This window comes from Eleutherodactylus coqui, chromosome 5, assembly GCF_035609145.1.
Source record: "Eleutherodactylus coqui strain aEleCoq1 chromosome 5, aEleCoq1.hap1, whole genome shotgun sequence".
NCBI lineage: Eukaryota > Metazoa > Chordata > Amphibia > Anura > Eleutherodactylidae > Eleutherodactylus > Eleutherodactylus coqui.
Window position 1 is genome coordinate 260,254,522 of NC_089841.1, and position 144,179 is coordinate 260,398,700.

At 44.3% G+C, this 144,179-nt stretch overlaps 1 protein-coding gene across 1 annotated transcript; it reads right to left on the bottom strand.

The window, feature by feature from the left end:
* Positions 1 to 2,132: 2,132 nt before the first annotated feature.
* On the bottom strand, positions 2,133 to 92,580 carry CRLF1 (cytokine receptor like factor 1). The gene is made up of 4 exons (XM_066602047.1): positions 92,313 to 92,580; positions 17,609 to 17,887; positions 3,432 to 3,561; positions 2,133 to 2,329 (listed from the first exon to the last, which is right to left on the bottom strand). Exons 1-4 carry the CDS (start codon positions 92,365 to 92,367, stop codon positions 2,146 to 2,148), a joined length of 648 nt encoding a protein of 215 aa, XP_066458144.1. The 5' UTR covers positions 92,368 to 92,580; the 3' UTR covers positions 2,133 to 2,145.
* Between the last annotated feature and the right edge of the window lie 51,599 nt (positions 92,581 to 144,179).

The following is a 144,179-nucleotide window of genomic DNA, read 5'->3' on the forward strand; positions in this document are numbered from 1 at the left end:
CTCCTACACTGGTATTACATGATCAAGGACTGGTCCTACACTGGTATTACATGATCACGGACTGGTCCTACACTGGTATTACATGATCACAGACTGCTCCTACACTGGTATTACATGATCACGGACTGCTCCTACACTGGTATTACATGATCACGGACTGCTCCTACACTGGTATTACATGATCACGGACTGCTCCTACTCTGGTATTACATGATCATGGACTAGTCCTATATTGGTATTACATGATCACGGACTGGTCCTACACTGGTATTACATGATCACGGACCGGTCCTACAATGGTATTACATGATCACGGACTGCTCTTATCATGTAATACCAGTGTAGGAGCAGTCCGTAATCATGCAATACTAGTGTAGGACCAGTCCGTGATCATGTAATACCAATTACATGATCACGGACTGGTCCTACACTTGTATTACATGATTACGGACTGTTCCTACACTGGTATTACATGATCACGGACTGCTCCTACACAGGTATTACATGATCACGAACTGCTCCTACACAGGTATTACATGATCACTGACTGCTCCTACTCTGGTATTACATGATCACGGACTGCTCCTACATTGGTATTACATGATCACGGACTGGTCCTACATTGGTATTACATGATCACGGACTGCTCCTACACTGGTATTACATGATCACGGACTGGTCCCACATTGGTATTATTTGATCACGGACTGCTCCTATACTGGTATTACATGATCACGGACTGGTCCTACATTGGTATTACATGATCACGGACTGGTCCTACATTGGTATTACATGATCACGGACCGGTCCTACATTGGTATTACATGATCACAGACCGGTCCTACACTGGCATTACATGATCACAGAAAGGTCCTACACTGGTATTGCATGATCACGGACCAGTCCTACAATGGTATTATATGATCACGGACTGCTCTTATCATGTAATACCAATGTAGGACCAGTCTGTAATTATGTAATACCAGTGTAGGACCAGTCCATAATCATGTAATACCAATTACATGATCACGGACTGGTCCTACATTTGTATTACATGATTACGGTCTGCTCCTACACTCGTATTACATAATCACTGACTGCTCCTACTCTGGTATTACATGATCACGGATCGGTCCTACATTGGTATTACATGATCACGTACTGGTCCTACATTGGTATTACATGATCATGTACCGGTCCTACATTGGTATTACATGATCACGGACCGGTCCTACAGTGATATCACATGATCACGAACTGGTCCTACATCACAGACTGGTCCTACACTGGTAATACATGATCACCGACTGGTCCTACATTGGTATTACATGATCACGGACTGGTCCTACATTGGTATTACATAATTACGGACTGGTCCTACATTGGTATTACATGATCACGGATCGGTCCTACATTGGTATTACATGATCACGTACTGGTCCTACATTGGTATTACATGATCACGTACCGGTCCTACATTGGTATTACATGATCACGGACTGGTCCTACAGTGATATCACATGATCATGAACTGGTCCTATACTGGTATTACATGATCACAGACTGGTCCTACACTGGTATTACATGATCACCGACTGGTCCCACATTGGTATTACATGATTACGGACTGGTCCTACATTGGTATTACATGATCACGGACTGGTCCTACATTGGTATTACATAATTACGGACTGGTCCTACATTGGTATTACATGATCACGGACTGTTCCTACACTGGTATTACATGATCACGGACTGCTCCTACACTGGTATTACATGATCACGGACTGGTCCTACATTGGTATTTCATGATCACAAACTGGTCCTACACTGGTATTACATGATCACGGACTGGTCCTACATTGGTATTACATGATCACAAACTGGTCCTACATTGGTATTACATGATCACGGACTGGTCCTACACTGGTATTACATGATCACCGACTGGTCCTACACTGGTATTACATGATTATGGACTGGTCACATTAGAGCTGCCTATTAATGGAGCTACAGGAAAGAGTCATATCTTAATTGCAAGAACGCTCTAGTGATAAACATTCAGTGACTTCCTTTGTAGCTAAAGACAAGGTTATATGGAAAGCCATTTGCTAATGAATGGTTTTCTCCTGGCATAGACATGCTTTATTGTATCTTACCCACATCAAGAATGTCCAGTGTTATTATGTCAGATGTCGTGGATCCCAATCTGTTTGAAGCTTCCACCCATATCTCATAGGGTGTAAAGAGGGCAAGATCCTTGGGGATGTGGCAGGAATACTGTCCCATGGTATGATATTCCTGGCAAGTATTATCCCTGCCATACCACCTGCAATGGATACTAATTATTCATTGTTCATCTACTTTAAATGACACATTTTAACCACTCTGCATTATTAGAATAAAGTAACCACATTAATGTAAAGAGACTAATTAGGGATATACAACGTGCCATCAAATCACTAAAGGTAACAGGAAACATGTATATCATGTAATTAGCAGGGAGAAATGTGGACATCCTGCTCATCAGGGACCAATCAGACTCTAGATGTCAGATTAAGAAACGAAAAAGAGTGATCGGATTGGTTGGGCGACTCCCAAGCCGAACTTACATGGAATGACGGGACTGGAATACCCAGAGAGGCTATCCAAATTGAGATTATTTACTCTAGAAAAAAGAAGGTTAAGAGGCGACCAAATAACCATGTATAAGTACATGAGGGGACAATACAAGGATCTCTCCCGTGATCTGTTTATACCCAGGACTGCGACAGTAACAAGAGGACATCCGCTATGATTAGAGGAAAGCAGGTTTCATCACCAACATAGAAGGGGGTTCTTTACTGTAAGAGCAGTTAGACTGTGAAACTCTCTGCCGGTAGAAGTGGTGATGGCAAAATCCATAGAGGAGTTTAAAAGGGGACTTGATGTCTTTCTGGAGAGGAAGGATATTACAGGATATAAATCTTAGGTTAAGTGTTAATCCTGGTATATAGGCAGGTAGGAACTATTAGGGGTTGATCCAGGGAACAGTCTGATTGCCATTAGGGAGTCGGGAAGGAATTTTTTCCCCAAAAGAGCTAATTGGCTTCTGGCCTTGGGGTTTTTTGCCTTCCTCTGGATCAACAAAACAGGAGGATAACAGGCTGGACTAGATGGACATTGTCTTCATTCAGCCTTACATACTATGTTACTATGTTACTATGGTTAAAAAAACAGAACAATTTTAAAAAATGGGCACTGCCTCTGAGCAGCTCCCCAGATCTTAGTCTGCACTACTTCTTATGAATAAGACACAACACTCATCCTTTGTAAAGATTCACCATTGCTATAATAAACTGCACGATGCAAAGAGTTTCTATATAAGTATTGCCATTATCAAACATAAATTGGTATGTAGCATTGTGATATTCGCAGTCTGGCACAAATACCTGAGTTTGTACTTCAGAGTGTAGTTAGTGTGCAGGTAGGTCTCCCCTTCACTCCCAGGAGCCCACTTACAGGTTAAATCTTTCATATTCTTTGACCAGCATGTGATATTAGTTGGCTTCTCTGGTGGCACTAAACCAAAGTAATAAACAACAGATATTCAATGTTAGAAAGCCAATTGATTTGAATGTGCTGCTTCACATGACGCCACCTGGTTGATCATTTAACTAGAATATACTAAGAGGATTATTCAGCCAAACAAAAACATTTTAAAAGTGGCCTACCATGCTATAAAAACATAAAAGGAGACATACCTCGCCTGATTGCACCCCACCGCTCTCTACTTCCTGCAGCTGGAGCAGTGACATTGCAAAAGTGGGACATGTGACCTCTGCAGTTAATCGCCGGCTGAAGTGAGCCAATGATTGGCTGCAGTGGTCCCATATTCCTGGTGTCAGTGACATCATTGCTGTAGCAGGAACTAGAGGGCAACTGTGAACTGGGCACCACTAGAACAGCAGAAAGCAATAACCATAGCTTAGTAGCTGTGATTGGTATAGCAAGCGTAGCTACCATTGAATTCAACAGGAGCAGCACCTGCAATACCAACCAGAGCCACTGTGCTATAGTCAGTGCTTTCTGCTTCCTGTGCTTCCACAGTGATAGCGGTCCTGGGAATCAGCTGATCAACAGGGATCTATTTATGACCTGTCGGTCAACAATGAAAAGGATACAAAAAACTCCCACAATACCCCTTTAGCTCTATAACTATTGTATGTCTAAATTAATCAGCATATACAGTTGGCGTTAACAATATTGGATATTCGCTTTAAGCACAGTTTCTCTGCAGATGTAAGTTTTCTTTAAAGGGGTTGTCCCGTGAAACAAAGTGGGTCTATACACTTCTGTATGGCCATATTAATGCACTTTGTAATGTACATTGTGCATTAATTATGAGCCATACAGAAGTTATCAGAAATTTTTCACTTACCTGCTCCGTTGCTAGCGTCCTCGTCTCCATGGAGACGTCTAATTCTCAGCGTCTAATCGCCAAATTAGACGCGCTTGCGCAGTCCAGGTCTTCTTCTTTTCTCAATAGGGCTCCTGGTAGCTCCGCCCCGTCACGTGCCGATTCCAGCCAATCAGGAGGCTGGAATCGGCAATGGACCGCACAGAAGCCCTGCGGTCCACCAAGGGAGAAGATCCCGGCGGCCATCTTCAGCAGGTAAGTAAGAAGTCACCGGAGCGCGGGGATTCAGGTAAGCGCTGTCCGGTGTTCTTGTTTAACCCCTGCATCGGGGTTGTCTCGCGCCGAACGGGGGGGCTGTTGAAAAAAAAAAAAAAACGTTTCGGCGCGGGACAACCCCTTTAAGGAAAAGTGATCGAAATGACAGATGTACAACATACAGAAAGCAACAGGACTATACGTCTGCTGTTCAATATGGTATATACTGTAGATACTGCTGAGTCCGAGAAAATACACATGTCACAGAGATATATTTAATGGACCTTTTGAAACACGGGGAGTTGGTGCAACGTATTGCTTTAAAGAATGTGAGAACATTTTTAATTTAGAGGAGAAAAATCGGGATTACAAAAATTTGCAATATACAACAAAAACACATCATTTACCGCTAAAAAAAGGACATTTATCTTCCATTATGACAATGAAATAGAATTCTGTCTTGCTTAAAGAGTGAAATCTCCTGTCCTGGTCCGCTGCAACTGAATGGCTGTTAGTTATTTCATTGCACTCGCCGTGTGAAATTAGGCTAAGGCCGCCTGCACACGAGCGTTCCGGATTCCGCTAGTGGATTTTCACGCGCGTATGGTACCTAAATGTGCTTGCGGATAGGTGCGGATGTGTTGCGGAAAAAAACGTGCAGAAAAACCAGCAGCCGCCCCTTATTGTAAACCCAACCCCTAGAGAACTGCCCGTTCCTTGGAAAACAGCTTAAAAACCAACACCCAGACTCCGTTTTGTCCCTCTTGCTTGTGCGAGCACCGTTAAATTATTCTGGCAACATGCTTTCACCCGGTGAGCAGATGTCTTTGTGGGCATGGTTGATCCATGTCACTTTTTTCAGGCGCTTCTCCAGCGTGACTTTATTTCAGTCACTGCAAAAAAATTCACAAGAGGAAGGCCGCCTGCACACGGGCGGAAATCCCGCGGCGGTATTTCCCGCGGGATTTCCGCCGCTGAAAGTCTGCATAGGAGTGCATTACAATACGCACTCCTATGCAGACGGCCACGGTTTGGCCGCGCGGTATCTCGTGCGGCAAACAAACCGCGGCATGTCCTATTTTTGTGCGGGGCTCGCACAGAAACGTCACTCACCCGGCCGCTGGCTCCGGTCTGCGCATGCGCCGGCTGCGCGGCAGCCGGCACATGAAAGAGCCGGGCCGCCAGGCGCGGGTGAGTACGCGCTCCTCCCTGCAGGCTCTCGGGTCGGGTCCCGCGGCGAGAATTCTCACTGCCGGATCCGACCCGCTCGTCTGCAGGCGGCCGAATTCATTACTACAGATTTTGCATTCTTAGATCCTGCATTGGCAAGAAATACTACCTATCTCCCTCTACAAATTTGCCTGTGAAGCTCTGTGCTGTGTGTTGGGACGCCTCCTACCATGCCTACTTCCTGTAGTCATAGCAACCAGTGACTCCATCTGCAGCTGCACTCCGGATGTACTGCATGAAAAAACGCACCCATTCACTTGTATTGGAGGCTTCACGCGCAGAATCCGACCCAAATTAGAACAGGTCGCAGATTTTTTCACGCGCGTGAAAAAGCGCGATACAAATCCGTCCGTCTGGGGACAACTGCGGATCCTCATAGGAGTATATTGGCTGCGGTCTGGGGCAGATAATGTGCCTAAAATGACGCGCTGGAAATTCCGTTCGTGTGCAGGCACCCTAACTCAGATCATGTAGATCTAGGTTTAGAATTTCTTTAAAGTGCAGGTTCATCTGTAGAGTTAAACTAACGTATCAGGAAATAGCATTATTGGCAATAGTGAGCAGGGAAGAATGCTGGAACTTGAGGGGCAGAATATCATCCAAGCTGCCAATAATATGGCCAAGTGGAGTGTGAAGTGTAGAACGGGAACATAAGGCTAGATATAGGCGTCATCTCGGTGTCAGCCATCTGCCACGTAACCGGTGTAGATGGGGAGGGAGGTGGATTAACTAGCGATAGCTCAACCTTCCCTCGTCTTCACTAAGGTAGCCCCAGGTGAAAATCAATGGAAATGTCCTAACAACCGCTGAAAACCTAAAACTTGTTGGAAAATCTGAGTCCATTGACCCGAGTAACATTGTTATTCTAAGCAAAGCTAAAATAAATCTCATTTGTAATGCAGACACATTGGTCAGACAGAGACCTCGTATCAGATGACGTATAGATGTGTGATAAAAGCTCCCCTCGTGTTTGTGCTTCCCCCCAGTGATTGTAGAAGGTTTTAATCCCCTGTCATAGGATTCTGACAAAACGGTATTCTAACACATTATCTAGTTTGTTCCCTGTGGATGCAGATAGCTGCATGGAGCAGAAGGAGCTTTCATTGTCTTCACTCTACTCATGTCCTCGCAGAAGAGTTCATTACTTGGGGAGGTTCGCGGGGTATGAAACTGATCTCCATTATTCACTGCACAATGACACCAGCAGAAGGCCAACAAATCAAAAATGGTTTTAATAATCTATGGGATTTTTCCACAGCAAGCCTCATTTATCAAAACTGTCCGGCAAGAAAACTGGACAGTTCGCAACTCATTTATCACAGCTGGCCATGTTGCCCACAGAAGCCAATCGAAGTGAAACTTTCATTTTACCAGCAAAATTAAAGCTAATCTCTGATTGGTGGCAAGAGAGAATAAGGCCAGCTGTGATAAATGTCCCTAATGCGTAACCGGAAAAAACTGAATGGCGTGCGCGACAGCCGACCCCAACTGCCATGAATTTACCCCTATCTTAAAAAAGAACATTCGCACCGCAGAATCCTGATACATTGGATTGTATATAGAACCTTTTATTGTGGATTTTTTACATGCCTCCTAATTAGAGATGAGCAAGCATACTCGATAAGGCAAACTACTCGAGCGAGTAGTGCCTTATTCAAGTACCTGCCCACTCGTCTCTAAAGATTCGGTTGCCGGCAGGGGTGAGCGGGGAGGAACGGGGGGGGGGGGGGGGGGGAGATCTCTCTCTCCCTCTCTCCCCCCTGCTCACCGCCGCAACTCTCCTGTCACCCGCGCCGGCAGCCGAATCTTTAGAGACGAGCGGGCAGGTACTCGAATAAGGCACTACTCGCTCGAGTAGTTTGCCTTATCGAGTATGCTCGCTCATCTCTACTCCTAATCTCAGGAGTCTGCGGTGTGATAGCTCTTTTTTGAGATAGGGGTAAATAAATCTCACTGATGACTTTCATGTCAAATAAAAAAAGGAAGTTCCATTACCACCAATGTTTTATGACAAATAAAATGATTGCAGTTTGAAGTGTTACTGTTTCCCTATAGAGCCTTCCTTTCTTTTGCATCGCACCGCATGAAAACTCGGTTTTCATGCGGTGCGATGCAACTTTTACAATAGGAAATCCTACTGTAAACGCCTTAAAATAAGCCCTAAGCTGCCTGACAAAACAAAAAGAAATACATAACCTAAGAGGCGCTGTCCGGCTCTGGCGCACGTCTTCCGAAGCTCCCCGACACTTGATTAAAGTTCTCCGGCATAGCTTCCTGGTCAGGATTTAGAAAACCCCCGCCTCCAGGAAGCTCTGCCTCTGAATCAGAGCCAGCGCTGAATGAACCAATCACAGCCATTCAAGAAAGCACAATGATATCACATCGCGTCGCCCATGTGGAAGCGGCCTAATATACAGTTACATCCTGTGCGTTCAGGGTTTGTATGTAGGGGGATTGGGATTCAATTCCACTACATACAATGTTGTTAACTCTTTACATCCAACAGTCAATTCTGACAGCAGCATTTAAATGCTGTGATCGATGTTTGGGGGTGCCATGTGGTTGTCATGGCAGACGCAGCCATCTGAAAGCTCCTTGGGCTGCCATGGCGGATCAAGTCTGTGGCATCACTTGATAAAATGCCTGTTAGATCACAGTATAATGTAATGCTGTGGCATTACATCGTACTGAAGGAGCAATCAAACCATCCTTTGTTCCCTCTGAGGACTAAAAAAGTCGAAGATATAGTTTTAAAAAGTTTTATGAATTATTTAAAAAAAAGTAAAAAGAAACTTTTGCCATATTCATAATAAAAAAATCAAAATAAGAAAAACCATATTATCGCTGCGGCAATCAAAGTACTGCATTTTTTTTTCTACATGGTGAATGTCGTCAGAAAAAATAAATAAACAACACCACAATTGTGCTTTTTTTCGTCCCCCAGTCTTCATGAACAGATTTAAAGGGGTTGTCCCGCGGCAGCAAGTGGGTCTATACACTTCTGTATGGCCATATTAATGCACTTTGTAATGTACATTGTGCATTAATTATGAGCCATACAGAAGTTATAAGAAGTTATTCACTTACCTGTTCCGTTGCTAGCGTCCTCGTTTCCATGGAGCCGCCTAATTTTCGGCGTCTAATGGCCAAATTAGACGCGCTTGCGCAGTCCGGGTCTTCTTCTTTTCTCAATGGGGCCGCTCGTTCAGGATGCCGGCTCCGTGTAGCTCCGCCCCGTCACGTGCCGATTCTAGCCAATCAGGAGGCTGGAATCGGCAATGGACCGCACAGAAGCCCTGCGGTCCACCGAGGGAGAAGATCCCGGCGGCCATCTTCAGCAGGTAAGTAAGAAGTCACCGGAGCGCGGGGATTCAGGTAAGCGCTGTGCGGTGTTCTTTTTTAACCCCTGCATCGGGGTTGTCTCGCGCCGAACGGGGAGGGGGCTTGAAAAAAAAAAAAACCCGTTTCGGCGCGGGACAACCCCTTTAATATAAAGTGATCAAAAAGTTCTATGTACTATAGGAAGTCCCACAAAAGCGAGCCCTTGTACAACTTTGTCGACGTTAAGGCATAAAATAATTATTAAAAATTAAATATCTTTGGAAAAAATAAAGGTAGTACAGCAAAAAAACGATATAAATTTGACATCATAGCAATTGTACTGACCCACAGAGTAAAGTAACAATGTCATTTTTGTTGCAATGTATACAAAGTAGAAACAAGACCCTCCCTCAAAGATGGCGGAATTTCGTTTTTTCCATTTCACTCCACTTAGAATTTTTTTTTTAATTTTTCAGTACATTATAGGGTACAATAAATAGTACCATTGAAAAATATATCTCGTCCCGCAAAAAGCAGCCCACAGACATCTTCATTGATGGATAAATAAAAGAGTTAGGATATTTTAAAAGTGGGGAGGGAAAAACAAAAATGAAAAAAAGGGGTGGTCCCTAATGTCATTAAAAAAAAAAAAAGTCAATACTTACCTATTCCTCCCCCGTCAGTCTCCTTACCAGATCTTCTCCTCACCGATCTTCTCTTGGCTCCTCCAGTCCCCCAGGTCACCTCTAGCTGGCAGATTTTCCTATTTCCTGTGATGTAGTGTACATTCTCGGCATTCTGCTTCCTGCAGGTCGGTGTACCCGGTCACTAGTGATGTAGTGCTCGCTGCCTAGCAGGGAATGCCGAATCCCTTTAGCGCAATGGCGCATGTGTGACGTCTCACCACGCATTTTCAGCATCCTTGCTATGCAGTGAACGCTATATCGCTCGTAGTATTCACTGCTCTGCAGGAAGTGAACTGCGGATAATGGACGCTTCAGAACAGGAAGAAGAGGATCCAGCCGGCTGGAGGTGATGTGACCCGGGTTACTGGAGGAGCCAGGAGGAGATCAGTCAGGAGAAGATCTGATAAGGAGACTGACGGGAAGCAATAGGGAAGTATGGATTTTTTTTTCTAATGACAAAACCCCTTAAGCTTATATTTTTAATAACATTTTTACATTTGGGTTAATTTGTAACTGTATTTTTTTTACATTTCATGGAAAATGCTATGGAGAAAACATCCGAGAAAATGCCTTTCTTTCAGTAGGCCGTGTTTTGATAAACCCTGACCATAAAAAACTATCTTCATGTTTTAATATAGACCACAAAACAAGCATCGGGCTGGAGGGCTTTATGTGAACCCAGAAATAAGTATTGTGAATAAAGCCTTGATAAAGATTAGAGATGAGCGAACGTGCTCGGCCACGCCCCTTTTTCGCCCGAATACCGCGATTTCCGAGTACTTCCGTACTCGGGCGAAAAAATTCGGGGGGCGCCGTGGCGGCACGGGGGGTAGCAGTGGGAGTGGGGGGGAGAGGGAGAGAGAGAGGGCTCCCCCCTGTTCCCCGCTGCTACCCCCCGCACCGCCACGCCTCTCCCCGCCCCCCGGCGCCCCCCGAATCTTTTCACCCGAGTACTGAAGTACTCGAAAATGGCGGTACTCGGGCGCGTAAGTACTCGAAACGAGTACGTTCGCTCATCTCTAATAAAGATGCCTCACGTTGACTTCACACGTCGCTGATTGGATGTGGATTTTCCCAGCTAAAAAGTCTCCCAGTGAATCGGCACAAATATTGACACCATTTAGGTTACATTGTTTTTGTTTTTGTTGCAGATTAGTTGCAGATATTTTGCAGATAAATCTGCAGCAAATCCATCACATGTGAACACTTCCTAAGAGTGCTCTAAAACCCAACCAGTCTAAAAACTGGCCTGGCAGCCAACAGCAATAAATGAGAGCCCGGATATTATTTCCTAAAAAGTAAATATCACTATCTTTCCATAAATCAATAGTAGAAGAGAAGAGAAGAAACTTTGTTATATATCTTAATACCAGGTTTCCCCACTTTCTGAAAATCCCTTCATGGAGAAGTTTTTGAGAGGTACATAAACACCCCCTTTCTGAAAACTACTCCTCTTTCTCACTACTATACCCCAAACTGGGACTGAGTCTGATGATGCAGTATTCCTGCCATGCATAGTAAACCTGCATGAAGCACTGTTTTCCGGGACACTTCTACAGCACCCAAGAGACTTGCCAATTATTCTGGAAGTTAGGGGAAGATTCCTTTTTTTGGGAAGCCTCTTGGATGTTCCAAGATAGTTGAAAAGTATGCTTATCCACTTATTCGACTCCTGTCCTCTTCACCCTGTCTCCTTCCAAGATCACTCACTCTCATTTCACAGAAAAATTTGTACATATGAGGCCGAGAGGAGACAGAATTTTAGCTTCACTGAGAGATCAGGTTACAGTTGCCTATAGGAGTCTGTGAAGAGGGGAAGGGAAGGAGGAGGAAAGAGTATCTGCAGAGAAAGAGTGAGAGTCACAGAGACAATGTTGCTTCTACTTGATTCATTTAGTATATAAAAGTTTAAGTTAGTTTAAAAATATCACTGAAAATGTAAAAAATATAACATGTAATTAATAAATAAATGTCTGCTTCCTCCAACATGCAGGCGCTCCATAACTCCGGTGCTTTTGGCAGTGTGTTAGTCATACATTGTTTTATAATGGTGGAACCTACTTAATATTTACTGATTAGAAGCAGCATGATACATGATTAAGTGTCCATCATCCTGAGCTCACAAGAAACATGTCTTGTTACACTATATGGCCTCCTGCACACGGGTGGATTTGCACTGCGGAGTCCGTAGCGGGCGTCAGCCTCCAGGCTCCACAGCAAATACAGCCCATGGTATTCAATGGAAAAATGCGTTTTTATCTCCACAAGCGGAAATTGATTGTGATTTTCAGCTCGCAGAGAATAAATCGCAGCATGCTGGGATTTTGTGCAGGTTACGCACGGCCGGCTTCCATTGACTTTAATGGAAGTTGGTTGTCCTGCTGCACTTCCGCAGAGAGCACTGCGGAAGAATTGCGGGAACCGGGTCACATGGGAGCCCTGGCGACTACTGCGCACGCATGACAGAGTGCCGACCAGCACATCTGCAGCGCTGTGCAGAGCCAATGGACAGTTTCACAGGAGTCACCGGACAGGCACCGGGACGAACTCTACTGCCTATGATCGCTGTAACAAGTCCTGCAATGCTTTATATTAGCCATCATAGGTGCTGTTGTACAGGTCCCCCACAGACACACAAATAGTGTAAAAAAAAGGATTAAAATAATGAAAAAGAAGAAAAATGTAAAAAAAACCTTTTTTTTGTGCTTTTTGCCATATTAGCATGATACATATTTGGTATCGTCGTATCTGTAATAACAAGTACAATAAGTTGAACATGCTTTTTAGCCTGCATGGCAAAAAGCGTTAAAAAAACCCTGAAAAAACTGAGGCAAAATGCTATTTTTTTTCATTTTGCCTACCAAAAAAAACTCAATAAAAGTGATCAAAAAATTTGTATGTACCCCAAAATGGTACCGATAAAGACTACAGTTCGTATCGCAAAAAAATGAGCTCTCACAGAACTCCATCCATGGAAAAATAAAAAAGTTATAGGACTTTGAATCCAGCGATTTAGCAAAAAAGAATTTAGCAAAAAAAGAGTTTTTATTGCGGAAAAGTGGAAAAAACTAAAAAAAATAAGACTTTTGGTTTCGTACCGACCCGCAGAAAAAAATGTATTGTGTCATTCATTTATGCTGCATAATGAACGCTGTAAAAATAAGCCCCAAAAATCTATGGCAGAATTGATGCGTTTTCTCTACCTGCTATCATAAAAAAACCTGTTACTTTTACAATATAGTCCATGCACCTAAAAACGGCACCAATAAAAACTACAGTTCGCCACGCAAAAAGCAAGCCCTTGTTCCGTGTCAACGGAAAAAGAAAAAAGTTATGGCTTTTGAAAAATGGAGATGAAAATCCGCCAGAAATCGTTGCGTCCTTAAGGACAAAGTAGGCCGTGTGCTTAAAGGGGTTGTCTCGCGAAATCAAGTGGGGTTATACACTTCTGTATGGCCATATTAATGCACTTTGTAATGTACATCGTGCATTAAATATGAGCCATACAGAAGTTATTCACTTACCTGCTCCATTGCTGGCGTCCCCGTCGCCATGGTGCCGTCTAATTTCGCTGGCGGCTTGCTTTTTTAGATGCGCTTGCGCAGTCCGGTCTTCTGCTCTGAGCACGAGCCGCTTCAGTGTGCTCGCCGCTACAGCTCTTCTGCGCATGCGCAGACGAGCTGTAACTTCTCGGGAGCGCGCTGGAGCTGCCATTCTGCTACCATCCTCTCTTAAAGGAAGGTGCAGAGCTGCCCAGCCGAGCCGCCCACCCGCCCAGCAGAGCCGCCCACCCGAGCCGCCCAGCCTAGCCGCCCAGGTAAGTGATGGGTGACGGACTGACGGGGGTGACGCGTGACGGATTGCCGCTGTGGCCCCGGAGCCTACCGCTGTGGCCCCGGAGCCTACCGCTGGGCCCCGGAGCCTACCGCTGGGGAGCCGGGGCGTAGCGCTGGGGAGCCGGGGCGTAGCGCTGGGGAGCCCGGGGCTAGCGCGGGGGAGCCCGGGGCTAGCGCCGGTTACCTGCTGCCTGGCGGTGGGTGACTGGTCGGCCGCGTTCAATCCCGGGGTCCGGTCAGCGGCTGCGGGGCGTCTGGTTGTCAGGGAGACACAGCTGGTAGCGTCTCGGGAGCGCGCACGTCGGGCTACAGCAAGCGACGGGAAAAGAGCCGGCGGCCATCTTGGGGAAACTTTTTATAAGTTGCTGAAACGCTGGAACTGTAAGTACGAACCAGCTAGAAAAGTCATTTACAGGGGGGCTTAGTTATGTATGCTTAATTAGGGGGACTGGGCAAAAAAAAAATGTCACTGCTTCCTCGAGACATCTCCTTTAAGGGGTTAATTCCACTTCTTACTGACTGAGGAATGCTCTCTCACAATTGTTTATCTAAAAACATTTCATTTTCCGCAGCTATTTGTTTCCAGTGCATGCGGCTGCTGCAGCAAATAAATGCATGAGCTATGCTGTGGAGGAACGAACTGATGGCCGGGCGTCCTCTGAAGATTTCCAATAAGAGCTATTAAATGGCTTGCTGAGATGCAAAGGAGCCACCGAGACAAGGTGCAATAAATATCAGATTTGTTTGAGTTACATTTCATCTCACTTCTTGAAGCTCCTCTGCTGCTTCCCTCTGCTGTAGTCCCATGACAACACTTCATGTCCTGTGTTTGGATTCAGCTTTACCAGAGACCATTTGTGTGTCCATATTGGCATAATATGTATGATTTGAATAGTTAGAGATAGGAGCAGTGAATAATGATGTGACTCCCCACAGCGTCCCCGTTATAACCGTGGACCACCAGAGCAGAGAACGGGGATGCAGTCTTGGAGACGCAGGAGCAGAGATGCTGCAGGATTTGGGCCTATGACTTCAAGGGGATGTCGGGGTGTGATCTGATTTTTAAAAATGGATCCAAATCTGTTAAAACATTAAGGGCCCTTTTACACGAACCGACCTGTTGGGCGCAGATTCCCGACAGCCGCTTCCAGCGATAATCATCCTGTAGTTTAACGCAGGAGCAAGCATCGCTAATGAATGGAGGCGGAGCGGCCGGGATCGTTCCAACCAGCCACCTCCATTCACATTTAGCAGGCAATCGTTTATAAATGAGCGACTGCCTGTTACATGGCCGATACTTTCAGCATGCAGAAACTGAACAACAATCAAGAAGCGAATAACTTCCGTTTGGCATTCAGTCGGGACGTGCACTTACAAAGAATGAGAATTCCTTCTGAACGCAGGAATCTGAACGATTTATTGGCCTGTGTAAAAGGGCCCTAAAAGCAGCGTTGTTGTTGCGAAGTTGTTCCTGAACAAAGACATGGAGAACTGCGGGGCTGCAGCGCTAGACCACAGGGGTGAGGGCGGGTGAGCAGTGCTGAACAGATATGGATTCATTTTCTCAAAATTGTATCAAACCCAGACAACCCCTTTAAGACACAGATACGAAAAAGTTGTAAATACACTATTACGGACAATAAATGGGAAATGTTTAAAAGCATCTTAAATACTTACTGTGAGAAGTTCATACCTTACAGGAATAAAAGGGTTAAGAATAGGAGAAAACCAATGTGGCTTAATAAAGATGTAAAAGGGGCAATAAACAGCAAAAAGATTTATACTACTAAAACAAGAAGGCAGCGAAGAAGCACTAAAACCTATAAGGAAAAAAATAAAATATGTAAAAAGCAAATAAAAGCAGCAAAGATGGAAACAAGGAGACTTATTGCCAAAGAGAGTCCGGGTGGCTTCACACGAGCATGTATTTTGTGCGTGTTCACATGTCAGTGTTTTACAGGTGTGTGACTGTAAAGATAGGACATGCGTGCACAATAGGGAATGCATGCATTGTCTTCAATGGAGCCGCGGCTGCTGCCAGCGGTTCCATTGAAGGCAATGGTCTGCCAGTTTCCCCTGAATTGTTTTTCAGGGAAGAGATTTATATATAAGTGCTTCTCTTAAAATCAAGAATTTTGGTGTAAAAAAAAAAAAAAGAAGAAATAAAAAAATACTTACCTCTTTACCGCTGCTGTGTCCCCGCGGGGATGAAGAACACATCTGCCGCATGCGGCAGATGTTTCCTTCATCCCCGTGAGGAAAAAGAATTTCGTGCAGCACCTGCCACATCTGTGACAGATGCAGCAAAGGAATTCTATATCCCTGCGGGGAATAAAGAATTCCCTACCACAGCTGTCACAGATGACAGCTGCAGTAGGGGATCCAGCTGCTGGCATCCTGTAATTGTTTTTGCAAGTGTGTTGCATAAAAGGTTGGCATATAAAATGAGAATGCTTGGTCTGAGAATGTATGTAATTACGAACGTAAGTAACTGGCTCACTGATAGAAAGCAGAGGGTGGTTATTAATGGTACATACTCTGATTGGGTCACCGCTACTAGTGGGGTACCACAGGGGGCAGTATTGGAGGAATTTCCATTACTAGTGGGGTACCACAGGGAGCAGTATTGGAGGGGGTTGCCATTACTAGCGGGGTTCCACAGGAGGCAGTATTGGAGGGATTACCATTACTATTGGGGTACCACAGGGGTTGGGTTTGGTCCCTATTCATAATAATATATTTATTAATGACCTGGTAGAAGGATCAGGCCGTAAAATATCAATATTTGCAGATGATACAAAACTATGTAAGAAATTACCACAAGAGAGGACAGAATATGGTTACAAGAGGATCTGGATAAGTCGGGGGCAGAAAAGTGGCAAATGACATTTAACACTGATAAATGTAAGGTTCTGCACATGGGCAGGGAAATACATGTCACCATTACACACTAAGTGGGAAACCACTGGGGAACACGGACATGGGAAAGGACTTCGGGGGTTTTAGTTTACTGTAAGAATAACTGGAGCAACCAGTGTCAGGCAGCTGCTGCCAAGGCAAATAGGATCCATGGGGTGCATCAAAAGTGGTCTAGGGGCACATGATGAGAACATTGTTCTTCCCCTTCACAAGTCACTGGTCAGACCACACATGGAATATTGTGGACAGCTTTGGGCACTGGTACTCAAGAAGGACAGATCTTGAGCGGGCACAAAGGCGGGCAATTAAATTAATAAATGGAATGGACAGACTATAATACCCAGGGAGATTATCAAAATTGTCATTATTTACTTTAAAAAAAATGGCTGAGGATTGACAAAAAAACTACGTATAAAAATATTGGGGGACAGAGATCTCTCCCATCATCTATTATACCCAGGACGGTAACAAGGGGGCACCCTCTACATCTAAAGAAGGTTTCTACACCAACATAGAAGGGGGTTCTTTACTGTAAGAGCAGTGAGACTATGGAACTCTCTGCCTGAGGACGTGGTGATGGTGAACTCGATAAAAGAGTATAAGAGGGGGCTGGATGCCTTTCCTGAGTGTTACAATATTACATGTTATATCGCTGGGTACTTCAGAAGGGTCGGTGATCTGGGGATTATTCAGATTGGAGTCAGGAAAGAATTTTTTCTTTTAAATAAGGAAAATTGGCTTCTACCTCATTGGGGTTTTTGCCTTCCTCTGGATCAACATTGGTGGGTAGTAGGCTAAACTGGGTGGACATGTGCCTTTTTTCAGCCTAACATGTTACTATGTTCTTCTATGGTCCGTGCCTCTGAAAGGTCAAACAAGACAGCTATACATCAAGGATTTACATGGCTATCCATCTAATTTAGCATTCCTATATTTTCTAAGCCTGAGAATCAAAGACATACATCCAACATAAAGACATGAGCCCGCCAGGATTCTCCCGTCTTTGCTGTGACACACCAGGTTATCTCCTGACTGCTGCTTGGATCCATTCAGGTTATTCAAGGCCACACTCAAGGCTGTGCTGTTGAGTATCTTATACAGCTCCGCTGAGAGCCTTCTCCCATTAAGGGTCCAGAACAGGTCCTCTGCCTTCAGGTTTAAGTCAGACTCCACTAAGCAAGATGCGGTTAGTGATGATCCTATCATTAAGGTTGGGTCTTGTGGGGTTATTACAGCAGGATCTGTAGAAAAAAAGGGGAATAAACATGTTACAAAACAGAATTGGGAGTAGATGTTAGGGGAGTTCCAGGGGATCGGGGACAGCATGCAGGGAATGGAAGCAGACTTTCCAATACAATAATGTGCACGGTGTGAATGTCTTCATAGATATATGCAATTGTTCAATTCTATATATCTAATATATCTAGCTGAGGCTGTGAATGTTGTCTATTGTTTACAGATAAATAAGTAGTTATACCTCTAACATAATACAGACCAGCTGTAGTGTACAGAAGTTAATGTGCACATGCGTTCTGGAAGTTTCTGGATGGTCTATGTAGTCTTGTGTTTTTATCTGTCTTCTATGTGTATGAATATGCTGTGTATTGCACCTTTGCAGCATTGAATGAGTTACTGTCTGGGTTATGTCTGGGAAAGTAACTATTTGTATGTCATGTGATCTCGTTTTATATATGTGGGTGCAAGATGCTTGAGTAAGGTCCTCTAGTCTTTTCTGCCAGCTGCGTGGTTGTCTTTATGAGACAGAGAAAGACAGCCTTGCCTGTACTGAGACACCCTCAGTCTGAGTACAAGAAGAGATGGAAGAGACTGAGAGGATACCCCTCTAATGCCGAGAACCCCTTCTTCTACTTTCCCTTGTTATGTGGCGTTTTCCCGCCATGCAGTGTGAGATGAAGAGTATCTCAAGTTCCGTGATAGTGGATTGGTAGAGTGTTGGTGAAGTTTCTTAAGAGTCAGTGTCTGGGACCAGGGAACCACAGTTAACTAGGCCTGTGTAAATTACCCTGTTTCTCCCAGGTTTCCTCCCTGTCACTTCACATGTTCTAACCCCTCACTAACATGCTGGTGGATGTGAAGAGGACTGTTGTGAACTGTTATTTCAAGTTACTCAGTAAACGGCTTTACCGACTGTTCCCGGTTTGGCCTTTTGAATTCTATCCTTTGTGTGGACTCTTATTTATTCCACAGAGAGATCACCGCGGAGAAAGGAACGGTGGCATCATGATTGACAAAGAAGAACCAAGGTAATCCACTTGTGGTAATCCACTCCTAATTTAATATAGTCTGCCCGCGCCCCTTACACATAGCCCTCGTTTCCCTGGGGTGGGAGATAGTAGAGCCACCGTGATAAGTGAATTACTCTACCCCCGCTGTCCCTTAGGCTGGGGCCCGCTTCTCAGACGCTGCACCAGGATAGTGGCATGGGACATGCTGGAGAGGCCCCCGACAACAGAGCGGACAGTAATATACAGTATGAATACCCTGCCGGACATCTACTTTCCCTTGTTATGTGGAGTTTTCCCGCCATGCAGTGTGAGATGAAGAGTATCTCAAGTTCCGTGATAGTGGATTGGTAGAGTGTTGGTGAAGTTTCTTAAGAGTCAGTGTCTGGGACCAGGGAACCACAGTTAACTAGACCTGTGTAAATTACCCTGTTTCTCCCAGGTTTCCTCCCTGTCACTTCACATGTTCTAACCCCTCACTAACATGCTGGTGGATGTGAAGAGGACTGTTGTGAACTGTTATTTCAAGTTACTCAGTAAACGGCTTTACCGACTGTTCCCGGTTTGGCCTTTTGAATTCTATCCTGTGTGTGGACTCTTATTTATTCCACAGAGAGATCACCGCGGAGAAAGGAACGGTGGCATCATGATTGACAAAGAAGAACCAAGGTAATCCACTTGTGGGTTTTATATTTAATATAGTCTGCTTGCGCCCTTTGGACGTGTCCCTGGTAACCGTCCGGGTGGGAGATGGTAGAGCCACAGTGACAAGTGAATTACTCTAACCCCGCAGTCTCCTAGGCTGGGGCCTGTTCCTTGGACAATGTAAATTAATTACAGACTCTTAGTTATTATCGTTTGACATTTAGCATTAATCAAAACGTGTAACTCCTCTTCGCTGCCATTGGGACATCATGAAATCTGTGATTATCACTGGGGGGACTTAGACGGGTACATATTTCTGAAATTAAGCATTACACAATTCTTCTTAAAAACAATGGGCATCTGCATATTACAAAGACATCATAGACCAGAGATGCTCTTGGTAGCATCCGTGGTTAAGACCGCTCATGCTCTACATTTGTGTTTTCAGAATAACTCGTCATGCTTGGAGTGAATGTTGTCCCTTTTTTATTTGCAACTTTATAAGTTAAAATGACAAATCTTCAGTCACTCTCTGCCTTGTCCTGAGACTTAAGCCCCATTTACACGGGACGACTGTGGGGGAAACAATGCTCCTCCACTAGGGTTGCCACCTTTGTCACGAAAAAATATCGGCCATGATTAAAAAGGGGCGTGACTTGGGGGCGTGGCTTATCACAGCATTTTTTTCCTCCTTTATCTCCCGGATCTTGTCCAGTGGCTGTGTGCATGCGCAAGATCCAGGCCAGCGTGTTCTTGCGAGTAGATGACGTTTAGTGTGAGTCACACGCCATCTACTCACGAGAACACGCTGCAGACACTCGCCTCGCATACAATCTACACATATATAATTATATACAGGAGATACCCAGGTTACCCCAGCATGGTCCATATCACTATATACAGTAGATATACCTCCCCTGTATATAGTGATGCTGATGTAAGGTAGATATGTCCTGTACATAATTATATGTACAGCTGGTGTAACGTATACCACCTAAACATACAAGTTTACATGCAGTACATGGTACATACCTCGTACTGCTCCTCCGCTCTCATCCTCGGGTCCTGACACTGTCACTGGCCGGCCAGACATCCATCCTGACCCCCACATATCACACACACTCAACTCCACTACATCCATCCTGACCCCCAGACATCGCACACACTTAACTTCAGTACATCCATACTGATCCCCAGACATCACACACACAGCTCTGCTACATCCATCCTAATCCCTAGACATCACACACAGAGCTGCGCTACATCCATCCTGATCCCCATACATCACACACACAGCTCAACTACATCCATTCTGACCCCCACACACGACACACAGCTCTACTACATCCATCCTGACCCCCACACACATCGCACACACAGCTCAACTAGATCCATTCTGACCCCCAGACATCACACACACAACTCCACTCACTCACTTAAACCTTCCATCCAGAACCCCACAGCTCCAACACACACACACAGCTCCACTACATTCATCCTGATCCTGACACACACACAGCTGCAGAGTCCTACATTTCCTTAGCCCCCGTGGTCATGTTATCTCTGACTCTTCCCACACAGGGTGTCACATGACATGACATCATCAGAGGCCCTAGAAGCTGTTGGCTCTGCAGGTCTGTGTTTCTTCTGCCGGAGGAGAGTTAACCGGGGCTAGGGGGCAGTGCAGGCTCTGAAAATACCGGCCTGCAATAGGGCTGGTAAAAAAAATACCGGCACCGGACCAACAGAAAAACAAAAAGTCCAGGCCGGTGGTCTACCGCCCGGGTGGCAACCCTATCATTCCTCATGCTGCTGCACAGGAGAGAGTATCGTTGGCTTGCAGCAGGGTGGCTGGAGGAGATTTCACTCCTCATGCTCCCCGCTCCTCTCCATTCACTTAACACAGTACTGAATGGCTGCTGCTTACACTGAGTGATCAGCGTTCAGCTCATCTTTCATTGTTTAGGCTGCAGAAAATCCTGAATATGAGTGTAAACAGCAGTTGGTCAGTATTGAATGGCTGCCGTATTAAGTGCATGGAGAGGGGCGGGGGAGAGCGAGGAGTGAAATCTCCTGCAGCCGCCCCGACCCCCCTGCTGGCTGCTCTGTCAGAAAGCCAGCAATACTCTCTCCTGGGGGTCTCCTGAGATGAGTGTCAGGCATTGTTTGCCCAACATTCGTCCTGTGTAAATGGGGCTTTAGTCTGGGTGTTTGATCAAGGGGCCTCTGTCATTATAGGCAAGAATGACAGCTGCAGCTGACAATAACTGAAAAATTCCAACATGGCAGGTCAACTTTTTCAGATATCTATCTTTTGTTGGCATCTGTCAGTCTCATTCATGTCACAAAAAGGTGGAGACAGTTGTCAGAAAATAGTGGAAGGCCGTATTTGCTTTGTAAATTCTGCAGCATTTACAGCACAGGCCATGTGGAGGAGATTTAAAAAATCTCCATTACGTGCTGCGTATATTTTCTGCGACGAATCTACAGCATGCTTATTTATACAGTGGAATTACGCTGTGGAATTCAACTCTTGCAACACAAGCGTTAAATTCTGCAGCTGCTCTGTTAGTAAAAACATGGACAAATCGGGACCATTTAGATGCAGATTTGACCACCACAGGGTTCTCATAGAATTGCTGCAGCGATTCCACCATGTGGCAGAATCTCTAGTGTAGGACCAACTTCATAACTTCCCCTTTACGTTTGTCCTCGAAAGTATAATGATTCCTTAAAGGAATAGGATTGTTTGGTTACATTTACGTATAATTTGTGGAAAAGACCATTAGGGCTTAGTCACACGGGCGCATCGGCGCCCATGTCACTGCAGGAAGAAGACGGCCGTACTTCAGGACGGGAGAAAGAACATGTGACCGGCTTCATTGCCGGTCATTTGTTCTTTCTTCAGAGCTGCAGGGAGTCGTCCGTCATGAAGTATGGCCGTCTTCTTCCTGCAGTAAGGGCTCAGTCACACTGGTGCCGATGCGCCTGTGTGATTAAGCCCTTAAAGTGTAGTTCATCTCAGCAGATATATTAGCGGATTATACAAGTAATATGTGGAGGTTTGCCTTTGGGATTAAATGTTGTGTGCTGGACTAACGTGTGCCAAATCCATTGACTTCCATGCCTCTTAATAAATGTGGTACATTCTTCGCCAGTCCATGCACCAGAAAAGCTATAACTGACCCCAGTTTGTGATGTAATTGATTAGTAAATCTGTTGAGCTGCAGGAAGTCCCCTTCTACTAGGCTCCGCACACCTTCCCAAAGAATGGCAAGCCTGGTGTAAAAATTAAAAAAACTGCAAAGTTTTGTTCCATAATCCCAAAAGAATTCTGGCACAAATGCGTAGGTATGTTTTCCCCTCAGAGTCCCAAGATTATAACCCCATAAAAGCGGAGAAGATGAGACTTGCATTGAACAATGAGGTGGGGTACGCTTCAAGTAACTTTCTCAAGCATGAAAAAAAAGTTCCCACTGTTAAGTGAAGTAGCTATTAAAAAATCTAATTCAGGAATACAGAGCATACCCTTCATTGGGAAAACAGACAGAATGGTGTTAAAACGCAACGTGTAACCATCTGTTCTGCAGCTCCTCAATGACACCCATGACAATTGAGACAGGAAAGGAATCATGTACTTAATTATTGTTGTTATCAGTTGTGTTTTACTAGCGGTTAGTAGAACACCCAGCTCGCTGGATTTATACTTATTAGCCGTACAGAATCTCGCTCTCTAATATTTAATTGTAATTGCAATTATATGCAATTATGTTATAAGTAAGATATTCTTGAATGCCAACATTTTGGCAAATGTCAAAGTCATTTTGTATTGTACAACGATGTGCATAGAGAAGGGCTCCGTAGCAAAGATGGAAACAATGCACTTTCAGGTACTACTTAAACCATTTCTGTGAGGTCTGCCATGCTGTTCTGGATCTGGCTGGAGGGACCAGGAGACACCGGGAGATATACGAAGTTCTTTATTATTTGATTTAGTATTTTTGTGTAAGAAGCTTTACAAAATCTCTGGACTCATAGATGCTATGATCAGCGCAAGAAATATTGCTTCACAGTCATCTCCTGTTTTCTAAGTTGCTGTTGGGGTGATTGCTATGCAAATACTGAGCCATTAGAGGGATGAGCTGACCACACTGCTTACCTCGCCTCGTTACAGCGGGGGGTGTCTTATTGGTTAACTTACCTTTAAATATTTTTGATTCTTTTGCAGTATGGCACAATTTATAGCTGTGGCAACATGTAACAAAGTGTTCTATGCAATATTCCTTATTCAAGTTCTAAGTACCTAGTTCTTGTCCCAGCTTGTCTGTCCAATGCATCATGCTGCTTGCTTTTTTGTTCTGTCTGTTTTTTCCTAGTCTGTGTTTTTCTTATCTTTCCTTATTTTTTTCTGTCTGACTGGTCAGTCTAGCATTTACTTCTTTAGGCTCTTTTTTGGGCCCTAGAGCCCTCTTCTTTAACCCCTTATGTGGCACGCCCGGAAATTTTCCGGGACAAGCTCCACTGCCGATAATGATACAGCCCGGAAGATTTCCGGGCTATGTATCACTATGGGAGCTGCAGAGCACAATGCCATAAGCTGTGGCAGTGTGCTCTGCCTGCACAGTCCCATAGAGAACAAAGCAAGGACATTGAGAAGCAGGAAGATATTGCCGATATGCCGGCAATCTCCTGCTTCTAAGGCCTCCTTCCCACGAGCGTGACGGGCTCCGCAGCGTAATATTCCGCTGTGAAGCCCGTCACGGCGCCCCCCAGAGCCCCTATACTTACCTGCGGGAGATAGCGTGAAATCGCTTCCCCGCCCACCACCGCCGCGTCACCGCTCGTCACCGCCCACCGCTCTCGCGTCACCAGCCGTGTCACGTGACGCGGCCGGACCGCGTCATTTGGCGTCATATGACGCTCGGCGGTGGGCGGGAAAGCGTTTTTTCACGCTATCTCCCGCTGGTTACAGCGGGAGATAGCGTGAATGGACGGCTTCCATTGACTGCAATGGAAGCCGTCAGTGCGTACAGCCCGTCCTCACCCGCAGAAAATAGAGCATGCTGCGGGTGAGGACGGGAGAAATCGCGGTGCGTAATTCCGCGGTGGAATTACGCATCGTGAGCATGGAGCTATTAGGTTCAATAGAACCTAATAGCTGCGTGCAACGCAGCGGATTTTCGCCGCGAATTACGCGGCGGAAATCCGTTCGTGGGAAGGAGGCCTTAGTCTCCTGTTTTGTTTATAGGTTGCCATAGAGACCATCGGCTTGTCAGAAGCAAGCCGATGGTCTCTGTGGCAGGGAGAGCTGGTGCTTGCCTGTCAGAGGACAGCCAGGCACCAGCTCTTACAGCAGAGATCAGAGAAAACCTCCGATCTCTGCTGTGTTAACCCTTTACATGCTGCAGTCTATGTGACTGCAGCATGTAAAGGGCTGTCACTGCAGCATGTAAAGGGCTGTCACCATCGGACCTCCAGAAAGTGATCAGGGGTCCTGATGGGTCCTTGTGGAAGTCCACTAAAGGGACAAAAAAAAAAAAAGTAAAAAAATAATAAAAAAAATAAAAAATAAAAACACTTGTCTCGCTTTACTTTGTAAAAAATGTAAAATAAAATCACACATGTGATATCCGTGCAACATAATGACCCAGAGAAGGAAGTTGGTACATTATTTAACCCCTTAATGACATGGCCCCTTTTTTCTTTTTTCCCCCATTTCTTTTTTTCCTCCCCGAAACATAAAAACTGTATAAACTTGGTATCGCCAGAATCGTGTGACTCAGAGAATAATCTTATCACACTATTATTGTGCATGTTGAACGCCATAAAAATGAAATCCAAAAAAACAAATGGCAGAATTTCTTTTTTTCCCCCCAATCTCTCTACAAATGTTTTTACAAATGTTATGCAATACATTATATATACCCAAAAATTATGCCATCAAAAAGTACAACTTGTCACACAAAAAACAAGCCCTCATATGGCCGTGTCAATGGAAAAATGAAAAAGTGCATCTCGCCGGTTTTTGAACAGTCTTTTAAAGGCAATACACAATTAAACCCTTTGTGACGGCTGATAGACCTTTTGACGGCCTGTATCGGCGGTCTATGTATGAAAAGAAATTGCGCGGTGATCTCACTCCATACATCGTGGACATTGGCTGTTTCTTACAGCCCCAATCAGCCGCACGGCTCATCGGGGCTGTTAACCCTTTAAATGCCCCGAACGATGAGATCGCAGGTAGCCGTGTGGGTGTCATGGCAACCGAGGACCTTCTTAAAGGTCCCATGGCTGTCATCGCAGAATGCCTATCAAGCCATCCCCATAGGGTTGCTTGATAGACTGCCTGTCAGACTGCAGTATGATGTAATGCTACGACATTACATCATACTGAAGGAGCGATCAAAGCGTCGCAAATTCTTGTCCCATCTGGGGACTAAAAAAAAAGTTTTACTAATTATTTTAAAAAAAAAAGTAACAAAAGTAAAAAAAAACAAAAACCCTTTTGCCATATTTCTAATAAAAGAATCTAAATAATAAAACAAAAATACATACATATTTGGTATCGCTGTGTCCATGAAAGTCTGATTTATCAAAGTAATGCATTATTTACCCCCACGGTGAACGTTGTCAGAAAAAAAATAAGGAACGCCAGAAATGTGCTTTTTTGGTCACCTTGTCTCCAAGAAACAATGCAATAAAAGGCGATTAAAAAGTCATATATATTCCAAAATAGTACCAACGCAATCTACAGGACGTCCCACAAAAACGAACCCTCGCATAACTATGTCGACAGAAAAATAAAAAAGTTATTGCGCACAGAAGGTGGCGGCAGAAAATTAAATGTCTGTAATATCATAGCGCCCTAGAAAGACATCAAGTCCCCTCTTAAACTCCTCTATGGATTTTGCCATCACCACATCCTCAGGCAGAGAGTTCCACAGTCTAAATGCTCTTACAGTAAAGAACCGCCTTCTGTGTTGGTGATGAAACCTGCTTTCCTCTAAACGTAGCGGATGCCCTCTTGTTAACGTCGCAGTCCTGGGTATAAACAGATCATGGGAGAGATCCTTGTAGTTAATTGGTCGCCCTTTAGCCATCTTTTTTCCAGGGTGAATAATCCCAGTTTTGATGCCTCTCTGGGTATTCCAGTCCCATCATTCCATGTATTAGTTTAGTCGCTCTTCTTTGAACCCCCCAAGTACTGTAACATCTTTCCTGAGCAGCGGTGTCCAGAACCGTACGCAGTATTCCATGTGAGGCCTGACAAGTGCCTTATATAGTGGGAGGATAATGTTCTCGTCCTTCGCCTCTATACCTCTTTTAATGCCTCCCAAGACTTTATTTGCTTTTGCAGCAGCTGACTGGCATTGGTTACTCCAGTTTAGTCTACAATCCACTAGTACCCCCAGGTCTTTTTCCATATCACTTTTCCCTAGCAGTACCCCATTTAGTGTATATTGGTGACATCCGTTTCTCCTGCCCATGTGCATAACCTTACATTTATCAATATTGAACTTCATTTGCCATTTTTCTACCCAAGTCCCCAGTTTATCTAGGTCCGTTTGCAGCCGTATATTGTCCTCCTTGTATAATTTTATATCATCTGCAAATATCAGTATTTTACTGTGCAGCCCCTCTATCAGATCACTGATAAATATATTGGCACCCAATACAGCTAATACCACTTTATGTTCTTTAGTGCGCTACAAGTGCTATAAAAAAATGATATCAGTGATAATATTATAAAATTCACTGTAATGACGCACTTAGTTATCACAATGTCCTTAATACGAGGGAGCTGGAAGCATCTTTTCATCTCCAATACTAATTCTGTATTGTATGGCCAAATCTTGTTGGAAATGTAATGTTCCTAAACTGCATCCAGATTCTTACTAGAATAATTGACTAAAGAAAGAGTTGTGTGTTGAGGAATGTGGGGATGTGGTTCCAGTGTGGTCACATTGTGGTTTCTCATGGAAATTGAACATAATATACTAGCCAAAAATGTAAAAGCAAAGTGAGCCAATGATTTACATCATGCCATTACCTTCCTACCGCGCCACTATTAACTGCGCACACTTAGAGAAGACATACAATGGCGGCCTTAGAAAGTATGTTATATGTAAAACCTGCTTACAAGTAACCATCGTGATTATTATTCCTGAATTTATGATCAATTCTCCAGTGTCAACTAACACAACTATCAATGATAAACAGTGATGGAATACTCCTCCGCAGCGCCACCTATTGGAAGGTAGCCATGGTATGAATCTATATCCGACCCTATAACAGGCTTTGCCACATCACTAGGCAGTTTGCAATACCTGTTAAAAGATCTGATATTGACTCATACAGCAGCTACCTTCCAATAGGTGGCGCTGTGGAGGATTTTTCCATCACTCATCTACATAGCTTTTTCCCTAGGAGCATTGTATGGCCTATAGGCCTCCTTGCGTCCAATGCTGTGTGTTCTCCTGTGATGCTCTCCACAAGGAGAAACAACCACCCACCCTGGACTCCCAAAGGTAAACAGTAAAATTACCATTTCTTTGAAAATGGTCACTTGTGCATACAATTATCATTATTGTTTGTCAGATTTAATTTTTGGTAAATGTAGATGTTGCGCACAGAGAAATAATTGTGATTACAGCGTGGATGGCACAACTAAAATAAACCACAAGTAAGAGAAAGAAGACAGATGTAGCAAGTGCCAAACCAACATTCGGCATGTTACATCTGTCTAACGGTCGGCACCCTATGCTATTTCCGTAGCCATTGCTTTCTAATAACTGCTGGGCCGTGCAAACTTAGTTGCACTATGATAACTAGTAAGCCGCGACACTCAAGATAAAGTCCTGCTACATCTGTAGTTCCACAAATACTGTGCTGTGTACCAATCCACACCTCAATCCATCTCTGCAAAATCTGCACCAAAACCCGCAATTGCCAGCAGAAATTTCAACTCCTACTCAACCACAGGCAGCGCTCAGCCAATCATTGAATGACAACTGAGCACTGCCTGTGATTGGTCACAGCGCTCAGCCAATCAGAGGCGAGGCTTTCTGGAGGCAGAGATTCTTCAATCCCTGGACACCAGAATACAGAAGAAGACTCCCGGAGAACTTCTAGGTGAGTTAACGTTTTTCTTTTATACAGCTAGGGATGATTTTCAGAGAAGGGTTTACATATCACTATTGAAAGCAATGGGGTAGCATCGCACTCCTCTGCCACAGCTGTCACAGCTGTGGCAGAGAAACGCCTGTTCCCTGACAGCATCAGGGAAACCCCTGTGCTGACAGCATCCAGGGGTTTCACATCCAAGGAATCCCCTGCTGCAGCTGTCACAGCCGCAGCAGGACATATCGATCCGCTTCCATTGCTTTCAATTGGGCGTCAGTAGCGCCGGCCCCATTAAAAGCAATTGGATGACATCACACTCCTCTGCCTCAGCTGTGGCAGGGGATTCTTTTGTTTCATCCCTGCTGCAGTTCCCTCATCACTGAACACTGTGACAGTGCTGTCACAGTGTTCAGTGATAAGGGGACTCCGCGGGAGATTAACGGAACCCTCGGGGAGTCCCCTCATCCCCGCGGGGACAAAGGAGTTCACAGCGGGACATTTAAAAGGTTCTTCTGGCCACCTTTTAAATGCCCTACTGTAAGCAGCGGGGAATCTGTTCCATGCACTGGAGTTTCCATTAACTTCTGCTCCCATATGAGTCAATGGAAACTCCTGCAAAACGCACACCAACAGCGCGCACCATGTCCTATCTTTTTAAGGTGTGCGCTGTTTTGCGCTGCTAAATCTGCGCATATGAACGCTTCTATAAAAACCCATTGGTTCTTTTAGAAGCGTGCATTATGCGCACGCAAAACACACACTCGTGTGAATGAGGCCTAAGGCTAGTTCTACACAAGTGTAATACAAGTGAACCCATATTACGGATGCAAATTCTGACCCCCTATTTTATGGAAGGAGTGTAATCTCATAGATCTACTATTTAAGGTCTATTTTTATTAGCACCTTTTATACTTCATCATGAGGAAAACTTAAAGGAATTGTTAAAAATCTCAGCTAAGTGGGAAGAAGAATGTGAAACAACAATAGAAGAAGCACCAATTATCTTCCCGCTCGGCTCCGGTTCTCCCCGCCTCAGCGCTCTCATGCTATATACTGTGGAGGCCGGTGACTGCCTGCAGTGGTCATGTGGGTATACAGACATGTAAACAAAGTCCGTCGGGAAGCCCAGAGGGGTGACGCTGCGGCGGCCGGAGATTTAATAGGTAAATAATGCTTCTTTTCAATGCATTTGCCATTCTCCTCCCCCCCCCCCCCCCCCCCCCCATTTGTCCAAGGGCCGGCGTGCAGCTGTTACCAACAACACGGCAAAGAACAAGATGGCTTGATATAATCATGGCCACCACGAACATGTCAATCATGGAACTCAAAGAAGCAGTGAAAGACATAAATGCGTAGAGAACGTTGATCCATAAAGTAACCAAAGGTCGGATGCGACTGAACAGATAATCATTAGCGCTTATCTTATCTTATTGCCCCACATCTCCCTCATTTATCCGGGTTTTTGAACTCTTTCTGTATTAATGCAGAATAAGGCCTTATCCACAGGAGTGTTTTTATGTGGCTTTTTAGCCGCGTTTATACGTCAGCTAAAAAACGCAACTATCAGAAGCGTTGGCTTCCAATGTATTTGTTCAGCCATGTAAAAACATTGAGCCGGGAGTACAGGCGAACGAAATAGGTGACCGAATTTACGCACTCCTGGAAAAGATAGGTCTTCCCTATCTTTTGACTGATATATTCTGGTGGCTTTGAAAGACCCCTATGGTAGCTTCAAAAAAAGGGAGGGGAAGCGGGTTTGCAGCGTCCAATGCTGCGAACACATGACAGATGGCTCTATTTAGGCATTAGACGTCATTCCGAGGATTTCTGCCGACTGAGGGATTTCTGAGCTGCGGCTTATTTTTTTGCTTAAAGGGGTTGTCCCGCGAAAGCAAGTGGGGGTATACACTTCTGTATGGCCATATTAATGCACTTTGTAATGTACATTGTGCATTAATTATGAGCCATACAGAAGTTATTCACTTACCTGTTCCTTTGCTAGCGTCCCCGTCTCCATGGTGCCGTCTAATCTTCAGCGTCTAATCGCCCGATTAGACGCGCTTGCGCAGTCCTGTCTTCTGTCTTCTGAATGGGGCCGCTCGTGCCAGAGAGCGGCTCCTCGTAGCTCCGCCCCGTCACGTGTGCCGATTCCAGCCAATCAGGAGGCTGGAATCGGCAATGGACCGCACAGAAGACCTGCGGTCCACCGAGGGTGAAGATCCCGGCGGCCATCTTCACAAGGTAAGTAAGAAGTCACCGGAGCGCGGGGATTCGGGTAAGTACTACCCGTTTTGTTTTTTTTTATCCCTGCATCGGGTTTGTCTCGCGCCGAATGGGGGGGCTATTGAAAAAAAAACAAAAACGTTTCGGCGCGGGACAACCCCTTTAATGAACGAGAAATCGTGACTTTTTCCTTTCAACGCGTATTTCAGCCACTATATGGACAGCGTGAAAACGCAACACTTGTGTTAAAGAGCCCTAAAAGAGAATTCAAGAACATCTGGGTCATTAGAAAACATCCAGATAAAATGAGCAGCTCAGATGTGTCACTATATAATGGTATTATCAGTAATATCGGGTAGTTTGCACTAAATGTAGCAGCAATTAATTGGGAAATAACAGCTACAAATGTGGAGTTAACTTTTTTTCATGTTGCCAACAGAAAGTCTGCAGCCCTGTTCTAGATGACCGCAATATAAACAATTATGGCAGTTGGAAACGATCGTCACGTATAAGTATTGCTTGCACACTATTGTCTTACAGGATGGGAGATTAATGTACATTCACATACTCTTGAACTGCGGTGGCCACTTATTAAATTGAGATACACTAGTAGACCTCAATATTGTGTTAGCGGACTGTTCTCTTACTGGTTCCTATACAGATGTGAGAAAACTGCCTCCTTGTATATATGATGCCATGTTATTCCGTATGTGCCATATGAAGTCTGAGGTTTTCCCTGCTTCTAAACCAGTTGTCCTTGTTAACAGATTCCTAATGCTAACATGTTTTCTTAGAACAGTTTTCATGCATATACTGTAGCAACTTTCAGACCTCCCTTGGAAGCTTTGGGTTCCCGTGCCCCGTCCTGCCTCAGTGTGCTTATAGTATAGTCGGCTGTCTCCGTAAGTCTCATACACTTTGAATGGAGTGGCAGGATGCAAGCTTAGCCACTGCTCTTTTCCACCTCCTCCTGTTGGGGTGTAGTGAAGAAACCCCTAGTCCTGTGGATAGGTGATAAATGTCATTTGTGAGAAAATGTGTAGATTTAATTTAAATAGAGGACATTGAGATAAAATAGCAAGAACAAAGATATAAATAAGGATTAGAGATGAGCGAGCACCAAAATGCTCGGGTGCTCGTTGCTCGAGTCGAACTTTTCGCGATGCTCGAGGGTTCATTTTGAGTAACGAACCCCATTGAAGTCAATGGGCGACTCGAGCATTTTTGTATATCGCCGATGCTCGCTAAGGTTTACATTTGTGGGAATGAAATCTGGGAAATTCAAGAAAGTGATGGGAACGACACAGAAACGGATAAGGCAGGCGAGGGGCTACATGTTGGGCTGCATCTCAAGTTCACAGGTCCCACTATTAAGCCACAATAGCGGCAAGAGTGCCCCCCCCACCCCCCAACAATTTTTACTTCTGAAAAACCCTCATTAGCAATGCTTACCTTAGCTAGGCACCACACTACCTCCAACAAAGCACAATCACTGCCTGCATGACACCCCGCTGCCAATTCTCCTGGGTAACAAGCTGCCCAACCCCCCCCCCCCCCCCCCCCCGCACGACCCAGTGTCCACAGCGCACACCAAAGTGTCCCTGCGCAGCCTTCAGCTGCCCTCATGCCACACGCTGGCCTCATAGCCACACCACCCTCATGTCTATTTATAAGTGCGTCTGCCATGAGGAGGAACCGGAGGCACACACTGCAGAGGGTTGGCAGGGCCAGGCAGCGACCCTCTTTAAAAGGGGCGGGGCAATAGCCCACAATGCTGTACAGAAGCAATGAGAACTCCAATCCTGTGCCACCTCCGTCAGGAGCTGCAAACGTGGGCATAGCAATGGGGAATCCATGTGCCACACAGTATTCATTCTGTCAAGGTGTCGCATAGCTCAATCCACACTGCAAGGGGAAAGCTGTCAGCGCTCTGCCCTCTACCCAAGTCAGTCAGTGTCTTTGTGCCAGACAGGTCAAACACCGCAATGGGAACTAAGTTTGCACCAACAGCATAGGTGGGTCCTAGGAAGCCCAAGACATGAACAAAAAATTGATCTGAGCGGCCAAACATGGCAGACTTGCACCGCGCCCACGACAAAGGGCTCGGCCCCCAGCTTCAGCAATCCTAGGCAGGAAGCGGACTTTCACTGCACCCAGGACATAGGCCTCTGCACAAACCCTCAGCAATCGCGTGCCTACAGCGGACTCCAATGCTAGCGTAGCTGTTCACGTCTCATTAGCGCTGTATTGCTCCTATAGTTTGTCCCAATGCAGTGCCCCGGATAGTAGAGCACACTGCATGCCCCAGTCAGACTGGGGTTCTTTATAAGTAGACATAGGCAGGTACAACCCCGTGTGGACCGACAGCATGGGTGGGTCCCAGGAAGCCACCGGCGTTACATAAATAAATCCCATTGCATTGCCCAGCACGGCTGAGGTAACGTCAGATTAAATGCAGGTGGGCTTCGGCCCACACTGCATGCCCCAGTCTGACCGGGGTTTTTAATGCATAGACACAGGCAGGTACAACTCCCTAATGTGAAGTCCGTGTGGACCCAAAGCATGGGTGGCTCCCTGGAACCCACCGGCGGTACATAAACAAATCCCATTGCAGTGCCCTGGACAGCACAGCTAACGTCAGATTAAATACAGGTGGGCTTCGGCACACAGTGCATGCCCCAGTCAGACTGGTAATATGTACCTTAACAGTAACCGCGTTGGTGGGAATGTGGTGGCGACTGCGGACCTAGTAGCGCGGTTTTATTTAGTTGGTTTTCGGAATGTGGCCAGGATTAAGTGGGCCGTGGCGGGGGGATGGTGGGGGGGCTCTCTTGTGGTGTCGTTAAAGGTGAAATTCTTGGACTGCCACCAGACGGACCAATGCAAAGGTATTTGCCAAGAATGTTTTCATTGTTGGAGGAGGAGGGGGATGTTTTTGAGGCACTACGTGTCCTCTCCACGTGTCCGTGGTTATATGCACCTTAATAGTAACCGCGTTGGTGGGAAATGGCCACGCCGCCATCATGTCTTTGGGAAGCCTCCGTTTACACACCCCAGTGACAAAGCATTAGCAGCGGTATAGGCAGAGCCCAGAATTAGTAACATTTCAGCGGTAGCATTAGGGACAGGCCCCAGTAACATATCACTAGCAGCATTATAGGGGGAGCACAGTATTAGTTACATTTCAGTAGTAGTAGCAGTCCAGACAGGCCCCAGTAACATATCACTAGCAGCAGTATAGGGGGAGCACAGTCTTAGTTCCATTTCAGTAATAGTAGCACTCAAGACAGGCCCCAGTAACAATTCCGAAGCAGCAGTATAGGGGGAGCACAGTCTTAGTTCCATTTCAGTAATAGTAGCACTCAAGACAGGCCCCAGTAACAATTATGAAGCAGCAGTATAGGGGGAGCGCAGTCTTAGTTCCATTTCAGTAATAGTAGCACTCAAGACAGGCCCCAGTAACAATTCCGAAGCAGCAGTATAGGGGGAGCACAGTCTTAGTTCCATTTCAGTAATAGTAGCACTCAAGACAGGCCCCAGTAACAATTCCGAAGCAGCAGTATAGGGGGAGCGCAGTCTTAGTTCCATTTCAGTAGTAGTAGCAGTCAAGACAGGCCCCAGTAACAATTCCGAAGCAGCAGTATAGGGGGAGCACAGTATTAGTTCCATTTCAGTAGTAGTAGCAGTCAAGACAGGCCACAGTAACATTCCTGTTGCAGCAGTTTAGGGAGATAACAGTCTCTTGCACATTTCAGTAGTTGCAGTATAGACAAGGCCCCAGTTACATTTATGTAGCAAAAGTGTAGGCCAACCCCACACACCTTGCTGTACCATGAGTGCAGGCGAAGCCCTTAAAAATTACTAGGACTACACTGTAGGTGAGGGCACAAAAAAATTGGTGTACCAACAGTACTAATGTACCTCAGAAAAATTGCCCATGCCCAACCAAGAGGGCAGGTGAAACCCATTAATCGCTTTGGTTAATGTGGCTTAATTTGTAACTAGGCTTGGAGGCAGCCCAGTTAAAATAAAAATTGGTTCAGGTGCAAGTTTCAACGCTTTAATGAGAATTGAAACGTATAAACATTGTTTACAAAAGTAATATGACTGAGCCTTGTGGGCCTAAGAAAAATTGCACGTTCGGCGTGATTACGTGAGGTTTCAGGAGGAGGAGCAGGAGGAGGAGGATGAATATAATACACAGATTGATGAAGCTAAAAGGTCCCCATTTTTTATGGTGATAGAGAACGATGCTTCCATCCGCGGGTGCATCCTACGTATTGTTTAGGTACTGCTGCTGTCCGCTGGTGGAGAAGAGAAGTCTGGGGAAATCCAGGCTTTGTTCATCTTTATGAGTGTAAGCCTGTAGGCACTGTCAGTTGACAGGCGGCTACGCTTATCCGTGATGATTCCCCCAGCCGCACTAAACACCCTCTCTGACAAGACGCTAGCCGCAGGGCAAGCACGCACCTCCAGGGCATACAGCGCGAGTTCAGGCCACGTGTCCAGCTTCGACACCCAGTAGTTGTAGGGAGCAGAGGCGTCACAGAGGATGGTCGTGCGATCGGCTACGTACTCCCTCACCATGCTTTTACAGTGCTCCCGCCGACTCAGCCTTGACTGGGGAGCGGTGACACAGTCTTGCTGGGGAGCCATAAAGCTGGCAAAGGCCTTGGAGAGTGTTCCCCTGCCTGCTCTGTACATGCTGCCTGATCTCCGCGCCTCCCCTGCTACCTGGCTCTTGGAACTGCGCCTTCTGCCACTAGCGCTGTCGGATGGGAATTTTACCATCAGTTTGTCCACCAGGGTCCTGTGGTATAGCATCACTCTCGAACCCCTTTCCTCTTCGGGTATGAGAGTGGAAAGGTTCTCCTTATACCGTGGGTCGAGCAGTGTGTACACCCAGTAATCCGTACTGGCCAGAATGCGTGTAACGCGAGGGTCACGAGAAAGGCATCCTAACATGAAGTCCGCCATGTGTGCCAGGGTACCTGTATGCAGCACATGGCTGTCCTCACTAGGAAGATCACTTTCAGGATCCTCCTCAGGCCATGCACGCTGAAAGGATGACAGGCAAGCAGCATGGGTACCCTCAGCAGTGGGCAAAGCTGTCTCTTCCCCCTCCTCATCATGCTCCTCCCCCTCCTCCTCCAAAACACGCTGAGATATAGACATGAGGGTGCTCTGACTATCCAGCGACATACTGTCTTCCCCCACCTCCCTTTCTGAGCGCAAAGCGTCTGCCTTTCTGCCTTGCAGGGAACTTCTCAAGAGGCATAGCAGAGGAATGGTGACGCTAATGATTGCAGCATCCCGCTCACCATCTGGGTAGACTCCTCAAAGTTTCCAAGGACCTGGCAGATGTTTGCCAACCAGGCCCACTCTTCTGTAAAGAATTGAGGAGGCTGACTCCCACTACGCCGCCCATGTTGGAGTTGGTATTCCACTATAGCTCTACGCTGCTCATAGAGCCTGGCCAACATGTGGAGCGTAGAGTTCCACCGTGTGAGCACGTTGCACAGCAGTCGGTGCACTGGCAGATTAAACCGATGTTGCAGGTGCGCAGGGTGGCAGCGTTCGTGTTGGACTTGCGGAAATGTGCGCTAACGCGGCGCACCTTTCCGAGCAGGTCTGACAAGCGTGAGTAGCTTTTTAGAAACCGCTGAACCACCAAATTAAAGACGTGGGCCAGGCATGGCACGTGCGTGAGGCTGCCAAGCTGCAGAGCCGCCACCAGGTCACGGCCGTTGTCACACACGACCATGCCCGGTTGGAGGCTCAGCGGCGAAAGCCAGCGGTCGGTCTGCTCTGTCAGACCCTGCAGCAGTTCATGGGCCGTGTGCCTCTTCTCTCCTAAGCTGAGTAGTTGCGTAGGAGGAGGAGGAGGAGGAGGAGGAGGGTGGTTTAGTGGAGGAAGCATACACCGCCGCAGATACCACCACCCCGCAATTCTGGGGGTGGGTAGGACGTGAGCGGTCCCAGGCTCTGACTCTGTCCCAGCCTCTACTAAATTCACCCAATGTGCCGTCAGGGAGATATAGTGGCCCTGCCCTCCTGTGCTTGTCCACGTGTCGGTTGTTAAGTGGACCTTGGCAGTAACCGCGTTGGTGAGGGCGCGTACAATGTTGCAGGAGAGGTGGTCGTGCAGGGCTAGGACGGCACATCGGGAAAAGTAGTGGCGACTGGGAACCGAGTAGCGCGGGGCCGCCGCCATCATGTTTTTGAAAGCCTCCATTTCCACAAGCCTATACGGCAGCATCTTCAGGCTGATCAATTTGGCTATGTGCACGTTTAACGCTTGAGCGTGCGGGTGCGTGGTGGCGTACTTGCGCTTGCGCTTAAACAGTTGCGCTAGCGACAGCTAGACGCTGTGCTGAGAGACATTGCTGGATGGGGCCGAGGACAGCGGAGGTGAGCGTGTGGGTGCAGGCCGGGAGACGGTAGTGCCTTTGTCCTGAGAGGGGGGTTGGATCTCAGTGGCAGGTTGGGGCACAGGGGGAGAGGCAGTGGTGCAAACCGGAGGCGGTGAACGGCCTTCGTCCCACCTTGTGGGGTGCTTGGCCATCATATGCCGGCGCATGCTGGTGGTGGTGAGGCTGGTGGTGGTGGCTCCCCGGCTGATCTTGGCGCGACAAACCTTGCACACCACAGTTCGTCAGTCGTCTGCACTCTCAGTGAAAAACTGCCACACCTTTGAGCACCTCGGCCTCTGCAGGGTGGCATGGCGCGAGGGGGCGCTTTGGGAAACAGTTGGTGGATTATTCGGTCTGGCCCTGCCTCTACCCCTGGCCACCGCACTGCACATCGTCCTCCTCACCCACTGAAAGCTCCTTAGACAGTTGCCGGAAGTCCCCAGCCTCATCACCCGGACCCCGGGAACTTTCCAAAGGAACCATTGCTGCCCAATCTGGGCAGGGACCCGAGAACAGTTCCTGGGAGTCTGCCTGCTCCTCAGAATGTGTCATTTTCATGGAGTGAGGAGGCTGGGAGGAAGGAGGAGCAGTAGCCAGAGGATTCAGAGTTGCAGCTGTGGACGGCGTAGAAGACTGGGTGGTCGATAGATTGCTGGATGCACTTTCTGCCATCCAAGACAGGACCTTCTCACAATGCTCAGTTTCTAATAAAGGTCTACCGCGTGGACCTATTAATTGTGAGATGAATCTGGGGACCCCAGAAACTTGCCTCTCTCCTAATCCCGCAGCAGTCGGCTGCGATACACCTTGACCAGGAGCTCGGCCTGTGCCCACACCCTGACTTGGGCCTCTGCGTCCTCGCCCCCGTCCACGTCCTCTAGGCCTACCCCTACCCCTCAGCATGGTGTATTACGAGTGGAGCAGAAACAGAACACTGTAATTAAATGTGCCTCTTATTGGCCTGTCTTTGGAGTCTGACTTCGCTTACGGAACGCACAGCAGAGCCAGGAAACAATAATGCGCAAGCCTGTAGCGAGACCTAGGTGCGTATGACTGAGCTACTGGAATTCACAGGGCAGAACCAGTCAAGTGGCCAAAGGCCAGTGGTAGGCCTTAAGTATTTTGCTTCTATTTTTTAAAATGGTGAGGTGTAAAACCAGACAGACACCGTATGCAGCATATATTATGTATACTGTTTCCCTCTGGCGGGATGACAGCGGTCATGTAACGGGCACAGCAGAGCCAGGAAACAATTATGCGCAAGCCTGTAGTGAGACCTAGGTGCGTATGACTGAGCTACTGGAATTCACAGGGCAGAACCAGTCAAGTGGCCAAAGGCCAGTGGTAGGCCTTAAGTATTTTGCTTCTATTTTTTAAAATGGTGAGGTGAAAAACCAGACAGACACCGTATGCAGCACATATTATGTATACTGTTTCCCTCTGGCGGGATGACAGCGGTCGTGTAACGGGCACAGCAGAGCCAGGAAACAATTATGCGCAAGCCTGCTGTAACGCTTAGCTGGGTATTAATTAGCGACTACTACCCCCAGCAGACACGCAGAAAACTGAAGACGGTCACAGGCAGCCCAAATATATTATTTTTCCCCAAATTTTTTTGAAAAAGCCCACTGCCTATATAGCCAGTATACCTCTTTCCCTGTACCACTGTCCCTGCCCCTATACTCAGTAAAATGACTGCAGACTGAGGACGCTATGGTCTGCACGCCCGATATAAAAAAAAAATAAAAAATTGTGCAACACTGCTAAAAGCAGCCTCAACAGTACTGCACACAGTCAGATGTGGCCCTAAGAAGGACCGTTGGGGTTCTTGAAGACTGAAATAACACCTAACACTCTCCCTATAGCAGCAACAGCATCAGCAGCACTTTCCCTGATCTCTCTCAGCGTGCATCTGTGGCGAGCCGCGGGCGGGGCAGATTTAAATACTCGGGTGTCATCTGATCTCCCCAGCCACTCACTGCAGGGGGGTGGGATAGGGCTGGAACATCACAGGAGGAAGTTGTAATGCCTTCCCTGTGCTTCTATTGGTCAGAAAAGCGCGCAAATTTCTCAGGGAAGGAAATGTAATGGAGTCGAGCACCGCGTGGTGCTCGTCTCGAGTAACGAGCATCTCGAACACCCTAATACTCGAACGAGCATCAAGCTCGGACGAGTACGCTCGCTCATCTCTAATAAGGATGTAAGATTACAAGTACCCAACTCATATGTACAGGTTTCCCTAAAGAGGTTTCCATAATCATCAAGGAAAACATCTCAGTGTGATGAGGCCATGTCTATAGCGGGACAGTTGATTGCCTAATGCGGAATAGTTGATTGTTTTGAACAGGATAGTTGATTGCCTATATCGGGATAGTTGATTGTCTATATCGGGATAGTTGATTGTCTATATCAGGATAGTTGATTGCCTATATCGGGATAGTTGATTGCCTATATCGGGATAGTTGATTGCCTATATCGGGATAGTTGATTGCCTATATCGGGATAGTTGATTGCCTATATCGGGATAGTTGATTGTTTATATTGGGGAAGTTGATTGTTTATATTGGGGAAGTTGATTGTCTATATTGGGGAAGTTGATTGTTTATATTGGGGAAGTTGATTGCCTAGACTGAGATAGTTGATTGTCTATATCGGGATAGTTGATTGTCTATATCGGATAAGTTGATTGTCTATATTGGGGAAGTTGATTGTTTATATTGGGGAAGTTGATTGTCTATATTGGGGAAGTTGATTGCCTAGACTGAGATAGTTGATTGTCTATATCGGGATAGTTGATTGTCTATATCGGATAAATTGATTGTCTATATTGGGGAAGTTGATTGCCTAGAATGGGATTGTTGATTCAATACTGTATGCTTCTTCACAAACCTCTGTGTACATTTAGTGCCTGTGCTTCATTGTATAGAATATATGCATATGTATGGACAGGCTGTATAGTTCTCTTCTCTAGGTCTTTCCTTTCAGTTGTGGTGATACAAGTATGGCATTAATTACAGTTTTTCTTTGCCATAACTGTTTCGGTTTACCTCACAAGAAGAGATTTGTAAACCTAAACCTTTTTACTTTGCATCTATTTTCTTTTATTAAAAGTCCATATACAGTATTTCAATAAATATTTCACATTATTTTGCAGTTTAGTCTGCCACCTGTTGGTGCGAGGATACATTTGCATGCTCCAAAATGCCATGTATAGGAACATGATGTGTTCTACTTACACAGAGCTCTACCATCAAAATCTATTTTAATCTACTCAGTCCATAAGTGGGTAACCTAATGAAAGCCTGTGCAAAACTGGTGGCATGCAGTTATACCTCATCCAAGTGCTGATCTAGGGAGATAAATTGTCAATATCTACTTTGTAACAAGCAGGGAGGCCATTCCGCCTCCTGGCCGTGCTGTTTTCGCCAAAATGGAATATGTCCCCTCAGGTACCTTTGTCTGGCATCTTGGTTGGTTGGTCATTCTTCTTCATGAAACAGTTTAGAATGAAATCAAATTCCCTGCGGCTCATCTGAACTGCTTCCGATAACGCATGATATAACTGTTGCTTATGCAATTCCTTATTAGTGAAGCCCGGCGCCGCTACACATTGCTATCATCTGCAGTAGGGTATACGGACCACAGCTTTGTGTAGCTGCGGAACTGCAAGGAATCACATAAAGTTTGCATCTTCATACATTGTAATAGAAATGAGTTGTGAGAATGGCCTTACATGGCCTGTACTGAGCGGCTAATGAACATTTCTATCAATAGGTCACCTTCTTCCAGATGCCGTACAAGAAGACGCCAGATAGGAATCTTTCCTCTCTATTTGTAAAGTCAAAAGCAGTTAAAAGCCTCAGACAGCTTCACTTTACAAGACAAGGTCACCGTTAGACGTAAAATAGTCATGTCAAGAAATTGCCCTATATGGAGAGTAATTTTACTTGGCAGGAATAGCGAGTGTCCTTCATAATCAGGTATCTGCATGTTCCTCCTTCCGCATCTTTTCTTCAGATTTTAAACAAGCCTTCTCTGCCAGAAAGTTCAGTAATATGAAGCCGAACCGTGCGAGAAACAAGATGATGTCGTTACCATTAAATAGTGTAATATGCCATCATAACGGGAAGGTTTACCACAAACACCAGAATGCCGACCCCACAAAGTCTCTACATGCAAATGAGTGAGATTGTCAGATCCATCTGAGCTACACATGGCTCATACATGCAAAACAGTAAGCTGTACTCCTACATCTGACACCCGGGATTTACCCCCCGAGGTCAGCGTAAACAATATGTCAGAACGCTGGTCAAAGTGCTTTTAATTTCATGGTCACAGTCTATGCAAAAACCAAAGATTGTGTGCTTAACTGCAGGACTATGTACTACCACTAGGTGGTGTGCCTGAGACCTGAGTTGTCATGGATTTAAAGGGAATCTATCAGCAAATAACGACCATTGTCTAAAGCAGTTTTTATTGTTGCATGTGTTTTGTTTTTTTAATTATTTTTTTTTTAACCCTGTAATGTGTTAGTTGTGTCTAAAAACATTCTGTAAATATTGCACTCTGGCCACTTAGTGCCTGACACTTCATGCCACATTTCAGCCACGTTGAGCAGCATCGTCAGTCACCCTCACCATCAGAGGGCAGAATTGCAGTGAAGGCTAACACCTCGGTTATAAAGTTGGAGGCTTCGTGAGAGAAAAAGAAATGTCACACAGGATGCAGGGGGATAAAATGACCCCCTCCCCCCTCGCCGCTAAATATCACCTACCTAACACAGGAAGTAGTGCAGAGCTAAAAAAAAGAATAAAATCAATAAATCGCCGGGCCCAGATGGAATACACCAAAGAGTTCTAAGGGAACTAAGTGACTTGATAGACAGGTCGCTATTTCTTATATGTACAGACTCTATTGAGACCGGGGTTGTATCGCTGGATTGGTGCATTGCCAATGTGGTTCCAATATACATAAAGGGGTCAAGGAGGGAGCCTGGTAACCACAGGCCGGTAAGTCTCACTTCAATAATTGGAAAAATATTTGAGGGGTTTCTGAAAGATGCCATCCTGGAATACCTCAAGGAGAACAACAGCATAATTCCTCACCAGCATGGATTCATGAGGGGTCCATCATGTCAGACCAATCTGATCAGCCTCACGATGAAGTAAGTTCTAGGCTGGACGTGGGAGAGTCTATTGATCTCGTATATCTGGACTTCTCTAAAGGATTTGACACCGTGCCGCATAATAGGCTAATATACAAAATGAGACAGCTCAGTCTGAGCGAAAACGTGTGTATCTGGGTAAGGAACTGGCTGAGAAAAAGAAAGCAGAGGGTGGTAATAAATGGTTCGTACTCTGATTGGGCCACCGTCGCTAGTGGGGTACCACAGGGTTCAGTATTAAGCCCCATTCTGTTTAATATATTTATCAACGATCTGATAGAGGAGCTGCACAGCAAAATATCAATATTTTCAGATGCAACAGAGGACAATGTACGGCTACAAACAGACCTAGATAAGCTGGGGGCTTGGGCAGAAAAATGGCAAATGAAGTTCAATGTTGATAAATGTAAGACTATGCACATGGGCAGGAGAAACAGGTGTCACCAATATACACTAAATGGGGTACTGCTAGGGAAAAGTGATATGGAAAAAGACCTGGGGGTACTAGTGGATTGTAGACTAAACTGGAGTAACCAATGCCAGTCAGCTGATACAAAAGCAAATAAAGTCTTGGGCTGCGTTAAAAGAGGTATAGGGGCGAGGGACGAGAACATTATTCTTCTACTATACAAGGCACTTTTCAGGCCTCACATGGAATACTGCGCACAGTTCTGGACACCGGTGCTCAGGAAAGACACTGCAGTGCTTGAGGAGGTTCAAAGAAGGGCGACTAAATTAATGAACGGAATGGGAGGACTAGAATACCCAGAGAGGCATCAAAACTGAGATTATTTACACTGGAAAAAGGACGGTTAAGGGACAATGAAATAACTATGTATAAATACATTGGGGGACACACATACATCATAACGGGCCAGTAGTTCCTGAATCACGCTGTACTTTTATGGCACTGGTTACCAGGGCTGAGGTCCCAGTAACTGGAGCAGGGTCATGATTGTAACTTACAGCTGTGGCCCCGATGCAACCATCGGGATGGGTATAACCTTTTAGATGCCGCTGTCAATGAAAACAGCGGCATCTAAAGAGCATGGAGAGTGTGCCCTCATTAACCCCTTCGGCACTTCCACAATCCAAGGTGCTGCTGGTTGCCATGGCAACTAGAGGTCAAATCATGAGCTCCAGGCCTGCCATGTATAGTGGCCTGTGAGAGTCATGTCATTGACTGTCAGTGAGGAGTGTGACAATGTCAGATAATGCTCTGCACTAAATAAATAGTGCAGTGTATTATCTAAGCAATCAAAGAATTGCGTCTTCAAGTTCCCTTGTGGGGCGAACAAATGTGGCAAAAAAAATAATAAAATATTTCATATGTAAAAATCCCCTAGGTAAAACATAAATAAGAAAAGCACAATTTTTCCAATAAAATGCTACTATTGAATGAGGCAAGTAAAAACCCCACAAATTTGGTATTGACACGTTCGTAACAACTGGTAGCATAAAATTGTTATTTTTATCGAATGCACAGTAAAAAAAAAATGAATGAAAAAGAATTAAAAAGTTGTATACAACCGAAAATGGTACAAATTAAAACATCAAGCCATACTGTAGAAATGAAGCACGCAGCTGAATAGATGGAAAAATAAAAAAGTTATGACTCTGAATACGGTGATGCAAAAAGTGTTTTCTCTATCGGGGCTCAGTCAGACGAGCGTTTTTTCACGCGTGTATAGGCGTATTTTAAAAACGGCTCTATTAGAACCAATGTTTTCCAATGAAAGCGGTCACATGTCTGTTTTTTAGAAGCGCTTAACCCTTTCCAGTCCACTGTCTGACCTGTGAAGACATTAGGGTTTAAGGCTGTACAGCTCCAATGTTGGAAAGACATTCATCGGTGTTCTCTCACTGTGTATTGCCAGCCTCTCTGCTGTCGGAGCCTATCCAATGTGTCACCTCATGCAGTACAGGCTTTAGCTAGCATATAGCGCCATTGTATAACGGCAGAAAAAGAGTAAGCCCCCTAGGAAAACCAGGATACAAATTGGATTGGAAAGGGTTAAAATTCGAACCTGCAAAAGATATGACATGTAAGTGCAAATGCACCCGGTCACGCAATTTTTTTCTACACGCAATGTGCTATTTTTTTCCCGCGCCCATACATGTGTGAAAAATTCGCTCATCTGACTGAGCGCTCAAAAATGCTTTTATTATCCCAAGGTAGTAAAATCTAAAAAAAACAATATAAATTTGGTATTGTCGCAATCATAATGACCCAAAGAAAAAGGATAACATATCATTTAGGGCTTTTTCAGACATCCGTATATTGGCCGGGTTTTCACGCCCATCCGATATACGCTGTCCCTCTCTGCAGGGAGAGGAGGCGGGGCGGGAACAGTGCAATGAGCTCCCACCCCTTCTCCGCCCTCTCTCCGCCTTCTCTCCAGCCCTCGCCACTGTTTGCAATGAGAGGGGTGGGGGCGGAGCTAAGTTCCACCCCATCCCTCCCATTGCAAATAGTGGCAAGGTGCGGAGAGGGGGCGGGAGCTTATTGCACTGTTCCCGTCCCGCCTCCTTTCCCTGCAGAGAAGGACAGCATATATTGGCCGGGCGTGAAAATCCGGGCCGATATACAGACGTCTGAATAATCCTTTATACTGCATAGTAAAAGATAGAACAAAAATGCAAAAAAAGAATTTAAAAACAATGTCAAAATTGCTGTTTTCTTAGACAACTCAGCTCCCAAAACACGCAATACAAATGATCAGAAGGTCACATGCACCTCTAAAGGGTACCAATAAAAATGCCCACTTATCCTGCAAAAAAAGAAGCAATGCCACAGATGAAAATATAAAAAAAGTTATGTGTTTCTGAATATGGCGATGCAAGAAAAGAATTGTATGAACATTGATTTAATGCAAAAATAGTAAAACATTTAAATATATATATATATAAACTTGGTATTGCTGGAAGCGCCCTGATCGCCAAAACAGGGATAACATATCGCCCATATTCTAAACAATGACAGCGCCAGAATTGTGGCTTTTTGAAGAGCTTGTCTCCTGAAAAAGCATTAAAAACTGATCAAAATGCACGTGAAAATGGTACTAATAAAAACATCAGCTTATCCTACAAAACACCCCCCTCCCCACAGCGTTGAGGAGGTAAAATCCAAAAATGTGGGATAAAAAAAACTGCTGATTCAGGGTAATAAATACTGAGTTTTGTTTATCTGATAACTTTACTTCTGTTACAGAAAAAAAAATATTCAAATCAAAGATCTGAAAGAATAAAGTAATTTTCACATTTATCCTCCACTTTGCTTTACTTCCTGTGAGATACCCAAAGCGCTAACAGAAGCTGTAAATGTTGTTTCAAAAACTATTGAGGGGGCACTTTATGGGGTTACTAATATATAGGCCTCTGATCGTCACCTCAGAATTAAACTGGTCCCTTAAAAAATTAGAAAAATCGCGGCTATAATTACACAACTTCTGAGGTCCAAAAAGACGCTTTTTTAAAAATGGTGCCAACATACAGCGCCCGTGTGGCAAATGTTATTTATTAACTATTTTGCCTGGTATGATTATCTGTCTTACAAGCAGAAAAATTCAATTTGAAAATTGCTAAATTTTCTGTAAATATAGATTTTTTTTAAAATAAAAGTGCAAAATGTATCAACCACAATTCACCACAAACAAAGTGTCACAAGAAAACATTCTCAGAATCACCTGCATAGGTAAAAACATTCCAAAGTTGTTACCACTTATAGTGAGGAAGACCAAATCTGGCTGCAGGGCGAAGGGCTAAGGGGACGCTGTTTAAACCATGGGGGAGATTTACTAAGAGTGGCATTTATGACACTGGGCTTAGTATGATTTATCACATCGTGAGGTGCACTTAATACATGAAGAGGTGCAAGCACACCCCTGCCCAGTCCATGTGCCTTCTCAGAGATGTACACTATAATATATGCCAGTGCCTGGTGTAAATTATAGATATGTCTGTTGTCTCACGGTGGCCATACCACCTCCCAACAAGCCCTGCTCACTTTTTAGAACTGTGGCAGGACCGGTGCAAGATGTAAAAAAGATGGAAATATTTGTGCAAAAGGCTCCTTATGCAAATTCTGTAAATGTGCCCCCATGTGTTGTACACTAAATAGCCCAAATGACTGTGAACTTTTTCAGTAAACCAGTGCTGTACGTGTGACTACATGGTGCCTCTTGGCTAATCAGATTTGAAGGCAATATAATTAGCATGCAACCCTTTAAGGACCAGCCGCTAAAGTGCAATGCTGTTGTGTGATAACTGTCACTTTAAGAACCTCCATTTTTTCTAATATACTTTACTATTGTAATTTTCAATATATGTACTTCTGTATACTGAACTAACTACTACAAAACTATCTAACTATCTGGGATACATATATATATATATATATATACTATCTGGGATACATATATATATATATATATATATATATATATACTATCTGGGATACATATATATATATATATATATATATATATATATATATATATATTTGCTATTGTCTTATATAGTATTGTACTTTGAGTAGATCTTAATTATCTGTATGTCAACATGGATTTTGCTGAATTAATTATATACTTCAGCATTCAGAAAGGTGGAGAAAAAACTAATTAAATGAAAACTGGTAATAACTAACAACTACATACAGACCAGATTCTGAATTTCCCTTAAAATTCTCTACTTGAAGAAACAAGGAGTGCAAAGTGCAACCTACATAATATAACCAATATAATCCATCTAACAGGGGTGTAGCTAAAGGCTCATGGGTCCGGGTGCAAAAGTTTATCTTGGGGCCCCCCAACTTCTCTTAATCCCTTAACACAGAGGCGTAACTTGAAGCTCCTAGGCCTCAATGCAAAACCTGTAACAGGGCCTCCAACTATAATGCTTTATTCATAGTACTGGGCTCCCTATATGGAGAAGAGAGGCCTCATGGGCCCCCTAAGGCTCCTGGGCCTGGGTGCAACTGCATCCCCTGCATCCCCTATAGTAATGCCACTGATCCAGCAGGCTTAGTTGGTTCACTCAAGGACTCCAAGCCAAAATGGCCCCCCGTAGTAGTACATTTGCTACAAAGTAGCATTCTATAAAAAGTTGTTGCTGAACGTCACCACACAAAAATGTAATACCAAGCTGTGCACACAAAGAAAGCAATTGACCTATCTTTGGAGTGTACTTTCCATATGCTCCTATGGGAGCTGGAAAACACACACCACGCAACTCCGATTGTGTGAATGGGCTACTTCAAACAGCTGGAATTCACGCGATCTTTTCCACAAGCGAAGGGAGATCTTTTTGTGTGCCTACTCATGCATGGGAGAAACGCTGGTCTGACTGAGGCCTAATACTGACAGCATAATCCTCATTGATTTGCATGGGGTAATTCAGACATGCGTCTTCTAAACACGTCTTTGATGCACGTAAATAAATCGCAGCATGTCCTCTATTTTGGTCCATATCGTGGACCAAAATCGTCCATTAAAGTCTATGGAGTCATGTAAAAACACAGCAAATGCGCAGTTTATGTGTGTTCACTCCGTTTTTATGCATGTTGGCAGGAGAAAGCGGTTAAAAAAAATAGTGAAATCAACTGGGATTTTTCTTGTGTGTGTAAAAAAATACAGTGAATATATGTGCAAAAAACCCGTATATACACTAAATGCGCATATATACAGTAAAAAAGGCTGCATATTTCCTGGACCAAAATGCCTTACACCCTGGTGAATGAGCCCTTCCTGTAATCATAAATATGTGTTTCAAGGGTCCAACATGCCTATAAAGCTCCTACAGCATTAGGGGATCGAGTACACGGACCTCCGCTGCTTCGGACTGCAGCCAGTGCCAGACTCCATGTTCTCCAGTCCGTCTGCTGCTGTTACCTTTTAACATATCACACAGACAAGTAAGACATTTCCAACTGTGCTGCCTGCAGGATAATTGTCTCAATTTGCCTGCAATTTGTTTTGCTAGCGATATATAATCCGGCCTGACATGTCGGATGGGCAGCTGAAATAACCAACCACTTTGTATCCACCGATGCAGCACGTCTAGAGTGCAGCTACTTCCATGTCAAGCTTAGTTTTTGTTTTTTTCATTTTCTCTGAAGGACAATAAAAGTGGTATTATTTCTAACCGGCTGTCTTTAACATCAAGAGGTTTGCATGAAAACAGTCCAGCATTGCCTGGCTAATAATCACTCCGATAGTACAGCATCACCGCGCTCCGGATTATTGGGATTATTGAGTGTTTTTGTAACACTTGTTGTAGTAGATGATCCCTAAATCATTCTAGGTTCTAATGTGTGAGACCACCTGATTGGCAGGGATTCTGTCTCCGCTTCCAACCATCTTTCAGTGTCCTTTTTTACATTTCAATTTTCTCATGAGTTGATGATTCCAAATGTTTATATTATTTTTTTATCATTTTCAGAGACTCAAACTCTTTTAAACTATAAAAAGTAAATGTCTTCATCCTGTTTCAGAGTTTTCTGAGCCCTGGCGGATCCCTTTTGCAGAATCTTGGTTACCCTTCAGGCAGCTTTCACACGGGCGACAAAAGTGTGTGATTTTCTCACAATGTGACAGTACTACCAAATGCATGTATGTGAAGCCCACTTCCTAATGGGATCCTTCACATTAGCGATGTTTTCTAGTCTGCTACATTGTGAAAAAAAATGCGGCATGCTCTATACAGTTGCGATTTGTGATGTTTTGTTTTCCTATGGAGCCTTCCTTTGTATTGCATCACATCACACAAAAATGAAGTTTTGGGGCGGTGCGATGCAACTTTTACAGTAGGAAGTCTTTCTGTTTGTACCCAAAGTACCCCTTAGCTGGATGAAAAAAAAACCAAGCAATACATCAGTATCAATACATCCAGCAGTTCCGTGACAATTATTTATAGTCTTCAGTCAGCGCTTTCTGGTCAGGGGGTTCAAAAATCCCGCCTTTAGGAAGCGCTGGCTCTGATTGGTTCTTGAGTGCCACGACTCAGCCAATCACTGCAGCACTCGATGAACAAATCACAGCCATCACATTGAATGGTCAATGATAGGTCAGTGATTCAGCAAAATATGAATCAGGCAAATAACCCTCTCACCTCTATTCTTAGCTGAACTGATTATCCAAAAGTTATTTATTGAAATCCTCAGGTGTTTGGCCATTTATCAAAAGGCATGTAACATTCATATTTAGTCTACGTGGCAAAGAGTACCAAATTATCATTGTAGAATCACAGGTTTAATCCATAAAATACTATGCAGAACAATCAAGAATATACTGATATACTGCACATCATATAATAGTCATATATACCATTATAGTCGTATATATTTATAATTAAAGGGGTTGTCCCGCGAAAGCAAGTGGGGTTATACACTTCTGTATGGCCATATTAATGCACTTTGTAATGTACATTGTGCATTAAATATGAGCCAAACAGAAGTTATTCACTTACCTGCTCCGTTGCTGGCGTCCTCGTTTCCATGGAGCTGTCTAATTTTCAGCGTCTAATCGCCGGATTAGATGCGCTTGCGCAGTCCGGTCTTCTTCTTTTCTCAATGGGGCCGCTCGTGCCGGAGAGCGGCTCCGTGTAGCTCCGCCCCGTCACGTGCCGATTCCAGCCAATCAGGAGGCTGGAATCGGCAATGGACCGCACAGAAGCCCTGCGGTCCACCGAGGGAGAAGATCCCGGCGGCCATCTTCACCGGGTAAGTAAGAAGTCACCGGAGCGCGGGGATTCAGGTAAGCGCTGTGCGGTTTTTTTTTAAAGTCCCTGCATCGGGTTTGTCTCGCGCCGAACGGGGGGGCTGTTGAAAAAAAAAAAAAACGTTTCGGCGCGGGACAACCCCTTTAACCAAGTCTGATTCACTACATGTAATCTATAACGGTTTTATTTATTTTGGGGGAATTTTTTATTTAGATTCTTTTCTTATAAGTATGGCTAAGGGGAATTTTTAAACTTTTTTTTTTTAATAATTGACAAAACTTTTCAAACTGATTTTTACAGTACTGATTGGAACTGTTTTTTGAGGGGGTGTTGGTTGCAAGAAACAGCCGACACCTGCATTGTGTGGAATGGAATCAACCCCCAATTCCCCTCCATACAAACCCTAAACCTCCATGACGTAAATGTACATCCTGGAGCTTTAGGGGTTAACACAACAAAGGCCATTGAAAAGCTATTAAACGGGCAAAAAAAGTTCTGTGCCAGAGTTTCTTTAACATATTAAGGCTGCGGTCACATGGGGTGGAAATCTCGCAGAATGTCCGCAGCAGGACCGCAGGGAAATTCCACAAGATTTCCGCAGCAGAAAGGCAGCTTCAAAATCCGCACCATTCAGCACATGTTTTGAAGCGGCTTGTCCGCCTGTATTTCGCTGCAATTGACATGCCGCGGATTTGAAGCCGCAGCGTACTGTCCGCAGCGTGTGGACAAGATTTTTGCAAACATCCACTTTGCTGCTTAGGCTCTGGTTTAAAATTGGCGACGGAACTTTCGTGAGGAAAGTCTGCACGGAAATTCTGCGGCAATTCCGACCCATGTGAACACAGACTAAGTGCTTAATTAAGCTTAGCTACATCCCTGGTTTTACAGGAAGGAAAGAACCAAATTAATGTTCCAACAATATGCTGTACTATGATGTTATGCTTAATACAACTGAACTCATTTGTGTTCTATGTATCGGCACCATGCAGGGTCATAACCATGTATAATGCTTCTGTCCCGGGGTCCAATAGGCTTGAGGGGAAGGATAGCTGCATGTAGTAGTGGCATCAGTGCAAGAAACCCCTAAACTGCCCTGATGTCCGCTGCTCGGAGCTCTGGTGGTGATTGCTAGACCTTCAACAAAACAAGAGATAATGGGCCATAAATCAGAGATTTGGAATTCATTCAAATTCACTGCCATATTTTCTAGAACTCGATCTGTTCTGCTATTAAACCAACGTTTACACCTGACTAATATCGGAACTCTGCGGTTCTCATCAAGGATATCTGAGGTTTGGGTTTTCTTTTCTATAGTTCAGCATTTCTCAGACGTTTCTGTCAACATGACCTAAACCTGAAATCTCCAAGGAGAAGCAACGCTGCAACTCTACATTTATCATAATGGGGCAAAGGGGATTTCATCTTCTGACACATCCCAGATGGAGATCAATGATCTACACGTATCTGTGTGTTCTATCTAATTAATGCAAGACAGTCAAATCCAATGTGAGGGATAATTTAAAAAACTGGTAACAATGCAGACTTCTGAATAATTAGATTTGGAGCCAATCGTAAAAGTCCAACTTCTCCTTCATTAATTAATACCCAGCAAACAGAACGCGTTTCGGAGGTGCAGACCGCTTACTCAGCTTAGCTGGGGGTTGCACTACAATGAGAATCAGCGGACCCAGCAGAAATGAAATAAAAATAGTAGAAAAAGAAAGAAAAAAATGTATTTAAGCTGAACAAAGCAAACTTGCATTACTAATTTGTAAATGATTCCACAAGCCCTCCACGATTAGGTGCCAGCAGATATCTGGATTGGCAACACTTCGGTGATACTCTCTACCCCGACAAGCCATTAGGCTTCAAGCTCCATCTATTCTCTCCTGAATATCTTGTCCAAAATCCAGACAAAAGCTGTCACTATTTTAATTGAACCGATCACATTACCATTTCCTTCCATTTAACGGAATACAAGCGACATAAACCTGAATGATAGAATGAATTATACTGCAACCGTAATAAATAGCACATTTTCAGAATGAAATAGAAACCATACAGCGTAGACATAAAACTGTCTGAACAGTAACAGCTTTTGGCCCTGTTCTTATACATATGCCCCTACTTAATCTTAAAAACTGATTTTTTTCTGTTTGGAAACCCACATAAATTTACATCAACGTAAAATAATCAATAAACTAATAGTGACAATTGTACAAAAGGCTAATTCTCATTTAACCCTTTCCAATCCCATTTGCTCCTGGTTTTCCTAGGGAGCTTACTTTTTTTCTGCCGGTATACAACAGCGCTATATGCTGGCTAAAGCCAGTACTGCATGAGGTGACACGTTGGATAGGTTCCGACAGCAGAGAGGCTGGCAATACACAGTAAGAGAACCCCGACAGACGTCTTCCTACATCAGAGCTGTACAGCTTTAAACCATAATGTCTTCAGAGTTCAAACAGTGGATTGGAAAGCGTTAAAAGTTGTTGCTTGACCGAAATTACAGAGAAAAGTCATTGAAATGGATAATTGTAAGACATAAAACAATATATCATACTTAGTATATTGTTGGTGTATACATGCGTGTCACAAGCATAAAGTGATGCAAACATGCATGGTGGCCCTTTTCTAGTAAAACACTGATCCCAACTCACAGACCTAAAAAGATCTTAAGACGCAACGGCATTTTTAACACGTCAGAGTAACATATCAACAATTTTGATCAGTGGGGGTGCAGGTGCTTCTATAGACGTTTATACAGCCCTCTGCAGCTGTCAAGAGGAGCCAACAGGCAGCGAAGATTAGTGCAGCAGCGCCTTCATTTGAGCCATCAGCGGGACCTCAGCATTGGGACCCTTACTGATCAAAACTTTGGACATATCAAAAGTTTTAAAAGAGTGCACTTAATGTGAAAGGCGAAGACTCACTTTTAGTGATGAGCGAGTATACTCGCTAAGGGCAATTGCTCGAGTGAGCATTGCCCTTAGCGAGTACCTGCCCGCTCCAGACAAAAGGTTTGGGTGCCGGCGGCGGGCAGAGCTGCGGGGGAGAGCGGGGAGGAACGGAGGGGAGATCTCTCTCTCCCTCTCTCCCCCCTGCTGACTGCCGCTACTCACCGCGCCGGCACCCGAACCTTCTGTCTCGAGCGGGCAGGTACTCACTAAGGGCATGCTTGCTCGAGCAATTGCCCTTAGCGAGTATACTCGCTCATCTCTACTCGCTTTAAAGGTTATTTTAGGTCCAATGTCCTGTGCTCACAAATTTCCTAATATATCTTTACATTGCTACGGAGCTCAGTTTTTATGATGTACAGCTACAGATAAAGAGTAAATTGTTGAAATTCGATCTTCTGCTACTGCTGGGATGAGGGGTGCTTACTGCATACTGGTGAATTATTAAGCCTAATGTGCAGCATCCAATCAATCTCACAGCCATTGAACATAGAGGAAATGTGACCTCTGGAGTAATGTGTGCCCGGAGAACACTTCCCATCTGAATAATCTATACTTTGTAATGGATAAGGGAATAATGGTATTCAGCTGTTTTTAATGCTTTGGGTTGGACACTATTTCTAGTGAAGAGAAAGCAAATATTTGGGAAATCTTCAGCATTAAAATACCTTCCTGCAGAGCAGAAATCGAGATTCATAACATTGATTTGCCAAGTATGGCTGCCAGCGTAGAGCATTGACTTGCAGCACATTCAGTATGACAACCAACTGCAAGCCATACCCGCAGATAGAGTTTTGATGCTCTGCGTCTATTCATTAACATACGACAGGATTTATTAAATCCAGTTAAATTGTTGAATCTCGTGAGATATTTAAAACGGCATTCTGTGATTGAGTTACGGGATATTAAAGATCTCTTATAGCTGAGAAATATAGATTGATCATTCCCTTTCAAATAGCAGATTTTTTGGCAAGGTATTTTTGAGTATGTGATTACACTGTAGAGCTAACAGTTTTGTTGTCAGATATTCTGCTCCAGTGCTAACTCGGGTGGTAAGCTCGTGGTCTGCTCGACGCGTTTCCCTGTTCAAATCAAGAACCGTTCATCAGGAGCTAATTGCTCAATCACAGAATCCACCACAATTCTGCCTCCACTGAAAAACTGGATTAAATGCCTAGCACCAGATTTATTATTATATGATTTAGACACTTTTTGACCCCGGCGTGACAAGGAGGCTTATTGACGGGTGCGTGTAAAAAGGGTGTCGTTTAGATACGGCTCTGTGTGGCACAAACTTGTCACAAACTGAGTTAAGTGTGTGAACTTAGACAAATGTTCTGAAGATATGCCAAATGTGTCATCCAGAATAGCCGCTATAACATATTTGGTGCATCATTAGACTGTGTAGTCAAATTTACATGGTAGACAAGATTAGTAAATCAGGCCACTGGTTTTTCGGACTTCTTTTTTTTATAAATGGTATTTTTTTCGAATGTCACATGGTAGGCATCGCCTTATGATACCGTTGTTTCTTTTACTACAAAAGTGAAAGTTTTTGTTGTTTATTTGTAATAATAAATGCCAAACCTTTTCCCATTTTAAGCATGAAAAAAAACAAAATAAGCATATTTGTATCCCTGCATGCATTAAAGTCCAATTTATTAAAATAACACATTTTTTTATAGCACACAGTGAATTCCATCCTGGATATAGCAGGACCTCGGCTGTCAGAAGTCAGTTGGACGTCTGAACTAACTGCCGATCCCAGCTCCGATCTAACTCTGATCAAACTGCTTTAACCATTTAGATGCCACAGTGCATCCGTAACATCCAAAGAGGCTAACAGATGAATGGGACTCCCTCTTTCACCCATCAGATCTCTGTGATGCATTACGTGGTTCTGATGGGTTGCTATGGCATGCAAAGCCCTAACAATGGTCTCTGGGTCAACCATTTACTATGGCCTATTAACAGAATTAGGACCTCCCAGAAGCAGGATCTAGTAGGCTTGTAGAATACATGACAAAACTGAAGTATTGCTGTGTATTCCATCAGCTATTAAGGTTGATGAAGTTCAGGTCCCGTAATACGGTATAATTAAAGAGGCTTTAAAAAAATCTTATTAAGTAAAAAAGAAAAAAAAATCAAAACTCTCACCCTTATTATGTAAAAAAACAAAAATAATATTTCCATGTTCATAACAATGTTAGTAAATAATAGTTATCACATTATTAAATCCGCATTGCTAATTTTGCAAATCCCACCTCAGAAAATAATGGACTTAAAAGCGATCAAAAGTTGTATGAACCAAGACATTTTGCTATTAAAAACTGCAGCTTGTCCCACAAAAAATCCCTCATACAGCACAAAAGTCAGAAAAATAAAAATGCAATGCTTCTTTAAATGTGGAGATCCAAAAATAATCTTTCTTGTATTAAAAAAAGTGCTTCTAGTCTTCAAAAGTAGTAAAACAAAAAATATATAAATTTGGTATCCCTGTAATTGCGTTGATTCAGAGAATAATGTCATCATGTTATTAATACTGCATAGCAAATACTGTAAAAATAAAACCAAAAACAATGCCGACATTTCTTTTTTTTTTCCTCTGCCCCCTCCCAAAATAATTACAGTAATACAATACATCAGAGGCGTAACTTGAAGCTCCTGAGCCCCAATGCCAAATCTGTAACAACAGGGCTCTCAGCTATAATTCTTTATTCATAGTACTGGGCTCTCTATATGGAGAAGAGAGGCCTTATGGGCCCCCTAAGGCTCCTGGGCCCGGGTGCAACTGCATCCCCTATAGTTATGCCCCTTCAATACCTATGTACACAAAAAATGATACAATTAAAAACACAACTTGTCCCACAAAAATCAAGCCCTTACATGACCATGACGATAGAAAAGTAAAACAAATTATGCTCTTGGAATGCTACAATAAAAAAGTCTGCAAAAAATAAGTTGGTCACCGGGCCTAAAATGGACCAGTCATTGAGTGGTTAAAAAGATATTTTATTTTTTTAAAACTAGTACAACAATTTAAAAAAACTACAGAGAGGGGGCGGAGCCTGACCTCCGAGCTCAATGGCTGCCTGAGACCAGGGCTCTGACTGTGAGGCGTCCATAGAAGGTCCTATCTTTAGCTAACAGCAGCGGACATGCAGAGAATCACTAAGGAGAGGAGCGCTGAGCAGCTGGGCACCCCTCGCACTCAGAAAAATCAAGTTGGAATGCAGTGCTACTTAAAAGACCGGGACTCCCACTCCCCGCGCCCGTCGGCCAAGATGGCGCCGGCCGACGATGCCTCTGCTTCAGCACAAAGTAAGGAGGGGGGGGGGGGAGTCCTCATCGGACGAGGATGAGGATAGTGAAGCTATATCTAATGGCTACATGAAGCAACTCCTAACTAACGCCCTGCAGCCCCTGATATCAGACCTTTCAGAAATAAAAGAGGACGTTAAGCACTTAGGGCGCAGGGTGGAAGATCTAGAGGCATCCTCCTCCTCCATTTCCTCTCATGCCCTGACTATGGCACAAGTGTTGAAGGAGCAGCATGAGTACCTTAATCGCGCCCTAATATCCCAAGAAGATCTGGAGAATCGCAACAGGCGATGCAACGTCCGTATAAAGGGGCTCCCTGAGTCATTTGCAGCAGAGTCCCTCTTTAAAGTTGGGGCAGAAATATTTGAGCTTTTGCTTGGCACCGAGAAAGCCCCCCACATAAGCATTGAGCGCATACATAGGGCGCTCAGGCCTCCTCCTTCACCGAATGAACCACCTAGAGACATTATCTGCAGGTTGCTTTCCTACCAAGATGCCCTAGCCATCCTTAAAGCTGCAAGAGCGCACAAAGAGCTGAGGTTTGCTGGACACTCCCTGCAGTTTTACCAGGATCTTGCCCCCTCTACCTTATATAAAAGGAGACTCCTGCGGCCGCTCCTAGAGGCCCTCAGGGCTAAGGGCTTGTGATACTTGTGGTTGTTCCCTTTCGGTCTGGGGGTCTCTGTGAATGGACGTAGGCTTACAATACGCACCCCAGAAGACCTGCACAAGGCTTGGCCCATCCTGGAGATAGCCCCCATAGACTTGCCATGCTGGCTCCCGCTTCCGGAGTTTCCGAAATTACCTAAACTCCCTCCGCCAGATGCGTGGCAACAACCCTCCAATTCAAAATCTCCTAGAGGGAAAAGAAAGAAGGCAAAGGAGGCCACCAACAATGTGGACACCTGAAGCGTTTTAACGATGTGGCTCGTTTCTTCCTTCCCGTCGGCCGTGTTTAAGTGGCCTGATTCTGCGCTCTCCGTGAAGCGCACCCTCAAGCCTTGTGAGGATATTTTGGGAGTTCTATTTCCCCCTGCTAATCCCTTCCCTGGAACGGTTTAGCACAACCTCCTTTTAATATTGCTGCATTTTTGATATACTCAGTTGTTAATTGTTTGGCTCCTCTTCTGATCAGCCTCTGCCTGGATCCGTGTTCTCAAACCCTCTCTGTAGGTCCTACTTAGAGGATCTCGCTGGATGCCTGGCAGTTCAGGCTGTTCACAGTTGATCGGTCCTTATCACTATAATGACCGACCAACCCGCCCCACCCCTCCTCTTCCCCCATCTCTCCCCTCACGAACAGGCGGTCCCACGCCGTGAGGTTCCGAAGAGTTCAGCACCCCTTTTTGCGTGCACATAGTTTGTTCCCCCCCCCCCCCCGTCTGTAAGTCTACCTCCCCCCTTCTTCCTTTCTTGTGTCTTTCACCACTTCCTCCCCCACCCCCTAGTCTCGCCCCTCCAGTTGGGCTGCTCTCGGGACTCGAGGAGGTTCAGGTCTATATATATTTACGACTAACGCACTTTTCTCTCCGTACGCATTTCAGAGTTCTTCTAGGGGTTCGGTTTACCTCAACATGAGCGACGCCTTAAGACTGTCTACGTTCAACGTGAAAGGGTTGACCTCCCCCTCCAAGAGACATCATATAGCGCTGCTGCTGAGAAGGTATGGCACTAAAATTGCATTTTTACAGGAGACCCACTTCAGGGGCAACAGACGTTTGTCCCTCCCTGGTAAACAAATCATTCAGGGGTATCACAGCACGCACCCGACCTCCGCCTCAAGGGGAGTCTCCATACTTCTCCACAACTCCGTAGCTTTCATCTGTGAGGCTCAATACACTGACGAGGAGGGAAGAGTCCTTTTCTTAAGAGGTTCGCTTTTTAACCAAAAACTGACTCTTGCTAATCTATACACCCCGAACACTGGACAGGTCTCCTGGCTGATAAATCAGCTTGAGATCTTAAAACTATTTGCAATCGGCCTGATTCTCCTGGGAGGTGACCTAAATTTGACTCTATGTCCTCTCCTTGACTCCTCAACGGGAAAATCTCATATCTCTCAAGCTAAACTTAAAAGACTGAGCCGCAGCCTTTCAGAAGTGGGCATCGTAGATGCTTGGAGACATATGAACCCGTCGACGAAAGACTTCACATTTTACTCCAACGTACACTTTTCCTTTCAAAGACTCGATTACATTTTCATATCCTTCCCTTTCTTAGAATCTGTTACTGGGGCCAAGATTGACCCCATTCTGATTTCTGACCACGCACCACTCCACATCAACATCAAGCTCACCCCGTCTCCCCCTCAGGAGTGGAGATGGAAACTAAACCCCTCACTCCTAGACTCAGAAAAAGACAGACAACACCTAAAAACCTATTTAGATGAATTTTTTCATCTAAATAAATCTCAGGAGGTCTCAACTCCAGTGATATGGGAAGCCCATAAGGCCTACGCTAGAGGCCTTCTAATCGCTTTAAGCTCTAGAATCAAAAAAAGACAACAAAAAGCGATAGATGAAAAGCTTCATCAAATCGCTAAATTAGAACAGGTCGCAAAACGCTCCCAATGCAAGGCCACACTGGATGAATTGATCTCCCTCAGAAAAGATTTAAAAAGGGACTTTGAAACCAGATATAACAAGAAACATTTGTATTTACAAAATGCAGTCTATGCCCAGGGTAACAGGGGCAGCAAATGGACTTCTGCCCTCATTAAAAAAGCTCGGAAGAGAAATTTCATTCGTTCCATTAAAACCAGCTCGGGCCACCCAGTTACCACTTCGGCAGATATAGCAACAGAGTTTCAGTCCTTCTATTCCCAACTATATAATATCCACAAACCCCTTACCCCTGATGAACGGCTGGACGCCCACACACAAATCCACTCCTTTTTGGAGGGGTTAGACCTCCCCAGCCTGGATGAGGACGCAGCGGTAACTTTGACGAGACCAGTCTCCTCTCAGGAAGTAGAAGACCTCCTTGCTTCCTCCCCCCCGGGCAAAAGCCCAGGTCCTGATGGCCTACCGGTAACATATTACAAAGCCTTTAAATCCAGCCTGGTCCCCCACCTAACAGAATTATTTAACTCCCTCTTGCGTGGGGAATCCCTCCCCAAACAAGCGCAAGAGGCGCACATAACCTTGATACATAAAGACAATAAAGACCCCGAAGCCTGTGGAAGTTATAGGCCTATTTCCCTAATTAATTTTGACGTCAAGCTATGGGCAAAACGTCTTGCTAAAAGATTAGAAAAATATATCCCATTCCTAATCAACGCTGAGCAGACTGGTTTCGTCAAAGGCAGAGAGGGCAGAGACAATTGCATTAGGCTTCTTCATGCAGTTAGGTATGCTCAAGCACAAAACTTCCCGTTGGCTCTAGTAGGCTCAGATGACCGGGTAAATTGGCTGTATATGCAACTGGTCCTCTCGCATTTCAAAATTCCCCCCACCTTCATTACTGCTATATTCTCCCTATATGCCGCGCCCTATGCTAGGCTCAAGATAAATGACATCCTTTCGCCCCCCTTTAATATAAGCAATGGCACACGGCAGGGCTGCCCCCTTTCCCCTTCGCTATTTATCCTCGCCCTTGAGCCTTTCTCACAGAAGGTTCGGATTGACCCCAACATCCAGGGATTGAAGATAGGCCAGGCAACCCTCTCACTTGCTGCTTATGCCGATGATATCGTCTTCATGGTCACGAACCTGGAGAGAGGGCTGCCACGTCTCACAAGTCTCCTGGAGGAATTCGGGGTTATCTCTAACTTCAAAATAAACTACTCTAAATCGACGGTCCTGAACATTTCAATCCCTTCTAACCGCTGCCTTGCACTGAAGGCCAACTCCCCTTTCTCGTGGTCGGCTTCGGAAATAGATTTCCTAGGTATACAACTTACTAAAAAAGCGGAAGGCCTTTTCTCGGCAAACTTCCTTCCTCTCTTAACCAAGATAAAAAACCTGCTGCGTTCTTATGACCTTCCTTTTTTATCCTGGCTGGGGAGAAAAAACATCCTCCAATCCTATGTCATACCAATTATCCTATATAAAATGCGACTTCTCCCAATTTATATCCCTACTTCCTTTTTTAAGTCACTACATTCTATTCTCTCAAACTTTGTCTGGAAGGGAAGGAGACCGAGACTGGCCCATTGCTTACTAGAGAGGAGACGAGCCGATGGAGGAGTAGATATGCCCAGTCCAAGGGACCTCTATTTGGCCACTCAATTGAGTAATTGGATGGAGTTGGTACACCCTTCCAAGGACCACCTAGTCCAAGCGCTCGCGAAGGGCTCATATGGCTCCACCCTCCTTCAGGATCTATGGTTCCCTAAACAGATCCTACGGACAAGAAGGGATGTAAACTCCCTCTTCAGAGGGGTTCTAGAGACTTGGCATAAACTAGGGGGTGGATTGGCCCCCTCCCCTTCCCCCCTCACCCCTTTAAGCGCCTTACACAAGACAATAGATCTCCATCTAGATCCCTGCTCTGCGGGCATCTGGCAGATTCTTTCCGATAAAAGAATCTCGGATGTACATATCAAAGCACACATTCCCTCATTAGATATCTTGAAAGAACTACTACCCAACCACGAACGCCCTTTCTTAGTGTCAGCCCATATGACCAAAGTCCTCAAAAAGATTTTGTCCCAACACAAGGCGACTAGACCTTTGACTAACTTTGAGAAGACTCTTGCCGATAATAACTCAGCTAAGAGAAGGTTGTCTAATATCCGTAAACAATTTATCTCCCCCCGGCTAGCTCAAAACCAGCATTCATCACCTCCTGGGAGAAAGAACTTAAGATCTCTCTCTCTCAAAGTGACACGAGACTCATACTTAAGTATTCATTCGGCCTTTCGCCTTGCGTCACCTCCCAGGAATCTCACTACAAACTGTTATCGAGATGGTATAGGACCCCCCAATGGCTCTCCGATCATAAATTAGCCTCACAGGATACCTGCTGGAGGTGCGATTCCGCTACGGGTTCATACCTACACTTATGGTGGGATTGCCTGATACTAACCCCCTTTTGGAGGGATGTCGGGTGCGTGCTGGATAAGCTCTCCCCGGGGCTGGTTCTCTCCCCTGAGGTGGTCATCCTGTGGAAACCTTCAGTCACCTTCCATCCGCAGAAACATAAATTGATAGCGTTCCTGCTAGATGTCGCTAAGACTCTCATCCCCCTCCTCTGGCGCCAAAAAGACCCCCCATCCCTGGCTATGTGGAGGGACAGGGTGGATCTCCTATCGAGTCTCGAGGAGTTGTCCAGCTGGTCCAGGGGCACCCATGATTTGTTTCTGGGGACCTGGAACCCGTGGCGCTCTATCAGGGCAACACTGTTCGAGGGTGGTGCGACTCCTGCAAGGGCTGAAGTCTGTCTGGAACGGGGTTCACCCTCACCAATCCCTCGCCTCTCGGAGGCCTGAGCTTGTCTCCGGGGCAAAACTGTTTTTCCCCCTGCGTTCTCGCGCTCTGAGTTCGCAGTCCCAGTTGGTAACCCACCTTCACACAAAAGCACTCCCCCATCTTTGGAGGCGGACTAAGTACAAGACTATCCCCCCTCCCACCCCCCGCTTCCCCCCCCCTCCTTCCCACCCCCTCTGTTTGGTTCCCTAGTGTCGTTGTCAAATTTCTTATTATGGTTTGTACTTGTTAAGCCAGGGGGTGACTCCAGAAAGGCGCCGTCGTCCCTGATTGGGGCTCTCCATCCCCCTCTTGGCTCTGGTTACATCCTTGTTGTAGATTGTCTCAATATTTCCAATTGGTTTTATGTAATCCCTTATGATTATAAGTATCCCAATGTAACCATTCTTCTTGCTTTTTGAGACGTTGTTTGTCAAATATTCAAGATTGTCAATAAAAATTGATTATAAAAAAAAAAAACTACAGAGAATAAACACCCCTCACCAGCAATCAGCACAATTGTGTTATCTTTTCATTTCACCTCTCTTAAAAATTTGTAAAAGTTATACCATACATTAAATGATACCATCGAAAAATACAACTCGTCCCGCAAAACACAACCCTCAGGGCGCCCACCCACTGCCGATTTTTTTTTTCTTTGCGTTTTGCGTTTTTTCTCAAGAGCAATTAGAATTGAATGTACTCCTGTCCACTGGCGTTTTTTTTGCGTTGCGTTGCGATTTTTAACATAGGAACTGTCAGTTGCATATGTGTCCTTATTTTTCTCCTAATGCACCCATGAAAGTCAATGGAAATTAATGGAAAAGCCGCGAAAACGCAGCGAAAACGCGGCAAAAAACGCCGCGAAAAACGCGCGAAAAACGCTGCGTTTTTCACGCACGAAAAAATCGCAAACGCCAGTGGGTGGGCGCCCTCAGACAGCGACGTTGACGGAAAAATAAAAAAGTTATGATTGTTTGAAAGCGGAGAGGAAAAAAATGAAAGCAAACAAAAAAATGTCCATATCCTCAAGGGGTTAAATTGTTTTTTCTAGTGAATGGGCAACAAGTGAGTGCGGAGACTGACCGCAGGGTAAAGGAGTAGCAGTTGGACAGAAAGATGAGCCTGGTTGTAGTTAGAATAGAATGGAGAGCGGTGCTGTCAGTAGGGAGTTCCAGTAATGCGGGAGATCTCCCAATCCTCACCCACAATGAGACCGACCCCATAAATCATGTTAAGATCTTCCTCTACTTCGTAGAGACGCTCAAGGGGCTCAGAGTTCTACAGATGCCGCAGGACTCACTTATGGTCTCGCTAATATCAAACACTCCGCAGAACAGATGAGAATTCACTTCCATCGTGTTCTATGCTGTGACATTGTCTCCACTTTGCTTCTTCAGGAATATTTCGTATCTCTGGGTGCTGCAGCTACACTTACTGGACTGTCTGGCTGATGTGCTTCACGTGTTCTCATGTGCTGAACATTTCCAACTACTAATTTCTAACTACGCGTTCGGCCGCCTTCACACGGGCGTATCTGCTGTGGAATTTCCGCTGGTGGAGTCGTTGTTAAAATTCTGCAGTGTTTACAGTACAAACCAGGTGGAGGGGATTCAAAAAAACCTTCTTCACTTGGTGCAGAGAATTTCCGCAATAAATCTGTAGCGTTTTTATAAAACGCTGTGGGTTCTGATTTCGCAGCCTGTCTATTAACCCTTTCTAATCCAATTTGTATTCGGGTTTTCCTAGGGGGCTTACTCTTTTTCTGCTGTTATACAACGGCTCTATCTGCTGGCTAAAGCCAGTACTGCATGAGGTGACACGTTGGATAGGCTCCGACAGCAGAGAGGCTGGCAATATACAGTGAGAGAACCCCGACAGATGTCTTCAACATCGGAGCTGTGCAGCCTTAAATCATAATGTCTTCAGAGGTCAGAGAGTGGATTGGAAAGGGTTAATATTGTGGAATCGCACTGTTAAATTCAACCGTTGAAATAGAAGGGTTGAATTCTGCAGCTGTTATGCAAGTTAAAATGCGGTCACCGCAGAATTTTTGCAGAATTGCCATGGATAATCTATTGGTAGAATGCCTGCAGCAATTCCACCATGTGAGAAAGCAGCCTAAGAGCTTTCTATACCGCTGCCGACAGGGAGACGTGAAGTCAGAAAGTCTTCACCATATGAATGAATAGAGTGAATGCAGGACACAAAATTCACTCTTGCATTTTCTGTGTTCCACCTGTCAGGAGCTCAGAAATAATGGCCGATGCAGGAGGAAAAGCAGATATAATTACGCTTATCCTATCCTTGTGACCACAGCAGTTGTTGGAACGCAACTTGGCTCTAAGGCCTCGTTCACACGGGTGGATTTGCACAGTTAACTTACATGAGCAAAAAAAAAAAACGTGGCTAATAGAACCAATAGAAACATTCAAACGCAAGAATTTTAGCCGCGGCAAAAAAAAAAAAATTAAACCCAAAAAGATAGGGGAAATCCTTCCATCTCTCCTGTAGGGGAACCCTGACATTGTACTGCTGGGGAATCCCTTGACCCCTCCCCTGCAGGGGCTTCCCTGCACTGGAGAAAGAGACATGAAGGGGGTTCCCCACGGGGACTCGCTCCATCTCTCTCCAGCAACGCGTCTTTTCGGTCAGTCTTGGCTGTGTGAATGGCCCAGACCCTCACAACTAGCGCTGCAGAAAATCAACCCTTCAAAAGATTTTCTGCAGCGCTAGCTGCGTTTTTTTTTTACGCACGTAAATAAAACGCGTGACCATGACCATTGCCACCCATATGTTCTATCTTTAGTAGGTGCAATTTTTGGGGGGACGAATGCAGTATGAACGTTTTTACGCGCGTATATATGTGCGTAAAAACGCCCGTGTGACTGAGCCCTCACAGGGCAAATGGATGGCATAGTTAAGGCATTAGGTCCTCTGATCGGAGTCTACATTATAATGGTCAATAATAGCTGCAGACCTCTAAAAATTTTTGCAACGGTCATTGATTCAGGAAATCTTGCAATGCAACATAAATGGTTTAACCCCTTCAGGACATGGCCTATTTTGGGCTTAAGGACGCAACGATTTTTGGCGGATTTTCATCTCCATTTTTATGTGGCGAACTGTAGTTTGATGGCGCCATTTTTGGGTTCATAGACTATTGTAAAACTTTAATATTTTTTTTTTTATGATCGCAGGGAGAGAAAACACATCAATTCTGCCATAGATTTTTATTTTTTTTTAAAGCGTTGATTATGCAGCATAAATGACATAATTCATTTTTTTTCTGCGGGTCGGTACGATTACAACAATACCAAAATTCTTATATTTTTTTAGGTTTTTCTACTTTTCTGCAATAAAAACCCTCTTTTTGGAAATCTTTTTAGTCCTGTAACTTTTTATTTTTCCATGGACCGAGCTCTATGAGGGCTTATTTTTTGCGAGACAAGCTGTAGTTTTTATTGGTACCATTTTGGGGTACATACAGCTTTTTTGATTACTTTTATTGTGTTTTTTTGGGAGACAAAATGCTCAAAAATTAGCATTTTGCTTCAGTTTGTGGTTTGTGGATAAAAAGCATGTTCAACTTATCGTACGTGTTGTTGTAGACATGACGATACCAAATATGTGGGATTATTTTTTATTATTTTAATATGAAAAAAGCCCCCCCCACATTTTTTTTTTTTTTGTACATTATTTTGATTTTTTTTTACACTATGTGTCCCTTTGAGGGACTTCCATCATAGCACCGATGATCGCTATGATAAGGCATTGCAGAACTTCTCTCCTGCAATGCCTTATCGCTTATTACAGCGATCATAGGCAATGGCAATACAGGACGCCGGTATCTGGCGTCCTGTTGCCATAGCAACCAGCCTGGCTCTCTGCGATTATATCTACGTAGATCGCAGCAGGAAAGGGGTTAACAGCGGGGGGCGCATCTCCAATGCGATCTGCGATTTCTGTTCTATAATTCATCGGACGAGCGCATAAAAAGCGCTCATGTGTCCGATACCATTGCAAAACAATGGTTTTATAAAATCGCCGGACGGATGCGCATGCGCAAATCGCACGCAAAAATGCCCGTCTGACTAAGGCCTGACACTGTTTTTTCGCCACATATTGTACTTTATTTAGGTGGTAAAAATAGACCGATAGAATTTGGGGATATTTATTAAAAGTGCCACAGTTTGGAAAATTTGGGAAAAAAATTTATTTTTTTACATTTTCAATTGTAATATCTCAAATCTGGGCAAACATACTATACACATTTTTGATAAGATATATATTTCCAACTGTTTACTTCATTCTGGGCGCACATTTGAAAAACTTAGTTTTTTTTTTTTTAACCATTTAGGAGACGTACAAATTTAACATTACTTATCAACATTTTGAGGAACACTTTGTTTTTCTACACAGAGCCAAGATTGCAAAGGCTCACCATTTTAAAAACTACACCCCTTAATATATTCACAGAGGAGTGTCAGGGGTATTTTGACTCCACAGTTTTCTTTTCAGGAGTTAATTTAGAGGAGAAAAAATAAAATGTAATATTTTTGCAAATATGTCAATTTAAAGACATATTTTTTTGTATACTGCACAGGAAAATGAGGATTTACACCCCAAAATGGATCCCCCCATTTGTCCTGTGTTCGTATGTCCGTATGCACAACGGAGCCCAAACAGAAAGGAGCATTGAAGTTCAACTGTATTTAACTTTTATGTGATTGTCATTATCTGTTGGATAACGGCGATCATGTGACCGGGGACTGCTCATCGTGGCCCTCGGTCACTGCTCCAGGCTGTCAGATTTTAAATTTCCCACGCCCTCCCCTGCTTCTGTGATTGCGTCCGCCATTTTGCCAACAGGCGCATACACAGAAGCTGGCGAAAGGTCCGCGGATAAAGACAAAGAGAAGTATTCTTTTCAAAGAAAAGAAGGATACTGATGTTCAACGTGCAAAGAAGGAACACGCCTTGCTTTATTACATTTGTGCCATTACATCTTCCAGTAAATACAGATAAGGACGCGTTCCGCTCCCACTTCTGTGAGCAGTTTACGCAGCTTCCTTATAAAGACCATGCAATTAAAATCAAGGGAAGCAGCTGATTATTAACTCCTTTGTTTCCAGCACTTAAAAACTTACTATGTTGCATAAAAAAGCGTCAAATATTACACATAAATAGATACAAACATAAATATAATAGGAAATACCTTCATTATTGGAATAAATATCATGGTAAATGCAACGGCTCTCGGCTACGTTTGGTAGCCAGGAGCAGGGAGATTTTAAATTACCCAGGCAATCCGCAACTTTTGCGCATGCGTCCACCATTTTGGTGACGGGCACAGGCCCACTGATAAATCCAGGGACCTTAGGTATTTAATTTCATCCTCCCTCGCGGATATGATCAGTGAGGGACGATGAAGCAAAAACTTTTTAAACATTTTTTTTTCTTTTTTTACACTTAAAAAAAAATCACTATTTTTAAATTTACATGATCACTGTTATCCATTGTATAACAGTGATCATGTGACCGGGATCCGTACACAGCAGTTCTCAGTGATATCTCTCTGCTCCTGGCTACACATGCTGGCCAGGAGCAAAGAGACTTTAAATCTCCTGGGGCGTGAGTCCTTCTGTGCGTATTCGTCGGGTGCGCATGCACAGAAGATGGCATATGGTCCTGGAAGGACCATATCACTGCAGGACATCGCGGAGGACAGGGGGGGAGTATTTTAACCTCCCCTCATGAATACGATCCACGAGGGGAGATGAAACTTTAACGTTATTTTACTCATTTTAACTTTTCTGTGGTCGCCGCTATCCATTCTCTGCGCATACGTAGCCATTTTTCCCTTGGCACGCATGCATAGAAGATGTCCGAAGGTCCTTTTCAGACCAGTTCATTGCGGGACAACACAGAAGACGGGAATGAGTACTTTCAGCCCCCCTTATGGATGCGATATGTGAGAGGAGCTAAAACTCTACCTTTTTTCACTTTTTATTTACTTTAATACAATCGGCGCTATCCATTTGATAGCATTGATTGCATGACCAGGGGTCGGATATCCCGGCCCCCCCATAATAGCTCCAGGTCGTCGGCTACCTCCGGGAACTGACAGCATGGGTCTGTCACGTCCTCAGCCTATGTGACGTTAATCCTCAGAAGATGCATGTTTTTACGTCCCTGAGGATTAAAGCCCACTTAGCTAGGACGTAAAAAGGCGATGGGTCCGTCACTAAGGGGTTAAGCTGTTTATCACGTACAGCAGCTACCTGTTTTTTATTTTCCTAATGGTACATCTCACATCTTTTTCCCAGGGTCAAGAACCACACCATTAATGCACGAAAACAGTGCCGACAAATCCTGCGTGTTCCATCTGGAACATGCTTACAAATCATAGGCAGCTGCAATGTGCAAAGAAGAATTTCCCAGCCCAGCATTCAGTAATACGGTTTATTTTGCAGCAGCAAAACTGCAATACAAACACCTGTCACTATATGGAGAATTACCTGCAACCTATGAACTTGCACAACGGCCTATACCCGAGCCCAACATACCAATTTGGGGTTGCTTGTATGCAGGTGACATGTTTACTAAATTACAACATAGGTCGAACCTTCCATAGTCGGAATCCTACTGAGTGGGTTGTGGGATAGTATATAGGTATGTAAAAGAGTCTTTTACCGCCCTGTTATTTTAGCAAAGGCTTTGCAACTATGAAAATCAGCAGATATTAAAGGAAAAATCTAAGAGAAATATTCCAAAGCCGTGCATGTGAGATCTTGTGTGTTCTCGCTCATTGTACTCTCTGGCACACAAGAGCCACGTTACGCACTGCTTTAGCAGGGAAGGGGTTACATTTGTACCAAGTAGAGTGGAACAAATTTAAGCCAGATACTAACCAAGAACTTCTGTGTACAAAGGACTCCAAGGTTGATTTGAGCAATATAAACACTAGACAGACTTCCATGTGTACAGCACAGCTTTGTTTCCCTGGGATCTCTGTGGTGGTGTAAAATGTGAACAAGTTCAATGTAAGAGTGGAAGTATAATAGATACATCAAACTTCAAAGGATTAAATCACAGATATTTCCCATTTCTATCTCATCATTAGAGATGAGCGAGCATACTCGTCCGAGCTTGATACTTGTTCGAGTATTGGGGTGTTCGAGATGCTCGTTACTCGTAACGAGTACCACGCGGTGTTCGGGTTACTTTCATTTTCTTCCCTGAGAAATTTGCGCGCTTTTCTGGCCAATAGAAAGACAGGGAAGGCATTACAACTTCCCCCTGCAACGTTCAAGCCCTATACCACCCCCCTGCAGTGAGTGGCTGGCGAGATCAGATGTCACCCGAGTATTAAAATCGGCCCCTCCCGCGGCTCGCCACAGATGCATTCTGACATAGTTCAGGGAAAGTGTTGTTGATGCCAGAGCTGCTATAGGGAGAGTGTTAGGAGTGATTTTAGGCTTCAAGAACCCCAACGGTCCTTCTTAGGCCATAGAAATCGCAGATCGCACCTATGTGCGATCTGCGATTTCTGTTCTCTTCTCTATATGCGCTCAATGGGGCCGGCGGCAGCAGCGCCGACCCCATTGAGAACATATAGAAGACAAATCATTCTTCTCTGCCACAGCTGTAACAGCTGTGGCAGAGAAGAACGATGTTTGCCCATTGAATTCAATGGAGCCGGCAATACAGCAGGTTCCACTGAAAGCAATGGGCTGCCGGTGATCGCGGGATGAATTGTCGGGAAGGGCTTAAATATATAAGCCCTTCCCTGCAATTCATCCAGAAATGTGTTACAATAAAAATATATACCGGCGTATAAGGCGACGGGGCGTATAAGACGACCCCCCAAATGTCACCTTATACGCCGGCAATACAGTGGAGCAAAGAATAAAAATCATTACTCACTTCTCCTGGCGTTCTGCGCCGCTGCTGCAGGCTGTCGCTCCCTCCTGGTTCCCGGCAGAGCATTGCTTTCTCTACGAAGGGCTTTAAATCCCCGCCTCCAGAAACACACGTGCCTTCAGCCAATCACAGCCAATGACAATGATGTCATTGAATGGCTGTGATTGGCTGAAGGCACGTGTGTTTCTGGAGGCGGGGATTTCAACCACTGCGTCCACAAAGCAATGCTCTGCCGGGGACCAGGAGGGAGCGACAGCCTGCAGCAGCGCCGCAGAACACCAGGAGAAGTGAGTAATGATTTTTATTCTTTGCTCCGCTGTATTCCCGGCGTATAAGGTGACAGTTGGGAGGTCGTCTTATACGCCCCGTCGCCTTATACGCCGGTATATATTTTTATTGTAACACATTTCTGGATGAATTGCAGGGAAGGGCTTATATATTTAAGCCCTTCCCGACAATTCATCCCGCGATCGCCGGCAGCCCATTGCTTTCAGTGGAACCTGCTGTATAGCCGGCTCCATTGAATTCAATGGGCAAACATCGTTCTTCTCTGCCACAGCTGTTACAGCTATGGCAGAGGAGAATGATCTTTATGCTGACAGTGGGGGGGGGGGGCCCACTCTTGCCGCTATTGTGGCTTAATAGTGGGACCTGGGAACTTGAGGTGCAGCCCAACATGGAGCCCCTCGCCTGCCCTATCCGTTGCTGTGTCGTTCCCATCACTTTCTTGAATTGCCCAGATTTTCACAAATGAAAACCTTAGCGAGCATCGGCGATATACAAAAATACTTGGGTCGCCCATTGACTTCAATGGGGTTCGTTACTCGAAACGAACCCTCGAGCATCGCGAAAAGTTCGTCCCGAGTAACGAGCACCCGAGCATTTTGGTGCTCGCTCATCTCTACTCATCATACTTCAAATAGTGCGGCTCTCAATATTCACAACAGTAGTTCTTTGTATGCAGGTAACAGGGCTTGGTTTGGTAATGTATTAGGACAGAGATAAGGTGTTCATATGCCATAATAACGGGAACAGACCATTGTTATTTATTCTCATTATGGATCTTACTAATGAACCCTTAAATTTAACAACCTGTAGATTTGCCTTTAGCAGCAATAACTTCCTCCAAATGTTTCCTGTAAACAGAGGGAATTTTAGACCATTCCTACCTGTTATTGTGTTTCAGTTCATCAAAATTTCTGGGATGCCTTGCATGCACAGCCCTCTTCAGGTCATTCCTCAGCATCTCTGACTTTGCCATTCCAAAACATTAATCTTCTTCTTCAACCATTCTTTAGTTGATCTACCAGTTTTCTTTGGGTCACTGTCTCGTTGCATCACCCAACATATCCTCAGCTTGAGGTCCTGGACTGCTGCCATTACATTCTTTTGTAATGTTTACATACTCGTATACCTTTGAATTCATTGTTCCCTCAATGATTAGAAGGTATCCAGGCCCTGAATCAGCAAAGCAGCCACAAACCAGGATGCTCCCTCCACCACGCTTCACAGCTGAAATGAGGTTTTGGTGTTAGTATGCTGTGTAGTTTTTTCTCCAAGCAGCATTGCACATTTGTGCTGAAAAGTTTTTACTTTTGTCTCATTAATCCACAGACTAGAATATTTTCCCAGAAGCACTGTGGAACATCCAGGTGGTCTCAGGCAAATGATGGGACGCAATGTTTTTGGGTTTTTTTAACAGCAGCATCTTCCTTGGTGGTGTCCCTTGATGAACACCATTGCTGTTCAGTATTTTTCTACTTGGGATGAACACATGGACAGAGGTTTTTGCAGTTTGTAGAGTCTTCTGTGGGTCTGTTGCTGTTACCCTTGGGTTCTTCTTCACCTCTTCCAGGTTTGTACATTGTACTTCTGGAGTGATCTTACCGGGGCACAAACTCCTGGGATGAGTAACAACAATCCCAAATTTTCACAATTTTTTAGAACATTGTTTGATGTTCACCCAGGTCTTTAGGAATGTTTTTGTAGCTTTTTCCAATTTCCTACATCTCTATCTATAACATGCATTGCCTGCATAACTGTCAGAAATTCCTAATCTCTGATCTCAAAATGGCTTTCTCTTAAATTTTGGATTGACTTGAAGAGTTGTAGTAAAATGTTACTAAACCTGTTCACCTTACAACATTACCTTCAGGACTTTGTGAATGAGTTAGGGGCCTTTCACGTGGGTGGAAGTATTCGGCCAGGTTGCACTACAAGACGATGAGCCACAGAATTCCACATCAAAATCTGCAGGTCTAAATGCAGATTTCGATGCAAAATTGCAGGCCAATTTAAGCCATTTTTAATGATGCATCAAAATTTGTTTGCTTCGATATTAGCGCAGAATTTACTGCATTTTGCGGTGCGCCGATTGCTAACTCATAAGGCCAAGTCTACACCCAGCAGTGTTAATCATTGCATTTTTGCATAAATTCGCACAGATTTTTACTTAAAGTACTTCTCATGATATCTCTTCCAGCTGCAAAAGAAGAGCTGAAGCATAATACATTTCCCATTAAAATTAATGCATAGTCCATTCAGGGGTGGGCTGGGCCGGTGAGCAGGGGGGCTTTGAAGAGATGAAATCTGCTAGAAATTAACAGCAAATCTGCGCCATGTAAACGCACTTTTAGGGTCTATTCTCACAGCAGAATCCCGTTCCACCCACAAGAATGCTACAAAACTCCACAGCTGATCTGCCACGGATTTTGCTGGGGATCCCCAGTCTTAGCCCTGTCAACAGGCAAAATCCACATGCAGAATTTCTGATGCGTTTCCATCCAGATCCATGTGAAGAAGTGACAACATAAATATCCAACTTCTTAAGATGCTCTTAAGAGTCCTGTTTCACAACAGCATATTGGTACATTCTGATAATACAGACCCACAACATGGAGACATTACACGTCATCAGCGCATCACCAATCCTGATGGGCTGTTTGCCAGGGGGGAAACTGAACTACAGAAGACGGAACATTCGAAAAACCGTTGCAGTGGAGATGAAATGCTGATGACATACTAATGCAATACGGATACACTAGTATTTTAGTCATTCTTCATAGACTTTAGAAGGGCAGCTTCATACAAGCATATGCGCACATATGCTCACCTCAGCACAACGTATTTAGGCGGTGAACGTCTGTAATATGGACGTCTGATTAAACAGGATGCATCACCATTCCATCTCAGTTCCCCAAGTATTACATCAGTCTTGTATTAGCACTTGCATCCATTGGTATTATTTTCTGTTGGGCAGTAGGAGGTCTAAGGACTCTTTTGCATGTTCCTGAATCTGCAGGACTAAATTCGATGAAGCAGAGTGCCAGTAGAATGAAACCATTTTTAATTCTGCATCAAAATCGGCATGTTAGACCTACAGATTTTGGTGCAGATTTTTCCGCACCACGACAAGCTTCATTGTAAATTCCAGTATATGTGAAAGAACCCTCAGGCGGTATGTATGTAGTCACTAGATTCAGCTATTCTACTTACAACAGATGGGGGAAAGCAGCCTGGCGGTAGTCAAGTAATGTCACTTCCCACCTTGGGTCTCCTTGACACATATAGATTTTTTCAGACATAGAACGGTAGAGTTGGAAGGGACCTCCAGGGTTTTATGCAATTTAATAGTTTTTTTCTTTTTTCAAGTGTTTTTAATGACTTTTTTATTTTGTAAAATGCTTTTTTTTATAACCTTTTTCAAGTCCTATAGAGAAGAAAAAAGGGCAGAAAAACTTCCCTACCCACATGCTGTGTCTGGAGAAGAAGTAGCTACAGACCCGAAAAAAACTGTCAAAACCCGGCAAACAAAAATGCATTGCTTGGAACGGGTTTCATATTTCACCATAAACATTAAAGTTACATTTGTCAACACAAGAAAAACGTTAAAAATGCTGTTAAAAAATGGGATGAAAATCCAGCATTTTCCTGAAAACCGCTTTGTGTGAAACTTCTCTTCATAAGATTTTTCTAAAATCACATTCCTTTAAAAGAAAGCAAACATACAACTTATCACATATTTTATACTTTAATGCTGTTGATTTAGCTTTTTTCTCCTGCTGTAGCGGTGCAGCACCATCAGCGATGGGGATCCAACCTCGGAAGCATTGACAGGCAGCAGTCTTATCGCTTTTTACTGCACTTTCTGTAAAGTCATGGGAAAAAATAATCAATTTGACTCCAATATGTGAGTAAAGAGCGTAGCTATGCATGCGCTCCCAAATCATGGTGCCTAAAATGGTTCTACAGATTGAGATTCACTTCTTAGACTTTAGGGTGATTTTCTGCATAGCATTTTTAGGAAAAACCTTGAATTTGTTTAATGTTCACCTGTGCATTCTTTAATGCGCTTATTAGCTGAAGGTCAATGGAAAATGAAATGCAGCCCAAACATTGCATTCTTTTGTGATGTTTTTCCTCACTTTTGTTACATTTTTTTGGATCCATGGCTTTTTTTCCTAAATACATCCTGCTCTAGAAGTGGCTTTTTTCAGTCTTTCCCCATAGACTTCTCTATAAAAAATAAATAAAAAAAACCTGAAGAAAACGCATGTCAGAAATGTCAATAATGTGTGACAAAAATAACAGCACCAAAAGGACACTTGTAAGAAATAATGAATTCCATGGCATCTTAGTCAAGCCCAAAAATAATGCCGGGGAAAAAGTGTATGAGAGACGCCTTATTGTACTTCAAGATAAATGACAATGATGCGGCTGTTGTTACATCACATGGATGACTAAGAACATCCAATGAGAAGTACAGGACACACACTTCCTAATCCCGTCATCCCACCTCGTACATTTGGTCATCAAGGTCATCGCTCTGCATATCTTGTGTTATTGGGACAATTATTCGATTTGTTCTTGGTTTTACTGTAATAACTATTTTGTTAGATCATTGCAGAAGACACCAATGGTTTTAGCTCTGCGATGCTCGGACCTGCACCAAATATTTGGATGATAATACAGCTTTTTATAAATTTAGATCATGTGTCCCATAATTCTGGGAAAGGGTCTGTAAACTTCACTAAGCGAGCAAAGGGGTGTGTGGTAAAGAAATAACCCTGGGGGTAATTGTATTTGGAAAAAGATTTGTAGGTATAGCTATACATACAATTAAGTGAATGACAAAATGTGAATGTCGTGAATGTCACTATTTCTAGAGAGCAGTTACTTCATTCTAGAGAAAGCCAGCTCTTTTTCACCAAGGATCTAGTGAGCCGCATCGGCCCCGTATTCTAAGACATGGGGAGAAATCATTACAAAACAAACAAGAGCAGGGAAGTCCTCCTTCAAAGGATCAAATGTGTGTTGTGCATCTGGAATCTTGTTGAAATCTGCCTGCAAGTGTTACAAATAGTCACAAATCAACACACGATCTACTTGTTGTATTTTTCACTCCATGAGTTATGTTCCAGGAGACTAGAACATTGCTCAGCAGAGATAAAAGCGGGGATCACAGGCGAGGGGCTTATGTACCTATTATTTCCCTGTAGCTTTAGGGCTGACATTTTTTATATATCTCTTCCTTTTATTAACATGCTGCCTGCGGCACTTAATCATTGTTGGCTTCTCGCTTAGCATCACATGTCGAATCAGAGCGGAGTGGAGGTAACACCTTGGACATTTATCAGACATCAAAGGACACCGGAGAGTAAAATACTGCAAACATGATAGATTTTACTGTCATTTAATTAGTTAAATGCCAATAAAAAAATATTATTTCTAAAGTAGTAAAAGACAGAAATTAAAGCTGGATATTCTCTGCACTGGAATTAGATAACTCCCCTTCCATCTGACTTCGCTCCAGCCCTGGTGTACTTCTAGCTCGAATGTATTTCCTATTTCAGATTAACACTGCAAGGAAAAAGATCTTGTGCGCAAAATCTTATCGCTAACTTCTAGCTGCAGAAATATCTTGTGATCTACCAGATTCGGTTTGTGCAAAAGTCTAATTTATGCATAAAATATATTTGGACTAGAATAATTTTAAAACACAACATGATTTATTCCGGGTCATTGAATGCCATTTACCGAAAACGGAGATGCGCGTCTTTAAGGATTTCTTTTCACTTTAGTTTTCATTTCATTAAGTAACGCGTTCTGTTTTTATATATATATGGCTTTGTTTTATTCCTCTAAATGGACCATTTTGCCGGTGCCATATATTAGGGCAGCGATTCAGGTAATGCATTTGACAAAAATGAAATTTGAACAAAAATCAAATAAACCTAAAATCCTTATGTATGTGTGTTTATATATAGGGAGAGAGCAAGGGGGTCCGATATATTACCATACTTATTCCAATAAGTGACAACTGTAGTATTTATTTAACAGGAGCTCTTGCTAGAACAAGTCTTAGAATCCTAGATTCCACGACCTTCAGATACTTCCAAATAGTAAGATTTGTTTTCAGTACATCACCAGAGTGATGTAATGACGGACCTGAAGGGCTTGTCATATTTAAAAAGTCCTCTACATTATTTTCATACACCATACTATATCTGCTGCGATAGTCTAAGGTAAGTACCCTATCTTGAGTTTCACAGTAAGGGCTCCTGCACATTTGCGTTTTTTGCACACGATTGTCAATGGGACTTTCTAATGTTAAAAACACAATGCACAAAAATTGCAAAGTACAAACATGCGATGTGTTTTTAACATTAGACAGTCCCATGGATATAGCGTGAAAAAAACACAGCGCTAAAAAAACGCAAGTGTATGTGAGCCCTAAGGCTGCAGTCACACGAGCAATTTTTAGGCACATGTATAGGCGCGATTTAAAATCCCATCTACATAGAACCAATGCTTTCCACGTGTGCGAAAAATTCACACCTGCAGAAGATAGAACATTTGGGTGACGATGGACCTGGTCATGTGATTTTTCTAAACGCAAAGTGCTATTTTTTTCACGCGCCTATACATGCGCTTAAAAATGACTCGCAGTGAAAAACATTGGCCTATTAACTGGTGCTTGAAATGATTCACATTATCAGCAGAAACAATAATTTGCTTCAGTGGAGTAGCGGCTGAGGAGGCAGCATTGGCAGTTTATATTGCTGCATCCATGTATATAACTGTAATGATACAGTTAGCTACATAAATACCAAATATCAAGACTTACTGTGTATTTCCATGGGCTATTTTCATATGTGAGTTCCATCAAGGCAATATGGACAGGACTTGCATGGGAAAAGAACATATGACGTTCAATTGGTTCATATATATGGGTGATAGAAAAGTCACAGCAAGTCCTATTTTTTGGTGATTCTTGTTCAAAAATTGCCCATTATTTCTTATGGGAGTGTGAAGCAAAATTACATTGCAATTTGCATGTGAGTGTGATACGTTTTTTTTTTTTTTCCATTTTAACTATTGAAAGCACATGTAATAATAATAATCTTTTTTTGTATAGCGCCAGCTTATTCTGCAGCGCTTTCAAGCAGGAAGAACACAGACAATACAACAATTGCATGTGATATGCAGTCGGTTGGAAACAAACGGGGTAGGGGTGATACAGGAGATACAGGGGGGGAGATGAGGCATGGGGGGATAAGGCACAGGGATAAGGGAATTACATGTGCAAATCAGTTATTAGGAATCAAATGGGGTAGGGCGGTAAGGAGGCGCAGGGGTAGAGGTTGTATGCGATAAGCAAGGTGGAAGGTGTGGGGAGCCATAGGGAGGGACAGGGGACTAGGTCAGGAGATTTGCTATGCCTCCTTGAAGAGTTGTGTTTACAGGGCGCGTCTGAAGTTTTGTGCACTGGGGATTGTCCGGATGCCTTGGGGTAGAGCGTTCCAGATGATCATGTGATTTTTTTTTTTTTGTTTACATGCATGAAAAATGCATATACAGCAAAGTGATGTGATTATATTGCTGAAAGGCATCACAATCACAGTAAGATTAAGGATTTCCATTGATATCACACTCCACCCGTGTAAAATAGCGTTTGAATAAGTTGTGGTAGGTTATAAAGCCCATCAATAAAATGTGTAACCAAGAAACACACCAGGACTTGGTTCCTGGCCACAAACTAATTAATATATTGAATTAAGGATAAGAGTGTCGTTTTTGTAATCAGTGATTGGGAGATACAATGGTTTGGGAAAGCCAAAGAGAATAAGACACATAGTGCACCCTTCTACTTTCACACAACATATGTAATTAAAACACAAGGTTATCATATCTATGGTAAAAGCTTAATATTTTTATGAATATTTTCCATTTATTAGTGACTTATTAGAGAATTTCTATATGAAGCGTTGACTGGATATTTCATTCTAACTTGTACCTGAACTGTGCAGAGGCTTACAAAATGAAATCTAAAAACTCTATTATTTTCGAGTAGATATAATGGAATATTGGCTTATTTTATCTAAATTGAAAACTTACAGTAATTTGAACTTTTCAAATGAGATCCAAGTAGTAAGGTTACCAGAAAGGCACTTACAGGTCCTTCACTTTATAAGTTATCTTGACGAAACAATTCAAACCTTCCAATACTAAATGAATACACAGAGGTACTTAAGCATTCTTCATGTGACACAAGTGACAACTTGACCTAATAAATAAAGGACCAAAATCAATTGAATGCAGATTTAAGTTGCATTGAAGTGCCCCGCTATTGTACAGTATATCCTTTCGCCTCGCCTTTCCTGACAGCATTGACAGAGTTAATAACAGCCACATGTGTGAATGCCACTGATGTGTTAAACAAGACCACTTTGTATGGGACATTGCTTAAGCAAAACAAACATATTTCCTAATAAGACAGAAGGATGGAGTAATGTTATTTTATTTAATGAGCAAGAACAGATTGCTTCACCATGTGGATCTGTTTATGAGATTACAGTATATTGAATGGAATAAGCTAATGATCAACTAATTTACTCTTAAGTGCCAGGAAACAAGGAAACACAGAATTCAAGTATGACGTGCAGTGACTTCTGTACTTCATAGCAGGATAGGATCTCAAAGCCCACACATCTGTCATTAATCTGATATATTTGAGCCATCACACCTACCAGAGAAAAGGAGGACCTGGAATAAAGCATAAAGCATTGCAGGGGGCAGAAGGATCATTGGAATAATCTGATACTGGCAGAGGCATCAGAAAAAGTCAAGCACATATTTAGCACACATTGACATTCAGAGCTATGCATTTACAAGCTTTTCAGATGGACTTTATACATGTGTTTATGGGAAGCAGAACAATAGAAAAGAGAGGTTTCATATAATGCTCTTTTATAGAGCATAAAGCACTCACAATGTGCAGCTTTATGTTTGGATTTGAAAATTGCAGTCAAAAGTTGACTAACATTGGCCCTTTTTGGGTTCTCTATAATTATTATCATCTGAATCACTGAGTGAACTGAATGACTAGTTCTGGATCCCAACCAGGAGTCTGTGAAACAACAGGATTTAGTAGATCGAAGTTACAGGGGGACACATAGGACAGGGAACGGTCATCCGGTTTACCACACTAATGTTCAACCTCCTGATAAATCTTCAATGTTTAAGGAGTGAAATAATATGAATTGCAAGTAATGCTAGAAATATGAAAGGAAGTTGTGAATCAATAAGTCACAAAGTTAACACAAACATTTGCCCAATTGCCGGGGTATGCAAGAGAGCTGGATCAGTTGATGAACGAGCAAACGCTTGTTCATCAGCAAACATGATTGCTGCATCTCCCTATGGAAATAGGCAAGCAATGATTATTGCATGGCGATGAATAAACATTCGTCTCCATACAACCGTCTGCTGTGTGTGAGCACTGGTGAACGAGCGCCATTTGACGTGCTTTGTCAATTGGTGGTTGTTGAAACTGGCTGATTGTCGAGGATAAAAGGACCTTTAGAATTTTTTATACTTTTAAAGCAACCATGTTTTATACACATTAATGACACGCTCTATGCTTTATGACAATTACTTGGCCTACTTTGCAATGTGGAATTTCTCTGTGATCACCACTACCATGTTAAAAAAAACTGCTGAGCACTTAAAAATTACAGTGTGGCCAGAAGCATCTTTGAGTCACTTGTACTGATATTATTGGTGATGGCTAACTACCTGCTTTGTGTGAGCAATGGAGCCTGCTTCCAAATATAGTAGCCATTAGAGATGAGCGAACGTACTCGTCCGAGCTTGATGCTCGTTCGAGTATTAGCGTGTTCGAGATGCTCGTTAGTAGAGGTGAGCACCACGCGATGTTCGAGTTACTTTCACTTTCATCTCTGAGACGTTAGCGCGCTTTTCTGGCCAATAGAAAGACAGGGAAGGCATTGCAACTTCCCCCTGCGACGTTCAAGCCCTATACCACCCCCCTGCAGTGAGTGGCTGGCGAGATCAGGTGTCACCCGAGTATATAAATCGGCCCCTCCCGCGGCTCGCCACAGATGCATTCTGACAGAGATCAGGGACAGTGCTGCTGGTGCCGGAGCTGCTATAGGGAGAGCGTTAGGAGTGATTTTAGGCTTGAAGAACCCCAACAGTCCTTCTTAGGGCCACATCTAACCGTGTGCAGTAGTGTGGAGGCTGCTTTTTGCAGTGTTGCACATTTTTTTTTTTTTGTATATCGGCCGTGCAGAGCATTGCGTCCTGCAGTAATTTTACATTGTCCAGGGCCAGTAGTGGTGAGGCAGGGACAGAAGACATATTTAGTGTATATGGGCAGTGGGCCTTTCCAAAAACATTTGGGGAAAAAAATCTATTTGGGCTGCCTGTGACCGTCCTCAGTGTACTGGGTCTCTGCTGGGGGTAGTTGTCCTAATTCATACGCAGCCAGCTAAGTGTTACAGCAGGCTTGCGCAAAATTCTTTCCTGCCTCTGTGTTGCCTCTTACATCACCGCTGTATTCCTGTCCACAAGTGTACTGGGTCTCTGCTGGGGGTAGTTGTCCTAATTCATACGCAGCCAGCTAAGTGTTACAGCAGGCTTGCGCAAAATTCTTTCCTGCCTCTGTGTTGCCTCTTACATCACCGCTGTATTCCTGTCCACAAGTGTACTGGGTCTCTGCTGGGGGTAGTTGTCCTAATTCATACGCAGCCAGCTAAGTGTTACAGCAGGCTTGCACAAAATTCTTTCCTGCCTCTGTGTTGCCTCTTACATCACCGCTGTATTCCTGTCCACAAGTGTACTGGGTCTCTGCTGGGGGTAGTTGTCCTAATTCATACGCAGCCAGCTAAGTGTTACAGCAGGCTTGCGCAAAATTCTTTCCTGCCTCTGTGTTGCCTCTTACATCACCGCTGTATTCCTGTCCACAAGTGTACTGGGTCTCTGCTGAGGGTAGTTGTCCTAATTCATACGTAGCCAGCTAAGTGTTACAGCAGGCTTGCGCAAAATTCTTTCCTGCGTCTGCTGTGCGTTCCGTAAGCGAAGTCAGCCTCCAACCACAGGCCAATAAGCGGCACATTTAATTACAGCGTTCTGTTTCTGCACTACTGGTAATACACCATGCTGAGGGGTAGGGGTAGGCCTAGAGGACATGGACGCGGCCGAGGACGCGGAGGCCCAAGTCAGGGTGTGGGCACAGGCCGAGCTCCTGATCCAGGTGTATCGCAGCCGACTGCTGCGGGATTAGGAGAGAGGCACATTTCTGGCGTCCCCACATTCATCTCACAATTAATGGGTCCACGCGGTAGACCTTTATTAGAAAATGAGCAGTGTGAGCAGGTCCTGTCGTGGATGGCAGAAAGTGCATCCAGCAATCTATCGACCACCCAGAGTTCTGCGCCGTCCACTGCTGCAACTCTGAATCCTCTAGCTGCTGCTCCTCCTTCCTCCCAGCCTCCTCACTCCATTACAATGACACATTCTGAGGAGCAGGCAGACTCCCAGGAACTGTTCCCAGGCCCCTGCCCAGAATGGCCGACAATGGTTCCTCTCCCACCGGAGGAGTTTGTTGTGACCGATGCCCAACCTTTGGAAAGTTCCCGTGGCCTGAACTCGCGCTGTATGCCCTGGAGGTGCTTGCTTGTCCGGCAGCTAGCGTCTTGTCAGAGAGGGTGTTTAGTGCGGCTGGGGGAATCATCACGGATAAGCGTACCCGCCTGTCAACCGACAGTGCCGACAGGCTTACACTCATCAAGATGAACAAAGCCTGGATTTCCCCAGACTTCTCTTCTCCACCAGCGGACAGCAGCGATACCTAAACAATATGTAGGCTGCACCCGCGGATGGAAGTATCGTTCTCTATCACCATCAAAAACGTGGATCTTTTAGCTTCATCAATCTGTGTATTATATTCATCCTCCTCCTCCTGCTCCTCCTCCTGAAACCTCACGTAATCACGCCGAACGGGCAATTTTTCTTAGGCCCACAAGGCTCACTCATATAATTTTTGTAAACAATTTTTATACGTTTCAATGCTCATTAAAGCGTTGAAACTTTCACCTCAACCAATTTTTATTTTAACTGGGCTGCCTCCAGGCCTAGTTACAAATTAAGCCACATTAACCAAAGCGATTAATGGGTTTCACCTGCCCTCTTGGTTGGGCATGGGCAATTTTTCTGACGTACTTTAGTACTGTTGGTACACCAATTTTTTGGGGCCCTCGCCTACAGTGTAATTCAATTAATTTTTTGCCCACCTGCATTAAAGCTGACGTTACATCAGCTGTGTTGGGCACTGCAATGGGATATATTTATGTACCGCCGGTGGGTTCCAGGGAGCCACCCATGCTGTGGGTCCACAGGGAGTTGTAACTGCATGTGTCTACTTCTAAAGAACCCCAGTCTGACTGGGGCATGCAGTGTGGGCCGAAGCCCACCTGCATTAAACATGACATTACCTCAGCTGTGATGGGCAATGCAATGGGATATATTTATGTACCGCCGGTGGCTTCCTGGCACCCACCCATGCTGTGGGTGCACACGGAATTCCCATTGCGGAGTTGTACCTGCCTGTGACTATTTATAAAAAACCGCGGTCTGACTGGGGCATGCAGACACCTTGACAGAATGAATAGTTTGTGGCACATAGGTTCCCCATTGCTATGTCCACCTGTACAGCTCCTGATGGAGGTGGCACAGGATTGGATTTCTCATTGCTTCTGTACAGCATTGTGGGCTATCGCCCCGCCCTTTTTAAAGAGGGTCGCTGCCTAGCCGTGCCAACCCTCTGCAGTGTGTGCCTGCGGTTCCTCCTCATGGCAGACACACTTATACATAGACATGAGGGTGGTGTGGCATGAGTGCAGCTGAAGGCTGCGCAGGAACACTTTGGTGTGCGCTGTGGACACTGCGTCGTGCGGGGGGGGGGGGGGGGTTGGGCAGCATGTAACCCAGGAGAAGTGGCAGCGGAGTGCCATGCAGGCAGTGATTGTGCTTTGTTGGAGGTAGTGTGGTGCTTAGCTAAGGTATGCATTGCTAATGAGGGCTTTTCAGAAGTAAAAGTTGTTGGGAGGGGGGGGGGCCCACTCTTGCCGCTATTGTGGCTTAATAGTGGGACCTGGGAACTTGAGATGCAGCCCAACATGTAGCCCCTCGCCTGCCCTATCCGTTGCTGTGTCGTTCCCATCACTTTATTGAATTGCCCCGATTTTCACAAATGAAAACCTTAGCGAGCATCGGCGATATACAAAAACGCTCGGGTCGCCCATTGACTTCAATGGGGTTTGTTACTCGAAACGAACCCTCGAGCATCACGATAATTTCGTCCCGAGTAACGAGCACCCGAGCATTTTGGTGCTCGCTCATCTCTAGTAGCCATTTATTACGCAACTGCTAACAAAACATAAAGTTTAAGTTTTAAGTATGGGATTATGATTAAATAGGACCTAAGCCAACATAAAAAATTAGGTCATCTGATTGGATTTTGAATGTAAATATCCCTTCATTAGATCCACTGTAGATTGGATAAATATTGTATTTATATCTCAGTTAATTCTCCTAACTTTCTGCTATCATGAAGATCAAACACAACCTTATTATATATCAGCATAGCCCATATCAGGAGATACATATTGATATATCTGTATCAGAAGGGGTACAAGTTATTGTAAGTAAGTGCAGTGAGTGACCCTGCTGAGACTCAGAGCCCAAACTAGTTTGAGTAAAGTCATCAAGAATGTAATTTGTTAAAGGTACGTTTCCACTGAGAATTACATGAATGATTACGATGGTGTCAATTTCTTGGAATGTTAACATTTACATATAGCTTTATGCTAAATCACAGGACAATTTGCCAGAGTTGATAACCTCAGGTCTCCCCTTTATCTCCTGCTAAGGTTTTTAATGCCCCTTTTAGATGATCCAATTCTCATTTGACGAGCAAATGATCAAGTGACGTATCACCACTAACTCGTTCACACTAGTGCAAACTGTTTAGACAGTAAGGTCATCCTTGAGAATTGGTCACTTCTCGCTATTTCAGGCTCCTATGAATACACTGAGTGTGGAGTATAAACACAGCGAGAAGTGAACGAACCAAAGGTGATTTTTATTCCTGCTGAAACTGAACAACGAACGAAAAGTGCACAATTCTCATTCGTCATTGGGTGATTGGTTCATGTTTAAGGCAAATGGTTATCATTCACTTTTGCTCATTTTAACAATTTTTTGAACGATAAATGTTACGCCTAAACACAACATAACTCGGATTTAAGGTGGTTTAGGACATATAGAGGAAATTAGTGGGGATCCTCTGCTGTAGTCAGAGCACAGAGCTGCTACCATGAGTGCTATCCTTCCGTTGGACCTAGGATATCTGTGTGGTCTACACACACACTGATTCAAGTCCTAAGTCTTTTTATAATGACAATCAGAAAACCAAAAGGCTGTGGATTCAATCTACTCTGCACAGTTACAATGAGAACGTTTTTGGGCTCATGACTGGTGCTTTCAATGGACTGAAATCTCTCCCTAATCCCAGCACAGTATTACTACAAGATTGTACACATTTAGGCATGCCTACAGTACACTGGCAAAATCACCTTGGCAGCCAAACACACTATGAGATCCATATGTGCATCCCCCTCTAACGCCACAGCAATTTCCAGCTTACTTTTCTGCTAGCAATTTCTTCTGGGAAGACATTTCTTTTAGTTTTTGAAAGATGGCTGCAGAAACTCACAAGACGATCAGTGAAATCAGCATTGCAGTTTACCCAAAGCTGTTTCATAAGTCTGAATCAGGACCCTGTGCTCATATTTTAGCACAGCAAACCATTTTTAATGGACCATGCTTTGTGCCTGAGAGCCAAGGTCTTTCTGAAATGGAAAGGGCCTTCCCTAAGTTACTGCAGCAAATTGGCAAAAATATAATACCCTAGAATATAATTATATGCTGTCGCATTGCTTGTCACTGGAACTAAAGGCCTTACCAAATCCATTTATGACCATTGGCATTACACATTTAGGTTCAGCAATGAGACTGCCAGATAGTAAGGGGTGATTAATCTCCCCAGAAACCATGTTACCCGTGCCTAAACCCCCAATGTTGTCACAGCACTGCAACTGATCACTATTTCTATTATTTTTCCACTTTAGCCTAAGCAGAAATAAAAGATAATTAGTTGAATTGTTGGAGGCATCAGATCCTGCAATGAAATCAGTGCTAACAGAAAGTGTCAGTGCCGGTCATAGCAGCAAGCTACTGCATAACAGCCATCGTTTTCTGCAACAGATTACAATATAAAGCCGTGATCTGATGGACAACCCCGAACATTTGTAGACATATGGCCCATTGTTTTTGATAAAATTCATGTAATATGGCATTCTAAGTATGTGTGTGTAAGCCAACAGGGCTTCTTGAACTGAAGTAGGTTAATCCTCCATGCAGTCGTAATAATGAACTGGGTGCCAATACAGTTTTGTATTATGCAAAGTGCAAATGAGAAACAATAAGGTGGACATTTCCTAAAGTTTCACTAGACAAATAACTGGTGCAGGGAGCTGTTTTCAGCACTAAACCCTCTTTTACAGCAGAACCATTGCTAATAAATAAAAAAAATAACATCTGGTAATGAAATATTATACATTGGTATGGAAATTCCGTAAAATCTAGACATCAGGCACTCCCTCATAAATGGCAACTGACCGGAGTATTCTTTACTTTTGCATTTCTACAATGTTGCTGGCTGCTGACTGATGACCACCTTATCAAACAATCATATCAGCGCTGGGCACGGCTCAGTGTATGTTCAGGGACTGCGGACATTAGTGAACTTCTAGAACCTATTATCTCTACTAGGATTTTCTAGATATTCCACATCAGCTCCAGAGTGGGTTCACTTTAATCTTGAATTCTGGTTTATGCTCATGTGACCTTATCTTATTATTTTATGCTTGCCCTATTTGATATACTACAGTAGACCTTCTTGTATTTCCTCGTGTACAGTTCAGAATATGCCCTATTGTGTCCATAACTGTTTGTGATTCATATCAAATTAATAGAGAAATATTCTGAATCAGATAAGCACTTGACGATAGGGGAAAACGCACACGTTTTATAATCTCTCTATAATGTCTTGCCTGTAATAGATCATAATAACCTGTATCTGCTTTGATGAAAAATACACAATAGTATGAATAGAATTATGTTCCACATAAAATAGTGTATTAAGATATCTAATGTGTTCATAACCTAAAACATATTTGGTGTTCTCATGTGATCTAAATTCCGGTCAGTAGAAATGCAGGGCGGTAGATGGTTGTAAAATATATGAGCTAGATAGATATGAGCTAGATAGATACATATGACATAGATAGATAGTTAGATATTAGACAGATGATATATATATATAAAAGAGAGATAGATAGAAATATATGAGATAGAAATATATTAGGTATATAGATATGAAAGAGATAGATATATATATATGAGATAGGCGATAGATAGATAGGCGATAGATAGGTAGACAAGGTACATTTGTAAAGCTGTTCAGTAAATATTAAACAAATTGAAAATGAAAGGAAAAATCTATGCAAAATAATAAAATACTAAATGAAGGCTGAATATTTCACTTCTGACTTTTGCAAGCTTCAGAGATAATTCCTCAAAATAACATTAATGTTTATAACATGTTGGATATGGCTTTCTGACTGTTAGCTAAATGTTATGAGGCCTCTTAGAAGAATCTAATCCCTGTATGACATCTCTAGAGGCCAAAGAACTACTGTGGTGATGACACTTCGACATTTTCTTCAACAAAGGCCCCCAAACTGGAGTGACGTATAATAATGATCATTTATCTATTAACCCTAAAATCCAAAGTTATTTAGCTATTTACTGTCTGATGTAAACCATGAGGTTGAATTCTTTTTGTAGTGCTTGTTCTGACAAAACGTTTTCATCTCAATTCCTAATTAGTATAGTTACTCTAATATGCATTAGAGACTCAGGAATAGAAGCAGCCTGCAAGCACTTAGGTGTATTTAGTTAGCCTTATTATAATAGTGAACATTGTGAGCAATTACGTAAGGGTGATCCCAACGTAGGTCCCAACATTTTAGGTTAGTCTGCATTTTCAACTTCATTCTCTGCTCACCACACCTAGACCCCTCAAGGTTCTTCTGAAGGGAAAATAAATCACTGCAGGGTTCTACGGTGATCGAAGTTCAATTCAGCAGAACCACTCAATGGGGTACAAGTCCTGTGGCCTTAATACAAATATTACAATGCAGCTGTATTGTATCCGCTTTAAGCCGCCTTACTTGTAAGTATATTAGGCTAACATGAATATACGTTTATAAAGAAGAATACAATTTCATTTGGCTGTTACTCTTATTACTAGATAGTATCTTATTTGAAACAAGTCTTACATTACTAACAGGTATGCTAATATAATTTACACAACTAATCAAAAAAATAGCAAAAATGTATCAACTTGCTACTAGATAGATACGGTATGCCCAAAGATGTTCAAAACTTGTAGAAGTGTGTAAGTGTTGTATGTTGCTATTAGTATGATAGCGCTCACATCATAGCTGTATGAGTTATATCACTCTCTGGGGATACAGTACATGTCCATGTATCCATGATATCCTTAATACAGTCGCTATACCAGTAGGTATTAAGACGTACAGAAGCAATAATATAGCAGAGCTCAATATTGATTCTTTGGCTCCTTTGAGAGCTTACAAGTACATGCGGCAATATTTTTCCTGTAAGGAATATTGAATATCACACATCCCCCATCAAGCATTAAATATAGTCGTTTATTATTTAGTCTATTATTCCCCTTTCTGAACTCGCTCTTAAAAAAATAGCATCTTTTTCTGTAATATTGTAATAAAATTTAGCATAAAAAAGTAAGAAGAAAGCATAACTGCGAATTACATGTGTGAATTAAGATTGTCATATCTCTGCCGCTCATACGGAGTATCCCAACATTTCAATAAGTGGAGTAAATAGTTCCCTTCAATTACTATAAAGCAATGAATAAATAAGAACTCTTTTTCAAATTCAATCATTATAGTGTTAACGAGTATAATTTAAAAACTTACAAAAGTTAAATATGTAGAATTCAATTAACTTTATAGTTATAGCAAATGTCTGCCTAACATCTCATGTACAGGAACCGTAACAATGGGTCCAATAGGAGAGAAATCATCTGACGTGATGTTAATTCCCAGTATATCTGTTACACCAATGCGCGGTATACTGTAGGGCAGCGGTCTTCAACCTGCGGCTCCAAGGATGTTGCAGGACTACAACTTTCAGTGTGTCCTGGATGCTGCATGGGGATTGTTGCAGCTTTGCATCAGATCGAGAGCCTGAGGTTGGAGAGCATTGCCATAGGGTATAGCATTAGGTGAAACAAAGTGAGCATCGTGATATGATTTGTCAGCTTTAGAATAAACGTTGTATATTTTATAAAAAGAACATACTATCGGACATAAATTAATCTTTGGATAATAAAGGTTAATATATATTTCCACAAAATGTGTGTGTATATATATATATATATTTATTTTACACCATGAAGTTTTTTTTCTTTATGTTTTAAACAAAAATCCCCGCAGGCCTGAGCATTGGTGTTTGTCTGATTGCCGCTAACTAGATAACTTTAATTGTCTCTAAACATTTATAATACGATAAGAGTATTCAGTAACCTGTATCCCCCCAGATCTCCTACTAATGAGCGTCATCCTACAGGCATTACTAGTCTTTTAATAATAGATCTAAGTTGTATCTATTTATTGTTCACAGAAGGTTTCTTGACTCCTAACAGAATAAGGAGAATCGCACCGTTTCTGATTAGTATTTTTTTTCCCAGAGAGATTTGGGTTGAATTAAAGTTTAGTTTTGGGGGGCAGGAAATTGAGACAATTGCTACACTTTAGACTCAAAGAAACAGTGAAGTATACAGTATATAGTTTGTGACTCTCAGACGTATATATATACACGTAATTCCCATTTTATCATGGAGTCAGATTCTGATCGCTTGGAATGTTTACTTAGGAATTCATTTAGAAGACTTCCTGGCCTGTAGATCACAATTTTACCTGTAATCAATGGAAACCATATATCTGCAGGGATTTTTTTTATTTGCCTCATCTAGCAGCCAATAGACTATAATAAATAACATACGATTCCAAATCCCATCTGTTGCCACTTTGGACCACAAGAAAAACATATCTTTAATTTGGAAAAAAGTATTCTACTTCTGTTCAGGACTTTTCATACTGAGAACCCCGGTGCTGGTTTCCTAATGATGAAACAAGGTAATTTAGAAACAAGGAGATGGATTTAACAAGCACAAGATGTTTTTAACGCGTACAATTCCATGTGACCCCAGGTCTGCTTTGTTGAACTGATTTTTATTACAAGTTGGTCACTGAATAGCAAGGAGCAGACCACTTGTTAAAGCAGAAAAGAGCCTTGTTCCAGCAGTCGGTCTTCACAGACAATAGAGAACTTGAGCCGAAAATGAAATTAAAGCTTTATTCAGCATTCGTTAACACTGAGGTTTCGGCCAAGAAACTGTGCATGATCATGCAAAATCAGTGGCTGAAATGTAAACCATCGGGGCAGTGCCTGCATTATTACATTTCCTTGATTCTATAATGTTAATGCACTCAGGACTTCCTGACTCGCTGGCGGCCTTGTCTCCAGGCCAATAGCATGTAAACATATTGCTTATGGATACTTGTAGTAATTAAAATCACTTAATTACGGTTAACTTGAGAAATTCCCATTTCACCTTTCTTTGTTTCCTCCATTCTTGAGAGAAAGAAAAGAAGTACGCCTGCAGGTCGGACACAACTTACCGACTTAATAGCAGGTATATTGCTGCCGCATACAATGAATAGTATAGTAGATGTAGGATATTTCGCTCACACCCCTTTTCAGTTGCTAAGAACATATTTACATTCCCTACAGTAATCTACATGGTTACAAAGAGCATATGTCAAAGGGAAAAATAGAAAAAAATACCCTGTGTGTGGCTACTACATTACCAGTTAATGAAATCAATAGCGATGATATTTCCGTAGCGCCTCCAAGGTATTAAGGAATGGCAAGCAGGATTTTGAGACGGAGCTCTTATGGCTGTGACTTTTACAAGCGTGACATAGAGCGCAGTTTTGCACATTTGACTGCACCTACTACGCTGCCATTGTTAAATGGGGGACTGACATCTGACAGCAATCTATGGGTCGGTCGTCATTAAACAGCAATTCCTATCTTACTGCCATGCTTTCACAAACAATAAAACTGAATTATCAATTAAAATATGGCAATTATATTTGGTGCATGCTCTATGGAACGAGCCTATGTTTTATATAGGTAAATGATAGATATTTATACATAGCCAGATAGATATGAATGTCTAGATACATGCATACTGCAACTGTTATCAGCAAGCACACAACAGGATAATACACTAGATGCTAGGAAATTAGCCTCACAGGTAACAATGCATCAACCCATGCTGTGCATGGCCTAACACCGAAAGCCATTGCTATGCCTTCATTTAGAAATACAGTACAGAAGCAGACTCTCTAATGCTAACAATACCATACCTTTAGCAGTAATTAGGGGAAGCAAGCAGCAGGATGCTCACCTATTACTACTGGCCCACATCTCCGAGGATCTGCAGAATGGGCTGATAAATACAGTCAATAATCAGCATACGTCTCACATGAGAAGAACGACTCACTCAATCATTCTAGTTTGGTTTGGGTTCTGCTGGTAAAATCTGCAGAGGTTTAATAAGATATTTTTAGTAGGTAAATGAAAGTAAGTGAAGGGTTTGTTGGAGACGGAAAGAAGTGGCTCCATCTTTTAAATGCTAGATCACATTCCCAAGCCAGAAGCCAGTAATGCAAGCCGTGGACCACAGAAACTTCACTCCTGGACATAAGCATTAGCATACATTAAAACAAAGGTATACATATCTCTATAGATGCCGGGCTTTAATGAGAAACATGTGATGCTGAATTCAGGGCAAAAGACAAATGACTTAAGATGCAGATGGCTTTCAAGAAACACATAGATGTCAGTAGTATCCGAGAGGCCGGAGGAACCAATACATAATTTGGGGGGATTTACAGCAGCGTTACAGAGAATAGGTACCAGATTCCTGAGCATCCTATCATCAGCCTGCAGCTTAATACTATTCCCTAAATGAGTCCCAATTAATATATTGCTGCAGGCAACACATGCAAAGCTTGACCACTGGAGAACCTCTGGAAAGGTTACATTTTTTGCCCTTCTTCAAGCAAGTCAAATCAGAAATTCACAGAACAGTCTAGTTTTCCTGCCTGCACTTCAGCCAATGCATCCCGAGCATATAGATGTCACTCGGAGCAGCATTATTGCACACACATCACTAGACTTGGGTGAATTTGAGTACGCGATCTGGAGTTTCTTAGCTTTGTATATTTTCACTGTCCTTTAAAACAATAATTTCAGCAAGCTTCATGAAGCCAATCCTGCGGCACGACCACTCATGTCTACGTACCTCTTCGATTTAACAAGATCTGTTCCATGACTGCAGTCTCTTCACTTAACTCTGCAGCTGAAAGCTGTACCACCACTGTTTAAATGTACATTCTTCTATCCAGTGCTCTCATCTCTATCTCCTTATTATGGTAGGGGAATCTCAGATTATTTACCTTACTTATTTCTATAGCATTTATTCTGCGTAAAGCTCTTTTGTATCTACTGTATCTTTTAAAATACAAAAGATTGTCATATATATATATATATATATATATATATATTCACTGTCACCCATATTTGTAATGCATAATAGTAAATAGAAATGGATATGCAAATATATGTATAGCATAAATGTATACATGTATATCTTATTATACAGACTCACTATTTACAAGGGAATTGAAAAAAAAAAAAACCCCATAGAACTCGCCTACAACACATCTTCTAATTCATCGTATAGGGGTAGTCAAATAAAAATTCCCAAATTAAGCATAGAAATGTGAATGTATGGTTACAAGTACAAATGATCTTAGCATATCTTTCAGATACATGCAGTTCTATACACGCTGCTTGCAAATTGTCTATAAACCTTTGCAGACATAATCAAAAAGAAATCCAAAAAGTATTACTTACGCGTCGAGCAGTTGACAATTAGCATGCATATCCATAAGAGCGCTAGCGTGAGCATATTTCAAGGCTTTTTAAATCCACTTGAGTACTTAAAAAAATTCCACCTTGAATCTTGTAAATTCCAGAAGAAATTTTTTTTTCCGCTGGTAAGTACTGCTGTGAGAACGCTGCTCGTCTATGTGCTTTTACTATAATATAGATTTTCTATATGGGCAAGAGAAATAAGTGAAGCATGTATAAAGGAAACAGACAGCTTGCAGGTTAAGGAAAACCCTTTTGCAAGTCTGAGCAACTGAGAACTGACAAGCTAAATATGCCTGTAGCCCCATTCATTTCCCCGCCCACATGGGTTGCCAAAATTACCAAGCCCTACAGAGCAGGATAAGACATTCTTTGCTATTCCTCCGCTGCCCCCTTTTTGTCATTCCCCCCTCTTTTTACTCTTTATGTCTGCTGACATTTCCTGATTTTTTTTCCTTTTCACTCAAGCTTCGTAAAAAAAACTTCAGATGTGAGTCACGACCAGGAATTGTCTGAGTCGTTAAATGAGGTCACTTACAACATCACTTTTCCTGCCAAGGTTTAATTTGTGTCGTCATTAAAATATCAAACTGGTGATGGCGTTAGAGTGCCAGAGCAGATAGCAGCTTTAACCAAAATGTTTTATGTGCAATGTCCAGGCAGCCCTGATGCTCCAACTATGAAGCATTCTATCCCTCCATCGGCACACTTACCAGGTAAGCCCTGCTGTAGAAATACAACATGTTGGATTATTAAAGGGGCGCTCCAAGAGTAAAAAATAGGCAACAGAATATATAATAGAACTTCCAAAAGCACACAACTCACTTCTCTCGCTGGAGGCAGGGTATTCAAGCCTCATTATCAGCAAGAGATGCTCTTGTCAGCGCTGAGGACTACACGGAAGCATGGCGAAGAACCGGAGACCAGCGGGAGGACCCAGATGGTGCCTGCTAGGTGCGTATAAGACACCCCCCGAAAATAGGACCCTTTCCCCTTATGTGGGGCAAAAATTAATATAATACAGGGACTTATTTTCAGGTAAACACGATATGTAGTAGGTGCGGAGAGCTTGGTATGAGACTGGGTGAAGTTCTGCAATTGTTCATTTAACTGTTTGTTTGCAGTGCTCAAGAAATTGTATCACTTTGCATTTACAGAAACCACCAAGATTATAATGCCTCCTAAGGTAACAGTAACGAAATGTTGGACATGTAAAGGTCCTATTAGGCAAGTTGATTATCGTTTCAACGAGCGAACGAGTGAGTGACGTCACCGCTGGCTCGCTCGCTCATGCAGCCTGTTTATACAGGTAGATACATCGTTGGTTTGTTCAAATGAGAATCGTTCCATCTTCGAATTCAGGGACTCAACAATCACTGTTTAAACTGAACAATAAGTGAGCGAGCCAACCATAGTTTTTATGCCTGCATAAAATGAACGACGCATGAAAATTCAGCGATTGTCGTCCGCCACTCAGTCGTTGGCTGCGTTTACACTGAGCAATCGTTCACTTTCACTCGTTTGAATGATGTTTCTAATGATAATAAAAAATGACTGTAATTATTCCATCTAAAAGCACCTTAAAGTGGAACTGTACAAATTTATGTGGACTGCGATTGTTTTCTTCCATTCCATTACAAGTAAGTTAATCATATGCCAGAGTAGAGACTTTTTGTATATACAATGATCCCTCGAGTTACAATGACCTCAGGATACAATATTTTCAACATACAATGGTTTTTGCCAGGACATTGTAACTTGAAACCAGCATCAACATACCATATTACAGTCTGGATCTGCAGCATGTGCACTTTGCTGGAAAATCCAGCCAATCGTCATGGGCATTTCACTAAAAAAAACCTTGAATTACTGAAGTGCAGGCACTGATTGGGTGTCTAGTAGCGCCTCTCCACCATACAGTGCGGTACTACATGTTCTGTAGTTCCCTTTACCTGTACCAGAATGAGCAGCTCCCTTGGACATCCGATGAGGGAAGCCTCATTGTATTTTTCTGATACCCTGTTGTTCTGTACTATATCCTGAAGAAGCTCCTGTTCTCTTCCTGGAAATCGCTTCACGGCTCCCAACAGCTCTTTCTGACTTTTATATGTCAGCATTTGCTTTATCTGTATTAGTTCTCTTCTTCAATTTCTTTCATCTAGATTTTGTATTACTTTTGTTTGAAATTTTGGAGGCTTCGAATGAATCACATGTTTTCCATAGAGTTTAGGTTTAGCAATATATTCAAGATAGAGTTGTCTTCCCGGGAAGCAACTCACATAGTATGGTGAGGGACCACTATGAGCAGAAATCTCATAGTGGTAAGAAGGAAGAGTCAGAGTAATTAGCTGAAACAACAATTAGGTTCGCATTTACAGTTGTCCGGATGTTTTAAATAACACCTGCGAAATCACCGTGCTGGAGACAAGTGATGCGTAGACACAAGAGTCATACCAGAGAGTAAAGTGGGAGAGCATTTCATTGGATGCTACACTTCTTTTTCAATGGCATTTGGGTGCTGTCTATCGACCAAAATACCGGATAACAAGTAATGGACAAATGAGGTATGTATGCATTATTGTAGGAAACAAAGATGGAAGCTTAAATTTGGTTGTTTATGCAGTTCTGTTAGAATACTCTATTGTGCATGCCTATTACTGATAATGAACTGACTAGAAGCCATATGCTTGGAGAAATCAAAGAAGCAAAACTAGATTACATTACACTGGCTGATACATTAATGAGACATAATTAACCCTATATGTATGGTTACTCTATCTTGGGAAATGCACAAGGGGACAGTAATGTAAATAAAACACTTAAATCCCTTTACCAAAGATGTTCCTCTGAGGGAACCTTGCATAGGCATGGACAAGCCATTTAGGTGGTGTGTGTTTCATGGGAGTCAGCGAGGACTGGGTGTGTATGGCACTCTGCACACATTTTTGGCTGCATAAATACGGTATCAGATCCATCTTTAATTATATATGATAACACAACCAACAGTAGCAGTTAGAAATTGTCACCAGACTGTGCCATGCCATAAGAAACATTGTGATGAGCAGAACCTGTGACCAAAAACTGCGACTCATCAGGGGACGGACCAGGGCAAGAAAGCTAGGGTTACAAATAACTGGCTAATAATTTAATTATTCCATTTTGATTTGTAGCATAACAGGTGAAAGGTCTCATGTGCATCCCATGCTGTTGGAGAACTTAGGGGCATCATAAGGTTATTTTTCCTGCTTTGGATGCTCTTTTCAGAGAGGTTGCTTTATTGGTTCTGCAATTGAGTTACAGAAATATGTAAGGTGCAGTATATGGATTTCTTTATTGCTGTAGACTGGAGGATCAGGTTCTTTATTACTAGCTTGACTAAACGGCATTTCAGTAGGTACAAGGTCTCCTAACATAGTGAGGCAACTGTTGTGGCACTTTCTCTGAAGATAGTATTACTATTTGTTTGTGCTCAATTAATAATGGCTACGTTTTATAAGATACTCTGTGAGGGTATATGTATATATTGCCATATGTTTTTTATGCTTTTTTACCTGTATGCAAGTTCTATTCAATGCTAAAATGAGGAAAACTCAATATGTCGCCTTACATCAGATATTCCAAAGGTTTGCAAGGCTGAGAGAGATGTGTCCAGAAATTCAGAGATGATACAGAACCGGACATGAAGGCCACGTGCTTGGCTGTTTTCCCAGTATCTAGATAACGACTCTTTAACTACATATATAACTATCACTGCCTCAGGCGGAAATGCGGACTTCACATATATGGTTATGCAGTGAATTTGAGCCAATGAGACCATCACCCATTCCTAGTGATGAGACCAAAGGGTATAAGACCCCATGTAATCTGTAATAAAGGGCGCAGTTATGTCCCCGTGTGAGGAACTATACCAGACCTCCGTGTGTGGTGTCTCTTCTTTACCGCCAGCAGCGGGGCATTGGGGTGGCCTGATTGGTGCTGTACGCAGAATTTCCGTGACAACTCTGCCACAAACACATACATGTGCTCAGATGGTCTCGTGATCAGGCGAAGAACCTTGAGTTTGGTGGGATGAATTGATGTTTTGATAGTTTTGGATATAGCTAAGTTACCAGAAGGAACAAAATAAACCAGACAATTCCGGACTAGGTCTTGTACTAAGATCTTTCGATCCGTTTTACTTCATCCATAAAATCAAGGAAACTGATAATACAACAGTGGTTGTAAGACAAGACATGCAGACAGAATTTAAGGAGGGATCTAGTCAACAGGTTTCAGGCCACGTCCTTGTTCATGACCACCAAATAAAAGACAAATGGCCACAAACCATAGGTAAAATTCAATGAAGCGCATGACAAATTCTTCCTAAGCTGCATCAGCCTAAATCTAAAACTAGTACATCTGAGTTCTGACCCAACATCACCTCACTTCAGGCAATGTTATCTGAGTGGCAGAGAGGCTATGCTTCTATTATATGCATTCACTAGTAATCTTACCCACCTCACTGTTAGGGTTAACGAAGGCCAAACAAGCACTTCATTCGTGGATTCCAAGTATTTCATTCTCTTAATGAGCATGGATTTGTGATTCACAAATGGATATTCACATGCATTCCTTCATTGCATTATGTCAGTTCCTTATCCTTTACAACCTTGGATAGTCTTCGCTAGTGCAGTGAGGGAGTAATAACACAACTGCTCTATCTCGGTTTCTGTTTTTGAAGGCAATAGTCTGAACCCATCAGTTCTTGCCACAATGTATTCCTTGTTAGCCGTATTGCCTCAAACAAATACTAGCTCCAAACCCCTTAAGGCCCTTTTACACACAGCGATTAACGCTAAAACGGTTGACCGACTGAACAAATTGACAACATTTTTGAATAAAATTACACAAACAGATTATAGCTTGAAATCATCTCTAATTTTCTCATTAATAATAATCTTTATTTGTATAACGCCAACTTATTCCGCAGTGCTTTCAAGCATGGGACAAACACAAACAATGCAACAATTACATGTGATTGGGTGTGATACAATCAGTTTGAAACAAACAGGGTGGGGGTGATACAGGTGGTACAAGGGGGGGGGGGATTGGCATGGGGGAACACAGGCAGTACGGGGATTCCATATGGAAATCAGTTATTAGACAGCAAACAGGGTGGGGCGGTAAGGAGGTGCAGGGGTAGAGGTCGTATGTGATAGGCAGGGTGGAAGGTGTAGGGAGGCATAGGGGGGGGAAGGGGACTAGGTCAGGGGATTTGGTATGCCTCCCTGAAGAGGTGAGTTTTTAAGGCACATCTGAAGTTTTGTGCTTTGGGAATTGTTCGGATGCCTTGGGGTAGAGCGTTCCAGAGGATGAGTGCTGCTCTGGGGAAGTCCTGTAGGCGAGCATGTGAGGTTTGTTAGCTAAATTAAACTCAGTATTATTTGTTTTCTCTGGTGGGTGTGTGTTTATGTGAGGGATTATCTGGGCAGCAGGATTCCAGTGTCTTCTCCCCATATGAGTCTCATTGTATATGCAAGGCAAACAAATATTTGCCCCTCAAGTTGGCAGGCTGCTCAAAAGACTGCACAAATTCCATTAAAATGCAATGTCTTTGCAGTGGCTTGACAACTATTCTTATGCATGCTAAAAAAAAACTGCGGTAAACGACAAGTGGATGAATAGTGCACGACTGCCCACGTTTACACGCAACAATTATCGCTCACTTTCGACCCTTTAAACAAATTTTGAGCAATAATCGTGTGTAAAAGGGTCTTTATAAATATCAATCTTGTTACACCATGAAATTTAAGAAAGTTCTTTCATGGTGAATACTTTTTATTGGCATTGTCACCTTATGACAAGAAATCTGAAGAAAACCAGTAACACAAGACAATTTTCACATGATGCTTGTATGGAGAAAGTTACTATGATGTTTTCTTCTGGTTATATTTGGAGGGAGAATCCCCAAGGAACTATAGTGAAGCTTCAGGCCACAAACTTTCAAGTTGTGCATTAAGTGAATTTCTTATTCACCAGAACTATGCTTGAGCTAAGGTATTTCTAGAGCGGTAGGTGTAATAGTATCACCTCGTTTATTTATAAAGGACAATCACCTCTTAAGGACACTTGTTTGTTTTATAAATAACTTAATCTTCAAAGGATTTATTAGCAGCAGCTAAATTGTTAATTCCCCTAGATTGGCTCAAACTGCCCCCCTTCTATCCTTTCAGGAATAGAACAATAAAGCTCAACAGATATGCAAGTTGGAAGAGATTTCAAGTTGGGAAACGTAAACTTATGTGGTATTTCTTAAAACCTGGACACCATGGATACAGCGGTACAATGCTCTGCTTGCCTTCGAGTCTAATACCTCCCCTTAAGAAGTTTCATGAAGCTATAAGACATTAAAGTGCTTGTTCAGAAATAGAAAACATGGCTGCTCTCTTCCAAAAACAGCACCACATCTGTCCACAAGTTGTGTGCAATATTGTGGCTCAGCCCTATTCAGTTCAATGGAGGTAAGCTGCAATACCAAACACAGACTGTGGATAGATGTGGCGCTGTTTTTGATAGAGAGTAGCCTTGTTTTTCTAATCCTGGATAACCCCGTTAATCTTTCCCATCTTTAGTTATTCATATATAGTCTATCTAACTCCGTGGTTACTCTTTCCTCCTATTTCCCCTTTGTTATTAATTTTGCCTTTTCTTTGAAGTTTATTGGGCTGAGTTTCATCTTAGTTTTAATATGGTTCCTAAATCTTGCTATCATTGTGCTAGTTCACAACCTGATATTGTGTCTTTAATGCTTTGTACAATGTTTTTTTGTACTTTGACAACTCAACTTTTTTGTTATTCAATATTTAGGTTAGTTGCAAAACTCTGAAGTAAAAAATAAAAAAAAAAACAGACTCAGTCACCCAAGAACAGATTTTACCAAGAGTATAGATAACAAATACAGCCATAGGAGTTAAAAGAAGTTTGGAGCTCCAAGATAAACTTTTGCACCTGGGCCCATGAGCCTTTAGTTATGCCCCTGCCAGCATTCGTTTAGTCAATACAACCTCACATTATCTGAATATAGCTTGCTATTGGGATGTCACTTAAAGGGGTTGTCCCGCGCCGAAACGGGTTTTTTTTTTCCAATAGCCCCCCCGTTCGGCGCGAGACAAACCCGATGCATGTTATAAAAAAAAAAAAACGTCCAGTACTTACCCGAATCCCCGCGCTCCGGCGACTTCTTACTTACCTTAGTAAGATGGCCGCCGGGATCTTCACCCACGATGCACCGCGGGTCTTCTCCCATGGTGCACCGTGGGCTCTGTGCGCTCCATTGCTGATTCCAGCCTCCTGATTGGCTGGAATCGGCACACGTGACGGGGCGGAGCTACAAGGAGCAGCACGAGCGGCCCCATTCGGAAGGGAGAAGACCGGACTGCGCAAGCGCGTCTAATCGGGCGATTAGACGCTGAAATTAGACGGCACCATGGAGACGAGGACGCTAGCAACGGAGCAGGTAAGTGAATAACTTCTGTATGGCTCATAATTAATGCACGATGTACATTACAAAGTGCATTAATATGGCCATACAGAAGTGTATAACCCCACTTGCTTTCGCGGGACAACCCCTTTAAGATTTGCTCTGATTCACTAAGGATACTCTGACCACTACTATGCCTTCCCACAGCCTATAATTTGCTGGCTCATAGATGAGGTCACTTGATTTGAGTTGTCTATTTACTGTCAATACATTGGATTATGCCATATGACATCAAAAGGCTGTTAGAAAAGAGCAGTCAATATTACTGACTGTAGGATTTCGTAGAGATTAAATATAGAGAACTGTCTATGGTAAGAGACAGCCTGTGGCGAATGCCATCAAGATTGGCACTGGCTAAACTAAAGTGAGAAACGAATGAATCTCTTTCTCTCCACTAGGAATTATTACAAGGAAAAGAAGGGGTGCTATTGTCACAACAGTCCCCACAGGTTTTAGCTGTTCTTCATGTATATTAGTTACTCAACTCTATGCTAAGAAAAGTACCTCAAACAATCCCCCGTCCTCCAGCATAGCAGCGGTCTTCCCTCTTTTGAATGATTCTTTAGTTTACAACTGGGAAAAAAATAAGCCGAGTCTGGTGTCACACTGTTTGTTTTTCAAAAATGCTGCATTTTTAAAGGTTTTGATTCTGACATTTTTAAATTTTTGCCAGAAAAAACACCATGTCCGGATGTTAGCTGTAGGTCAAGAAGGCAAAAATACCACAAGCAGATATTGGAAGTCAACAGGGAAATGGTAAACATGTTAGAAACACTGCGTTTTTGAGACACTGGCAGGTTTCAGTCGCAACAGTCTGTCAGCTCCATGTTTGTTTCAGGTAGTTTTCCATAGCCTTCTCTTTTATAATAAAAAATATCTGAAAAAATACATGTAAATAATGTATGACCAAAAAACACTTGTGAAAAAGAAGAGTATTCATCACATCTTATACAAACCCAAAAAGCTATCACAAAAATGTGTATAAAAGCAGTCTTACATGAGCCCTACATCAGCCCTAAAATAGGCCTGAAGCCAAACAGCGGGCTAAACGAAAAAGGTGAGAAAATTGCAGTTTTTTTATTTGACAGCATAAGGGGCCATAAAAGGGAGCATTAATACTGATAGGAACATAAGAGGGAGCTTTACTACTGATAGGACCATAAGAAGGAGCATTGCTACTGATGGGACCATGAGAGGGAGCATTACTAATGATGGGGCCATTAGAGGGAGCACTTCTACTGTTAGGGCTATAAGAGGGAGAATTACTACTGATGGGACCACAAGAGAGAGCATTCCTACTGATGGGGCCATACAAGGCAGCATTACTACTGATGGGGCCATAAAAGGGAGCATTACTACTGGTAGGGCCATGAGAGGGAGCATTACTACTGTTGGGAACATAAGAAGGAGCATTACTACTGACAGGGCCATAAGAGGAAGCATTACTACTGATGGGGCCATAAGAGGGAGCATTACTACTGATAAAGTCATAAGAGGGAGCATTATTACTGATGGGGCCATAAAAGGGAGCATTACTACTGGTAGGGCCATGAGAGGGAGCATTACTACTGTTGGGAACATAAGAGGGAGCATTACTACTGACAGGGCCATAAGAGGAAGCATTACTACTGATGGGGCCATAAGAGGGAGCATTACTACTGATAAAGTCATAAGAGGGAGCATTATTACTGATGGGGCCATAAAAGGGAGCATTACTACTGATAGGGCAAAAAGAGTGAACATTACTACTGATGGAAACATAAGGGGGAATATTACTACTGATGGGGCCATAAGAGGGAGCATTACTACTGATGGGGTCATAGGAGGAAGCATTACTACTGATGGAGCATTAGAGGGAGCATTACTACTGATGGGGGTATAAGAGGGAGCATTACTACTGATTTGGGTATAAGAGGAAGCATTACTACTGATGGGGCAATAAGATGGAGCATTTCTACTGATGGAGTATAAGAGGAAGCATTACTACTGATGGGGGCATAAGAGGGAGCATTACTACTGATGGAGCATAAGAGGAAACATTACTACTGATGGGACCATAAGAGGGAGCATTGCTACTGATGGGGCCATACAAGGCAGCATTACTACTGATAGGGCCATAAGAGGGAGCATTACTACTGGTAGGGCCATGAGAGAGAGCATTACTACTGTTGGGAACATAAGAGGGAGCATTACTACTGATGGGGCCATAGGAGGGAGCATTATTACTGGTAGGGCCAAAAGAGGGAGGATTACTATTGATGGGAACATAAGGGGTAGTATTAATACTGATGGGAACATAAAGAGGGAGTATTACTACTGATGGGGCCATAAGAGGGAGCATTACTACTGATGGGGCCATAAGAGGAAGCATTACTACCGATGGAGCATTAGAGGGAGGATTACTACTGATGGGGCCATACAAGGCAGCAATACTACTGATGGAGCATAAAAGGAAGCATTACTGCTGATGGGGGCATAAAAGGGAGCATTACTACTGATGGAGCATTAAAGGGAACATTGGGCCATAAGAGGGAGCATTACTACTGGTAGTGCCATGAGAGGGAGCATTACTACTGTTAGGAACATAAGAGGGAGCATTACTATTGATGGGAACATAAGGGGGAGTATTACTACTGATGGGAACATAAAGAGGGAGTATTACTACTGATGGGGCCATAAGAGGGAGCATTACTACTGATGGGGCCATAAGAGGAAGCATTACTACCGATGGAGCATTAGAGGGAGGATTACTACTGATGGGGCCATAAGAGGAAGCATTACTACCGATGGAGCATTAGAGGGAGGATTACTACTGATGGGGCCATACAAGGCAGCAATACTACTGATGGAGCATAAAAGGAAGCATTACTGCTGATGGGGGCATAAGAGGAAGCATTACTACCGATGGAGCATTAGAGGGAGCATTACTACTGATGGGGCCATACAAGGCAGCAATACTACTGATGGAGCATAAGAGGAAGCATTACTGCTGATGTTGGCATAAGAGGGAGCATTACTACTGATGGAGCATTAGAGGGAACATTACTACTGATGGGGCCATAAGAGGGAGCATTACTGCTGATGGGAGCATTACTACTGATAAAGTCATAAGAGGGAACATTACTACTGATGGAGCCATAAGAGGGAGTGTTACTAATGATGGGGCCATATCCCTGAAAAAACATAACTTTTATTATAAATACCTTAAAAATACATTTAAATCAATGCGTGTGTGTATAGGGTGCAAAAAGGTACATTAATAGTAAAGCATATAAATAAGTCATCCTACTCACAGTCAGATGAAACAAACCAGTTATGAAAACTCAGGGTCTATTAGAAAGGATACATTAATCATAATCAGATTTCTTTACGTGCGGTCAGATGAACCAAATCACCAGTTACACATTCTTCAAAACTAGAGATGAGCGAACGTACTCGTCCGAGCTTGATGCTCGCTCGAGTATTAGGGTACTCAAGAGGCTCGTTACTCGAGACGAGCACCACGCGGCACTCGAGTCAATTCCATTTCCTTCCCTGCATGTTTTGCGCCATTTTCTGGCCAATAGACATGCAGGGAAGGCATTACAACTTCCTCCTGTGATGTTCCAGCCCTATCCCACCCCCCTGCAGTGAGTGGCTGGCGAGATCAAGTAACCGCCGAGTATTGAAAGTGGGGCCGCCCGCGGCTCGCCACAGACACACACTGGGAGAGATCAGGGACAGTGCTGCTGCTTATTAAGGGATAGTGTCAGTGTAGGATCCTGTGTACAAGTACCCCAACGGTCCTTCTTAGGGCCACATCTGTCCGTGTGCATTACTGTTGTGGCAGCTGGGAGCAGTTTTGCTGTGTTTTTTTTTTTTCATCTTGGGCTGTGCAGGCTATTGCGTTCTCAGTCTGCAGCCAATTATACAGAGTATAGGGGCAGGGACAGTGGTAGTGTACAATCCTGTCAACAAGTACCCCAAAAAAGCTCCTCCTTAGGGCTACCTGTGAGCGTGTGCATTACTGTTGTAGTGGCTCACTATTAGCCAGCTAGGCCTTTCTGCAGCCCAGCGTATAATTTTTTCGGCCTACAGTGTGCGTTACATAACCACTGTGACCCTCCAAGTGCAGGCCTAACTTTTTACAACGCTCTGTGTGTCCCGTCAACTTCATGCACAGCGTACGCCCACAGCCGCTGATACAGGGAAAGACATATACACGCTATCTAGGCTGCTAGTTTAAAAAAAAAAAAAAACTGAAAAAAACACTCCTCCTTATGGCTACCTGTGAGTGTGTGCATTACTGTTGTAGTGGCTCACTATTAGCCAGCTAGGCCTTTCTGCAGCCCAGCATATATTTTTTTCGGCCTACAGTGTGCGCTACATAACCGCTGTGACCCTCCAAGTGCAGGCCAATAATTGCCTAATTTTTTACACCGCTCTGTGCGTCCCGTCAACTTCACGCACAGCGTGCAGCCACAGCCGCTGATAGAGGGAAAGACATATACACGCTGCATATACTGCTGCTACACAAATGTTACAGGGGTCTGCCAATACTGCTGCTACATAAATGTTACAGGGGTCTGCCTATATTCTGCTAATGAAATGTTACTGGGGTCTGTCTATACTGTTACTACAGAAATGTTACTGGGGTCTCCCTAGACTTCTGCCACATAACTGTTACTGGGTTCAGCTTATACCTTTGCTACAGGAATATTACAGGGGTCTGTGTATACTATGGGTGCACTGAGTCTTCCCATCTCAGTGTTCTACCTATCTGGCCCGAAAAACAACCCAGACTGACTAGGGCATGGCGTGTGGGCCACAGCCAACACGTAACCACAGCTATCCGGGGCACTGCAATGGGATTTTTTTCTGTACCGTCTGTGTGTTCCTGCTAGCCACCCATGCTGTGGGTGCACACAGACTTGCCATAGCGGAGTTGTACCTGCCTGGCACTTTTAAAGAAACCGCAGCCAACATGTATTTTCTATCACGTAACCTCAGCTATCCGGGGCACTGCAATGGGACTTCTTTATGTACCGTCTGTGGGTTCCTGGGAGCCACCCATGCTGTGGGTGCACACAGACTTCCCATTGAGGTGTTTTACCTGTCTGTCCCCAAAACACTGACAGACTTGGGTAGGGTGCAGAGTGCAGATGGTTTACCTCTTGCGTTGTCGATGAGGTATCTGACACCCAAACAGAATGGGTAGTGTGTGGACACATGGAGTCCCCATTGCTATGTCACTCGCAGCACCTTGAGCCACACAAGGTGTTTGTTGGGACAGAGGCTGACCCAGGGCCCGCTCACATGCTGCCCACACCGAGTATTGCTGCATTGTGGAGAAGTGCTGGGCTGGCAGCGGGCTCCCCTTTATGCCCACGTTAGCAGCTCCTGGCGGAGGTGGCACAGGATTGGAATGAAGATAGAACGTCAATCTATTATCAATTCTCAACAGCATTGTGGCCTATCACCCCCCTTTCAAGGAGGGTCGCTGCCTGGCCCTGCCAACCCTCTGCAGTGTGTGCCTCCGGTTCCTCCTCATGGCAGACGCACTTATAAATAGACATGAGGGTGGTGTGGCTATGAGGCCAGCGTGTGGCATAAGGCCAGCTGAGGGCTGCGCAGGGGCACTTTTGTGTGCGCTGCGGACGCAGGGTCATGTGGGTGGGGGTGGGGGGGTGGGCAGCATGTAACCCAGGAGAAGAGGCAGCGGTGTGTCCCGCAGGCAGTGGTTGTGCTTGGTTGGAGGTAGTGTGGTGCTTAGCTAAGGTGTGCCTTGCTAATGAGGGATTGTCCGAAGTAAAAATTGTTGGGGGGGGGGGGGGGGGGGCACTTTTGTCACTATTGTGGCTTAATAGTGAGACCTGGGAACCTGAGATGCAGCCCTGCATGTTGCCCCCCGCCTGCCCTATCCGTTTCTGTGTTGTTTCCATCACTTTCGTAGGTTTTGCAGATTTGCACAAATGAAAACCTTAGCGAGCATCAGCGATATACAAAAATGCTCGAGTCGCCCATTGACTTCAATGGGGTTCGTTACTCGAAACGAACCATCGAGCGTTGCGGAACGCTCGACTCGAGCAACGAGCACCCGAGCATTTTGGTGCTCGCTCATCTCTATTCAAAACCAATCTTCCCCTTAGAAGTTGTGTGTAATGTTGAGATAAGTAAGTGATTACAATATCAGAGCAAAATCATCATTTATTGTGGAGAATTGACTCCTTGTAGGGAGGCTTTAGTTCCCTGTTGTACCACCTCTAGCTTGGATACAAGATATGATACGGGGGGCATGGAGGCTCTAGTACCCTGTTGTACTGCCTCTAGCTTGGATACAAGATGTGATACGGATGGGCATGGAAGCTCTAGTACCTTGGTGTACTACCTCTAGCTTGGATACAAGATGTGATACGGAGGACATATAGGCTCTAGTACCATGTTGTACTGCATCTAGCTTGGATAAAGGATTTGATATGGAGGGAATGGAGGCTCTATTACACTGTTGGTACACCTCTAGCTTGGATAGAAGATGTGAAACGGCGGGCATGGAGGCTCTCGTACCCTGTTGTATCGCCTCTAGCTTGGATACAAGATTTGATATGGAGGGCATGGAGGCTCTATTACATTGATGGTACACCTCTAGCTTAGATACAAGATGTGAAACGGCGGGCATGGAGGCATACAGGTTCCGTAAGGCATCCTGTGACAATATTGCTCCACATTTGCTGTAACTGAGCCTCTAGATAATGCAAACTTGTAGGCTGTCAAAGTTGGTGTCCCAGATGGTCCCATGCATGTTTTATTAGCGATAAATCTAGTGACCGGGTAGACGATGGAAGTGTGACAATGTTGTAGGTACATTCCTGTGACCCCCTTGCGTGTGTGGCCAGGCATTATCCTGCTGGAAAATGCCTCTTGGAAGTCGCCATGAGATGAACACATTTGGCTGCAGAATGTCCTGAATATATCGCTGAGCTGAATACCACCCGGTTCTACTCTGTAGCAGTGCAGTTTCATCGTTCACAACACCACTGCAAAAGGAGGTGACAGTGGGTGTCAAAGGCCGTACATGTAATGGGTGCCATGAGGCCAAATGTCCTTCAGTAAAGTGCCTGGAAATGGTTCTGACAGACACAGGGGTGTAATGATGGCACCCCTGTCTTTGGAGGGCGGACAATAAAAAAAAGTTAGAGCTGATTGTGCTTGTCGGATAATCAGGTGCTCCTCTCTACTGGTGGACCGTCTAGGTTGGACAGCCTGAGCCCAGTCACCTTGTGTAACGCCATCCACTGGTCCCAGCACCCCCTAACTGTCTGGTCAGAACGGCCCAGTGGGGGACAATTCATCAATATGACCATCCAGCTTCTCACATCCCAATAATGCGTCTCTCTCAGACTCTGGTAACGGGTGAAATCTCTTCTCTGCATCGTAGAAGCATCTAGTGGCCAACAAGCTCTACACAAGCGGAAGAAGAGGTCACTACACACAAGGAGCCAAGGGGGTAACCACTTTCAGGGCCTCATGTCACAACTCTCATCATTTGCACATCTGCCTATCTCTACTGTGATCCTACTCCTTCACTGCCTGATATTAGAGTTACCAGCCAGAAAAGGGCAAGCCCACTTCTTGGTAGTTATTGGTAGCGATAAACAGTATCGGTCACAATTCATAAACTTCAATGCATTTCTCCATTGATGCATGGTTCATTCAGGCGATTCAGTCACACTGAATCATGACAGTTGCAAATTGCAATATTGACACCTTAGGGGGATTAGAAAAGGAGAGATCAAAAGGGACGTCATCCATGATCACTGGATAGAACGTTACTATATTCACTTATACAGTCTGCAAAGCGCCTGTGTAGAGCTGGTATCTATGACTTTATGATCATTGTATGGTGGTAATATTGTTCTTTATATATTATTTTTTTTAGAAACAGTATGTTGCTATCAGTCAGTCACTCTGTGGTGGCAATATGTGAATATGGTGTGGCAGTATTATTTGGCCCATATATAGTGTTATTAGTAATATTGGTCTTTGTATAGTGGGTTTTGTTCAGTGACAGTATGGAGATATGAAAGGTGGTAATATTTTCATGTTGCATATACTATATGCAATATAATTTAAGGGTCTGTTGAAACATATCAGTGTTTAGCTGTTTGTTACACTATTGTTAAGCCTGAAAGGGTAAGGCTACACTTATTGGCTTAGGTCTTCTTATTCTATTAAGTGTGTCCTTACATGAACTTTTACATGGAGCTAGTAAATGTGCATATTTGACATATGCCTGTAGTCCACCATCAGGGCTAAAGGTCCCATCACACCTCTTTATTATTTTCTGCCTCTATCCGTTTGCGGCTTCATAGGCAGGGTGATTGAGCCGCTGTTTTTCTACTAGTTAGAGAGACTAAGAATAGGGACTTGGGCAATTATCTATAGCTTTGTCTAGCACAAGACACTACGCCTGGTAGTCTGGCTTAGCTAGCCTATGTTGCCTCTCTAGCAGTTATAGAGTGCCTGCATATAAGATAGTATAGCCTTGGGTCAGTACAGAATTCTACATTATCCATCAACTTCCATTCAAGGGTTATGTACTCCCATATAAGCTGGTAATTGGGCAATTTAAAGTAGTAAGACTCTGGGTGCGTTCACACGAGCGCATAAACGGCGCGTTTTTGCGCCCAATCGTATATACGTGACCATCTGAGGCGTTGGTTTCGAATGTATTCGTTAGCAGGGGCGATTTTACGGCGCGTAAAAACGGCAACCCGAAAAAAAAAGGAACATACGCGTCAACGCATATTCGATGGCCGAAAAGATAGTTTGCAAAGTAGGAACAAACGATAATACGCTTTCTAGCTCCGGTCATGATCGCCGAAAGACATTCTTTCCGGCGATTATACGCTGCGGACGTGCGAACGTAAATACGCCTACGCTCGTGTGAATGCACCCTCTAGCTGAGAAAGATGTGAATTAACTTTTACATCTTCTTATTTTATCTAGAGATTAGTTTGAGATTTCAGCTGGGACTATTTTAGTTTGGACTCTGGATAAACTACCCCCTAGGCACAGGAGTCTCCATTCAGATAGCTGCCTATGGAGACCTAGTACTTTGCCAAGTGCATTAACTTGGTCTAGATACGCATATACATCGATTCTAAGTTCTCATAAATCTGGGGAATCTCTATTACTTCTAGTTCTGATGGTTCCTGACGAACTGCTAGATACAGGGAAACGCGTTGAACCAAGTACCAATCAATTGTATTAGAACCAAAAATCAATCAACTGTAGCAATGAATTAAGATATTGCATATTAATATACCTAGAATCAGTATAGTCTAATGAACTTTGAAGGATCGTATCACAGATATCGCAATGTGAATGAGTGAGATTATTGAGAATCTCTTTGCCTGCTTACTCCCATCGAAATAACCCAATTGATCAACTATTCTCAATAACCTACCCCTATGACCAGCCCACTCATCTCCATCTAGAAGGGAACTGGTCAATGGGTTTTAGGTTTCTGAAGAATGGTCAGGGGATCCCTATCCTTGTATCACTGACACACGTATCCATGATAGCTGATTGACTTTACGTGTCTAGGAACCCGCACTCCTTTTCCCGGTGTTTTCTGTCCCTGGAGCGGGTCAGTTTTTTCTGTTTGTCTTGTTCTATGTCGTTCAGCCCTAGTTTTAATATTTCAAATAAAATTTAGTTTTAACTGCGTCTATACTGTGGAGTACATATTTGAGTGAGGATCCCATTCAAAATTTTGCAATAGGGCCCAGGCTTTTGCTAGTTATGCCCCTGATATTGCCCAAGGTTAGGGCAAATGAATTTGTTGACAGTTTCCCTTTAATTCCATTACTTTGCTATTGATCTGATTTATGTTGTGATAGTTGTATAACAAGCATAAGCATATAACATTTGTAGGACCTCAGTGGAGGACAACTGCACAGGGCCTCCCCCCAATTTGAAAATAAAGGCCCACTTAGATGTAACGATTATCACTCAAAATTCGTTCAAATGAATGAATTTGAGCAATAATCATTCAGTGTAAATGCACAAAAATCGCTCACTTGTCGTTCACAGTTTGTTAAGCTGACTCTTCAGACAGCTCAAAAAACCTCGCTGGCTTCTTGTTCCGTGTAAATGCTCCCCGCTCAGCGCTTCCCATAGGAGGTGAAGCGCTGAGTGAGAAGCCCAGAATCCAGTGACGAAGTCTCTCTGTGTATATGCTCTGTACCAGCGCTCATGACCTTAGTGGTGACATCAGCGCTCATGCAGTTGTTTGAAAGACTATCAGCCCATGTAAAAGGCTGTAATGCTTTCTTCTATATGAATTACAATCCACAAGAGAAATTTGCACAACAAGAATGTCTTGCTAGAAGAGAGCTCTGACTCTGTCCCAGCCTCCACTAAATTCACCCAATGTGCCATCAGGGAGATATAGTGGCCCTGCCCGCCTGTGCTTGTCCACGTGTCCGTTGTTAAGTGGACCTTGGCAGTAACCGCGTTGGTGAGGGCGCGTACAATGTTGCGGGAGACGTGGTCGTGCAGGGCTGGGATGGCACATCGGGAAAAGTAGTGGCGACTGGGAACCGAATAGCGCGGGGCCGCCACCGCCATCATGTTTTTGAAAGCCTCCGTTTCCACAAGCCTATACGGCAGCATCTCCAGGCTGATCAATTTGGCAATGTGCACGTTTAACGCTTGAGCGTGCCGGTGCGTGGCTGCGTACTTGCGCTTGCGCTCAAACACTTGCGCTACCGACGGCTGGACGGTGCGCTGAGAGACATTGGTGGATGGGGCCAAGGACAGCGGAGGTGAGGGTGTGGGTGCAGGCCGGGAGACGGTCGTGTCTGAGTCCTGAGAGGGGGTTGGATCTCAGTGGCAGGTTGGGGCACAGGGGGAGAGGCAGTGGTGCAAACCGGAGGCAGTGAACGGCCTTCGTCCCACCTTGTGGGGTGCTTGGCCATCATATGCCTGCGCATGCTGGTGGTGGTGAGGCTGGTGGTGGTGGCTCCCCGGCTGATCTTGGCGCGACAAAGGTTGCACACCACTGTTCGTCGGTCGTCTGCACTCTCAGTGAAAAACTGCCAGACCTTTGAGCACCTCGGCCTCTGTAGGGTGGCATGGCGCGAGGGGGCGCTTTGGGAAACAGTTGGTGGATTATTCGGTCTGGCCCTGCCTCTACCCCTGGCCACCGCACTGCCTCTTCCAACCTGCCCTGCTGCTGCACTTGCCTCCTCCTCTGAAGACCTGTCCTCAGTAGGCTTAGCAAACCAGGTGGGGTCAGTCACCTCATCGTTCTGCTGCTCTTCCTCCAAATCCTCTGTGCGCTCCTCCCTCGGACTTACTGCAATTACTACTACCTGAGTGATAGACAACTGTGTCTCATCGTTGTCGTCCTCCTTACCCACTGAAAGCTCTTGAGACAGTTGCCGGAAGTCCCCAGCCTCATCCCCCGGACCCCGGGAACTTTCCAAAGGTTATATCGGTCACGACAAACTCCTCCGGTGGGATAGGAACCATTGCTGCCCATTCTGGGCAGGGGCCCGAGAACAGTTCCTGCACACGGTCAGATGTGGCCCTAAGAAGGACCGTTGGGGTTCTTGAAGCCTAAAATAACTCCTAACACTCTCCCTATAGCAGCTCCAGCATCAGCAGCACTTTCCCTGATCTATGTGAGAATGCATCTGTGGCGAGCCGCGGGAGGGGCCGATTTAAATACTCGGGTGACACCTGATCTCGCCAGCCACTCACTGCAGGGGGTTGGTATAGGGATTGAACGTCGCAGGGGGAAGTTGTAATGCCTTCCCTGTCTTTCTATTGGCCAGAAAAGCGCGCTAACGTCTCAGAGATGAAAGTGAAAGTAACTCGAACATCACGTGGTGCTCGCCTCGAGTAACGAGCATCTCGAACACGCTAATACTCGAACGAGTATCAAGCTCGGATGAGTACGTTCGCTTATCTCTAGTCCACACACTTTTGTTGCGCCGTAGTCCTGTGCTTTCTGTATTCACCACTGGCAGGACCTGATGGGCTGTTGTGCAGAAGCTCTACATTGGTTTACCCAATAATTTGAGATCACTGCACATTTGCACTTACAAGTTTAGTAGCCCAATTGTCTTAGCTTGCTGCTATTACACCATCATCGTCATTGTTATCACATATATAGTCATAGAATAACTAGGTGTAAAGACACCGCTTGATTTTTATCTGTAATTCAAATATGCAGCATTATTAAACCAGACCAATGATCTATGATACATAAGAACAATTCTCATAATTTCTCCCATACTCCTAGGGAATACATTTACAATTAATGTGTTACATTAGTAAAGAGTAATTGGTAATTAATTTTTTTCCATTTAACTATAAGAAAAGGCAGGACTAAGTGTGCAATTTGATGTCTCAATGACCAAAGTATTCCCCTTAAAGGGGTTGTCCCGCGCCGAAACCTAAATTTTTTTTTTTGCACAGACCCCCACATAGTACACAGTAAAAGCACATCCATTTGTTATTTTTTTTAAATCTGCAACTTTGAAGATTCTTCTTTCAAAGATGGCGCTGCTGGTCTTCTCCCATGGTGCACCGTGGATGTTCTTCTCCAGTCTGCGTTCCACTGCCGATTACAGCCACCTCATTGGCTGATCGGCACCATATGACGGGGGCGGAGCGGAGCGATGATGCTGAGAAGGGGGAGGAGCCAGGACGCAGCTCGTGAGCCCGAACCATCCATGCAAAGCGCAAGCGCGACTGTTGCGGCGACCAGAGAAGAAGTTTGTTCGTCGCCATGGAGACGGGGATGCCAACACCTGGAGGTGGTAAGTATATAACTTCTGTATGGCCAATATTTAATGCACGATGTATATTACAAAGTGCAATAATATGGCCATACAGAAGTGCTTAACCCCACTTGCTTTCGTGGGACAACCCCTTTAAGCAACTATTAGTGATTTGACTATCTTATATCACCACCTTTACTGGCAAGCCTTCACATAAATAATGTAGTAAAGTCCTTTATCTGTAGGTGGGACAGAATGTCTATGCAGTATAAAATGTAGGTAACACTTTTTTGGCAGCAAGCTACAGAAAGTTATATTTCTGTTAAGTAATCCTCGCCCCAAGCACTAATGAAGATGGAGGGATGGGATTACCTTGCAGTAAAACCTTGGAAGTTTCTGCATTATGAAGTTTGACATTTTGACATATTATGCTTTAGAATATCAATGTGTTGTTCTAAGAACAAATAGACATTTTGGAACTACATCAACACCGTGAAATATTTAAAAGCTCCGTCAACCTGTCCTAAAACAAGATTATAAGGCGCTCAACACAGATGCCATTGATTGAAATTGTAGGAGGAGTTGAGGAAGATTTTCCTAAGGGAGCATCAGAAAGTTGGCGAAGAAGAATGGAATTTTTGGGGGACTTAAGTATTGTTAAGTAACAAGATAGTGCTGGTACAATTCTCCTTTCTAATCTTGCTGCACATTTTTCTGGACAGAATTTGTCTGGATTCAACTTTCTACTTTGAAGCCATAGAAAATAACTTGGTGAGCAAAATGATAGCATTCAGCGGATGTTTCCAGAATACTACAAGATTCTAACCAATGTTACTGCATCACTGGGTCTTCAGGTTTCTGCTTTCTTCTCATCAGAAAACATTACAGTCAAACGTTCAACCATATCAAGCAATATAACTAGTTTGTTCACAAAATGCTCTGCTAGTTGGCCCTTTGTAAATGGTATAGCTCAGCAGGTTATGTATTTTAACAGACTTGTGCTTTACAATTGCCTCTCCATTAGGGACTATGAGTGTGGACCCACTGTGGCAACCAACCAGCCTGACATTTAGACCAGACCTGGTGTGGTTGACAGCTGATGCCAGTGGTCAGAGGTATCGTGGCAAGGAAATATATCAGATGGGGAATCTTTCCCTTAGCTAATCAGGAAGATGGGAAGACCCCTGCATAGAAGCGGGGTTAGGCGTCCTGATAAAAATCAGTCCCACTGTCTTCACCTCAGGGCTCACTATTAGAGATGAGCGAGCATACTCGCTAAGGCAAACTACTCGATTCGGTTGCTGGCGTGGGTGACAGGTGAGTTGCGATGGTGAGCAAGGGGGAGCGGGGGGGGGGGGGGGGGGAGAGGGAGAGAGAGATCTTCCCCCCGTTCCTCCCCGCTCTCCCCCGCCGCTCCCCGCCCCCTGCCGGCACCTGAATCTTTAGAGACGAGCGGGCAGATACTCGACTAAGGCACTACTCGCTCGAGTAGTTAGCCTTAGCGAGTATACTCGCTCATCTCTACTCCCTATCCCTGAGAGGACACAGAAATGATGTACTGAACACAGGGCACACTAAACAAAGAACAGGACTGACTTACCACAGAGACAGGAATGATGCACAGACTGGAAGAAAATGGACAAACACCCACACATGCTAAAGCACAAGGCAAAGAACATACAGAATACACAGATACAGGAGGAGGATCAAACAGACAAAACAGTCCTGAGACAGGCGACCTAGATATGCTGAGTGTCTGAGACAAACACACATCAATACTGAGGCAAAAACGGAGGATTTCCAGCTCCCTTAAGCCCCATTTACATGCAAAGATGATCACTCAAAATTTGCTCAAAAGATAGTTTGAGTGACAGTTGTGAGCAATCATTTTGCATAGCTACTAATGGGAACTAATGCCTATTAGTAGCTTATTAGCTTCATTTGCATTTAAATAAATCTCCCTTGACTGTATGCACATAAATGTCCATTTACACAGGACAACTGTCAGGCAAACAATGCCCAACACTTGTCCCTGTGTGTCCACCATCCCGTGCTGTCACACAGGTGCTACTATCACTGGCTCGCTTATGGAGTGGCCACCAGGGGGGGGGAGGCAGGGCAGTGCAGGAGATTTCTCTCCTCTCGCTTCCCCACCCCTCTTCATTGATATAACACAGCAGCCGTTCAGTACTGAATGGCTATTATTTACACTGAACAATGAGTGATAGGCACATCATCCTTCATTTGTGCGGCATAAACGATGGACCATGAGCTCATCGCTCAGTTTAAATAGTGGCCGTTCAGTAGTGAACGGCCACTGAGTTATGTCAATAGAGAGAGGCTGGGGAGCGAGAAGAGAAAAATCTCCTGCACTGCCCTGCCCCTCTGCTGGCCGCTCCGTGAGTGAGCCAGCTCTGCTAGCTCCTGTGTGACAGCACGGGAGTGCAGACACACAGGGACGAGTGTCGGGCATCATTTGCCCGACAGTTGTCCCGTGTAAATGGACCCTAACAGCGGGTGGTCTGTAATCAGCATACACCTCCATTTCTCTCCTGCGGGACAGCAACTGAAAACAATGTCATCAGTGCTCCCATGGAGAATCACAGCCTGTGGTCCCTGTTACCAGCTGGTCGGCGGAACAATGGTTTTTATGCTAAACTAAAAATCATTGTTCGGCCAAAAAGCTAATGATCGTAGCATTTACACGCAACGATTATCGCTCAAAATACATTGTTTCAACGAATTTTGAACGATAATCGTTGTGTGTAAATGGGCCTTTAAGCTGCAGGTGTGATGTGAGCACTGAGCAAGGTTAACTAGTGCAGTGCAGACAGAAAGTAGAACAAACAAGTTCATTTATACAAAAGGAGCAGTGTGATGTCCGAGTCCGCCCGGAACAGCAAGAGGGCAGCAGACATGTGTAGCAGACCTAACACTCTCTATTAGCTTTCTTGGGGAATAAACAGGAGGAGTCGCACTTAAAGCACTTGTTTTTAAATACTTTATTAGGGAACTCTGAGTAAATCCATGAGAAGTCTGTCTTTAGCAGATGTATGACCATGAAAAATGAATTTGTTTATCCATCTGAGATTGATATTAGACACTATAAAGAAAGGTGACAAGTCATGTGATTAATGAGATCATTTTGTGGTTAACAGGGAGACGTGCAGCTGACCAATGATAGCTGTATAGAGACGAATGATTGTGTTAACAGCTATCTGTCCCCATTCTGTAGATCATCTGCCTGTGTAAATATTATTAACAAGAACTAACCAACATGCTCACCGTTGATTGGTGTTCTTTACCACGGGCAGATGAGGTGCACATGTGACAGGACCATTAGTCATGTTACAAGGCCTGTTAAAAGGTCAGACATTGACTAACAGGGAAACTATCTTCCAATAGGGAGTGCTACAAAGTCATTTGTCCCACTCCCATTTGTATAAAAGTGCAGTAAAACATGACAAAAAATTACTATTTGGCCAAAAAAGCATATTTCAGAATGACACTACTATAGATCATATGCAATGAAGGTTGATAGAAAGATGACACTTATCAACACAATTAAATGACATATCAGCGCCACACAGGAGGCTGATGGAGAGAAAACTCTCCAGAGACAAAGATACAAAGAATTCCAGCAGAAGTTCTTTTATGGCTTAATTAACCATCTTTGGATAATCTTCTTGGCTAGAACAAAGAATGCCAAAATAATATTTCAGCACCAGATTAAGGTCACATCTTGTTCCACAGTGAGGCCGCGCAGTTCCCATAAGACGAAATACAAACATGCTTGGAGGTTTGTTCTCTGCCTAAAAAAATATCCTGAAAGAAACTTCTTTTCTCAATGAAGAACAATCTTCCTGGCCAGGATTAATGTGCAGCTGATATGTCAATCACTATAGATTATCCTAACGACACCACCGAATCATCTACAGCAGTACAAACTGGTGCTTCCAATGCGCACTGCGCATTAATCCCCGAGGATGGACGAGGTTTACACAGCTGGGTCCAGAAACGTCACCAACTGCCTGCAAAATGGAAGGACTGTAGAAATACTGTAGATTGCGCATATTTGTGGCGCAATATTCAGGGCCGCTCTATTATTGTCCGCATTCACATTAGATTGCTGAATATAGAAAAATCCCTTTACATGAAACAAAAGTATCTCTCCATTAAGCCAAAGTGGGCGTCAGGGTCTTACGGCAATGTTGCCAGACTTACCTGATATCCCATTAAAGATTATCTATTTAATTTGAAGAGTAAGGGCTCGTTCACACAAGCGTATTTGCGCAGCGTATCACACGCGCAAATTTGTTGTATGTAATAGGTAGTGAATCAAATCCATTTATTTCAATGAGTTCATTTACATCAGCATATTTTTTTAGGCAACGTGCAATCAGATGTAAAAATACACGACATGACCTATTTTGTGCGCACTTATGCAGTACAAGAGCCAAGTGAAATCAATGGGCTTGCGTAAATGTGTACAAGATATGTAGAAAAAATGCATATTCACTGCACATATACGCACAAAATCACTGCAGATTTTTTTGAGCGCAAAAACACGCGGTGTATTTGTGCACACAAATACATGTAGGAGCAGGCGCATCTCGGTCGTAAATAAACACATGGCGTATTTGTGTGGAAGAAATGTGCTTATGCCTGTGTGAGCCCAGCCTAAGAGTTGCACTGTTTGCCTTCCAGTACTACGTAACTGCCAGTACTGTGTATTTCATGTAACATATGGAGTTACACAAACTATATGCACCTTTAAGAGAGAGAGAGAGAGAGAGAGAGAGAGAGAGAGAGAGAGAGAGAGAGAGAGAGAGAGAGAGAGAGAGAGAGAGAGAGAGAGAGAGAGAGAGAGAGAGAGAGAGAGAGAGAGAGAGAGAGAGAGAGAGAGAGAGAGAGAGAGAGAGAGAGAGAGAGAGAGAGAGAGAGAGAGAGAGAGAGAGAGAGAGAGAGAGAGAGAGAGAGACAGGCTGTAGGAGCTGCCGTCAGGAACTTGGAGCCTGAAGACCAGTGTAGACCAGTTTTGGTCCGTCACCTGTCTGAAAGAGAAAATATGCGTTAGGATGGCGCTCCTGAACTGAAAGGCAAAATTCCTTTAATAAAATAAATGAGAGTTATAATACTGGACTTACCCGGTGAATAGTAGAGCCTGGGTAGATACCACTATCACCTCCACATCCAGGTAGGCCTGTATAATTAATAAATCGCTGTATTCCCTGTGCTTCCTCCAATCCAGAAGGGCTATATCCGGAGAGTCGCTGGGTTGCTGGGTCTCACTGGCAAGTGGGACCCACTGTAAAGAGTGACTACAAAAAATGATATTAAAAAACCAGCGCTCCTTGTGGGAAGAATTAGTCCAAGGGACGGATGTACTCCATAAAAATCGTTCCTTTATTTCAAAATCACCTGTCTGAAAAAGGAGGGCGCCCTCTTGGACCCCCCCAGGTGGGGGTTAGTGATGGGAATCCTTTGGGTTGTGAACCCTGGACATTGTATGCATCACAAGTTTTGCTGTGCTTTAATGTGGAATAAAACTGGCAGCCCCCAGATTTTAAAGAAGTTCCTGTCTCTCGAGCGTTTGTACATGTGAGGTGCCCAATGAAAAGGTCGGAGATCCAAGAGGAGAGTAACCCCGGCTTGCCACAATACATATTGCAGTGTCATGTAGAGATGGATATCACTCTAAAACATTATCTCCTGTCCACAGGATAGGGAATAACTTACTGATCGTTGAGGATCTCACCGATGAGACCCCCATCAATCTTGAGAAAAGGGATCCCATGTCCCCCATTCTCCTCACTGCCCCCCCCCCCCCTACAGTGATGGGGAGACTAAATGAAACACTGGTCACACAAGCGCAACAGCACTCCATTCACTTTCAATGGCACTGTCAAGATACTGGAGCAGCCCCTGCTTGGGTATTTCCATCATCCCTGCTGCAATGAATGGAGTGCCAACTATACATGTGCGGCCAGTGCTTCATTCAGAGTGACATCACTATGGGGAAGAAGCGACCCTGCAGTGATAGGAGATCGGCAGGGGTCTAAACGGTAAGACCCTTACTGATCAGCAAATTATCCCCTACCCTGTGGGAAAAGGGATAATGTGACATTTTGGTACAACCCCTTTAATATTGGATAGTCCTAGCAATTTCCAATTTCTGGAGTGGATCGGAACATAACAAATTGTTAAGGAAGTTGAGGTGACAGCCTGCAGGGACATTATATCACAGAGCCTTTTCTATATAACCTATTGAAAAAGGCTGAAATCACACAGAGAGGTATACAAAGCTTGGTCATAAGGATCTCATGGATGTGTACGCACTCATGCAGACAACATATTATAAGTAATGCCAGTTATCGATCATTTTATAGATGTGCAGTCTTCAAAAGCTTTTTTATGCTGCTCATAAAACCATTAACATTCTACATCAAGAGAGAGTATCAGTGAGAACAGACTGGGACCCAACCAAGTCCAACAAGAGCATGGCGCATAAGACTCAGTAGGGAAGAACGCTACTTACAGATCACTTACTGCTCGGTCCTTATGTTAACATGTAATGGCAGCTGAGATACAATAAATAATAGATACATATGCATTCAGCTACAGAGTGACCAGTCCAGGAATATCCGCAAGTGTCCGCATTGTAACGTAGCTCAACACTGTATGCCGCCTGCAGTCAAGAAATATAATTATGATTTATCACTTTCATAGGCCCCAACATTAAAGGGGTTCTGTCATTAGAAAAAAAATCATTACTTACCGATTCCTCCCTAGGCCATCTTCTTACCGCATCTTCTCCTGGCTCCTCTAGTCCCCCGGATCACCTCACCGCAAGCTGGCCAGATCCTCTTCTTCCTGTGATGTCGAGTCTATTCTTGGCATTTAGCTTCCTGCAGGTCAATGTACACTATGTCACTAGTGTGTCACTAGCAGGGAATGTCGAGCTACTGCTGAGACTGCACATGAGTGCTGTCTCGCCACAAGTGTTCATATACTATTGCAGCGAGACAGCGCGCATGTACAGTCTCGGGATTTCCTGCTAGGCAGTGAACGCTACGTCACTAGTGCATTGCCCTGTAGGAAGCAGAATGCTGGCAATGTATGCTTCATCACCGGAAGAAAAGGACTGGAGGTGAGGTGACCCGGAGCCAGGAGAAGATCGGTGAAGAGAAGATGCGGTAAGAAGTCTGCCTGGGGAGGAATAGGTAAGTATTGGATTTTTTTTTCTGATGACAGAACCCCTTTAAGGGATGAACTCTGCTACTTAGCACTCCTTAATTACAGCTCCTTGAAGAAAATATTCTTATATGTGCTAATTTACTTTCAGATAAAAGGAACAAGGGGCATAAAGTCACAGAAGTGTTTCAATATATTCCAGTAATTCAATGGCCGATACATTCAGTGTATAAAGTATGTGATCCACCGGAGTGTATTCAGATTAAAAAGGAATAGCCAAGCACTTATTGCTTTCTTTAAGCTAGAATGTTTTCTACTGAAAGGTTATGTATTAAAAGAGGCCATTAAATATGTGTGCCACCTGTTAATGCCACCTGCTGCAGCAGGGATTTGTACCATGCAGCGCATCATGCATAAGATAAGATGTGTTTGTTGATGCATTTTATTTAGACCCAACAAGGAGTAGATATAACAATTGGAAGTAAGACACTTTGCTCCAGGGCTCAAGCACATGGCGCATTATAGCTCTGTGGCAGGAGCGTAAGAAGGTACCCATGGAAGTTAATGGGGCTATACTATAACTTTGCATGCCCCCTCTTTCATACAAATGCATGCAGATTTTTTTTTCTATTACATTCATGAATCACTAAAGCCAATGACGTCAGACTAAAGGCTGATTTACACGCGACGATTATCGCTCAAAATTCGTCCACACGACGGCTTTTGAGCGATAGCCGTTGTGTGTAAATGTGTGCCCACTGTGCACTTACCATGCACTCCTCATCCATCGCTGACTTCAGGTCAGCATAAAAGCCGTCATCCCTTAAAAGAGGGACAGCATGCTGTATTCTCTGCGCTGATAGCATTCTATGCAGCCAGCAGCCCGCCGCAGAACAAAGCAGATATATTTAGAGAACAGACCATCCGCTGTTCTCTAAATACATACAAATGAAGCTAGTTAGCTACTAATGAGCTGATTAGCTCATTAGTAGCTAACACAAAATAATCGCTCAAAACTTTCAGTTTCTGCCGAATTTTGAGCGATCATTTTTGCGTGTAAATGGACCATTAGTTCCGCTGTAGTCTGAACCTGACACTCCTGTCTTCAGGGCTTTTATGGAGCTCCTCCGTTGCTCTGGAATGTGCTACCCCAGACAATCAGATTACTCCCGAACACCTACAGTTTTAAGCGTGCCCTAAAAACACATCTCTTTGGGGAGGCCTGTCACATCCCCTAATCTAACTCTTCCACATCTACCCTGTATCTACAGTTTCCATCCAAACCAGATTTCAGGTTCTCCTTTACCCTATACATATGAATACACTTCTATATATATAAAGGTGAAAGCCCTCACTGACTGACTGACTGACTGACTGGCCATTAATTCTCTAACTTCCCGGTGTCATACAAACATAAATTTTGGCATGACCATTCTTTAGGTCCTAAATAGGAAAGGTAAAGGGGGTCACAACTTGATAATTCAATGCTGAGTGCAAAAGTATTGGCACCCCTCTGTATAGTACCTAATCTAATTCTCTAACTTCCCGGTGTCTTACAAGCATGAAATTTGGCACAACCATTCTTTAGATCCGAAATAGGAAAAGTAAAGCAGTCACAACATGGTTAGTCAATGCTAATTGCAAAAGTAAGTGAACCCCTATATAATGTACCTAATCTAATTCTCTATCTTCCCGGTGTTGTACAAACGTGAAATTTGGTACGACCGTTCCATAGGTCCTAAATTTTGCACTCTAGTGATATTTTCGATTTGACGCGATCTAACACTACCTTGTTCATTGTCATGACCATCCAAGGTATCTGTAGCATTCTCCTCCAGCTTAATAGTTCAAACACATCAATATTCCTTCGGTCTGTTTTCCTGAGCGTCCACCTTTCACAACTATACGTAGTTATGGGAAAGACAACTGCACTGACCAGTCTGGTTTTTGTTGCAATGCTAATGTCTTTGCTTTTCCAAATCTTTTCCATTCATTGCATTGCATTCCTACCAAGTGTAATCCGCCTTTTGATCTCGGGTCCAAATTGCTCGTTGCGATCGATTTTGGATCCAAGGAAGTTGAAATTTTGGACCGACTCGACTTCTTCGTTGATAATTTTTATGTTCACTGTACTGTTGACCATCAGGGCCATGACTTTCATTTTCTTGCTGTTGAGATACAGTCCCATGCATTCGCTTTCCTTTTGCACTCGTATACCAGGAACTTTCCGCAAGCAGGGTGCTGTCATCTGCATATCGGAAATTGTTGACATTTCTGCCACCAATTTAACTCTGATTTCTGATTTGTCCAGATTGCATTGCCTCACAATCGTTTCTGCATACAGTTTGAAGAGGTGATAGACTGCAGCCTTGCTTTCCTAACTGTTGCTTTTTGATTGTTGTAAAGCGACCTTATAAGCTGTTCAATATGTTCTGAGACGCCCATTTGCTTCAGACACTTCCAAAGTTTGTTATGTTCGACACAATGGAATTCTTTACTGTAGTCGATGAAACACATGTATACATCCTTTTTAACCCGTTAAAGACCAGGCACAGTAAATATATAGCACCTGATCCTGGGCTAAAAGCCCCGCCAATAGTAAAATTACGGTGGGGATTTAAGCCTCCTGCTCTGCGATCAATCAGAGAGAAGCAGGATGGGTTGTCAGCTGTTAGTCACAGCTGATAACCCGGAGGAGAGGGCAGGAGGGGTTTTTAACCCTTTCTGTCTTTTCCTTCCCTGAGTACACAGCGCTCAATAAGCACTGTGTACTGAAAAGTAAAAGTGGAACTTTCATTTCCGGAGCCCGGGGGTCATGTGACCGTCGGGGTTCCCTGCTAAAGCAGAGCTGGAGGGTCATACTAGACCTTGACCAGCTCTGCCAGTGACTAATGTCACTGCAGGGGTTGTTTACCCCTGTAACTGGGGCTCCTATGGATGCCCCAGCTACAGTGGGAAAGTGTCAAATAAAAAAACATGCGAATGACCCTAGAGGTCTTACATGACGTCATGGGGGATATAGATAGTGAAAAACATAATTACACAAGTAAATAAAAATTACAGAATAAAACAACAGTATATACATAAGAAAGAAAAAAACCCAAAACTGATGCCAACCAAAACCGTCGCTATAAGCGCCCTGTAATCCCAAACCATACATATTATATATCAAAACGTCCAAAACAAAATGAGGAACCCATTCCCATACTTTATTTAATGGTAACTATAATAATAATAAAAAAAAAAAACTAGAAATGTTAAAAAATTTTGTACCCCCAATAAAACTAAAAAACGGGAAAAAAAGTCAGTGAAAAAGATTAGAGATGAGCGAACGTACTCGGTAAGGCCGATTTCGCAGTCGAGCACCGCGATTTTCGAGTACTTCACTACTTGGGTGAAAAGTACTCGGGGGCGCTGTGGGGCGGGGCGTGGTGTGCTGGAGCGCGGAACAGGGGGGAGCTCTCTCCCTCTCCCCCCCACTCCCCTCTGCAACCCCCCGCTCACCCACAGCGCCCCTGAGTACTTTTCACCCGAGTAGTGAAGTACTCGAAAATCGCGGTGCTCGATTGCGAAATCGGCCTTACCGAGTGCGTTCGCTCATCTCTAAAAAAAATATTAAAAAATCACCCTATATGTCACGGCAAAAAAATGCAACAAAAATAATTTTGATAGCTAAAGGAAACAAAATAGGGCAATAAAACCACCACATGGGTAAAATCCCTAAAAGTGTCTGGTCCTTAAGATGCAAAACAGCCTGGTCCTTAAGGGTTTAATACTCCTTTTGGACTACTTTTAGGGGGATATAAAAGCTGCCCAAATGTTTATCAAAGTAATCTTAATGGACATTACAATGTGGAATGTGCCATTGATAAAAGTGACAATAAGTAACCACTTTTTTCCCTTTTTGCTTCTGGTCTGGACATTGTTCACAGTTTTGACATGTAAAAATAAAATCGGATCCACTTTTGCCACGACTCCTGGTCGATTATCAGAATGCTACCCAGCGCTTCCTACACGCCGCTGCAGGTTAGTGTCACAGTGTAATATCTGGTTTATCAGATACTAAACCCAGCTGCAGAATGAGGCACAGGAGTCTTGTAGTTGCCAGTTGTGCACCTGAACAGAGTCACCATATGCGGCACCCTGCAGTCATGTCGTTACATAGCAGAATAGTTACATTGTAAGGAGCAGTAATACTGCATGTACATTATAGTGTCTGTGGCATTATTCCCGTTAACCCCTGTGCTTCCAGCACTGAGAGGTGTTCTGTCTACAGGATATGCAGAGATGAGTGAATCAGGTAAGCGAGGGAACTGAACCATGACAGCTCATGCCTCTTGTTAGGAAGGATTTACACTTGGCTAGCATTAAACAGAAATTAATCTATGGAATGCTCTCTATATTTAATAAGAACACACCTGTCCCACCCAGCAACAGCGCCTTTGAAGCTTGTTATGTTTTTGGTCAAACAGAAATCCTAGTTTGTGACGTTTTTCACGTGTCTTTTGCACGGCATTAGGGAGGTTGCAAGAAGTCTCGTCACAAGCAGCGCACATCATCCAGCAGGGATCATCTGAAGGAACAGGACACTATTCTATAGTCTAACTTTAATTATGCTGTGTGTAATGTATTCTTGGAAGGTCTATGAGGATTGTATTGCTCGTGACACTTTGTACCCAGTTACATGATATTTAACAGGGCTAAATAGCTAACTTATCACGTTATGATCAGACTTTTCTAACAATCTCAATTTCCAAAAATGTAGAGGGGCTGTATGGTTACTTTTTGAAATTTTAATGTCAGGTTCAGATGTGTGAAAATAAAAAATACAGCAGTACTTACCTGTCCTGAGTCCTGGCGATCCAGCGCTGCAGCCCCACAGTTCTCTCGGTCTCTGTTGACAGAGGAAGTTAGCTGACCACTGCAGCCATTTAGAAGCAACAGCGTCACCAATATCCTGGCATCATGGTGACCAGGATGTGAGGGCTGATGGCAGCAGAAAGTCTGGTAACACTGCAGCCTTTGATTGGCAGCAAAAGGTAACTGGACAACCCCTTTAAAGGGGTTGTCCTGCGGCAGCAAGTGGGTCTATACACTTCTGTATGGCCATATTAATGCACTTTGTAATGTACATTGTGCATTAATTATGAGCCATACAGAAGTTATAAGAAGTTATTCACTTACCTGCTCCGTTGCTGGCGTCCTCGTCTCCATGGAGCCGACTAATTTTCGCCGTCTAAAGGCCAAATTAGCCGCGCTTGCGCAGTACGGGTCTTCTTCTGTTCTCAATGGGGCTCCGTGTAGCTCCGTGTAGCTCCGCCCCGTCACGTGCCGATTCCAGCCAATCAGGAGGCTGGAATCGGCAATGGACCGCACAGAAACCCTGCGGTCCACGGAGGGAGAAGATGCCGGCGGCCATCTTCACCGGGTAAGTAACAAGTCACCGGAGCGCGGGGATTCAGGTAAGCGCTGTCCGGTGATCTTTTTTAACCCCTGCATCGGGGTTGTCTCGCGCCGAACGGGGGGGGGGGGGGGGGGGGTTGAAAAAAAAAAAACCCGTTTCGGCGCGGGACAACCCCTTTAATGCTTTTGTTAAAACTCTGTAAAACAGTTTTCGTCTTCACTTTTTTTGGCAGTTTTTTTTCCAGCTGTTCCAGAGGGACCTTCGGTGCCAGTTCTTGCTGAAGATGTAGTAGTTTCAGTGGTGTCACTGAATTTGATGAAGTAGATTCATCAGTCTCAGAATTGGGCTCCATCAGGTCTACCTAAGAGGAAGCTTTTCATGACGATACATTTGTGTTTGCAAGTTCTGTCCGAGATACACAGTTCGGTTTTGGCAGGTCATCCTGAAATAAATAATTCTAGAAAAAAATTAATTAGAACCTTTTGGTGGCCGGCATTAAGTAGGGACGTTTTTAGTTTTGTTTCTGCATGTGAGGTATGTACAAGAACCAGAACACCTTGGAGTCTTCTGCTAGGAAGGTTGTTACCCCTGCCTGTCTCTGACAAATCCTGGACTCATTTGTCAATGGATTTTATTACAGATTTGCCACTTTCCAAGGGACATACAGTAATCTGGATGGTAGTCAATTGCTTTAGTAAGATGTGCCATTTTGTGGCACTACGCAGTTTTCCAAATCCTATGACATTTGCAAAATTATTTATTTCTCATGTGGTAAGATTTCATGGATTACTGGTTAACATCATCTCTGACCAGGAAATACAGTTGGTTTCCAGATTCTGGTGGTATTTGTGTACTCGGCTGAGAATTCAACTCTCCTTCTCCTCTGCCTATCATCCTCAGACTAGTGGGCAAACAGAAAGGTATAATCAAAATATGGAGCAATACCTGCGGTGCTATATTGTGGATAATCAGGAGGAGTGGTCCGATTTTTTTTGCCTTTGGCTGAGTTTGCACTGAATAGTAGGCCTTTGGAATCTACAGGAACTTCACCATTTTTTTGTAACTAAGAATTTCACCCTTGTTTTGGACTGCTTTGAGTCTGATGGGTGTGCCAACTGTTGGTGTACACCTAGGGGCAATTAGGGAGAGTTTTTAGTTCCCTCCTGGCCTGGGTTCTGTGCTGGTCAATTTCAGTGCAGTCTCATTCTGCTGTGGAGTGAGGACATCTATGGATCTGGTTTCCGTAGTGCTTTCAGCGGCTCTTCAGATAAGTTCAGAGATTTATTACTGAGATTCATTCTTAGAGGTTTTGGTTTACTCTTATGGAGGTTTTTTCATTGTCATTTATTGGGGTTAGTGAGTGGCACATGAACGAGAGTGGATACGTCCTTATCAGGGTGGGCCAACTACTAGTAGGCAAGGGTTGTCACTAGAGATGCGCGAACGTACTCGGTAAGGCCGATTTTGCAATCGAGCACCGCGATTTTCGAGTACTTCACTACTCGGGTGAAAAGTACTCGGGGGCGCTGTGGGTGAGCGGGGGGTTGCAGAGGGGAGTGGGGGGGGGGAGAGGGAGAGAGCTCCCACCTGTTCCTCGCTGCTACCCCCCGCTCCACCTCGCCACGCCCCGGCCCACAGCGCCCCCGAGTACTTTTCACCCGAGTAGTGAAGTACTCGAAAATCGCGGTGCTCGATTGCGAAATCGGCCTTACCGAGTACGTTCGCTCATCTCTAGTTGTCACCCTCTACTTCCCTTTAGGGAAAGTTTCTGTCCTTTGTTTATTTTTTGCTCATACTGCAGGGGGTTACTCGTAGTGTGATGTAAACATTGCCAAAGATTTTATATTTTGGTTTGCAGTTATTGAACACACGAAGCAGATGTGACACTGAGGTTTCAAGATGTGCTGCTCAAGCTCTTTTGAAGAAGCACAAACAGGCAGCTTACTTCCCTTCAAGCTGACACAAATCCCAAATATGAGTTATCAGACATTATGTAATTGAATACTTCATAAAGAATACTTCTTTAACCCCTTCCAGCCACAGGACGTAACTGTACATCCTGGCTCCTGGTACTTAACGCAACAGGGCGTACAGTTATGCCCTGTGGATAGCGCAAGTTCAGAAGAGATCACGTGCTATCCAGCAGTGGGAGCTGGTTGTCACCAATAGCCAGCCTCCACCTGCAACAGCAGGGGTGCATCAGGACAGCGACCGCCACTGTTAACCCCTTCCCTGCCACGATCTATGTAGATTGCGGCAAGTAAAGAGTTCACAGAGGGAGCGCGCTCCCTCTGTGAAATCATCAGACCCCGGGGGATGCGACAGGTTGGCATGACAGCAGGATGCCAGCTACAGGCATCCTGTATTTCCAGTGCCTATAATCGCTAATACAAGCAATAAGGCAGAAGTCCTGCAATGCTTTATCATAGCTATTAAAGCTGCTATTGTACAAGTCCCCTACAGGGACATAAAAAGTGTTTAAAAAAAAAATGTAAATAAAAAAAATCAAAAGTAAAAAAAAACACCTTTTTTGTGCTTTTTTTACCATATTAGCATCATTTTTTAAAATTAAAATCCCACATATTTGGTATCGTGGTATCTGTAATGACAAGTACAATACATTGAACATGCTTTACGGCAAAAAGCCTTAAAAAAAAAACTCTAAAAAAACTGAGGCAAAATGCTTATTTTTTTCATTTTGCCTCTCAAAAAACGCAATAAAAGTGATCAAAAAAGCCCCAATATGGTACCTAAAGTACAGCTCGTCTCACAAAAAATGAGCTCTCACAAAGCTCTGTCCATAGAAAAATAAAAAAGTTATAGGACTTTGAATGCAGCGATTTAGGGGGGAAAAAAATTCCCAAAAAAGGGTTTTTATTGCAGAAAAATGGAGAAACCTAAAGAAATATAAGAATTTTGGTATCGTTGTAATTGTACCGACCCGCAGAAAAAATATATTGTGTCATTTATGCCGCATGGTTAACAAAAGAAACTATGGCAGAATTGATGCATTTTCTCTCCCTGCTATAAAAAATCAATAAAAGTTTTACAATGCAGTCTATATACCCAAAAATGGCACCATTAAAAATTAGAGTTCGCGACGCGAAAAAGAAGCCCTTATACGGCTGCGTCGACGGAAAAATAAAAATGTTATGGCTTTTGGAAAATGGAGATGAAAATCTGCCAAAAATCGTTGCGTCCTTATGCCTAAAATAGGCCGTGTCCTTAAGGGGTATAAATTACCAGCGGACCTAATTATGACCATGTGGCCGGTTCTAGGAAGGGTCCTGCTGTTTCAGAATTTCTTCCCTTTAAGGCCTTTTACCCACTAGCGTTTGTTTTTCGCTGTGATTTCGCTGTGTTTTTTTTCCAAATGTCAATGAGACTTTCTAATGTTAAAATCGCATTACACAAAAATCGCACGTTTGCGTTTCTGCGATTTTTGTGCAATGTGATTTTAACATTAGAAAGTCCCATTGACATTTGGAAAAAAAACACAGCGAAATCGCAGCAAAAAACAATTGCTAGTGGGTAAAAGCCCTTAACCCCTTAATGACCGGGCCATAGCCTTTTTACATCCTCCCGAAGTGGGCTTTATTCTTTGAGGACGTAAAAACATACATCCTACAGAGAATAAAGCCCCTCGGGCTCTGGACGTGACAGCTCCATGCTGTCAGTGCCCGCAGGTAGCCGATAGCATGGAGCTGTCATCCCGGGCTGCGGGGACCCCACCCGGCAATGCGATGGCGCTATCCAATCGATAGCGCTGATCGCATAAAAGTTTAAAAAAGTGCAAAAAAAGTTAAAGATTCAGCTGCCCTGATGGATCGGATCCATCAGGGCAGCTGAAATTACTCACCCGCGTCTGCCGCACTGCTCCCCGCTCTCCCGCTGCTCCGGGCCCCAAAGCCGGTCTTCTGCGCATGCGCGCCAGGCGGCATTACGTCAGCCGCATGCGCAGAAGGCCCGGAGCCGCGGGAGATTTAAAATCTCCTGGCTCCTGTAGGTAGCCGGGAGGCAGGAGATGTCAGCGGGGACCGCGGTGAGCTGTCCCCGGTACCGCGATCGCGGAAAAGTGCAAAAAAGTTTTTAAAAAAGTAAAGTTTCACCTCCCCTCATGGATCGGATCCATGAGGGGAGGTGAAAATACTCACCTCAGGTCCGCCGATGTCCCCGGTGTTCCGGGACCCGAAGTCAGCCCGATGCACAGAGGGGCTCGAGCCCCGGGAAATTCAAAATCCCTCTGCTCCTGGCTGCCATGTGTAGCCAGGAGCAGAGGGATGTCACTGGGGACATGATCACTGTCATCCAATGGATGACAGTGATCATGTAAAGTAAAAAAAGGGGGAAAATGTAAAAAAAAAAAAGTAAAAAAATGTTTTAAAAAGTTAAAAAAGCGTACGTTTCATCTCCCCTCACGGATCATATCCGTGAGGGAGGATGAAAGTACGTACATAAGGCTCCCGGATTTATCCGCGGACCTTACCCCAGCTTCTGCGCACATGCCCGGTGCCAAAATGGCGGACGCATGCGCAAAAGCTGTGGATTGCCAGGATAATTTAAATTCTCCCTGCTTCTGGCTACAAAATGTAGCCAAGAGCCTGGAGATTTCACGGAGGGCCGCGGTGAGCGGTTCCTGGTCACGTGTTCGCCGTTATCCAATAATGGCGATCACGTAAAAGTAAAAAAAAAAATTTGAAGTTTCATCTCCCCTCACCGATGCGATTGGTGAGAGGAGATGATACTTTTTACCAGAGGCCTGCGTATTTGAACCCCGACGTGATCCTCCTTCGTGAACCTTCCAGAATTCTGCACATGCGATTGCCGGCAAAAAGCCGGACACATGCGCAGGAGTTGGGGAGCCCAGGAAATTTAAAATCTCCTTGCTCTCAGCGACCAACGGTCACCGAGAGCCTGGAGCAGTGACAGGTGGCCTCGTTGAGCGGTTGCCGGTCACGTAATAAAAAAGTAGCGCTCTAACATAGGTCAGTCTCACATGACCAGATAGGAATTACGGATTCCGCATGCATCTGATCCACGGTATTACGCAGATCAATCGCATTGGATTACACAATTCCGCTCACATTAGTGGGTTGGAATTGTGTTATCCACTCGCAGAAAAGAGAACGCAGCAGGTTCTATTTTATCACGGCTATCCGCAGCATAGAGCCCATTGTGCTCCATGGCCGCTGATATACCCGCAGCCCATATGCAACTATGTTGTATACGGGCTGCAGGTACCCGCGTCATCGCTAAGCGACGGTGTGGGAAATACAAACAACAAAAAAGGTGTACTGCGCATGACCGCCTATGTGAGTATGCAGTACATTACGCGGCCGTACGCAGGGTCACAGCCGGGCTTACAGATGGGATCCGCTGCGGGCCTCCACAAGCGGATTCCGCCTACGGCTGCGTGAGCCCGGCATTATTCAGAGCGCTACCTGTAATACGTATTTTACAAGAAGCCCCGGGAACGCTTGCCTTCATGCAGTTCCAGGAGCAGCTTGTTGAGCGCCTTCTGTGTGAGACCGCCGCACTTCATCAAGCTTACGGAGACTCACTGAACGCCACTTTTTACACCCCATACCCACTACTGAGGTCAAGAAATGACCCCCAAAAAGCATGAGAGGAGGGGGGATACACGGTTTTATTGCCCCATGGGCCCATTCCAACCAGCCTCTGTAATTACCCCTGTCTTCGGAAATACCACACAGTTCACATTATTACTTTTATCTAAGATTTGCGAACGCCGAAAAGGGTGCGGAGTGTGTGGGGGAGGGGAGAAAATTTTTAGGGAGTCAATTTTTATTCCGTACAAATAACAATGGGGCCTGGAATGTATTCAGTTGTGCCCTGAAATCCAACGGGTGTTCCCTCCTTCATAGGCCTTGCCATGGGTCCTGTAAGTAGATGAGGGCCACAATGGGTATGTTTCTGAACACGGGACAAATGGGGGTATCCATTTTGGGGTGAACGTCTTCATTCCTATGTACACTGTACAAAAAAACTGTTTTTAAATTTAAAAAATTGCCAAAAAAATTGAAAATCGTTACTTTTTCCTTCTGCTTTGCTTAGATTCATTCAAATACTGTGGCGTCAAAAGATGCAGTACACCCCTAGATGAATTTGTTAAGGGGTCTAGTTTTCAAAATGGGGTAATTTGAGTTTTTTTTTTTTTAAATAGTTTTGGCCGCTCAATGGCTCTATAAGTGGGCAATGGGGCCTGAAATTTATTCAGTTGTACCCTGAAATCCAACGGGAATTCCTTTCATTGTAGGCCTTGCCATGGGCCCTGTAAGTAGATGAGGGCCACAATGGGTATGTTTCTGAACACGGGACAAACAGGGGTATCCATTTTGGGGTGAAAGTCGTCATTTATATGTGTGCTGTACAAAAAAACCTGTTTTTAAATTGATGCAATAGCCCAAAAAAATGAATATGGTAATTTTCTCTTACTGCTTTGCTTAGATCTATTCAAAAACTGTAGTGTTAAAATACACAGTACACCCCTAGATAAATTCGTTTAGGGGTCTAGTTTTCAAAATGGGGTCATTTGTGGGCGCTCTCTATGGTTTTGGCCGCTCAAGAACTCTACAAGTGGGCAATGGGGCCTAAAAGGACTTCAAGCAAAATTTATGTTCTGAAAGCCACCGATTACTCCTTTCATCTTGGGCCCCGTTGTGCATGCGGACATAATATTAGGGCCACAATGGGTATGTTTCTGAAAACAGTACAAACAGGGGTATCCATTTTGGGGTGCAAGTCTTCCTTCATATGTGTGCTGTACAAAAAAAAGCTGTTTTTAAAATTAGAATTGCCAAAAAAACAAAAATTCTAATTTTTTCCTTTTGCTTTGCTTGAATTTATTCAAAAACTGTGGGGTCAAAATACACAGTACACCCCTAGATAAATTCCTTAAGGGGTCTAGTTTTCAAAATGGGGTCATTTGTGGGGGTTTTCTATGGCTTTGGGCGCTCAAGAACTCTACATGTGTGCTATGGGGCCTAAAAGGACTTCAAGCAAAATTTCTGTTTTGAAAGACACTGACTTCTCATTTCATTTTGGGCCCCGTTGTGGACTCAGATATAATGTTAGGGCCACAATGGGTATATTTCTGAACACGGGAGAAACAGGGGTATCCATTTTGGGGTGTAAATCCTCATTTTCATGTAAACTATAGGAAAATAATATGTCTTTAAAATGACAGATTTGCAAAAATATGAAATTTTACTTTTTCTCCTCTAAATTGAATTAATTCCTGAAAAAAAAACTGTGGGGTCAAGCGGGACCAATCAGATTGGTCCCTGCGCTGAGCCAATGAGAGGCAGCAGTCACTCACCCATTCCTGAATTCATGAATGGGTGTGTGAGTGAGATCTGCCTCTGATTGGTCAGGCTGTCACCAATTAGAGGCAGCTCATTCAGCAGGCGGGGATTTTAAATCCCCGGCTGCTGAATACTACTCACAGCTGTTCAGAGCAGTTCAGGAGGACTGCCGCGCTGAAGTCCGTCTGCCGGGACCAGGTGAGTATGTATATATTTTTTATTTTTACACATTTCTGGATGAATTGCAGGGAAGGGCTTATATATTTAAGCCCTTCCCGACAATTCATCCCGCGATCGCCGGCAGTCAATTGCTTTCAATGGAGCCGGCTGTATTACCGGCTCCATTGAATTCAATGGTCAGTGCTCGTTTAATCGAGACGAGTACCGCGTGGTGCTCATCTCGAGTAACGAGCATCTCGAGCACCCTAATACTCGAACGAGCATCAAGCTCGGACGAGTATGCTCGCTCATCTCTATTCAGTATTAGAGATGAGCGAACGTACTCGTCCGAGCTTGATACTCGTTCGAGTATTAGCGTATTCGAGATGCTCATTACTAGAGGCGAGCACCACGCGATGTTCGAGTTACTTTCACTTTCATCTCTGAGACGTTAGCGCGCTTTTCTGGCCAATAGAAAGACAGGGAAGGCATTACAACTTCCCCCTGCGACATTCAAGCCCTATACCACCCCCCTGCAGTGAGTGGCTGGCGAGATCAGGTGTCACCCGAGTATATCAATCGGCCCCTCCCGTGGCTCGCCACAGATGCGTTCTGACAAAGATCAGGGAAAGTGCTGTCTTGCTGGAGTTGCTATAGGGAGAGTGTTAGGAGTTATTTTAGGCTTCAAGAACCCCAACGGTCCTTCTTAGGGCCACATCTGATCGTGTGCAGTACTGTTGAGGCTGCTTTTTGCAGTGTTGCACATTTTTCTTTTTGTATATCGGCCGTGCAGAGCATTGCGTCCTCAGTCTGCAGTAATTTTACATAGTATAGGGCCAGTAGTGCTGAGGCAGGGACAGTGAAAAAGGTGAAAGACATATACTGTCTATATAGGCAGTGGGCTTTTCCAAAAAAATTTGGGAAAAAACATTCTATTTGGGCTGCCTGTGACCGTCCTGAGTGTACTGCGTCTCTGCTGGGGGTAGTAGTCCTAAATAATACGCAGCCAGCTAAGTGTTACAGCAGGCTTGCGCAAAATTCTTTCCTGGCTCTGCGTTGGCCATTACATCACCACTGTCATCCTGTCCAGAGGGAAACAGTCTGCAGTAATTTTACATAGTCTAGGGCCAGTAGTGGTGAGGCAGGGACAGTGAAAGAGATATACTGTCTATATAGGCAGTGGGCGTTTCCAAAAAAATTTGGGAAAAAACATTCTATTTGGGCTGCCTGTGACCGTCCTGAGTGTACTGCATCTCTGCTGGGGGTAGTAGTCCTAATTAATACGCAGCCAGCTAAGTGTTACAGCAGGCTTGCGCAAAATTCTTTCCTGGCTCTGCGTTGGCCGTTACATCACCGCTGTCGTACTGTCCAGAGGGAAACAGTCTGCAGTAATTTTACATAGTATAGGGCCAGTAGTGCTGAGGCAGGGACAGTGAAAAAGGTGAAAGACGTATACTGTCTATATAGGCAGTGGGCTTTTCCAAAAAAATTTGGGAAAAAACTTTCTATTTGGGCTGCCTGTGACCGTCCTGAGTGTACTGCGTCTCTGCTGGGGGTAGTAGTCCTAATTAATACGCAGCCAGCTAAGTGTTACAGCAGGCTTGCGCAAAATTCTTTCCTGGCTCTGCTGTGCGTTCCGTAAGCGAAGTCAGCCTCCAACCACAGGCCAATAAGCGGCACATTTAATTACAGCGTTCTGTTTCTGCACTACTGGTAATACACCATGCTGAGGGGTAGGGGTAGGCCTAGAGGACGTGGACGCGGCCGAGGATGCGGAGGCCCAAGTCAGGGTGTGGGCACAGGCCGAGCTCCTGATCCAGCTGTATCGCAGCCGATTGCTGCGGGATTAGGAGAGAGGCACGTTTCTGGCATCCCCACATTCATCTCACAATTAATGGGTCCACGCGGTAGACCTTTATTAGAAAATGAGCAGTGTGAGCAGGTCCTGTCGTGGATCGCAGAAAGTGCATCCAGCAATCTAGCGACCACCCAGAGTTCTGCGCCGTCCACTGCTACAACTCTGAATCCTCTGGCTGCTGCTCCTCCTTCCTCCCAGCCTCCTCACTCCATTACAATGACACATTCTGAGGAGCAGGCAGACTCCCAGGAACTCTTTTCGGGCCCCTGCCCAGAATGGGCAGCAATGGTTCTGAATCCTCTCCCACTGGAGGAGTTTGTCGTGACTGATGCCCAACCTTTGGAAAGTTCCCGGGGTCCGGGGGATGAGGCTGGGGACTTCCGGCAACTGTCTCAAGAGCTTTCAGTGGGTGAGGAGGACGATGACGATGAGACACAGTTGTCTATCACTCAGGTAGTAGTAATTGGAGTAAGTCCGAGGGAGGAGCGCACAGAGGATTCGGAGGAAGAGCAGCAGGACGATGAGGTGACTGACCCCACCTGGTTTGCTACGCCTACTGAGGACAGGTCTTCAGAGGGGGAGGCAAGTGCAGCAGCAGGGCAGGTTGGAAGAGGCAGTGCGGTGGCCAGGGGTAGAGGCAGGGCCAGACCGAATAATCCACCAACTGTTTCCCAAAGCGTCCTCTCGCGCCATGCCACCCTGCAGAGGCCGAGGTGCTCAAAAGGTGTGACAGTTTTTCACTGAGAGTGCAGACGACCGACGAACAGTGGTGTGCAACCTTTGTCGCGCCAAGATCAGCCGGGGAGCCACCACCACCAGCCTCACCACCACCAGCATGCGCAGACATATGATGGCCAAGCACCCCACAAGGTGGGACGAAGGCCGTTCACCGCCTCCGGTTTGCACCGCTACCTCTCCCCCTGTGCCCCAACCTGCCACTGAGATCCAACCCCCCTCTCAGGACACAGGCACTACCATCTCCGGGCCTGCACCTACACCCTCACCTCCGCTGTCCTCGGCCCCATCCACCAATGTCTCTCAGCGCACCGTCCAGCCGTCGCTAGCGCAAGTGTTGGAGTGCAAGCGCAAGTACGCCGCCACGCACCCGCACGCTCAAGCGTTAAACGTGCACATAGCCAAATTTATCAGCCTGGAGATGCTGCCGTATAGGGTTGTGGAAACGGAGGCTTTCAAAGGTATGATGGCGGCGGCGGCCCCGCGCTACTCAGTTCCCAGTCGCCACTACTTTTCCCGATGTGCCGTCCCAGCCCTGCACGACCACGTCTCCCGCAACATTGTACGCGCCCTCACCAACGCGGTTACTGCCAAGGTCCACTTAACAACGGACATGTGGACAAGCACAGGCGGGCAGGGCCACTATATCTCCCTGACGGCACATTGGGTGAATTTAGTGGAGGCTGGGACAGAGTCAGTGCCTGGGACCGCTCACGTCCTACCCACCCCCAGAATTGCGGGCCCCAGCTCGGTGGTGGTATCTGCGGCGGTGTATGCTTCCTCCACTAAACCACCCTCCTCCTCCTCCTCCTCCTCCTCCTACGCAACCTCTGTCTCGCAATCAAGATGTGTCAGCAGCAGCACGTCGCCAGCAGTCGGTGTCACGCGGCACGGCAGCACAGCGGTGAGCAAGCGTCAGCAGGCCGTGCTGAAACTACTCAGCTTAGGAGAGAAGAGGCACACGGCCCACGAACTGCTGCAGGGTCTGACAGAGCAGACCGACCGCTTGCTTGCGCCGCTGAGCCTCCAACTGGGCATGGTCGTGTGTGACAATGGCCGTAACCTGGTGGCGGCTCTGCAGCTCGGCAGCCTCACGCACGTGCCATGCCTGGCCCATGTCTTTAATTTGGTGGTTCAGCGCTTTATACCAACTCCAACATGGGCGGAGCAGTGGGAGTCAGCCTCCTCAATTATTTACAGAAGAGTGGGCCTGGTTGGCAGACATCTGCCAGGTCCTTTGAAACTTTGAGGAGTCTACCCAGATGGTGAGCGGCGATGCTGCAATCATTAGCGTCACCATTCCTCTGCTATGCCTCTTGAGAAGTTCCCTGCAAAGCATAAAGGCAGACGCTTTGCGCTCGGGAACAGAGGTGGGGGAAGGCAGTATGTCGCTGGATAGTCAGAGCACCCTCCTGTCTATATCTCAGCGCGTTGAGGAGGAGGAGGAGCATGAGGAGGATGAGGAGGAGGGGGAAGAGACAGCTTGGCCCACTGCTGAGGGTACCCATGCTGCTTGCCTGTCATCCTTTCAGCGTGTATGGCCTGAGGAGAAGGAGGAGGAGGAGGAGAATCCTGAAAGTGATCTTCCTAGTGAGGACAGCCATATGTTGCGTACAGGTACCCTGGCACACATGGCTGACTTCATGTTAGGATGCCTTTCTCGTGACCCTCGCGTTACATGCATTCTGGCCACTACGGATTACTGGGTGTACACACTGCTCGACCCACGGTATAAGGAGAACCTTTCCACTCTCATACCCGAAGAGGAAAGGGGTTTGAGAGTGATGCTATACCACAGGACCCTGGCGGACAAACTGATGGTAAAATTCCCATCCGACAGCGCTTGTGGCCGAAGGCGCAGTTCCGAGGGCCACGTAGCAGGGGAGGCGTGGAGATCAGGCAGCGTGTACAGCACAGGCAGGGGAACACTCTCTAAGGCCTTTGACAGCTTTCTGGCTCCCCAGCAAGACTGTGTCACCGCTCCCCAGTCAAGGCTGAGTCGGCGGGAGCACTGTAAAAGGATGGTGAGGGAGTACATAGCGATTCGCACGACCGTCCTCCGTGACGCCTCTGCCCCCTACAACTACTGGGTGTCGAAGCTGGACACGTGGCTTGAACTCGCGCTGTATGCCCTGGAGGTGCTTGCTTGTCCTGCGGCTAGCATCTTGTCAGAGAGGGTGTTTAGTGCGGCTGGGGGAATCATCACGGATAAGCGTACCCGCCTGTCAACCGACAGTGCCGACAGGCTTACACTCATCAAGATGAACAAAGCCTGGATTTCCCCAGACTTCTCTTCTCCACCAGCGGACAGCAGCGATACCTAAACAATACGTAGGCTGCACCCGCGGATGGAAGCATCGTTCTCTATCACCATAAAAAACGGGGACCTTTTAGCTTCATCAATCTGTGTATTATATTCATCCTCCTCCTCCTGCTCCTCCTCCTGAAACCTCACGTAATCACGCCGAACGGGCAATTTTTCTTAGGCCCACAAGGCTCAGTCATATAATTTTTGTAAACAACTTTTATACGTTTCAATGCTCATTAAAGCGTGGAAACTTGCACCTGAACCAATTTTTATTTTAACCGGGCTGCCTCCAGGCCTAGTTACAAATTAAGCCACATTAACCAAAGTGATTAATGGGTTTCACCTGCCCTCTTGGTTGGGCATGGGCAATTTTTCTGAGGTACATTAGTACTGTTGGTACACCAATTTTTTTGGGCCCTCGCCTACAGTGTTATCCAATTAATTTTTTGCCCACCTGCATTAAAGCTGACGTTACATCAGCTGTGCTGGGCACTGCAATGGGATATATTTATGTACCGCCGGTGGCTTCCTGGGACCCACCCATGCTGTCGGTCCACATGGACTTCCCATTAGGGAGATGTACGTGCCTGTGTATACTTATAAAAAACTCGAGCCTGACTGGGGCATGCAGTTTGGGCCGAAGCCCACCTGTATTTAATCAGACGTTAGCTCTGCTGTCCAGGGCACTGCAATGGGATATATTTTTGTACTGCCAGTGGGTTCCAGGGAGCCACCCATGCTGTCAGTCCACACGGACCTCACATTAGGGAGTTGTACCTGCCTGTGTCTATGTATTAAAAACCCCGGTCTGACTGGGGCATGCAGTGTGGGCCGAAGCCCACCTGTATTTTATCTGACATTACCTCAGCTGTGCAGGGCAATGCAATGGGATATATTTATGTACCGCCGGTGGCTTCCTGGCACCCACCCATGCTGTCGGTCCACACGGAGTTGTAACTGCAGGTGTCCACTTCTAAAGAACCCCAGTCTGACTGGGGCATGCAGTGTGGGCCGAAGCCCACCTGCATTTAACATGACATTACCTCAGCTGTGATGGGCAATGCAATGGGATATATTTATGTACCGCCGGTGGCTTCCTGGCACCCACCCATGCTGTCGGTCCACACGGAGTTGTAACTGCATGTGTCCACTTCTAAAGAACCCCAGTCTGACTGGGGCATGCAGTGTGGTCCGAAGCCTACCTGCATTTAACATGACATTACCTGAGCTGTGATGGGCACTGCAATGGGATACATTTATGTACAGCCGGTGGGTTCCAGGTAACCACCCATGCTGTGGGTGCACACGGAATTCCCATTGCGGAGTTGTACCTGCCTGTGACTATTTATAAAAAACCGCGGTCTGACTGGAGCATGCAGACACCTTGACAGAATGAATAGTGTGCGGCACATAGGTTCCCCATTGCTATGCCCACGTGTGCAGCTCCTGATGGAGGTGGCACAGGATTGGATTTCTCATTGCTTCTGTACAGCATTGTGGGCTATCGCCCCGCCCCTTTTAAAGAGGGTCGCTGCCTAGCCGTGCCAACCCTCTGCAGTGTGTGCCTGCGGTTCCTCCTCATGGCAGACGCACTTATAAATAGACATGAGGGTGAAGGCTGAAGGCTGCGCAGGGACACTTTGGTGTGTGCTGTGGACACTGGGTCGTGCGGGGGGGGGGGTGGGGGGGTGGGCAGCATGTAACCCAGGAGAAGTGGCAGCGGAGTGTCATGCAGGCAGTGATTGTGCTTTGTTGGAAGTAGTGTGGTGCTTAGCTAAGGTATGCATTGCTAATGAGGGCTTTTCAGAAGTAAAAATTGTTGGGAGGGGGGGGGGGCCCACTCTTGCCGCTATTGTGGCTTAATAGTGGGACCTGGGAACTTGAGATGCAGCCCAACATGTTGCCCCTCGCCTGCCCTATCCGTTGCTGTGTCGTTCCCATCACTTTCTTGAATTGCCCAGATTTTCACAAATGGAAACCTTAGCGAGCATTGGCGATATACAAAAATGCTCGGGTCGCCCATCGACTTCAATGGGGTTCATTATTCGAAACGAACCCTCGAGCATCGCGAAATTTTCGTCCCGAGTAACGAGCACCCGAGTATTTTGGTGCTCGCTCATCTCTATTCAGTATGCATCTAGGCTCAACTTTCCGCATCATAGAGAGGGGTCTGACTTCCTAGGCTGGTTTTCCATACTGCAATAATTCCCCAGGATTTTGTCACCATTGGCCACCAAAAGTAGATGAGGGTTCAGCTGCGTGGCAGACCGGCCTTATGTAAGATTTATTCCATTATTTATTTTAATACCTTTCAACCTTTTTCTACAATGCTAGTATTGCTTTATCATTATGGTGCATAATAAAAAAGTGTGCATTGTGTGTAGTGTTGAAAAATACTTAAGTACCGTCCATACTAGAATCATGCTATTACAAGACAAAATATTAAGAAAACGAAGCTGTCTACATTTTTGATAGCATTGTATAGGAACCGTTTTGTTGCTGCTATTCCATTCAAGCAAAACAAATGACAAAACTGTTAAGAAGTTTGTCTCATTCAGACGACCCCTTCGCTAGATGCCACTAGGCCTAGTTTACATCTGCAATGTGGTCTCTTTATAAACAGAAACCATGATATAGTGCCACATTTGTTGCACGATAAACACCATCGTTACCCGTAGGACCTATTGACTCTATTGAGGTCGATTGGGATCTAATAAGGTATCTATCATCTTGACAGCAAAAACAGCCCCCTTTGTAAGGCTATTTTGTAATAAAATGTGCCATCAGACGAGACAAATGTATTAAGGCTTGCACCTCTTAGGGCTGGTTGTACCAAAGTCTTCATCGGAGGTCAACAAGAGTTAATCTAAAATCAAGTACAAAAGCGTTGCACTAGCATGCTTTAGGCTGTGATTGTGGTCCAAAACCAGGTTCAGTTTGATCACCCAATTTTTGCATATCAAACTAGTTGAACTTAGTTTAGCAGCTGAAATGCAAGAAAGCCCTAATCGGCTTTTTCCTGGGGGTGAAATTACACTGACATTTGCTGCTGGTAGCAGTCATGTTTTTACTATTGCTATAAATGCTGAAAAGATCACCTGACTAGAGTGACCAACCATAATAACATAATATGTTATGCTGAAGGGAGACAACGTTCATCTAGTTCAGCCTCTTTCCACCCCCCACCCCTCCTGTTTATCCAGAGGAAGGCAAAAAACCCTGAATGAGGCAGAAGCCAATTAGCCCATTTGGGAAAAAAAATTCCTTCTGACTCTATAATGCCCGTCAGAATAAGCCCTGAGTCACCCTTTGATAGTTCCTACCTGACTCCAAGACCCGGATCAACAACCCCACTGGTCACCTAATGTCTATATCCTGTTATATCCTTCCGCTCTAAAAAGACATCTAGTCCCTCTTAAACTCCTCTATGGATTTTGCCATCCTCACGTCCACAGGCAGAGAGTTCCACAGTCTAACTGCTCTTACAGTAAAGAACCCCTTTCTGTGTTGGTGATGAAACCTGCTTTCCTCTAGATGTAGCGGAGGCCCTCTCGTTACAGTCGCAGTCCTGGGTATAAACAGATCACGGGAGAGATCCTTGTTTTGTCCCCTCATGTATTTATACATAGTTATTTGGTTGCCTCTTAAGGGCCAATCAGCATGCATGATACATTTCGTCCAGGTAAAAGCTTTCATTGTAAATCAAGTGAACTTGCTTTTGCAAATATTAAAGCAAAATATGTTGGTACACTCAAGTGTGACAGCTGATTGTAGTTTAACTAAACCTAGATCAACAGCATGATTAGTGCAACCAACCCTTCATAGATATGTTGCTCTTTGCCTTAGACTGGTGCGTGAATTGCTGATCTAAGCAAATATCCCCCAGTGTTTTAAAGACAAATTACAGTAGGGCCAAATGATAGCGGGTTGGTAGAAGCTAGGAAAGCTATAAAACAAAGCAAAGACATTGGATTTTTTTGTCCTGTTTCCTCGTTTTTTTGGATCTGTGCCTTTTTGGAAATTCAGCATGCTTTAGGTGCAGAGTTTTTTTAGGTGCACCCCATAAACTTTTCAAAAATTGCCTGAGAAACATCGTGTGTGTCTACTGTATGAAAAAAGGAGACATTAAAAGGAGATATTTTTGTCTTCAGTCTGAGAAATGACTAAGATTTAGTTCCTGACTTTCCCTTGTACTTTGTGTGGATGTATGTAATACACAGCAGACTATAGACATGAAGATAGTCATTTGTATCTGTGACTTTTGCTGATTAACTCTTCCACTTAAAGTAAATCAAAGCTGGCAACTTTCCTTTCATTCAGCAAAACTGTGAGACATGGGTCAATCGCCCCAACAGCTGAATAATCGAAGTGGATCAACTACAGTGAGCCAACGTCCGGGTTACTAATGTGTGAAATGCAGGTCAAGTAGTTTCCAGTATGTAGACAAAGTGTGCTGTCGGGATGGACAATGGCAACCAATGTGTCCACTATGAGTCATACAGTCCAGTATCAATTAATTCAGGGTTTATCAAGCACTCCAATCTGCTCTAGAAATCTCCAATAAGACAGAAAGTATTTCCGTGTTTTATAAATTGAATTTGTTATGCTTATACTCCCCTCTTCTGCGTCCCCGCACGTTCCCCACTGACAGTCCCCAGGCTCCTCTGTGATGTAATGCTTACATGCTGCAGCCATCCTCTGTACTGGATGACACAGGCTACTGCAGCATTGTTTGATCGTTGAGCTCTGTGACTGGCTGCAGCAGCCTGTAAACATTACGCCATAGGGGAGACCCAGAGCTGTCAGCAGGAGACGGGGGCACCCAGAAAAGGTGAGTATAATCTAGTTTGTTATTTTCTGCCATCGGGCCCTTAACTTTTAAAATAAAATTTATCTTAGACAACCCCTTTAAGTGTTACCAAAGATTCAGCACTAGCTGTTTTTGAATATACCACTCAATTAGTTATGAGGAGTGTCTGTATCTCTCTGCTGCTTCAGTGTTAATATATTCAGTACTAATCTGGATAAACAACCTCTGAGCCTTTTGGAGCATCTATGCATTTGCTCTACATTTGACATCAGAATTAAAGGGAACCTCTGATTCACAGTAAAAATGTCACTACACATGCAGAAGGTATAGTTAACATACCTGGTACCCACCTTTTGAGTAGCTGTCACAATCTATCTCATGCCCTGTCCCTTCTTCTTGTATGAAAATAAAGATCAGGAGGGCGCTCCAGCCGGAAACCAATGCACAATAAATAAGGGTGGGTAAACCGGTAAATATATGTGACTTACCCGGTGACAAGTGAGGACAGGATAGGCCTCACTATCACCTCCAAATCCAAGCGAGCCTGTAGTAATTTATATATACTCAAGTATATATATAAATAGGTGGTGGGGATTCGTTGCGCCAATCCAGGGGGGCTATGTCCGGAGAGCTGCTGATGATGGTGGGTGCTATTGGCAAATAGTACCCACTGTGGATGAGCCAGAGAGGTTGCACGTGAGTGCAAAAAAATGCATCAGCGCTGCTTACAGGGGTCTGTAATAGCACAAAGAATCCACCGAGTAGTAATAACAAAAAAGGATTCTTTATTAGGACGCACAGGTCCTTCAGTGCAACGCGTTTCGTCTAAACCGACTTTATCAAGCACACAAAAAAAGCATAGTATAAACTGTACACAGAGACATCACCTTATATACATATGTATCTATGAAGAGGAATGGAAAAAGAAAATGAAAGTACTTGCCCATGTTGCTACGTGGCGGCGGCCATGATGGGGGTGGGGATTGCGGGTCACCTGATAGCGTGATAGGTCACGTGATAGCGACGTGATGACGACAGGAAGCGTCATCAGGGAGGGGGCGGCGTTGTAGTATTACACCGCTTATTGCCAGCCCAAACCATGCCTTTCAGATGTTCAAAATGAATATACAAGTAGTATGGACAGGTTGGGTGAGCCCTATGGTAGTAATGAGCCCGTATGTGATAGCGGTAACGCCGCTAACTGGAATGGGACTGACGTAGGGGTCACATGTTATAAAAAGGGGGGCGCGGCTTAAGAAGCCGGGTGACGTGATAGTAACACGTGTTGGACTGGGGCGTGATTGTTAGAACGTAGCGCCCCGTGATGGAGATGAGTGACGTAATGGTCACATGTTTAGGATGGGGGCGGAGCTTAAAAACGCCGGCATACCGGGATATACAATGTAGTGGCTGAACTGATGGGGACAATACAACGGGCTACATGGACTATCGCGCGGTGTAAAAACAATATGTTGTTGGCCCATAATATGTAAAGACTGGAGGTAATAAAACCACAGTGAAGGGGGGTGTACCCCGTTCTTTAGATGTATATAACGGTGCATAACCATTTATGAACGCATATTATAAAGTATACATGTATGAATGGGGGAGTTTGAAGTAATCCCATAAAGTATGATAATAGACAGGGCTTATGGACAATTAATTGCTGCTATAGAATAAGCGATATAGGACCGGACTTAAGACACTTATCAGTTAATTTTGTATGATAATGGATCAATGGAATTATAATGTAATAAAAATTAT

Coding starts and splice junctions, on each gene's coding strand:
- CRLF1 (XM_066602047.1), bottom strand. CDS start 92,367: ATGCTCACGCTAGCGCTCTTATGGATATGCATGCTAATTGTCAACTGC. Junction 17,888..92,312: donor AATTGTCAACTGCTCGACGC/GTAAGTAATACT, acceptor TTTTTTCTACAG/ATCCTGCTGTAATAACCCCA. Junction 3,562..17,608: donor CTCATGTCTTTATGTTGGAT/GTATGTCTTTGA, acceptor ACTTTGGTTTAG/TGCCACCAGAGAAGCCAACT.